Below are 143,051 nucleotides of genomic sequence, written 5' to 3'. Positions count from 1 at the left end.
TAAGGTGGCCGGCAAGGGACCAGGGTCAGCTCTCTGTTAGTCACTCCACAATTGCTGTGGTGTTTACAGACCAGCCATAAGCTCTGCAATGCAGGGAGAACCCCTGACCTCTAGGAGCAGAGAAACTAGTATTACCAGCTTAAGGTGGCACAAAAAATCCAAGGGGCAGATTCTTTTGATGTTTTGTCTCTGTCCTTGGGAGTTAAGAGAAGAGGAATTAGATTGGGGTGGAGAAGCCTCACTGTGCCCAAACAGGTCTTCTAGGCTGTCGAGAGGGCAAGACAGGGCATCCCTGCCAATGGGGAGAACTCTGACCAGGGCCTTAGAGGTGGAGATGAAGGGGGAGGAGGAGTCCTGCTGGACTGGGCCTGAGATTTGGGTATAGGTCAGGTCAGATGGTGGAGGATAAGAATGACAGAGGTAGGGAGCAGGCTAAGAGAATTGGTATGGTCACCATGTGCAAGATGGGTGGGCACTGGAGGCTGTCAGGCCTTGTGCTGCCCAGGCCAACCTGAGCTGAGCAGCCACACCCACCCTGTGCCACTCACCTCTTATGGTTCCTGGCCTGGACGTCAGCAGCCCCAGGGCTGTGCTGTGGAGCCATTTCCCAGTTTGCAAGGGAACTGCGGGGCTCTGAAATTGGAAGTCGTCCCATGCCACACTGTATTTTTTCTTACCACACTATTTATTCATTCAATGTCTATTGACCACACATTATGTGTCAGCCTCTAGGCAAGGCCCTGGGGATACAGAGAAGGAAACCACATTCCCTGGCCCAGCACTTTCGCTTGTGTGATGTGGAAAGGCATATATCCACCTAGAGCTGGAAGGCCAGGCTAGCGGGGGTGGTGTGCTAGATTAGCAGGCACTCTGGGTCTGACAGTTATCATCAGTTTGTGGCTTATTGGCTTTCCTGCCCCTCTCCATGTCCCAAGAGCCTGGGAGAAAAGGGTCAGAGGCCATGTCGTGCTTTGCCCGTGATGACCTTAAGCTGTCGTTTAGCCTCAGCTAGAACTGTAATTCTCTAGATTCCATTGTTTCTGTATAGAATTGTGACATTTCAGTTTCCCTTTCTTCATTTAAAAAACACCTTTTTTTGTTTGTTTGTTTTTTTTTTTGAGACAAGGTCTTGCTCTGTCGGCCAGGCTGGAGTACAGTGGCCTGATCATAGCTCACTATAACCTCGAACTTCTGGCTCAAGCAGTTCGCCCGCCTCAGCCTCCAGAGTAGCTGGGACTATAGACATGTGCCACCACACCCAGACTTTTATATTTATTTTATAAAAATAAAAAAAATATTTTTTATTTTGTAGAGACAGGGTCTTTATTGCCCAGGCTGGCCTCAAACTCCTGGCATCAAGCGATCCTCCCACCTGGGCCTCCCAAAGTGTTGAGATTACAGCATGAGCCACCACACCCAGACTAAAAGGCAGTTTGATTTTACAAATCAAAATAGCAGTAATCTATGGCGATTTACTTGTGAGATTGGTAGGAAACATCTTAAATGTAATCAAACAATAAATTACATCTTGATGAATTCATGTGTAGGTTTCTCTTCCTCAGAAGAAATCAGATGCTGTTCAGAGCACCAAGGCTAGAATTTTACCCTGGTTCTCATGCTACCCTGCACCCAGGTTGGATCCTGAGTACAGTTTTTGGCAGGTGGGCCTGCAGATAAGTTAGCAATGGGGGATACCCAGCCGCCTCTCTTCATACAGCTGAGGTTTTGGGGAGTCATTCTTATAGCCCCTGGGTTGGGCCTAGTCCTGCAAATGAATTCACCAGCCCTAAAGCCCAAATTGCAGCCTCTGTCATTCTCTCTTGCCGCCTCTGTCATTCTCTCTTGCCTTCCAGGAGTGGGAAGGGCAATAAGTTTCATCTTATTATTATTGCTATTTTGGTGGTTTTGTTGAGGTTGGTGTGTGTATGTTAGTAAGATAAAGCTCTCAGAAATTACGTAGCATTTGTCAAGGATATAAGAGGGACTGTACCACTTCTGGCTGTATAAAAGGTGGTTCCATATCTTTAAATAGAGCCCCAGGTCCTTAGCCACCAGAAAGGTCTTCACGGGAAGTGTGCACCCTCAGCAGCTGCTGCTGGTGGGCAGGATGGGCACACATGGAACAGGCTTTCCTCTGTGGACAGGTGAGAAGCAGGTGGTGAGACACAGAGCAGTGCTGGGCTCTGCTTCTGAAGCCTCCAACCTTTCCTTCCCTAGGAAGCCCCAGAGAGATTGGTAAGGGTGATTTCCCAGGAAGACACAGTGTGCTCTGACTTCTGTGACAGTGAGCAACAAGACCAACGGATGTCCAGATGCTGGCAATGAGTAGGCCTTCCCTACGCTGGGTGGTGTCCACACCCTCTGGCTTCCATTGCCTGGGTCTCCTGGAGGTGGTTTGCTGGATGAATACCGCATGCACAGAGGCTGGCCTTGGGTTTGAATATGGTGGCCAGTGGACAGCATGTGCTTCAGTTATGAGGCTGTCCAGGAGATGCTTCTTCCAAGGCAGAGCACATGCAGAGTCCAGTGCTGGAGAGGCTGGGTGCGCAGTTGACCCATTTTCAGTTCTGTTTTCCCTCTCATGTTCCTCTGTCCCCATCTAGGACATGCTCTGGAGTCAGAAGACAGTGAAAAGAGAAGCAGAAGCCTCGGTGGCAAGAGTTTGAAGGTGGGTCCCTTCCTGACATAGGCATTGGGCTGCTCATGTGTGTTCGCAGTTCTTTCCAGCTGCTGTTCTGACCTCTTTGTGCAATATATTTATGTGGCTGTAGATGGATGGTCCAAGGTAGATTTAGGTTTTGGAATACTGTTTTTTTTTTTCTACTTCAGGGAGAAAATAACCCAGTTTAGGAAGGACATTTAAAAAGGGAAAATATTAGGTATGATGGCACACCTGCAGTCCCAGCTATTCGGGAGGCTGAGGCTGGAGGATCACGAGCTCAGCAGTTCCAGGCTGCAGTGAGCTATGATCATGCCACTGCACTCCAGCCTGGGTGACAGAATGAGACCCGTCTCTTAAAAAAATGTAATTTAATTTAAAACGGGAAAATATCCTTGGTGGTTCTTGGAACCAGCACCTACTAGGTTGACCCATATGAAATTTCTTTCTTGTTGATGAAAAATAGTCAAATATTGGCAATTTCTTACGGTGCAACCTATTATAGTTCCATTCCTCTGGGATGGTAGAGGGATCCCCAGAAACACTTTTTAAGAGCTTCTGATACTTTAACCATTTGTGTTCCTCTTCATCCTATGATATCCTTCACAGAATTTTTTTTTTTTTAACAGCAGGAAGGAATCACTGTAACCTGTGGATTGTACTGCAGTAGGAAACTATCCTAGCAAGGCTCCACTTTGCCCCAGCTTCAAGGTATATCATCTCAAAATGCAGGATACGTCAGATGAATTTTGAGCACCCTTTATTATAAAAGAAATTCCAGACAGTTCAGCCAGTACTGACTAAGGGCTGAGACCAGTTCCATGCTTTTCTGTCTCCGGAGGAATTTGCTTACATCTGGATGCCTGAAACAGTATTTTACTTCACCTCCTGTGTCACCGGCGGCAGTCCTGGGAGCCTTGGGGAAGAGGTTTTTGGGAGAGCCAGCTCACAGCCTCTCCATAACCTTTTAGCCACCCCAGTGCTGGGCAGCCAGGGTGTGGGCTTTTGACTGAATGCACTCACCCTCCTGCATTCATTACACCATTGTCAGTGTGTGTGTCTGGGGCTGCCTCTGGGTGTGTGTGTTTTTTTTTGTGTCTGCGTGTCAGTGTCGGGCTATGTGTGTCTGTTTCTGTCGGCCTGTCTAGGCGCGCTCAGTGCAACAAGGAACTGGGGGAGGTGGCAGTAAAGAGGGAGGGCATTTCAAAGCCCAGCTGTCCTCCTCAGGGACCTCAGGAGATGCGTGTGTGTGTGTGTGTGTGTGTGTGTGTATTTTTTTCCGTGCTGCTCATTGTGTGGGGCTGCATGCGAGTGTCTGACCAGGTGTGGTGTGAGCAGCCGCTGGGCTGGGTGAGCCCCATCTGCTATGAGCTCCCAGACTTGCCTTCTAGCCCTCTGCCGCCATCCATGGGGAGCCTCTCCCTTCGCAGCTCACTGTCTCCTCTCTAATTTATTAGCTGGAAAGGAGGAGAACGTGAAACGTTGCTTGAAGACAATGGCCGAGACAGCAGGTCCCACCCTGCACAGCCACCAGCATCTCTCCCCTCAGCCCTGTCTCCTCTTTTGCAGTTGGGATCTGCACATTTAAGCCCGAAGTAAGAATAAAACAAACCCCCAAACCACCCTATTAAAAAATGTGCCTGGCCTTGGACATGCAGAGGTAGCTATAAACTGTTGAAGGTGGGAGAGGTCAACAAAATGAAGGTTTGAGCCTTCTTCTACTCTGGGGCCCCCCACCTCTGAGTCCCAGCACTTCCCCCAGCTCCAAGCCAGGTTGAGGAGGGGCAAGGGGGCCCAAGGCAGCTGCAGGGGCTGTGTTAGTAAACACTTTCCTGGGTTCCCATTTTCTTTACACCCCCCACCCTTCTCTACTCCCTGATGCCCCGTTATACACTCCCACCCCCTAGCATCCCCTTTTCTGTGGCCTGCACAATGAGCTCATTGTCCCGGGTGTGATTTGAATAAGGGATCGGTGGGCCTGTTCCCAGCATTGTCCAAGGGGCTGGGAAAAACCCCAGCACAGGCAGGAGGACCAGACCAGACAGAGACAGATGCCTAAATTAGCAACAAAGCTTTGTGCACGTCCCCTGGACAAGGGCTCGCCTTGTTTGCGTGGACTCGAGGGTGTGGAGCTGGCCGGCTGCTCTCGCATGTCTCCCCATGTTAATTAGTTTTGCATGCATGTCTGAGAAGGTGCCAGGGGAGATGTGTTTGCCTTTCCCGGGGAGGGGGCCCTGTTTGTGGCTGGCCAGTAGGCTGGGGTCTTGGAGCTGAGAGGGGCTGGGCCTACCTGGGGAGCCAGACTCTGAGCCTGGCTGGGGAATCACGGCTTTCCCATCCTGTAGTTCTATCTCTCTGCCCTCTGGGAGGCCTGGCTTTGCTCCTTGTGCCTTCTCCCTGCCACCCCTCCATGTCTGAAAGTTGGTCAGCTCTGACTACTGGGACTCACTGGCTTCCTCCCAGACCCAGGCCAGTGCCTGTCCATCTGGCAGTCTGTCTCTTGCGACACAGGGCCCCTCGGGACCGGGCAGCAGAAACAGCCAGTCTGCACTCTTCTCCGTCCCCAAGCCAGATGGCCAGTCTGCTGATCGCATTACGGCCTCCCCTGTCCCCAGACCCGTGCCGCCTGTGGTTGGACCAGGATCTTGTGTGGGATATGATGGAGAAGCTCCCTTTTAGGACCTCGTAGAGGCCTGGCCCTGAAAGGAAAGGGGTCTGGTAGACAGGGCGTAAGGCATGTCCTTGCTACTGGCTTCTATGTGACCTCAGGCAGGCCAAGTGACCCCGACTCCTGAATCTTAGTTTTCTTGTTGGCAAGAGGAGTGAGTTGAGCTTCAGGAATCTCTTGGCTCTCTTCTAGCTCAGAAAGCCTCTGATGGTGGTAACAGTGGTGATCATTTCAAAACTGTGTTGATTTAGCATTTGCTGATTTAGCACAATGACAGGAATGGGACTAATGAATTCTGGCTGGGGTGGAGGGGAGTGTTGTAGGAAGGATTTCATCCCTGTTGATATTCAGTGTGGGCTCCTGTTTTCAGAGTGTGGGGAGGACCAGGAGCAGGCAGAGCCTGTTTTCCCAGGTCTTCACAGAGGAGCCCTTCCCCATCCCTACCCTGCAGTGGTGAGAAGCAGGCCCTGGCCCAGCAGAAGGGAGCTTGGCAGTGGCAAAGGAGAAGCTGGGGGGAGAGCAGCTGCTGGCCAGGGCCCTGGGTGTGTCCTGGTTGCCCCTTGCAGGTCCTGGGACGGGGTTGGTGGGGGTGGGCAGGGGACAGGGCTGAGAAGGGTCAGGGTTCATCTGGGAATTTCAGAGTTCCCACCTCTCCACAGCCCTTCAGAATAACCCCAGGTGGTGGGTGGGGAGTGAGATGAAGCATCACCCTGCTGTTCAGTGCAGGGGTCTCAGGTTCAGTGGCCAGGGTGTCTGGCTCCTTCTTTGCCAGCCTCCCCATCTCTGGCACCCTCCCACTCTCTCATCCGGTGTTGTGGGATGTATCTTGCACTGGGGCCAGGCAGCTGACCAGAGCCATCCACAAGGAGCCTCTGGAATTAACCTCAGGTAGCCACTTAGGCCAGGCAGGGGAGAGACCCTGGGCCTCCTTTCCAGCAGGGACCTTCCTTCCCATGCTGCTGTGCCAGCCAGTTCCCACACGCAGTGCACTTGTTCCTTCCATTTGGGCTGCCTTTCCCCTCTCTGCCTCTCTCTCTCTCTTTCTATTTCTGTTTCTGGGGGGCCTCTTTTTCTACCCCTTTCCCTGTCTCCCTGAGCTGCTCCTCACTCAAGCTGGATAACTGGTGGTGTGAAGTCCAAAGCTCGATGAAGAAAAGAGGATAGAAGTTAGCGCTTCATGGCAAGGATAGAGTGAGAGAGTTGCCTATAGTATGGGTTGGGAGAAGAGGCAGGGCAGCAGGGCCTTGGGAGAGCTGCCCACCGCCCTCCCTGCCCCTCCCCATTCCTACCTCCCAGGGTTTAGCCGCCTCAGCTGTAGCTCTGAGCTCCTTAATCTGGTGATCCTTGTGGTGCTGGGGGGCGGGCCGGCAGAGGCTTTAGGAGGTGACAGGGGATCTTGGGAGTCGCACTCTGCTAACAGAGTGTCATGCAAAGCTGGAGAATCACATTCCGAGCGCAGCTCCTCCTTCTAAGGCAGTGGCCCGACAGGGCTGGACCCAGCACGGGCGGTGCCCAGTGGAGGGCTGAGGCACAGGCCCTACACGCAGTCGGGCGTCACCTCCTCTTTGTCCCTCAGGAGGAAAGTTCCCAAGATCAGGGCTTTCTGGCCCTTTCTGCATGGCCAAGGTCTTATTGTTTGGTAGCTGCCCCCACCCTTACCCCAGCTCCCAAATCCTCTGGCTGCCAATCCCAGTTAGAAGAAGTTTCTGTAAGTCACAGGTATCGTCCCCCTGGTCAGCCAGGAATATGCTGTTGGGCTAGTCGGGGGTGGGGATTTGTCTAGAACTAAGCAAGTATGCTGGGTGGAATGGCTCCCCTGCCTAGATGACAAGAGGAGAGAACCCCTGAGATGAACCCCTGATTCTTTCAGCGATGGGCCCTGAGAGAAGCCAGGAGAGACAGGAAATTGAGGTGGGGGTGCGAATGCAAGCCCAAGGGGTTCTGAGGCATCCAGCTCAGCAGAACTGGGGCAGCCCAGGCCTTGGACCTTGGCTGGAGGGTAGGGACAGAGGAGAAATGCTGTGGGCTGAGGCCCAGGGCTCTGCTTCTGCCATGACTCTGCAGCAGACCCTGGATGTCTCAGAGCCTCCAAACCCTCATTTGTAAAATGAGCATCATAATCCCTACCTCCATTGGAGCTGCTATGAAGACTCTTGGGCACATGGGAAACACTCAGTGGGGTAAATTTTTCTTCTCCTTTTCCCTTAGATATGGGGCAGAGATGAAGGAGTTAAGCTTCTCCAGGTCATTTAAAATAGCTGAGATTTGGGGAATGGGGACAGTGGTGATATTCAGAATATTTAACCACCGGTACAGGTTGGGCACCAACCAGTCAGAATGACACCTGGCCCAATCCATCACCCAGGGAGGAGGGCACAGCTGAGCAGAACTTGTCCCTGTATCTTTCTGCCCCATCATGAGTCCATTTATCAGCAAGCATACAGACATCCCTTGAGGGCAGCTCCTGAGGAGGTTGCAGGATGCGGGATCCTGAGATCTTTGCATTCAAGCAAGTCAAGGCTGCCTAGCATGGGGCACCCTGCCTGACCTGGAAGAGGACCGGAAGCAGAGGGCAGTGAGCTGAGGGCCTTCCCAGCTCCTGCCCCAAGCTGGCAGCAGACCTGCCACCAGGCACTGGGGAAGAGCTGCTTCTGTGGGCTTTCACCGTCCTCACGTCCCCTAGAGTTGCCCCTCCTTCCTGTCCCTTCTTCTCAAGAGCACCGTGGGTCAGGATTAGAGGGTCTGTTTGTTCTCCAATCTAACTGCTCATGCCTGTTTCTTCATCAGCCAGGGGAAGTTCATGGTTTCTGTTATCTGACCGTGGAGTATGGGAGTGTGGTGTTGGGGTAGTGTGGAGCCATATTCTATCATCCTGGAAAGATTCTGGCCTCAAGGCAGGCAGCGTCTTCCCGCAGCTCCAGGCTTTCTGAGGCCACACCTGGACACATGGTGCACTTAGCCAACACTGACTTCTTTTACCTGGCCTATCTCTTTGCCTTGTTGGGTGAAATTAATGCCTTTGAGGGCCTAAAGTGGTCTGGTTAAGTGACAAGGGCATAGGAAGACACAACCTTACCTAGCTGGAAGTCAGAGATTTGGACTCTAGCCCACTTTCCCACTGAGTGGTCTTGGGCAAGCCACCTCCTTGCCCAAGAAAAGTAGCATTGAGCCAGGTGTAGTGGCTCACACCTGTAATCCCAGTAACTGGGGAGGCTGAAGTAGGAGGCTCTCTTGAGGCCAAGAGTTTGAGAACAGCCTGAGTTTGAGAACAGTGAGACCCTATTCTTAAAAAATGAAAAAATTAGCCGAGTATGGTGGCGTGCACCCATAGTTCTGGCTACCTGGGAAGCTGAGGCAGGAGGATCACTTGAGCCCAGTAGTTCCAAGGCTGCAGTTATCATACCACTGCATTCTAGCCTGGATGACAGAGCAAGATCCTATTTCTTAAAAAAGAAAGAGAAATAAAAAAGAAAAGGAACACTGAATAAGATGGTATCTGAGGTCCCTTTTAGCCCCTGCATTTTTTCATCTGGAAGTTCTTCCTGCCTTTTCTACTCTTCTTACCTGCCAGTAACCCCTGCTCCCAGCCCCCTGGCTCACAGGAAACATAGTTAGCTTTGTCCCGTTCAAGCTGGCCTGGGATGCAAGGAGGCACCGTTACCTAGAGGCTACAAAAATGAAAACCCAGCTCACTGCTGGCAAGGGGCTTGGGGCTGGGCAGTGACCTGTCCTGGAGCAAGACTTGGGCAGAGAGCATGAGTCTCACCTAGGTGCGCTCCCAGCCTCTAATTTGGATGCCTTTTTCCTTTGTTCTACTTCTGTTTGCTCTGAATGGCGTTTGCCTTGGTGGCTGTGTTTGCTCAGGTGGCCCTCAAGGTGGGTTTGCAGTGCTCTCCTTGGGACTTGCCCCATTCTACTTCCTTAGGCCAGAACCTTTAGACTCAAAAGCTCCAATCCCTGAGAAGCAACCATAGGGGAAACACTACTTTTTGGTGCTGACCCCTCTCCACAGCACCCCAGCTAGGCGGCTCTTCCACTGGTACAGCTGATACATGGATGTGGGCTCAGCATGTTATATGACTGGCATGACCTTGGGCCAGCTCCTTAGCTTCTCTGATCCTCTATTTCCTTATTTCTAACATGAAGATAACCACACCTTTCTCATAAAGTTGCAGTGAGGCATAGAAATAACACAGATAAAGTACCTTGAAATGATGTTCTCTCTAACCTTCTAGTGCCAGCTGTACCCAGAGGCTTCAAAGGCCACAGACATAAACCCTTAACTTTCCTGACCTCTTGCCTTTGAGTTTCAGGACTGCCCTGCTAGGGAAGTGCTGAGACAACCTTGGAGGAACTCCTCCCCCCAGCCCACCGCCCCTCCTTCCCCAGGGGGCAGAAATACCTAGTTTCAGCCCTAATAATACCTGAATGAGATTTATAGGACACCTTCCTCCCCAGAGTGCAAAGCTTCTCACATATTATTTCTCTTATCTTTAGATTGTCCTGTGAAGTGAAGTATGATCGGACAGCCTCTTTTCAGCTTTTATGAAAATGGAGACAGGAATTGTGACTCTTACAAAGGTCACAGGATTGGAATACAGAGCCAAGCCACCCCAGGACATGCAAGAGCCTCAGAAGGGAAAAAGCCCAGCAGGAAGGGAGAACAAGTAGCCTCTGTCCTGAGGTTGTAACAGCCAGGGACCAGGATGGAGGAGGAGGACCCCGTAATCTGCCCATCTGGGACTTGGCAGGGGACCTGGGAAAATGTACCCCAACCCATCCCTCAAGGGCCTTTGCCTTTGGCCCATTGGCCTAGCATCTCCTTCTTCACCATGTCTGTTCTTGTCACACCTAGTCAGGTCTGTTTGGGTCTGAGGTGCATGGAACATTCTGGGTAGGCCTCCAGCAAACGGAAGCTCTTCACCGTGTTTCCAGTCTAGGACCAAGGGCAGCACACTGGCAAAGTTGCTGAAGCAAGGGACTCCAGCCTTTTAGGAGTTAATGACTCCCTCTCCCCAGCTGTCCTCTCCTTGGTGCTCCTCTTCCTCCCTCCTCCTGCTCACAGCAGGCAGCGCCTAGACCCGGGAGCCATGCTGCTGTGCTGTTGCCAGGGGAGCACGGAGGCAGATCTGAGCTATGCAGGGAAAAGGCCCGGCCTGTCAAAGTGTCTGAGATGAACCGCCGCCGTCCCTGTGCAGCTGGGCTCAGACGTGTCTCAGCTCTTGTTCTGTGCCTGAGAATGGCGAAACCCAGTGAGGTTCAAGGGCAAACTCGCTATTCATTAGTCAGGGGTTCTTGACGTCCCGTCTCTCCCAGGGATGAGTTCCCCCCCTTCCTCTTTCTCCCCCTCCTATGACACATTCCTGGGTGCCTTTGGTGAGGACTGCACACCCTCCTCCTGCCTAGTCCCCTCTCCAAAGGCCCCTGAATAAACTTCCCCCAAGGAGACCAGGCAGGGCAGAGACAATGGCTGCAGGAAATCATTCAGGCAGGACATGCTGGCTTGCCCTTCACCCAGTCCCCCTGTGGGCCCCACTGTCTTCTGATTCAGGGCACCCTTGGGCCCCCAGCCTATACAGGCCCGGACAGGAGGAAACCACTGGGAACCACCCTAAGGACAACATGCTAGTCCAGTGCCGTTCTTCGCTGGCTCTGTGGGTGCCTTTGTGGCCTGTATCAACTGGCTGGCAAATTTTGTGGTTTCTGTACCATCACATGCCTATTTTAAGACACTTTCAAGCACTGTCAGGGAGTGTAAATTGTACAATATTTTCTGAAATGTGGCAATATCAAAATGTAAAAGGCACATATACTTGGTCACAAACAAATGGCACTATTTACTCTGTGGGCATATTTGTAAAAGTTCCCAAAGAATTATATACAAGGATGTTCATCAGAGCATTTCTTTTGAAGAGTGTAAAGAAATGGACATGAACCCATGGTCTGTTCATACTGTGGAATACCTATGCAGCTGTAAAAATCAGTGTGGTAGATCTCCGTATATGAGTTGATGTGGAAGGTTGGCCAGTTCACATGATAAGGTGAATAGAATAAGTTACAGAACAGGCTGTGGAGTATGATCTTATTTGTAGATGTTTAAAAGTGAGTCATAAGTATGCTTATATACGGATTGTTTCTGGAAGTATGTACTGGAAGGCTACCTCTGGGGAGTGGTGATGGGGGAATGCATTCTTCTATACTGTTATGTTTTCTTTTTGTGCTCCTAAGATACTTTTACTGAAAGATATAAAGGGGTTCAATGTAATAGGCTTAACTTCTATCAACTAAGTTGGCATGGGTGCTTTAAGAGGGTGGTAGTGATGTTGCTGGAGAAAGTATCCCACAATCACTGGTGGCTTCAGCCATGGGCCATTTTGGGGCCTAATAATCACATACATCATGGTTGCTAGTGTTAATCGAAAACCTACTAAGTGCCAGGCTTACTGTCTCTGGTTCTTGCTTACGTGAGTGTCATTATTCCAGTTTCACCAAATCGAAAGAGGTTAATTGGTTTGTTGGAGCTCCTCTGCAGGTGAGGGGCAGAGCCAGGAGCTTGGCTAGGAACAGGGGAGGTGGGTGGAGAATGGTGGATAGGTCTTGGCGCCCAGTTTCCTTCTGGGCAGACATTGCCCCTCTGCCCTGAGGACCTGCTTGTTTGGGGGAGGAGGTCTTTAGAGGCACCGGGGTCATGCCGGGTGTTGGACATGGTGAACTGGGAAGTGCCCCCATCTGGCCAAGCCCAGAAGTATCACCGTGCTGGGGGGTGGGGAACAGGGCTGTGAATGGGCCTATTTGCATAAGCAGCATGTGTCTGGAAAGAAAGACATCACAGAGCAGAACAGGTGCAGGTGCCCAGGAGTGCAATTGCCATCCCTGCTTCATCCCTGAAAGAGTAAATGGCCTGGAAAGTGTCTCTGAGAGGTAATGCTGCACACCACCCTCCCTGGGGGCACTGGGTCAGGCTACACCTGCCTTAGGTTGGGGGCTGCAGCAGCCTGCAGAGCTCTCAGTAGGGCCTCAGTAGCCTGGGAGGGAGCAGGGGCAGGGGGCAGGGAAAGAGGCCTGATGGGGCTGTCTAGAGGGGCCTGGGAAACCTGGTCCCTGAGGCCTGGGCACAGCTACAATCACTTCAGATTGGCTGTGGGGCCAGTGGACTGGGAAGAAAAAAAGCAGTAAGAGTGACCAAGTGTAGAAGGCTGTCAGGTCCCAGGTCACATGCCTTAGTGCAGTGACTCCTCATCATTTTATGGGGTGTGGGTGTCATTGGTACACCCATTTTACAGATGAGGACACTGAGGCCCAGAAAAGTTACATGTCCTAAGTCACACAGCTTGTAAGTGCCAGAACTGAGATCAAAACCAAGTCTCTTTGACTTTAAAGTCTATACTCTGACCCCAAAGAGATCCTGTTTGGTTTGGCCACTTATAGGAGGTCCCTAAAGCTGCAGACTCCCCTTGCCAGCGCCCACATGTAGAGACATTAACCCTTCCCCTGCAGGGTCACCTCAAATAGTCTTTTAGCTGGGCTTCTCCCGCAGTTCCACCTAATGCCATCCCCTGGGTTTTGCCCAAACCTGAACTGGGCAGTGGGGTGAGAGGAGGGGTTTACAGGGTTATAGAGCCTCATACAGATGGGAGCCCATGGCTGCTGGTCATCTGCATTCCTGCAGGATTGGCTGTTCCTTGGGGTCCTTGGCAGGAAAATGAGGATTGCTCCCGAGGCCTGCTCCAGTGCTTCCCAGAGGCTGGCCTGGTGTGGGGCTCTGGGAAGGCTGAGGCTGGAGAAGCAGAAGTAGGAGAGCAGAGATGGCACTCAGGTAGCTTGAATCACCAGGACCCTTCCAAGCCCCACAGGTTCTCCTGAGGGAGTACTAGGGCAAGCTCTGGTAGAGGTCTCTTCCTATGCTGTGAACCCCCTGCCTTTCTTGCAGCCTACAACGAATAAATTTTCTTTGCAAAGGCTTCCATGTCTCTGGTCAGTTTTTCTAGGAGGACATGAGTGAGGAAAGTAGCACTCTACCACCAGCAAAAACAACTGCTTGTGTCTTGAGGTGTGGTGGGGACACTGGTATGGGTGCAAAGGATGGAGAAAGAAGTCTTACAAGGCTTGGAAAGTCTGTCTTCTTGACCTGAGCTAGGGTCATTTGGGCAAGAAGTGAAGGTCATGGCCAGTGCAAGGCCTACCTTGCCTTGAGGGTGCCCTGCCCTCAGGAGAGGGGTCCTGGAGGTTCTGGATTGGGAGCTAGCCCCCACGCTCCTCCTCAACCTCCATCAGTGTCTTCTCATGTAATTCTCTCAATGACCCCATAAGACTGAATTCTATCTTATAGACTAGGAAACAGAGGCCCAGAGAGACTAAGAAATAGGCAAAGCCACACAGCTGGGAAGCAGTGGAGTCGGCCTCCAGATCTCATCTCTGTGACCAGAATGGGATGCAGGGGGTGGTGAGTCTCTTGAAAGCCACTGATAAGTTTTTTTCATGTATGAGCAAATTCACAACCCTGCTTTCATCACAGCATTCATTCTCACAAGGCCTTTGGACTGCAGAGAATAATCAAGACTTACTGTGCCAGGCACTATTCTAAGTGCTAGTTTGTGTATTAAATCGTGGCTTAATCCTCACATCTGTGTGCATAACTGGGCACTATCCTTATTCATATTTAACCAAGAACGAGAGTGAGGCCAAGTTAGCCATCCAAAGTGGCCAGTGTGGCTCCATGTGTGTGGTTGGGGAGGGGGGATTGCAGCCAGGATGCCAGCACAGTCACATTTGTCTGTCCAGATGCTAGGCACTTAACTGCACACACTGCCTCCCCAAAGGCCTCCCTAAAAGCCCTAAAGCCCGGGCCCACGACCCCAAATGAAACATCTTTCACCCTCCCCCCAGCAGCCCGGGCGGCGTTTGACCACTAGTAGGGCAGAACCACTGACCAGCAGGCGGCGCTCCCCGGGGCTCCCAGCTCGAGCCCCAGGGCACCGGGGGGAGCAAGGACCACGAGCGGGAGGGAGACGACTGGGGGGCGCGCGGCACAAAGAGCTTTTTATTCAAATTTGTTTAGAGTTTCGCGAATTTGCATGAAAAATGTGTGAGAAAAGCCAGCTCCGGTGACCTCATCCGCACCTGCCATTAACGTTCAATTAGCGGCTGAATAGCGGCCGCCGACGCGACGTGCAGAGAATCCGGCCTGCCCCGCGCAGCGAGGGCGGCGGGCCAGGCCCGGGATAGGGTGGGACCAAGGGAGGGGGACGCGGCGTAGGGCCCTGGCCTACTCCTCTGGCCCGGAGACCCAGGACCTCGTCCGCACTCCAACTCTCCGAGGGAACGCGGGGATCTCAGGACTCTCGAGCCTAAGATTGTTTGGAGCGCGCCGGGACCCTTAGGATGCCCGGCTCCCTCTGGGCGCAGAAAAGGGCGGGCTTGCCTCCTCCCCAGGACGGAAGGTGGCCGGACGAGCCCCGTCCCAGCTCAGATGGGTTTCCCCGCCATCTTCCGGACAAAGTGTCAAGTACAAGTTCAAGTTCAGGGCCAGGCCCGGGGGGGCGCTGAGCCTTACCCGGCCGCCTTTGTTCTCTGGCATAATCGCTCCCACGTCCCCTCCCGGGCGGGGCCCAGCAGAGACCCCCGCCCCGCCCCGCCCCGCCGCGCCCAGCAGGAGCCTCCTCCTCCCGCCGGCGCGGCGCCTGTCCCCTGGTCCCGGCGTCCCCGCTCGGTGCCACCGAAGGATCTAGGGGCTCGGGCCGGGGAGGGGGCGGAGGTGGGAGTGGAGGCGCGATACGAGCCCGTGGGAGCCTTCCCAACCCTGCAGTCCCAGCGGCAAACTGTACTTGGTCGGACGGATGCCCGCGCGGAGGTAAGAGCCCTTTGCGAGGTTCGCCCGTATCCCTGTGCCCCGCCCCCCGCCTGGGACTATCCGGGCCCCAAGGAGCGGGGCGGAGGATGGTGTGCTGAAAACCGGCTGGGCAGCCCCGCTGGGCCTCCGGTGGGGTGGGGGGTGCACTGTCGCTCCAGGGCTTTGGGGAGTACAAGGCCTGGGCGGTGGGTATGGAGGGCAAGTGCGCCCAGCCGAGGCCCAGTAAGATCGCCGGCCTTTCCCAAAGGCGTTTGGCTCACCCATCTCTCCTCGGCTAGCCTCTTGGTCTCCCCTTCTGTGTTTCTGGCTCTGGCTCTTCCTTGGCTCCTCTCAGATTTTGGCTGGAGGGGATCCTAGTTAGAATCTAGCTCAGCCAGGTCCTGAGGCCCCTCCTGAAGAGCCGGAGATGTGTGTGTGGCTCAGCTGTTAGGAGAATCAGCTGTGCCCACTCACTCCCCCATCCCATTCCCAGAGCCTAAAATAAAGTCCTGGGCCAAATGGTGGTTGCTGGGGTGGGATGGTTGCTGGGGTGGGGTGGAGTGCGGTGGGGTGGGCTGGGCTGGGCTGGGCAGTGACTTAGTGGCAGTGCAGGGCCGTATGAGTTCTTTTGCGTGTGGGGGGGACCTCTTGCTGTCCCTGCATGCCTAGTTCCTGGATTCCGTGCGGTGACAGGTGTTAGCTTGTACCTAGCTTATACCTCACCCAGTGCACTGCCAAGCTGAAAGGGCACAGGGGGCTTCTGAGTGGCCCAAATCTTGTCCCCATACCTGCCTTTCACTCTCAGGTGCTTGCTTTGAGGTCATTTATGTACCCATGCTTTACATACAGTTCTAACATCCACAATATTTGGCTTCTAAATTCACAGCAAGTTAGAAGTAATAAATTAGAAGGGGGAAGAAGGCCTTTTCCCTGCAGCTGTACTGCTCCCATTGTGGGTTCCTTCCCCTCTTCTCTGTGTTGTCCTGGGATTTCTCACTTCTGGGATTTTACTCATGCTGAAGTGCCAGCCTGCTCGAGTACATTCCTTCCCAACTCCAATTGGCCAAACTTTGTCCAGTGCCTCCTCCTCCAGGAGGCCTACCAAGATTTTCTCCACATCTCTCCCTCTCTTGACACCTTCATCTGAGGGTCAGCTGCACATCTGAGTACTTAGTAAATACTCAATAAATGAAGTCATTTCTGGATGAATGAATATAAAATCATACATACACATAAATCTAACAAGCATTGAGATGGTCGAATTTTTGTTTTTAATATTGATTTAAATATAACAGCTCCCAGGGGCTCCTCTCCTCTGTTCCATCACATATGAAGTCTCTCACTTGCAAGCAAGAACCAGCCTGAAAACGTTGGTTTTGTGTGCTCTGTTAAAAAAAGAAAGAAAAATTCTATGCAGATTGCTTTAAAATTTAAAAAAGAAGAAGAAATGCCAGAAGGGATCCCCTCAGCCTCTGTGCAGCTCTGCTCTTCATTTGACGGGGCCCCCAGAGGACTTAGAGGAGCTGAGGTTTCATGAACTGCACATGACTTGGGACCCCTTTGCAAGGTCTCAGTGGAGCCACCAGAAACTTGACTAAAAATGGAGACTGACCTACCTAGTGCGTGCGTTTAGATTCCCGATGATTCATCACTGACACGCTGATGTCAGAGGAGCCTGGGAAGATGTTTACATCTTTTTTAAAAAGGGAAAGCGAAACGTTTTTCTGCAAAAACCATCTGTAAAACCATCTGTAAAGGCTGCTCTAGACTCTTCCTCTTCCTCCTGGGCACTTCTGGCCTGAGCTCTCGGACAAACCACTATTTTTCTCCTGTAGGTTCCCTAATTTGGATGGGTAAAATGAGGACATTTAAGGCAGCCACAGTTGGCAAGCGGTGGTATAAATACTACTCTGCAGTAGACTGAGAGAACAATAATTTATTTATATATTAACTCATTTAGTCCTCCCAACTAAAGGAGATGGCTCCCTTTTATAGAAGAGGAAACTGAGGTACGAAGAGGTTAAGTAACTTGCCTTCAGTCTCACATCCAGAAGAAGGTCCAGTAGGCTTTATACTTGGCAGGAAGGGTTAGACTCACTGTGCTTTACTATACTACTGACTTTGTAGCTTTGCTCCTAAGGTAGTGGCTAAATGCCTCCTCTCCCAAGTCACGTTTCACGTGAATTTCCTTCCTTCCCTTATTACCCAGAGACAGAAAGGAGTCAGGGGCTGGGGGGCAGTGAACAGCCTCCTTTGGAGTCTTTTGTTCAAATTCTGGCTCTCTCCCTTACATATCGTGTGACTTGTGTCAAATCTCCATATCCTCATCTGTAAAATGGATTTGCAAATTGATCTCATCTCATGGACTTGTGAGGATGAAAGAAGATGCTAGGTTTGGCCCAGGGCCTGAGTCATAAATGTATCCTTGAATGACAGCCATTATTATTACCAGCAATCACCTCCAATGACAATGTTACTGTCACTATGCATTTTCAGAAAACAGGGCCCCTCCCCACTCAGAAAAGAAAAAACAACACCAATACATCTCCACGTGCTTTAACCAAGCAGCCGAGGGGTGCCAGGACTGTGGAATGACAGCAGCTTCATTCTGTATGCAGATAATTCAAACTCCCAGTAGGTCTTGTGGACCCTCAATGTCTTAAATACAGACCCTTGAAACCTTGTCTCTCCTGGGCTGTCAGCACTTAGGAAGGTGTGAGTGTGTGGGTGGGGGGAGGGTTGAAAGGCCCTGTGGATAATTGAGAGAATTAGAGGCCAAGATGACTCTTAAGGAGAGAAATCTGAAGCATGTTCTTTTTTACTTTCTTAGCCATAAACTCTAACTATTACCTATTGATGAGGAAAATAAATTAAGACTAGACCCTGCTATGGAAGTATAATAGATCTAGTCAGTGGAATGCTTCTGTCTCCTTTCATGTGATTTATATTTATTTATTTATTCAGTGCTTATTCTGTGCCAGACATTGTTTTAGGCACTGGGGATACAGCAGAGAACAAAACAGAAAAGCCCCTGCCCTCAGGGAGCTGACGTGTGCGTGCATGTGTGTGTGTGTGTGTGCGCGTGCGTGTGTGTGTGTGTGTAAAGAGAACAAAAACATCAGAAATTCTGTGCTGTACCTGCCTCTGACAGGATCCCTCATGAGTGGGACTGGTCAGCTTGGTCTCCCTCACTTTCTCACCCCTTAAAGCCAAGGACACATGTTTTCACACAGCTGTCTCCACTTGGGGGTATTATTAAGGAGAGAGACAGAGACAGGCTCAATTTCTCTCTATATCCAAAAATAAGTAACAGGCTGAGGTAAAAAGTTTACTTAGGCAAGGTACCCATCAAGCAGGTGGTGCCTGCCTTCTTCATCCCATTCCTGACCAGATGCTGGATCCAGGGAAGGCTGAAATCCTGGCAGTGGAACAGGGGCAGAAATGGTGACAGTCCATGGCAGAAACCAAGAGGACTGGAAAGGGACAAGGCTGTATCCAGGGGTGTGGGCAAATCATATTAATAGCTAGCCTGTGCCAGTTAATCCTCACCAGGACCTCTGATTTAGAGATGAGGAAATTGAGGCACAGAGAGAGTGAGTAAAGTGACCCAAGGCCACATAGCTATTCACTGGCAGATCGGGGGCAGATTTGAACCCAGGGAGCTGGCTCCAGGGTCTATGTGCCTTATCCCACTATCAAACTATTTATTTAGGGACCAAATTTCAGAAAGAAATGTGCACTTCTCTTGGGTAAAACTCATTCTCCAAGTGTCCTTAGAAGTCAGCAGGGGGTTCTTTGTAGCCACCCTCCCTCACACTTCTTAGAGGCCCAGGTTAGAGATGTTAGGAACCTTCTTTTACAAGCCCCCTCGCTTGGCAGATGAGGAAACAAGCAGATGGAGAAGGACTTGCTGGAGGCCATTATCAAAGTGGACACTAGAATCGTGATCTCTTAGCGGAGCTCACACTGGGGCTGCATGTCAAGGTCTTGGGGAGAAGAGCTGCTTACCTTACTGGAGCCTCTTCAAGGGCCTAGCCACTTCTACTACCAGCAGAGTAAAACACTTGCCTACTCTGTAAAGAAGTCCCAGATAGTTTTTAAAGGCCTTAGTGAACTCGAGGTACCATGATGTCCAGTTAGCCAATGGGCCTTATATCTGGTCCTTGGAGAACTGTCCTTGTCCTTCTGGAGCACTGCCCATGCTCTGGGCATGTCCTTGGTAGGATATGGTTTCCTGCCAATTTAGGGAGCTTTTCTCCATCCCAGAGCCAGGGGCCATGGAAGCCACATTTGTTGCCCTCCCCACTCTTGGTATGTACCTTGCCCAGAAGTGGGGACTCAATGACAGTGGCATTCAATTGAATGTCTTCACTTCTTGGTGCCAAGTCAGGTCCCCATACTATCCCACAAGGCTGCCTGAAAGATGCCTCGGTCCCCCTTGAAATTGTGGGGAGAGGGTCAAGGACCACCACCCTGGACTTGGAATCAGAATGCCAGGAGGAATCCTGGCTCTACCTCTCCTTGCTAGATCTCCAGGTAACCCAGATCCATTCTTTGAGCTTCTATTTCCTGAAGGAAGCTGACAGTGCCTCCTTGGGAGGTCTGGCAAGTAGGGGATTATAGGAGATGCTGTGTGTGAAGGTGCTTTGCAAAGGGTGAGATGGGTGGGAGATCCTGATTACCCAATCACATGCTTACCTAATCCCTGCCTTGTTTGGTCCTGGGTCAGAGGAGCCTTAGTCCTTTCATCACAAACCAAGAGAGAGGATGGAGGATTAGGGGAAAGGGGGCAGGGGTGGGCTTCCTCTGAGTTTCCCCACAGAGGCTCCATCTTGAAGGTTACCACTGTCCTATCCCATGGAGGGGGTTGCTGCAGTGAGGAGGGAGCTGGGGTGGGAAGTGAGCCTCAGGAAAAGCCAGCTTACACCACACCCTGTGAGTCTAGGAGTCTATCTTCTAGCTTGGTGGTTTCGGGTTAGAATTTGACATTAGTAGCACCAGCTTTACATCAGTCACTGGACTGGCAACGAAGAGGATGCCAGGTTAATGAAATGTTCCTGACTTTCCTGGGTGGACATAGAGGTTCTATCACCAAACAGAAAGATAAGGCATTTGTGATATAATAGCTGGAGTAACCAAAACTCTTTGGAGATTCCTGTTCGAACACCCCAAAACCACATAAAATTTTTCACAGGTGAAAGGGTTCTGCCCTTGGTGGTTCTGGAGTCAGATTTGGGTGCGTTTGGTCTGATTTACCCAGCCGTGCCGGCCCAGGGCTCCTGCTTACCAGGTCTCATGGCCTAACTCACTAGACTGCCTGAGGGGGACCCGAGGTCAGTGGGCTTTAGCCAGAGTGAAATACACAAATCAGAAGGCGGGAGGTGCCCGCGCGGGCCCAGAATGTATGTACTCAAATGCCTCTGTAGGATATGGTTTCCTGCCAGTTTGGGGAGCCTTTTCTCCATTTGAGAAAAAACAAACTTACAGCGAGGGGTGAGGGGTTAGGGTTTGGGATTGGGGGAAAAGGTGGGTAGGGAGCCCACCGAAGGAGGTGAGGAGGGGGCTGTAAAGATTACACCTGGGCATATGTTTCCCTAGAAATCACATTCATTGTATTTTTATAATTTATTCTAACTCTTTCATGCGAAGAAAATCAATAGTGGGTGTTAGTACTGGTGGCCCTCCTGATCACACCTGCATCTCCTGAGTGTGCCTTAAAGGTCTTGGGAATGGAAAATATAAAAACTGCTTCGTGATGCGTCATCTTTATCCCCCACTCCCCCACCCATTCCAATATACTTTCTACTTCTAGCCTAAATGTGGGGCCCCCTACCGGGGCCGGCCATGATCTTGAGGCCGGCATAGGGGAGGCTGCTCTCTGTCCACCCCAGCCTGTTGATGCCATTCGCTTCTTGTGCCTGGTATTGTGAGCTACACGTCTTTCCGGCGTACGTAGCTGAGCGTCCAGGCCAACGCTCCTCAACCTCTCCGTAATGTTTACCCGAGGCCGTCGTGCAATGAGACTATTCGCATGGCATTGTCAACGTGGCGGCGCGCGCGTCTTGGCCCTCCGCGGCTTGCCAGACTGTCCTGCAAACCACCTCACCCGTCTCTTTGGCGCGGGAGACTCAGGCACTAACCGGAGAAAACACTTCACCCTGGAACCCTAACTCAGGTCCTGGCAAAAGATGCGAGAGGAAGGCTTGCTCTCTTAATAAATCTCGGCCGCCCGCACATCTGGCTCCTGGTCCTGCTCGGTAGAGGACTGGCTGGTGGATGCACGGTCCAGGCCGTGGGCACTCGACCCATCTCTGTTTTCCTTCCCGAGGCGCCCCTGGATTACCACTTTCGGTTTGCCCTTACATCCGGGATGTGGAATTTCCCAGGGAATCATAATTATTTTACCTATAATTTATTCTAACCCCAAGGTTCCAAGAAAATCTGTAATGAACGTTAATATCCACAGCTTCCTGGTCAATCTGCATCGGGCCAGAGAGCCGTCGGTTCTTCGCAGTGGGTGACTTCAGGTCCCTGTGCCTTGTTTCCTATCACTCTGAAAGAATTTTCTCCCCAAAGGGAATCCAGCTTGTTTGAAACAGGTTTCTCCTCTCTGATTTTCTGCACTGGAGAAAAATCTCGATCTGCTTGTCGAAAATATATATATATATATTTTAAGAGGCATCCAGGCAGGCCCGAGCAGTCGGGCTGAAGGTGGGCCAGCCATTATTGCCTCAGACCTCCGGACGTTACGTACCCCAAGCACCTGAGCTACTAAGGGTATATCAGACAAGATTTCCGGGAGCAGCCTCAGTAGTCCCTTCGCCCACTCCCAGGCCGCAAGCGCAGAGGATCCTGCGCTCTGTCCCCCAAGGTCTTGACGTTTGCTGAGCTCTCTCCGCGCGCGTCGAGGAGAGGCCGCCTCTCGTGAGCAAAAGCTGGGAGTTGTTAGGGATTCCGCAGCCGCTCTGAGGGCGAGATCGGGTTTGTCCCACGACCTCGGCGCCAGGAAGCTGTAGAAAGAGACAGACCCCAATTTTCTCCCCTTGGAGTTGAAACAAAACCTGAAAGCCCGAGGTTGCACGCACCGCCAGAGGTGGCGCCTAGGCGGCGGGGGCGACCAGAGCCGCGTGCCCGCGCGGTTCCCAGGCCTGGGTTCTGTTTCTTCCTATTTTAGTTAGTTACTTAGCTGGTTAGCTAATGGACAGCTCACAGGCAGCTTTTATGCAAACGCCAAGCCTGGACCCACGCTGAGTCTCCGCGGCCGCCAGACCTGTAGTTGCCCGGCTGGGCTCCCAGAGGAGTGACGAAGGGAAATTCCTAGTAATTAAAGGGGAGGATTTCCCGGGGCGCCCCTTGGTGAAGTGGCCTTGGCTTCGAGTGAGGAACAAAGGACTAAGGTGCCTGCGCGCAGCGCGCCCTCGGGGCCCGGCGCGACCCGCTTTCACGCCCCTCCCCACTCCACGGCGGCCGCGGGCTTTGTGCGCTGGGGCCGCGCGCCGTGCTGCACCTGCCCGGCTTTAAGTACCTTGGCGAGGCAGCGCGGGCGGCTGTTCTAATCGCCGTCTCCAAGTACCTGCTCATGAATAAACACCAACCCCATTTATCAGGTACTTAGCGCTCATTGTGAAGGGGAAATTGGCCCTTTTCTGGAAGTGTCTATCCACAATCCATCTGCGCAGTTCTGGTTGCAGAATTCCCCTCACCCTTGAGACACACACACACACTCGCAACACGAGGCTCCTCCAAGCTAAGATAAACTCGCTTTTCTTCCGGTAAGTGCGTGATTGAGCCGCGACAATAGGCGGCGAGGAGGAGGCCGCTGGGTCAATAGCCTGCGTCTCTCCCATTGATAGGAAAAGTCAGTGCGCGGAATGCAGGGCCTTAGGAAAGCCCTGTCCGGCGTTCCAGCCACAGGGGTCACACTTGCATCAACATGCAGGCACTCTGCCCCTTGGGTCCCCCAAACATTGAACAAAATATTGGAAAGGTGGCCTAAGGTGTCTGTGGTGCCTGCCAGCATTGGTCGGGCGGGCCCCGGCTGCACCCTGGGTTCCCCTACTTTCCCCCGGTTGGGCCCCACATCTGGGTCTGGCTCTTAAGTCTTGGGCGTATGGGATAGAGAATTTAAGGATCCAGATACGTTGCAATCCCCGGGCTAGTAGGAGGAAAAGTGGCTCCTCTGGGAACCCGGATGGGCCGAACAGCAGCTTCCGGCAGAGGCCCTCAGGTTTCAGAGTTCTCCAAGTGGGGAGAAGGGCGGCCTGCTCAGCCCGCGCACCCGTGGCAGCACCATGGAGGGAATAAAAGCAGGATGAACAATTTGAAGATCCCCACAAGGCAAGACGGTAAATTTACAAACGCGTTTGCGTCCTGAATGCTCGCTTCTTTTTCACTCAAACGTTCCTTCTAAAATATGGGCTTTCTGGGTACATGGGCGCGCATTCCCAGGACTCGGTTCCCTGGGTGGAATTCACCCAGGAATACAATCGATTTTCAGAACCTGAGTACGGCCACAGGCAGCTCTGAAAATGAAAGCGTTTGCTAAGTGGGGGAGATCTCACCAATCGAACTTTAAAAAATGGCTTTGTCTTCATTCAGCTCTCCTGATTTATTTTGTGTTTTACAAATAGAAGCTCAGAGCTTCTGTCGCCCAGTCCTTGCATGACTCATGGCGGTGGCCACACGGGGTTCAGGGATACGAGATGTTTAGAAAATCGCTGCATAGCGGAGTTTCCTAGCACGTTCCATTTATACTGAACTCAGGCGACCGCTGAAAATCCAGCCTCGACTCTTGCTAACGACTGGGTAGGACCCTCGGGGTCCTGTGACCGTGCTGGAGGGTGTTCCCGGATCCGGTCTGGGTAGGCCTGCACGGGGACTAGGTTCTCGAGAGGCGAGCGGGCGCGCCGGAGAACCCGAGACTGCTGCGGGGCCGGATGCGGGATCCCTGGGCTGCGGTTCTACGCAGAAACGCCAATGGCAATGCCTCTCCAGCTCCTTCCAGCCCCAGTCACTAGGCCGGCGGCTGGCCCGGAGATCCTCCCAGAGCCCTGGCAGTGCCATCATGCCGGAGAAAACAAGCTCGGCCCCGCCGGAATTCGTTCCAAACACAGACGCTCATTTTTGGAATATTCTAGAAAAATAACAAGATCTTGTCTTTATGATTCACGGGGGGTAACTGATGGGTGGACCATTTACATGAGGGCAGACACTGTGGGGCGAAGGTGACTTCTGGACATAGGCTTTAAAGTAGGAACGGCTCCAAATTCCCAATATCTCCGGCCTTTCCGGTTACAAATCGGACCCCCGCGGCTGCTGTGGCAGGAAAACCAGACATTTCTGTTTTGTGGTTTTCGGGCTGCCTCCAGCCCACGCAGGCTCGTTTAGTCCCCGCAGAGTCAGCCCCGAGCCTTCCTAGTCCTGGAACAAGGGCTCCAGGTCGCGGCCGCGGGAAGCCGCCGAGAGGGCGGGGAGTAGGGATTCCCTCCAGCTCCGCAGGGCATCTCACAAGCGCCTTCTTCTGCGCTATCTCCCCACCTCCAGGTGCAGGGGATGAGCTTCCCCAAGCGAAGCTTAGTTTTATTTGGTGAAAATTCTGGAATTCGAATTCGTTGCTCTTGTGTGTTTGTGTTAAATGCCTTGATGGCATAGGTGTGTGCGCACCCTCACAAATTTATGGAATTTATGGGCGGTGAGCGCGGCCGGGAAAGGTTTGGGGGACAAGTAAGAGAGGGCGCCTGCACGCTCTCTCCAGGCCCGGGACTGGCCCCCAAGGCACGGCTGGAGCAGAGCCTGGTGGAAGTGGTAAATGCTTCAGCTCGACCCCCTCTCTCTTAGGAGCCCTCATTTCACCCTTCTCAGCCACGCTCTTCGTTCACATTCTTGCATCCCTTGGCGTCCCAAGCCGATCCCCCACACAAGACCAAGGAGAAGTGGAATTGAATCAGGGCAGAGCAGGGCTTTCCCAGGGCCGGTTCCGGACCGGCATGTTTCAGCCAGGCCCAAGGCCTGGGACAGCCGTTTCGGAAACCCTGGGGTCGAAGCCCTCCAGACTGGACTCAGGCCGCAGGAAAGAGCATAAGCCCAGCCCTGTCACATAGTGTGGCTTGTCCTCAAACCTCCCACCTCCCCAAATCTCCCCACGACAGCCCACCCTCACTAATCACCCCCCTTTATCTTGGTTCTTTTGAAGGGGTGGCCACGGGAGTGCCTCCGCCCATGACAGCAGTGTGCAGGAAGCTGACCTGGAGCTGGGAAGCCGGGAGAAGGCACGTCGGGTTCCACCTAGATAAACCCCAAAAAGACAGCTCCAGTGAGGGCCCAGCAAACCTGAGACCAGGTAGGGAGCAGCGTGTCCCCAGGGGCAAGGATGGAGCACCAAGTGCCAGAGCCTGAGATTTGGGCTCTCACATCCCTCCCTCCTTGGGAGTACTTGTGGCCCCTGGATAGTCATCTTGTGCAAGCCTCAGACCCCTTGGAGGGGTTAGGGAGGGATCTGTGGTCCCCCTCTCATGTTGGCTACTGAAACCCCTGGGTTCCTGGAAACAATCTAGCCTACACCAGGAGAGTCCATCTTAAAGCTGGTGGCTTTTGGTTCCCCAGGACCCTGCTCAACTCCCATGACGTTAATTCACCACTTAGAGCGTCTTGATGCCCAGGCTAGAAGGACTTCGGTTGCACCAGCTTTCCCCACTGCAGTTCTAGGTTTTGTCCCGACCGACTTTCAGCAAGCGGCTTAGCTCAGCCTTGGCTCTGCCTTCCAGGAAAGAGGGACAGCAGCAGCAGCCTCGGCTGACCTGGGTGCCCTTGTGGGCTATCTAGTGGGGGCTCGCGGGTCCTTGCCTTCTCTGCCTGAGGTGGGTTGGGGGTAGGTTCCTGAACTTCCCGGGGCTTCTCCCTGGCACACTTTGGCTGCCACATCACGGATGGAAACGCTGAGGCCAATGGGCTCAGGTTCGCTAGCAGCAGGCAGCCGGCCCTGGTGTGCCCGCTCTAGCCTGGGTGCCCTCCATACCCTCGCGCGCGCTTGGTCTCTGTGGGGCGCTGGCAGGTAGGGGTGTTCTTAGGGGCCACGAGGGGAAGGGGGTGGCGGGGCCGGTCTTGCGCTTCCCACGCTCCCTCTGTTCAGTTCACTCTGGTGGTCTGTGTTCCAGTCTGGCCTGCAGATCCCTGGCTCCCCACGGCCAAGCCGAGAACTAGCAGGTTTCATTGTGCAGACTCCCGGGGTCAGGTCGCAGGGTCACGTGCACGCGTCGGGCCTCCTCCGGGCGCGCCTGTTCCGGATCTGCCGACAGAGGGCGCCGGGGGCCCGAGAGGGGCGCGTTCGGGTGCCTCTCCTGGGTCCCTGGTGCCACGCTGTGGGGCTTGGTGATTCAGAGCCACACCTGACACCCTCACGTCCCAAACCGGGATAGTTGCACCGACAAAGTCACAGGAAGGAGCGCGCAGGTGACGGTGGGCGGGCGGGACGGCGGAGTCACTTACAGCGGGACCTGAGAGGATGTGGGTACGGGACTTCCTGACGGACCCTCTAGTTTGTAACCGTGTGAACATCGGAAGGATTCACTGTGTGCACCGTGGAGGCGTGGACATCCACCTGAGTGTGCAGAGGCAGGGGAGGGACACGAGAGATAGTCCCTGAGACTGGCTCCAACCAATTTCTGAGCTGGAAGAGTTTTCTAGAATGTTAGTCCAAACACCCTCTTTAATAGCAGGAAACTGAGGCCCTGAGAGGGCAACGACTTATCCAAGGTCCTGCAGCACTTAGAAACAGGGCTGACTCAACTAGCGCTGGGGAAGGGCGGCCCCTCCGCTGCCCTCTGAGCCTCAGTTTCATCCGTTGTGAAACATTGCAGTTGTACTAGGTCGTGGTTCTGGAGGTATGCCTGAAGGGGTGTGCAGGGGTCTGCATGGTATGCACATATGTGTTGGTGCATGTGTGTGTTGGAGGCAGCCTATGGCCATCTGAGAAGGGCTATGTCTCCATGCGTGGGTGCCTGTAAAGAGCTCCGTGGGTGCCTGTGTGTATTTGTGTGTATTTGCCCCTGAAGGAGTAGATGCATATTTGCCCTTGAAGGAGCAAATTGTGTACAGATGTATTTGTGCCTAAGTGTTTGTTTGTGAAGGGATGTGTTGTGAGGAGGGGTGTGTAGAAGCGTAAAGGGATATTTGTGTCTGTGAATTGTGTACATGTGCTTAAAGGGGTAATTGTGGATTGTAAATAATTGTATGCTGGAAAAGGGCCTGGCACTCCCCATCCACTGGAACCCCACCACCTGCCTTTACTGCTCCTTCACGTGTGCCCTGGAGCCCATTCTCATTCTGGGCCCCACAGAAAGGGGTAAGGGGATGAGAGGGCTGAGGGACACAGGCTCTGGGGTGTGGCTCTGCCCCAATGCCCAGCAGGCTCTAACGGGCTGTGATTAGGCAAAGCTTCTCCTGGGCTGCAGAGGGAGAGAGAGAGAGAGAGAGAGAGAGAGAACGAGAATGAGGGAGGAAGGAGGATTACGGCAAATTCATTTCTATTTTCCAGCCTACTAAGCCTGCAGTGTGTCCCTGGTGTTAGCATGAGAATGGGCCAGGGCTCTGTGAACACCCCCCACCCCCGACCTACTGACCCCTCTTCCCCCCTGACGTGAATAGCGGGACTCACAGCCTCCCCAGCCTCTCCAACTAGTGCCTGCAAAGCCACGGCTCCTAATCAGGGTAATTTAATATATTTTAAGCCCCTGGCGGCTTTATTTTCCCTCCTTTTCGAGTTTGTTTTAGGCATTCACAGCTCTCACCCCGTCATTAGACGGCCTTATTTGACGGATGGAAGGAGCTGCTATGAGACCACAGCCCTTTGTGTCCCCCACATAAGCTGGGCTTCCCCGTAATTAGAATGGTATTCCCAGCCATTGAGGCTTTTCATGAGGCAGAACAAAAACTCCCCGAGATGAATATCCCCCAACTCCCAGCCCCCTGGCCAGGAAAGGGGCTGTGAGTTAAAGGGACTCCTTGGGGAAGGCAGTCCAGAGCAAGGACAGCCAGGGTCCTACCAGGGTGAGGAATTTAGGGGCCATGGGAAGTGGGCACCAGACAAAGGCTGGTGGCTGGTCCAGGTTGCTGGTAAACACCAGTCACCTATACATACGCCACCCAGCACTCAGCCAGCCTCAGGATGTGCTGGGCTCATCAGAGGACCTTCGTATTCTATGGGGTCTTGGGGTATGGAACCAGGCTGGAATGTGCATGTAAAACACAAACACACATAGTCACACTAGTCACTCACATGCAGGCTTGGGATTACATTGTAAACACACATATATACACATACACGTACACATGCATGCTCAGCCACAAGATTACAACGTCACTAAACTAGGTTAGGAAATACTTATAAATATACACACATCACACACATGTTACCCAGACAGAACAAGACTGCAGTTTCTCTTTATATCTGTGCGCGTGCACACACACACACACACACAGACAGCCAGCCACTCAGATTGCTTGTGAACACACACACACTCCTGTGTACTCATATACATGCATATACCCTTAGGGTCATCCAGACCCCAGTTTTTCTGGGGGCATTCACCAGCCTGTGCACACTGTGGCGCACCACCCCTCCTCCCCAGGATATAGACTTGCTTCTGGCCACATTCCTAGGTCCATGCTCAGCCTATGTGCAAGTAGTTTGACATGCACACACATGCATGGATGCATGCCCATCCTCTGGCTCACGCTGACATGTGAAAACTCAGGAAAATACTATAGAACCAACATGACATTATAGTGTTTCCATATTTTCTGGCCAGCCTCTCCCAGACACTTATTACCAGACATGCAGGGGAGTTTTGAGGATAAGCCCCCACTCAGCTACACACTGTGCTGTGAACTCAGCCCCCAGGTGGGCTGGGTTCTCTGGGACTCAGGTGGGTCTCCTATGCCCTTTGGGGAGAGGGGATCTCCCTTTTCTAGATTGGACCATGCTCCAAGGACAGAAGGCAGGTGTCTGGATGTCTGGTACAATCAGTAGCTTTTTTCAGGATTCAGGAAAGGCTCAGAGGGTGATAACTAGGTCTGGGAGTCTGCAGATGGGAGAACTCACCTGCTAACTGATGCACAGGGATGCAGTCCCGTGGAGAAATAGTGAGTGCCTCATCTTTAGGAGGATTCCAATAGGGGCAGCATGATAACCAGGCAGAGATGTTGTGGGATAATTCATTTATTTAGTTCAGCTCCTACTCTCTGCCAGACCCTGTGCCCAGTGCTTGGAATACAGTGGTGAGTAACACACAAGCCTGTCTTCAAAGGATCTTAGAGTCTTAAATGGGAAAGCTAGACACACACAGTTAATAGATAGGCCTGGGCCAGGGGACAGGGATAAGGCTGGGGCAGAGAGGAAAGTGATGTAATGGGTGTCTAGTTTCCACAATGGAATATTGGTATCAGGGACTGAAGTGGATTGTTTAACATCCTGTGCCTAAGGCACAGTTGTGGCACCTTGGAAGTTTTTTTTTTCTTTTTTTTTTTTTGTGAGAGAGTCTCGCTCTATCACCCAGGATGGAGCGCAGTGGCATGATCTCGGCTCACTGCAACCTCTGCTTCCCAGGTTCAAACAATTCTTGTGCCTCAGCCTCCCAAGTACCTGGGATTACAGGTGTGTGCCACCACACCTGGCTAATTTTTGTATTTTTTAGTAGAGATGGGGTTTTGCCATGTTGGCCAGGCTGGTCTTGAACTCCTGGCCTCAAGTGATCTGCCTGCCTCAGCATCTCAAACTGCTGGGATTATAGGCGTGAGCCACCGCATCTGGCCCTGCACCTTGCAAGTCTTTGAGCTGGATAAGTGATGCATTAGCTGGTCTCCAAGGGCTCTCTCCATTCTAAAATTCTTGTACTCCTGGTCTAGGTCCATAGCTTTCTCACTGTGGCCCCCTTCCCAAGGTGGGTGGTCTCACCCTAACTCACTCTGTACAGTGAACCTTTACCATGACACTTATCACCTCCACCAAAGCTGTGCCCAGGCTCTTAGTGAGGGGAGTGGCTGGACCCATTCAAGGTCTCCAGGAAAAGTGGAGAGGCTCATAAAGAATGTGATGAATTCAGTTTGCTGGGGCGGGGTGGGAGGAGTGTCCAAAAGAGGTAGGTTAGGCTCCTTCATGCTCCTGACTTCTTAGGAGTGAAGAACAGTCCACTGAGTCTTATGGAGCCTCATTCTCTTCTATTCTGGAAGGAAGTACAGCTTTGAAGTGATGGGGTGGGGACCTCAGACTGGTAGTGGTTTGCATACTTATTTTTTTTAACCTTACATCTTGTTCAATATGTGGGGCAACCATCTTACTCTTATATCTGCTGGTGGCCCAAGCAAATGCATACCCAGAAAATGACCAGAAAACCTCAACATCTCTCTCTAGGTAAAACGTGTGTCTGTTTCTCTTCGTAGGAAAAATTTCACAGGGTGAATTAGAGAACAAGGGATGCTTTGAAGCCACTTCTGATGTCTCATATATATATATATATATATTTTTTTAATTTTACCATAGCGTTCCATGGTGTAATGTAATGGTTAGGAGCCAGGGATCCGGAGACATCCCGGTTCAAAGCCTGTTCCCGCTTTGAGAGAGCTTGGCCATGTCTTTTAGGGCCTGGGTGTCTTCGACTGCAAAGTGGGAATAATAATAATACCACCCTGCTAGGGTTGTTGTGAGGGTTAAATGAGCTGATACCTGTAAAAGAGCCCAACAATGCCTTCCATGCAGTAAGTACTCAGTGTTCGCTGTGGTGATTAATATTAGAGTGAGTGCTCAGTGAATATTTGTTGGGTAAATGTGTGCATTTTTCATTTTGTTTGCAATCAGGATAAAGTTGTGCGAAAATAAGATCTTCCTGGTAGCCTCTGCCCGGTAACTGGCAGGAGGCGGAGATGGGGTGGGGGTGGGCTGAGAGTCTCCAGTAGTTAAAAAAAAATAAGTGTTCGGAGAGGATGGGGCCTCGGGTCGTTACTGCGGTCTCCAGCAGGGGGAGCCCAGGTAGTCATCACTTGCCGGCTCCGGACCGCAAGGAGGGAGGGAATTACCCTTGACCGAGCACCTACTGTGTGCAGTGCCCCCGCCAGGCGCTGGGGGGCGCCGTGAAGTCAGGATGACTGGGAAGTGGGGGGTTGCAGAGGGCGCAGTGAGGTGCTTTTGAACCAGCGCAGACCTGCAGGGCCGACTTCCTGAGGGCGAATGTTGCTTTGCTGCAGTGGGGCACGGGTTTGGTTCCTGGCGGGGCCTGGCCTGGGAAGTGCGGGGCTGAGGGCGGTGCCCGGCCCCCATCCCGAGTCGGTGCATGCCTATGCTGCAGGAGGGCCACCGGGAGCTCTGCTTCTCCGCTGCACCCGGCTCGGAGCAAACACTCAGTACAACTCACTTAGTGAAGTAAAGCTGCCTGGCGGGGACACTCTGGGCTGCGGGCGTGGGCACAAGGGGCCTCCTCATGGCAGTTTTGGGGTGAAAACAGTACCTTCCCCCCGCACCCCACCCTTTCCCCTATCCCTGCAGCTAGACCGGGAAGAGGTAAAGCCCAAAGACTCCACCTTGGCATGAGGCAGGGGTGCCACGTGGGATCTGGCCTTGAACGGGACATTCCTCATTCTGCTTCCGGCGGCGCCAGGTTTTCTCGTCCACTACTCTGCGGTGGCGGGTTGCAGCTGGAGGGACAGCTAATTTGGGGGCTCTGGAATGTGTTTATGTATATATGCACGCAGCTATTTATGTATGGAGTAGTTTTCAGAGATATTTTCAAATATCAGAGCTCCCGACGGTTCATCATTGCAGCTAATTAGAAAAAGGAGTTGCACCTCGGCTCAAAAGATGCCAGAATCAGAAAGATATTGAGGAGCAAATGATCGGAGACGGTTTTCCCTTTGCCCCAGAGCAGGCGGGTTTGGCCCTGTAGGTGAAAGCGAGATCTGAAGAGGGTGGGGCTGGGGGCGCATGCACTCGGTTCCCTGCTGGCCCAAGTGGTCACGGAACAGTGGCTGAACAAGCGGATCTAGTGAGGGAGCTGGCGGTCCCGCCGGCCTGCCCACTCCTGGCCCGCGGCGTTTGGCCCGGCAGGCTCAGGAGCTTGGCTTCTGCCCTCCCAGACGCTCTGCTCCTAGAGAAGTTGGGTTGGAGTCGTCGAGCTCTACATTTCCAGCTGTGTGGAACTCGGCCAGATCTTTTAACCTCTTGAACCCTTGGGAGCCAAAATACCAGCCCCTCAGTGGAGTGCGAGCAAGCGTCTTCAGGGAGACTGTATACCTCTGTGGACGCCTGTCAAGACAGAGTGTTGAATGCCTTGCTGGATTTTTGTGTCGTTTAATCCTCATCTGAGGAGTCTTTGTCCCAGTTTTACGGATGGGGTAGTGGAAGTCTTGATGAAAGGCAGTGGATGCCCTTGTTCCTGGGGCAGCCAGCTGGAAGCCTCCTGTTGTTTCTCAGGCCCCTTTTAAAGTTCCTAAAATGGAGTGCTGGGACCCCAGGAGGGAGGAGAGGCACACAGGATAATTCTGGCTGAGGGCAGAGGTCTCCTTCACCTGGGGTCTTGGTCTGAGGAACTGAAGTGGGAACCTGGTCAGGACAGGTCACCTTCAGGCCCTCACTTTTTAGGTGGCAGTATGTTTGCCCAGTCCCCGTTGGAGGTTGCAGGGGTCTAGAAAGATACAGGATATGGGCTGGTTGGGAGAGGGGGATGTCTCCCTTAATTTTATGAAGTCTCCTCAGGTATCCCTTTTCCAGGAAGGCATTCATATTTTATCAACAGAGGACCAATTATGGGGCGTTGACCAGAGGTTTACTTTTGTTTCAGTGACTCCTGACAGCAGCTCCTTGGGAGGAGCTACTTCCCCCCATTTCACGGGGGCAGAATCTAAGGCCAGGAGCAGTGAAGTGAAAAGTGACTTACCCCAGGTCACATAATGAGGGAGCAAAAAGAGAAGGGGATGGGATTTGATTCTAGGTCTGGTCTGGTCTTGCCTTCACACCAGAAACCTAGTCCTGGCATCCCCCCCCCCACTTCTGTATCTGCCTTATGATATCCCTTAGAGCGGGGTGGTTCTGAAGTTGGAGCCTGGCCCCTTTAAGGGACATTTCCAGGACAAAGCTTGCCTAAGGATCAAGCCCCCACCTAGTGCAGGGAGGCTAGGTGGGCACAGGGTGCCCATGTGGACCTGGGCAATGGCAGAAACGGTGGGTTTAGCACTGTGGAGCAGATGGCCATGACAGGGTGAGCTCCCACTGTGGTCTGGGGTATCTGTAAGGTCAAGGTCAGAGTCTTTGCTGCTCCCTTTCCCCTCTCATAGGGAAACTGAGAGAAAGCTCCTCTTTGGGGTTCTGAAACCCAAATGTCATTTCTCAGCGAGAAAGCTGAGACCCTTCCCATCTTCCCTGACCCTCCTGACAGCACCTTTAGGAGCCAGAATTGGCACAGCGAGGCTTCCCCAGGTGCAGACGCCAAGTGGCATCCCCCAACTCCTGGAAGAGGAATCCTGATGAGCTCCAGATTAAAAAATCAATCCAGTTCAAAAGTGATCAGGGGAAACTAGATTCAGTTAGAGAGGACAGAGCTAGGAGGGCCAGGAGTAGAGGGCGGGCCTCTCAGTACCACATCCTAGAGAAACTCTGCCATTCGAGGGAGAAAATCTGCACTGGGTCTGGAATGATTAAACTGTCTAGCTCTCAGAGAAGCAACTTAGTTCTTCGGAGCTTTGTTAGCAGAGACACAACAGAGCAGTGCAGGCTACCAGGAGCTGCGCAGAAACGCCCCTTCCCCCAACCTACTGCACATCTGGCATCTTTTAAAATTTTCCAAAGTCGGGGAAATAAACTCCGGTGTCTGTGACAGACTCTATTTTCAGAGGGTTTGCTTTGGGTCTCCCCTTCCACTGGTGACCCCTAAAATCCATAAGGGTCTGGTTTGACGGTGTGGCGACATCGTTATCTCCATTATGAAGGGTAGCAAACACAAGTTTTCAGAGAAAACCCATTTGCCTTTTTCTTCTAGCCACCAGCCTCTGAGAGGGCGCTGGACCCCAAGACTCTGCAGGACTCGCCTCAGTGCAGAGGCTCTGGATTCTCCGGCTCTGAGGCGAGATGGGAGCTGTCCTCCCAGTGGTGCTGAAACTCGGGCTGCCTCTGTTGGGGTCACCGACAGAGGCTCACTTGTTCAGGCACATCCTGGGTCAGCCTTTCCACCTCTGAGACGGGCTCCTCCCTTCTCAGATGAGAGATTCTGCCTGGAAGGGAAGTAGTCCACGCCATCATCATTCCCCAAAACCTTAATAGCCACCTAACTGGATTCACCACTTCTCATCTTGCCTCCTCAATTCATTCTCCACTCAGTACCCAGAGTGGACTTTTCAAGAGGCAAATCTGATCCTATGTAAAGTACTCATATGGTTTTCCATATCATTCAGAATGAAACTTAAACGTTCTTGCTAGAGCTAAGAGACACTTCCACCTCAATGATCTAGCCCCTGTCTGCTTCTTCCACATTAATCACCTATCAAGAGGGTGGTGATGGGTTGGAACTGGCTTAATTCTGATATATTCTGAAGACAGAACTGCTTACATTTGCTGAGACATTAGAGGGATGTGTAGGAGAGAAATAGTGGAGTCAAGGGTGACCCTGGGGGTTTGAGGTTGAGTGCCTGGAAGGATGGAGTTTCTGTTTCCTGAACTGGGAAAGGCTGAAGGAGGAGCAGAGTTTTGGGGATGGGGATCTGAGGCTGTTTCTGGACATGTTAAGTTTGAGAGATCTACTAGATAGCCAAGGGGGATAGTCTAGTAGGCAACTGGACGTATAAACTTGGCATTCAGAGGAGAGGTCCTGGCTGGAGATATTAACCAGGGAGAGGTCAGCTTATGGGTCTTATCTAAAACCATGCAGATGAGATCACTAGAGAGTAAAAGTACAAAGAAGAAAAGTGTTCCAGGGGCTGAACACTGGAGTACTTTGATTTTAGAGGAAGAAGTTGAAGACAATCAGTAGAGGAAACTGGGGGGGAGGGTCTTTGAAGAAGACAACAAGAAAAGTGATGTCCTTGAGGCTGGGGATCGGGGGCAGTGGAGTTGTCTTAAGAACAAAGGAGAGATCAAAAGTATCCAATATGCTGACAGACCGAGAAAGATGAGGACTGACAATTGACCTTTCGATATGGCCTCACAGAGGTCCTTTGTGAGAAGTGTAAGTAGGGAGGGAATACTAGAGGGAGGACCAAGAGAGAGTAGGAGGAAATGGTACCCAGGCAGGCTGAGGAAGAGAAAAATTATCTGGGAGCTAGTGGGGAGGCCACAGGGAAAGAACCCCAAGAGGTGGTGAAGCACTAAACAGTTTCAGCCAGGTGAGTGACTTGTTGACAGACCAGGTCCTCATTCTTCCACATGCTTCAAAAGTTCAGTTTAGAACTGATCTGGGCCGTAGTAAAACACTCAGGGTACACATGTTTAGCAGAGTTTTTCTTTTCTACTTCATTTCAGCTCAAAATCCCTCCTGGTGAAATGGCTTAACATTTACCCTTCTGGGATCAGAACTTCATAGCCCCTTGTCTTGACCAAGACGACACGTGACCTGCACGGGGAGCACCAGGGCACATGAGCTAGTTCAGTGAAGGGGTCCCGTCAGAGCAGGCTTGGGCTGCATATGTGCAGGCCACATGCCCAGACATGAGGCCCTCCAGGGCCTCCTCCCTTGCCTGGCCTGGCCTCGGGAGCACCTAGAAACCTCTTCTCACCTTATTTTTCAAGTTAAGAAAGATAATACCCCCAAACTCAGTCTGGCTCTGCTTGACTGGTCGGTTATGCAGATGGTAGCCCACTTTCCTCTCAGAAACCCTGGCTCAGTGAGAGTGCCATGCTCCCCAACAGCCAGTGAGGACCTCTGTGGTCCTCACACCACCCTGAGAGGCAGAGACAGCCCTTCTCGCTTTGTGCCCACCTTTGGAGCAATGGTCACCAGTTTGCCATCTAGTGGTGGAGCACAATGCCCCCAATCTCATGCACCAAGGGCAGAGACAAGGATGAATCTTGCACTCTCAGGAGTCCTGGGGCCGCAGAAGGGAAGCAGGTCAAGCACAGGAGATGGATTATCATGGGTTCCTTCTTTGTCTTGGTGGCCCCTCAGAGGCTGCACCGCACCCACTCCCGATGTCATGGGGGACCTGCAGGGCCGGGCCAGGTGCAACTCCCAAGCCCAGTGGCCTTGTGGGGAGTGGGCTGAGGGGGTTGGGAGAGTTGTTGGGGAGGTTGGGGTGTCCTGGGACTGCCAAGGGAGCTGCTGAAAGAGTGAGGCCTTTGAGCGGCCCCTGCTGATCCATCCCCTGCACAAGCCACACCTCTCTGTGCAATACACTTAGGACTGCCCACGGTCCCATAAAATATTTATACGTGGGCTACAGCCTAGCAACAAAAGTGTGATGTGAGCACTGATGGGGAACTCTGCTGCAGTGTGCCTTGGGCAAGTTACTGCCTGTGTCTGGGTCCCAGTTTCCTCATTTGTCAAATGGAGGTACAAGAACAAATTGGAATCCAAGATCCTTTCCTGTCTCAAAAGCCCTGATTAGCCCCAGTTTGCCTCCTCTGGTACAAGTAAGTCTGGCACATCCACCGCTCAGGTATTTCTTTAGCTCTGAACAGAAGAATATCTCCTCCTTCCCCAGCCCTGGTCTGAATGCTCACCCTTTTCTGTCCATCCTGGCCACCTCTTTCTCCCTGTCCCTGGAAAGGCTCTACTGAGGAAGTGGTGTTCTGACTAAATGGAGAAGAGATAAAATGGCATTCCCAGCATAGGCAAGGGTATATAGTCATGGAAGCCTGTCTGATTCAAAACATGGCCAGTGGCTTGGTATGGCTGGAATGAAGGGTGAGTGGGAAAGGAGTGGGGGCTCAATCCTGCAGAGCCTTATAATTCATGCTCATAAACTTGGAGCTCATGCTGAAAGTGATGGGGGAGCCATGAAACAGTTCAATGTGGTCAGAAGTTGCGATTTAGACATATCACTCTGGGATTGTATAGAGAAGGACCTGAAGGTTTGTGGCAAAGCCTGAAGATCATCTCCCTTTCCCATGGCTGCCCAAGATGAGGACTGCATTTCCAAACTCTCTTGGATCTGGGTGTGGACATGTGACTAAGTCCTGGTCAACTGAATATAAGCAGAAATATCTTGTGTACCTTCCAGGGGGTGTTTCTGGAGGGAGGGGAAGCTGCCATTATCTTTCTTCTTTCTGGATGGAATGTGACTCAGTGGTGAGCACCTGGTCCTCCTGATCTAGCCTGATTAGGTTGATGTAGGTGTGTTCAGTGGGCAAGGCCAGCACAAGTGCCTACCGTGTTTGGTCCACAGCTGTAACATGCTACCCAGTGTATTCTCCCACAGGTGCACAAGCCTATTGCCTGTGTATTCTAAAACTGGCAGCAATTGGGCCAGCTGTACTACTTTCTTTTCCTCGTATTCCTGTTAGCTGTCTTCTGGAGGAGTTCTTTCTGGGGGTCATCTCCACATTTGGAGAACAGGGATTGTTTATACCCACTTAGTAAAAATAATAGCAGCTAATATTCACTAAACATTACTGTGGGCAGATACTATGCCCAGAACTTCACATGGATGATGACATTTATTATCTCTCTATCTTTTTTTGAGACAGGGTCCTTGCTCTGTCACCCACGCTGGACTATAATGATGTGGTCACGGTTCATTGCAGGCTCAGGTGATTCTCCCACCTCAGCTTCCCGAGTAGCTGAGACTACAAGCACGCACCACCATGCCCAGCTAATATATATATATATATATATATATATATATATATATATATAAAATATATATTACACATATAAAATATATAATGTATATTACACATATAAAATATATAATATATATTACATATATTACACACACACACACACACACATATATATATAGTAGAGATGGGATCTTACCATGTTGCCCAGGCTGGTCTGGAGCCCCTGGGCTCAAGCAATCCACCTGCCTTGGCTTCCCAAAGTACTGGGATTACAGGCATGAGCCACCACATTTGGCCTCATTTACTATCTCTTAACTGCCATGCCATCTTGCTTCTAAAGCCACAGCAGGGTGAATACAACAGGAAGGTTCTGGTGGAGATGGGGGGTCATTATTGAACAGAACCGATGAGGTTGTTCATGCCCCCGACCCACCCTCAGCTCACTTTAATGACCCTCCCTGTTACAGATGAGGAACCGGGCTCACACTTGTGAAGTAAGTAGTCCAAGGTCATACAGCTGGAAAGTAGTAGGTATGGAAGCAATTCCAGGTCTTTATTATGCCGCAGAAGAAGCAGGAGACCCTGTGAGCTTCATCTCCAGCAGAGGGACTACCATAGTGACTCTGGAGCCAAGCGCTCTGGGTTTAAATCCCAGCTCTGCCACTGACTGACTGAGTCTCTCTGTGCCTCAGTTTTCTCATCAGAAAACAAAAAAAAAGGATAATCATAGTGCATCCCTCCTAGGATTACTGTGATGATTAAATGAGATGATACAGAAAAAGTACTTAGCCTAACACTAGTATTGTTATTACTTTATTATTATTACCAGCGTCTGAGTCCCTCCCTGGCCATGCCAGGGAGAACAAGCAGGTAGAGAGGAAAACCAGAGCTGAGAATTTTCTGTCCCATCACCCGTGCCAGAAGAGAGAGGACAGAGGACAGAGGAGGGGCCGTGTGACTGTCTGGACTAGCGAGCAATTTGCTGGAGGAGCTCATTTGGTGACTCTGACTGAGTTAATTAAAGATGGCCACCAGGGGTCATTGCCATGGTGACAATTAGGCTGGGAAGGAGCCTCATTAAGGTGCAGTTTTAACAAGGCCAGTCGTTTTTAACCTGACATCCACGTGAAAGAGGGATTTTTCAAGTTGCTTCCCTTTCTTCCTTTGCTGTATTTCAGTTCCATTTCTAGAGACTTCCTGTTGAAGAACAGGACAGAGGAGAATTCCTGGGTTGAGTCCCTCTGAAAAATCAACAGGGCAACAGGTTTCTTCTCTGTGGTACTACTCTGGCATCTGAAAGGAGGCCTGGTTGGCAGAGGCTTGGAGAGGGAGGTGAGGGTTGAGGTGATGAGGTCAAAAGAGGAGGTGAGGAAGGGACTCATGTTGAATTTTATTCAACATGGAACTGGAGGCCTTTTCTGGAATTAGAAAGGTTGCTTCTGCCACCCAGTCACTTCCCAAGTGAGGTGGCAGGGACAGTGTGGATGGCAGTGGGGTTGGGGGTAGTGTCAGGCCTGTTTCTCCCAAGTTGAAGGGAGGAGGAAGACAGGAGGCTCAAGCCCTGTCTTAATTCAGAGCACTTTGAAAAGTATGTATTTTTTTTCTTATTTCCATAACAATACACTTATTGAGAAAAATTAAAAATTTCACAAAAGCATAAAAAGAAAATATCCCCTGCAGTGCACCCCTAAGATGGAATGACTTTACACATTTCCTGTGTGACAAGAAGCTGAGCACGGGCAACCACGAGCTGGGTTTGGGGCGGGGGAAGGGGGTAGGGGATGGGACACATGTACTTTTTCATTTATATCCTTGTCTTCTGTTTGAATCTTTATCAAGAGAGTGTAAAATAAAACCAAGTTAAAATAGCATATACTACAACATTTTTCTCTTTTTTTTCTTTTCTTTTTTTTTTTTTTGAGACAGAGTCTCGCTCTGTTGGCCAGACTGGAGTGCAGTGGTGTGATCTTGGCTCACTGCAACCTCTGCCTCCCAGGTTCAAGTGATCCTCCTATCTCAGCCTCCCAAGTAGCTGGGACTACAGGCACACACCATCACGCTCAGGTAATTTTTGTATTTTTAGCGGAGATGGGGTTTTGCTGTGTTGTCCAGGCTTGTCTCCAACTCCTGGCCTCAAGCAATCCACCTGCTTTGGCCTCCTAAAGTGCTGGCATTACAGGTGTGAGCCACTGCACCAGGCCCTGACTTTTTTTTTTAAAGCACATTGTAAAATATTCAAACTAAACAAAGGGTAGACAAGAAAGGTAAGTTTCTTAGGTGGGTCCCCCAGTCCCTTGGGGTGAGTTCCCCACCTCAGATGCAGTCATTAATATCAGTTTATTTTGTATCTGTCCAGAGATATTCCACATGTGTCCAAGCACACTGTGCAACAAAGTTAGCACAGTATTCACCCTGTTGTGCATCTTGTCCCCGGCTTTTGTTTTTAAGTTGGTCTCAAACTCCTGGGCTCAAGGGATCTTTTTGCCTCAGCCTCCTGAGTAGCTGGGACTATGGGTGCATGCCACTACATCTGGCTAATTAAAAAAAAAAATCTTTTAAGGAGGTAGTGGGGTGAGGTCTTGCTATGTTGCCCACGCTTGTCTTGAACTCCTGGCCTCAAGCAATCCTCCTACCTCAGCCTCCAGAGTAGCTGGGATTACAGATGCAAGCCACTGTGGCTGGCTTGCATCTTGCTTTTTTAAACTTCACATTCTATTTTAGGGTGGGTCCCATATCAGGATGTACAGAGCTGTCTCATTCTTTTTTAACACATGGCAGGCTACTGCCACTGGGAGTCTTTGGATATGAATAAGAGGTGGTCTGGGCTTTTAAGGGGCTCACAGGGATGTACATCCTTTCATGCTCAGCATTTGGCACAGTGGTCAGTACACAGAAGCACTTGGTAAATGTTTATGGCTGAATGAGTAAGTAGCAAATAAAGAGGGAGGAGTTGGAGAAGTAAATAGAGGCTAGACCGTGGTTGTTGTTTGTTTGTTTGTTTATTTGTTTGTTTTTTGAGACAGAGTCTTGCTCTATCTCCCAGGCTGGAGTGTAGTGGGACAATCTTGGCTCACTGCAACCTCTGCCTCCCGGGTTCAAGCAATTCTCTTGCCTCAGGCTCCCAAGTAGCTGGGATTACAGGCATGCACCACCATGCCTGGCTAATTTTTTGTGTTTTTAGTAGAGTTGGGGTTTTACCATGTTGGCCAGGCTGGTATCGAACCCGTGACCTCAAGTGATTTGGCTGCCTTGGCCTCCCAAAATGTTAGGATTGCAGGCGTGAGCCACCGCGCCTGGCCTCATGACTGGTTTTGATGGCCATGCTGAAGGTTCGCATTTCCTCTGGTCAGGGATGAGGTCCCCTGAAGGCCCTCACATGGGGGCCAGCACAGTCAGACCTGCTGTCATGGAAGGGTCCTCTGGGAGCTCAGGTAGAATCAGGGTGACTACATAGATGACAACAAATCAGGTGTAGGAGGCTGTACACTGTCCTCATATGCAGTGTCTTCCCCTTTACTGGCCCTCCTGGCAGGAGGAGTATGCACCCTATCTCTGGTGAAGGCAGGTATGGCCGTGTGACTTGTTTTGGCCAATGAAACGTGGGGAAGAGATATGTGACATTTTTCAGCAGAAGCCTTAAGGGACAGTAAGTTTGGGATTTGCTATGCTCTCCTTCTGCTTCCAGGAATGGTGAGAGTATGGGTCAATATGGAACTCCCTGCAGCCTGCGTCCCGGAGTAACTTGGATGAGCAGAGGCTTCTTGCCCATCTTTTTTTTTTTTTTTTTTTTTTTTTTTTTTGAGATGGAGTCTCGCTCTGTCGCCCAGGCTGGAGTGCAGTGGCGCAATCTCGGCTCACTGCAAGCTCCGCCTCCCGGGTCCACGCCATTCTCCTGCCTCAGCCTCTCCGAGTAGCTGGGACTACAGGCGCCCGCCACCACGCCCGGCTAATTTTTTTGTATTTTTAGTAGAGACAGGGTTTCACCATGGTCTCGATCTGTCGACCTTGTGATCCGCCCGCCTCGGCCTCCCAAAGTGCTGGGATTACAAGCCTGAGCCACCGCGCCCGGCCCTTGCCCATCTTTAATGGGCATGTAAATAGGAGTGGGAATGAAACATAGTTGCTTTAAGTCATTGAGATTTGGGGGGTTGCTGTCACCATAACATAGTTTACCCTGACTGATACACAGGGAGCTGGACTGGGTAGTTCCCGCATTCTTCCAGATGTGCACAACAGGCCGGGATTCTGCCAGGCTGGCTTTTCTGTGGCTTGGGTCCACTCCTGGTTTACACAGTGGATACTCAGCCTGAAGCTCTTATGGAGACCTAGATTCATAGCCTTTCTGCCCCACCCACTTTGAGCCCTATGAACATTTCTCAGAGGTGGAGAGAAGCCTATAGCAGGAAGAAGACTGCAGCTGCTACTGTCTCCTCTGAGGTCTGGCCTTTAAAGGTGGCCTTTAAAGGGTCAGAAACATGAATGGCCATGTTGGCATCACTGTAAGAGGAAGCTGTATCCATGCTCACCAAGATCCCTTTTTCTGAAAGGGAAACCGAGGTAGTAGTGCCATTTATCCCAAACCATTCATGCCATTGTACCTAACAGTTGGTTGCCACTGTTTTCCTTGTAAGAACATTTACCTCACAGGGCTGGAGATGCAGAGGCAGGGTATCCTCGGATGCAGTAGCATCAGGGCTCGGTGACATCACCAAAGATCCAGGTCCCCCACCTCTGTTCTCCACATCAGCTTTATTCTCAGGAACATTTCCCTCATGAACACAAGATGGCTGCCAATAGCCATCAGGCCCATGTGGTCGCCTCCTTGTTCATGCCAAAGAGTGAAGATGCCAAAACTTGCTCCACCCAATCCATGAACCCATAGTCATCCCCAGGGGATTTCCATCTGCCGTCTAGCTCAGACCAGCCATTCTCGATCTCATTAGGCTCAGGGTTCCCTTCTCATAACAAATATTACTATCCTGATGAAATCTTTAGAAGTTGGACCTACTTACACATGTAAAATTGCAAAAATAGCAATGCAATGCCCTAACTCTGAAAGAAAAACAAAAGGAAATGTATAATTAATAAAATATATTTCAAGATACATGCTCAGGCAAAAGTATTCTAGAAAACATAATGAAACAATCAGATGCTTTCACCTGCGCCTAAAAGCTCCATGAATGCGGTAGTAACAGATACAGGCAAATATAGGTGGGTTGTTTTGGTGACCAAAGCGCCACTGGTAACATTGCTACCAGTGACATGATTGTGTTGAGGTGGTAACTCTTGGGAAGATACCAATGAAACAAAGCATCGGCCTCCTCAGTGTGCACAGTGGCGGTTTGCTGCAGTATGTTTTCAATATATATGAAAGTCTTGCAAAAAAACCTTTCTGTTAATATGTCACGTGAGATTAGATTCTAGGCTCAGATTTTTCACCTACATTTCTGTCCAGTGGAACATTTGAAAGTCATATGGGGCTCAGGCCAAAGTTTTGCTATGTGCAACTGTCAGGAATTCTAACCTTGATCCCTGCTCACCAAATGTCCACAGTACTCCCATCATTACCAATTATGTTCCACAAAAATTTAAACACCCCGTGGGATGCAGCTGCTCCTCTCGAAAACCTGTGGTCTGGTCCAATCATGAATCCTTTGCTGGGCCTGCGATACGGTGGCTGCCTGGGATTCTATTAGGAAGGAGAAAGAGGGAGTGGAGGTAGGGAGGTTGCCAAGTGTCCACGCCAGGCCTCAAGCTCACCTGTTACTCATAGGATTCATGGTTCACTCCTAGAGTCCCTCTGTGGGACTGAAACATCTTAGAAGACTCACAGAGGGGCTCTCAGGAGGATGTTTGCTTAGGGGTGTATGTGCGTGTGTATGTGTGTGTGTTTTCCATCGAGCTGACTGGCATAGGGAATATTCAGAAAGAAAGAATAGACAGAGGTGGTTCAGTTCTGGTTCTATGCCTACCAGGAGAGAATAAGCTTCCTCCTCTCAACTTTTCCCAGGACACTCACCCTCAAACATATCCAGCTCTTCCTGCAAAGCTCCTTTCCTGCTATTACCTCATTGGACCCTTGCCTCCTGTTGGGTTACTTGTATTTTTTTTATTATTAACTTAGAAGAACTCTTTACATATTATAGATATCATTCCTCTTTTACTTATGTTGTAGACATCTTCTTCCATTGGTCACTTTTCATTTACCTTCATATGAGGTATTTTTTGCTTCATGTAAGTTTTAAATTTTTATATAATCAAGCCTGGGAATCCAGATGCCTTTGCATGCACCAGGATTGTGGGGCAGGGTGAGTTGGTGATGGAGGCCTGCTTTGGTGAGGGAATTATGACACAGGAAGGCCAGCTCACAGACTTGTGCCTTGAGACTTGGCAAATGTCCAGCAGCCTGGACAAGCCCTCCCCTCCACTCCTCTCCCCAGGAGGCACAGCCATTTGCAAGGCCTGGGATGTGGACTTTCTCCTAAATCCCACCAAATAACCCTCTGGAGTCATGAATAGCTGGCAGTGCTGTCCGAGGAAGGCCAAGAGGTCCCTGAAGTTCCTCTCTTGGCTTCAGGAGTGGGGTGTGCAGGGCATCGATGTGATCCAGTGGAGGCCACCAAGATCTGGAAGCCAGAGTTGGCAGGATAAGTCTCAGTGCACCAACTAACTGGCTGTGTGGCCTTGGGGCAGTCCCTGCCCTGCTCTGGGCTCAGCTTCCTTTTCTGTCCAGGGAGTGGGCTTGACCATTGTGGTGTAGTTTCCATTCACTGATACTATCCCACCGCTGTAGCTCCACACACACACACTTGAAAGAGCCCTGCTGCTGGGGGCTGCCCTCAACCTGGCCTGCTCAGACTCCTCACTTAGGGCAGGAGGGGGCTTTGGCGTGAGGATATCTAGTAGTATCCAAGCCTCAGAAACTTGCTCCTGGTATGGGATGTGACTTCTGAGCCTCCCTGGTGCCTGGCTTCAGCCCTGGAAGTATAGAATGGAGGCAGGTCCTGGGGATCCCCCACTGGGCTTCCCTATCTGCAACATGTCAAATCTATCAAAATGCACTCACATTCTGCTCTGTGAATTATGTGACAATTGGCTGGTTGGCATGAGTTCCATTCTGTAGACATCTAATTAAACATTTGTTCATTTGGATTTTGTAGTTTCCTTTTAAAAATCTGGAAGCAATACTTCTGTTTTTCATACCCTTATATTTTTGTTGCCCCAGAAAAATCCACAAGCCAAGCCCTGTGCCTGTCATCACTGCTGGAGAACCCAGCGCTGTGCTCACACCCCACCTCCCCACCAGGTCAGGTCTCCTCCAACTCCTCCCCAGGACCAATGCCCAGTTCTGAAGGTCTCCCTGCCTCCACTTCTGTCTCTCCAGCTCATCTTACACAACACAGTTGAAATGATCTTAACTGACTTGTTTTTATTATAAAGACTTTACAAATTTTAATTTAATAGTTTTTGTTTCGTGTATTTTTCAGAAAGGTGATACATTCCCATGGCTCAAAATGAACAAAATACACGGAGTGAAAGTTTCCCCATCCCTGTGCCCAGCCACAAATCTCATTTTCTGAGGACACAAATGTCCCCCATTTTAAAATATCTTCCAGATATATCCTATGAACACTCACAATGCATAGTCTTTATTTTGCACCCTTCCTTCGTTTTTTAAACACAAATATTAGCACACAGAGCGCCTTTCTGAGCACACGTCCGCTCAGACCTTTGCTCGCCTCCTGGGAAAGCCTGAGCTTTTCCGGCTGGGACTAAAGGCCCTCCGTGACCCAGCCGCTTCTGAGCGCCCTTCCACGTCCTCGCTCACCGCCAGGCTGTGCACACCTAGATCTCCTTGTGAGCCCCGCGCCAGGCTGTGCGGTGCTCAGGGACAGAGGCTCTACCTCATTTGTCTGGACTCCCCAGGGCCAGTCACGGTGCCTGGCACCGAGGGCGCTCAGCAAACGTCGCCAGGGTTCGGAAGCGTCCGGAGGCGGGGATCGCTTTGCCACAGCGACACCTCGTGGTAGATTTCGGAAGTGCAGTAGAGACGGGTTAAGGGGCAGGAGTAAGCGTCAGAGGCGGTCTTTGTGGCTCAGGACCTTCACTGGGGCCTGAATCCTCTTCTATTCCTTCCTGCCGTCCATTCCCGACCCCACCTTGTCCGCCGGCGCCCAATCTGGGACCCACCCTCCCACCACCGGGACTGCTATTGGCTGGAGAGACCCACCCACTCGTGATCAGCGGACTTGGGCACTTAGCAGAGGGTGCACGTGTGCATGTGTGTGTGTGTGTGCACGCACACCTGTCTCAGGGGGTACCTAGCATATACCCCGAGCAGATTTTTAACGCCACCCCTCTTCTATAAGACAAAATTATTGGCAGTAGTAATCATGAAATGAATAACAATAAATGGCAGGCAGCCAAAATTTTATTTTATTGAATTTCCTATATAAACTCATGCCATTTCAAAAATAAATAAAATAAGAAATAGTCATTATAGTTTAAAAAGGGAAAAAATGGGCAAATACTTTTAAATTACATTATTTAAACAAAGGGGGGAAATATACTTACATATTGATTTGTCCCAGTAATGAATAACATTACATTAGAATTAAATAAGACTAAAATGCTAACAATCTGCAAAGAAGAGACTTCAATTTTAAACATATTGTTCAAATTCAATAAAATATTCCCTATATAATGTAAAATTTGCATTTTCCAAACAAAAACTATTGCAGCTTCACAGCTTGCTCTCTGATTCACAGTTTTAAATTTTAGTCACAAATAAAATTAAGCAATTCAAATTCTGTTCTACAACTTCACTATCACTGAGCTAGGGCCTGGAGACACAGCCTGCACCTGAAGTGACTTGGTAGATTCCAACCATCGAAACCTGTCTAGGGGCCAACTGCGGAGCCAGGAGTTCTTGGAATTAACTTCCATGTAGAACACAAGGTTAACTAAAGGATAAGTGAGATAAATGTGCGTATTTGAAGCCTACATATGTAATCTTAGCTATTCGGGAGGCTGAGGCAGGAGAATTGCTTGAACTTGGGAGGCAGAAGTTGCAGTGAGCCGAGATCACTGCACTCCAGCCTGGGCGACAAGAGCAAAATTCCATCTCAAAAATAAATAAATAAATAATAAAAATAAAATAAACAGTTTAAGACATAAAAAGACAAATGTGTGATTCTACTCATGTGAGGTACCTAGAAAAGGCAAATTCACAGAAACAGAAAGTAGAATAGAGGTTACCAGCAACTGGGAGATGGGGGATGGGGAGTTATTGTTTAATAGGTACAGAGTTTCTGTTTAGGATGATGAAGAAGTCCTGGATCGTGGTGATGGTCACACAACATCGTGAATGTACTTAATGCCAACGAATTACACACTTAAAAATCATTAAAACATCACAATGAAAAAGCAGTTAAATGGTAAATTTTGTGTTATACATACTTTACCCCAATAAAAAAATTGGAATAAAACAGGTTAGAATTAACAGAATAATTTGGGGAGGGGAATGGAGCATTGTTTTACGGACATGGTTAAGGAATTGCAGTGAAAGTTGATAATCAAAAGCATGATGACTTTTAAATTCTCTACAGACAAAGCACCTGCCTGCTCCTGGCTGGCTCTGTCCTACCTCCTGGCCCTTGGGACACCACTGGTGTGTTTATCTTTGTGGGTCCATGGTTTGGTTGTCCTTTTTGTGTGTCTGAGTCTGTGAGGTATTTGTCTTTGGGTTTCCAATATGCGTGTCTTGGTCTGTCTGCTCAGGTCCCATTTTGTATATATTTGTGTGTTGTGTGAGGAGTAAACGAGATGATCAGGGCCAGGCACGTCACAGTGCCCATGATAAAGATCCAACAGCCATTGTCTGCTGTGTGCTTGTGTGTGTGTGTTCATCTTTGTGTCTCCCTGCACCTATTGGTGAGGGGGTCTAGTGTCTCTGTGCATATGTTTCTGTACGTGTCAGCGGTGTGTGTGACAGGCACAAGATCCACCCCTGCTCCCTCTCTCTGGCCTAGGGGTGAGTGGATGGGGCTGTCAGGGAGGGGTGTTGGGGTGTTGCTGCCCTCAGTTCTCAGGCTTAGGGATCTCCCAGAGCTGGCCTGATGGAAGAAGGTGCCCCACAGCCTGGCTTTCTGGACAGCCACACTAAAATGTCTCCGAGGCTGTCTTTTGGGTGAGTCCCAGGCCTTCCAGAAATCCCAGCTGGCCCTGCACTTGCTCGTCCACGGGCCCCAAATGGAACTGTCAGGATTGGATAGCAAACAACCCCAGCAGTATCCAAGGCCCCTTGAGGGTACCTTGATCCACGTCCTTACACAGAACTAGTGGTGTGAGTCATTAGAGCAAATGGCCTGGAAGCCACATGCAACTCAAATCCTGAACTGGTGTCTGGAGACACAATCCATGTTCCTCCCCTAGCTGGGGAGCCTGGACTCATCATCAGGCACCTCTGTGGGTCTCAATTCTGCAACCTTCCAAGTGGGCACAGTCACTCCAGTTGGAATCCATTCCTCCCTCCCTCCAAACACACCCTGCAGCAGTCTTTAATGTGAGTCCCTTTCAAGGCCAAAAGGATGAGCCTTGTGAAGGTCTTTAGCGTTCAGAGCCCTTGATGAATAGGTGGGGTGGGGTGGGGTGGGGGCAGGGAGGGGGCCTGCCAAGGCCGGCTGGCAGTCCTGCAGCTTCAGGGTCTGGAGGGAGCAGGGCAGACTCACAGAGGGGAACGGAGGCTCTTACACACACGTCCCTTTCCATCTCCGAGGTTCCCAAGTGGAGATGGGGTGCGGGTGGCCAGGAAACTCCAGTTTCCTGAACAAAGGTCAGCCTCTCTTGCCGCTGATGCTCTTTTGGGAGCCTTGGCCTTGGCCGGCAGGAAAGAAAGGCTCCTTCTCTCTGGGTGGGGGCAGGTGCTGGCATGGGGCTGCCTGGGAAACAGAGTCCAGTGTCTGGCTCCAATGGGCATTCAGACACCCAGGGCCTGGCAGGCTCTGCCAGCTGCCTGAAAAAGTGGGCATTGTCCTATCTTCACCCATGCCAAGGGGGCCTTCCCTCCACTGCTCCTGGGAGCCTGGCTGACTCTTGCTGCCAGGGCGGGCTGGGACCCAGAAGTGCCCATATCTAGGCACCACAACCAGCTCTGTGGGAGGAGTGGCAGGTGTGGGCTTGGGGGATGGGCTGGGACTCATTCTCATTCTCATTCAAGTGCTTGGAGTTGGGGAAAAGAGTTCTGGATTCTGAACCACTCTCTGAGCTACAAGAAGGTCTGATTTGGGGCTCTGTGTGTGTGTGTGTGTGTGTGTGTGTGTGTGTGTGTGTACCAAGCAGCAGGAACACAGGCCTCTCAGATGCTTTGGGTGTCCCAGTTCCCATCTGTGTCGTCTGCTTCTGCTCTGACATTCTTCTCTCAGCTTTCCGTGCTAGGAAGAAGCCACAGAACTCCTTCATTAGTCTAGAGCTCTGGGAAGGGAGCTCCTAAATGCACTGATGGGCCTAAGGAACATAACTACTATTTAGAGACCAGATCGTCATGAATGTCAGGGGCTTGATCCCAGGCATCTCGTTTAATGCACTCCCCATCCTACAAGCAGTAGCTCTAACTTGCATGAGAGATGGAGAAACCTTGGATCAGTGGGGTTGTGAAGCTTGCTGATGTCACACAGCCAGAACTGCAAAGCCCAGTCTTGTTGAATTCCGAGTTGGGGTGCTTTGGGGGTGCTTGCTGGGTGCCTATAGGGTGAGATTCGTATCTGACAAACCAGCTGGCTAAGGAAATGGGTCCTGTGATGTGAGGATAGTTCAGAAGAGGAGCTGTTTCAAAGCCTGCAGGAGCTGCATTCTGTCCACAAACCAGTGGCTCCTCATGGGGGAAGACTTAAAAGTAGCCCCATGGTTCATCAGAGGCCTGAAGGCCATTCTTAAGCCCACCCTCCTCCATCGCCCGTTCTTGCTGCTGTCCTGGGAAGTAAGAAAGCAGCATTCCCCCACCCCCCAACTCAACCCTCCCTGGGGCTCTTCTGGTCCTTTCCAGGCCCCTTGGGCAAAGGAACTTTCCTTCACTCCCAATGCAGCTGCCCAGGCTGTGGGTGGCTGGGGCCCAGCTGGCCCCCCTGGTGGGTGGTGGGGGGTGTGGGGAGGATGCCTGGGTGGGCGGCCAGTGAGAGCCAGCTTCCTGGGGCCTCCCCGGGGCTGAGCAGCGTGGCCACTTCCGAAGGCCCCTTTGTCCGTCCCTTTATCCAGAAGAGCGGCTGCAATTGTGCAGGGCACAAAGCCCCCTTCGGGCCCTGACTTCCCACCCCTGCCTGTGGCCTGCCTGGGAGAGGGTTTCCCAGGCTCCTCAAGAAGGCAGCCTCCTGCCCCCTCCTAGGCAGCCAGGGACCCAGACCTTCTACTTCCGGGCCCGAGATCTATTCATCTAGCCTATCCCAGCTCCCCCGTCCCCCAGGGGGCCCAGCCATTCACAGAGGCCAAGGACTTACTGTTCCTCCATTGCTCATCCTGGACACACATGGGCAAACTGTTCCCAGGCTTGCCACTGGGGTGGCGAGGGAGAACGCAGGAAGATGCTGTGTGCTCCATTCACCTGCTGCAAAGTATTTTTGGAGGATTTGCTGACATGCAGGCAGCCTGGGGTGGTGGATTGAGTGTGGGCCACCCCAAGAGGCAGCTGGAAAATGGGGTACGGCCTGGGAATGGACCAGAAGGCATGCCTGCAGGGTCCTCGTGCCTGCTGTGAGCACACAGCACCTGCGCCAGAGGAGGGACAGAGTGAAGGAGGGAAGAGGGAGAAGGAAAGGCATCTTGACCTCCTCCTCCCCTCTCCTTATGCCTTTAAGCATTGGCATGCTAAGCCCTGGGCCACCATCACTGCACTTAGTCCTTCTAGTACTAGTACTACCCCTTCTTATAGACAACCAAGGCTGAAAGGAGTCAAGTGACTTTCTCGAGGTCTCACAGTGGAATTCAAGGTACTGGATCTTTGACACTGAAGTCTGTGCTTCCCCTTCAGGAAAGGGGGCAGGGAATGCCAGAGGGATGAACTACATGGCCAAGGCTGCAGAGGCTGCTCCAGGGCTGGCTGCCTTGCCTGGCCTGCCCAGGTACCGGGGCTCTCTGGGAACCCAGTCTCAGCTGATCCCCTCGGGGTGGCCCCCTCTGCTCGTTCTAAAGGCTCTGGCCTGTCTAGGAAAGGGCCAGAAAAGCCCTTCACCCTGGTTTCATCCCTTACCTCTCTGCCCACCTCTCACCCCCAAAGAGGGACTGAGGATGGCGCTCCTGGGCTTATCCATATGCCCCAGGAGCACTTCTGGAGGAAATCCTGGCCCACCTAGTGGCTGATGGCATTCACCCAACCTGTTTTCTTCTGGGTTTGACGAGGCAGGGACTCAAGGTCCAGAGGTCCTTTCCTGGAATCCAGAAGGGCATTCCTAGCCCCAGGGACCAGGCTCAGGACATCAGCCCTCCAGAGAGAGCCAGCCCTGCTCTAGCCTCCAACAAGCCCGGGTCCTTCTGGTGTCCTCGGGAGCAAGCTCATTTCTGGACTTCTCTGCAGTGACCGAACCAGCCCTGCTGACTTCCTTCTCATGCCTCTTCCTTGCGTCTCTCTTCTTCTCCTTCCCTTCCAACCCCTTCTCCTGTACTTCCTCCTTTTCTCTTTCCTATTTTCCTTCCTCTCCCTTCCTCTCTCTTCCTCCTCCCCTTTCTTCTCTTCCTCCTTACCCCTTTTTCCTCTCCCTTTCCTCTGCTTTCCCCTCCAGTCCTCCTCCCCTTCTTTCTTGCTTTCTTCCTGCTTCACATGCTCTTCTTCCTCAGGCCCTCTGTCTCCTCCTTCTTCCCTCCCTCTTCCTCCTTCTTCTACCTCCAGTCCTCTCCAAGGGCCCAGGACTTGAAGCTCATATAAACAATATAGTGAGCAGTCTCCACTTATCAACCCAGAGTGCCCACAAATCACAAAGCTTACAGCAAAGGGAGGTCTTGGGCTTCCTCTACTGAAGTCCCTCATTTTACAAATGGGCGCAGAGAGGGTATGCAACTTGCCCAAGGTCACATAGCTCAGAGCACTGAAGTACCATGTAGCCACTTGTCCATGGGAATACAAATAATCATAGTTACCATTAATTGAGTAACTACTCAGTGTTAGGTCCTGTGCCAGGTACTTTATATCTATTCCATGATATCAACCCTTTAGAATAGGTGTTACTGTTGCCTTTTACTTTGCACAGGGAACTGAAACACAGAGAAATTCAATGACTTGTCCAAGGTCACACGGCTAGAAGGCAGAAGAGCAAGGATTCAGCCTGGGTCAGCTCAACTCTGACCTGCTTTTTTTTTTTGTTTATTTGTTTATTTGTTTGTTTTGAGACACAGTCACATAGTCTCACTCACCTCCTCCTCTCCTCTCCTTGAGCCTTTAAGCATTGGCATGCTAAGTCATATGACATCTAGTCTCATTCTGTCATCCAGGTTGGAGTGCAGTGGCACAATCTTGGCTCACTGCAACCTCTGCCTCCCAGGTTCAAGCCATTCTCCTGCCTCAGCCTTCCAAGTAGCTGGGAGTACAGACGCACGCCACCACGCCTGGCTAATTTTTTGTATTTTTGTATTTTTTGCTATGTATTTTGCTATGAACTTCTCACCATGTTGGTCAGGCTGGTCTTGAACTCCTGACCTCAAGTGATCTGCCTGCCTCGGCTTCCCAAAATGCTGCGATTACAGGCATGAGCCACTGTGCCAGGCCCAACTCTGAGCATTCATGAGATCTGCTAGGGTCACTAGCTCTAGCTCCCTCCTGCTCAGGACTCATTGGTCACTGACTTCCCCAGAGCCTGCTTGAGGTCCCACAGGGGCCTCTGTGTTATACCAGACTGTCCTCTGTCAGCCCAGACCTGAGGCCGCATCATACACCTAGATCCTGCCTGATATGAGACCATCAGTTCAATCAGGGAGCCTGTCCTGCTTGCTCAGGCCCCGCACATGAGGGCAGAGGAGAATCTTGGGAGAGCAGGGTCAGGGAGGAAGGCCTTGGAGCATCTCCTCTTCCCATCTGTCTGCCCACCCAGGAGCCCTCCCTCTGAGATGTCATATGAATTCAGCATCCACAAAAGCTCAGGGTAGCGGTGAGAGTGCAGCCACAGCTGTGGGGATGAAGCCAGGAAGGAAGCAGCAAGAGACACTCCAACCCCTCGCTGCCCCTTGGAGCAGAAGGAGACCTGTCAGATGTGGGAGGGCAATGGGCTACCCGCTCTAGAAGAGGCGCTAAGCTTGGGCCTCTTGCCAGCTCTAAAGAGGGCCTGACCCCGGCTGAGCCAGGTCGGTGTAGACCAGAATGTCTGCAGGAGGCTGCTCGGTCCAGCAACTAGGTGCTTGCCCTTCACATGGCTTCCCCGCACTCGTAGGTCACAGGCCTTCTTGGTGTGGGAGCAGTAAGGGATCCAGGTGGCAGGGAGTCCCTGGTGCTGGCCAGCTGAGCACCCCAGACTAAATGTGTGCCAACACCAAGACCTGAGGGGAGAAAAGAAATGGGTCCACTTGATAGATGAGGAAACAGACCCAGACTGGGGAAGAGAGTTTTGTGAGTTCACACAGTAGATGACAGACAGTCCTGGCTGTTGGAGGAGAGGATTCTGAGAGGACTACCAGGGGATCCCCTCCTCATCCCATACTGGCTCACCAGTCCAAGAGTGCTCAGAGCTTGGAGGACTGCTATGGGGAAGCCGGGCAACTCCTTCCCAGAACAGGGCTTGGGTCCAGAGGGAGTGCTCACGGGGGTCCTGCCTGCAGCACCAGAGCTAGCCCATATGGCATCTCCATTAGAATTGGAAAAGAGGAACCCCTCTCGCTATCACTTTACCTCCCTTTGCTGGATCGTAAACACACCCAGACTTTCTTTTTTCTTTTTCTTTTTGAAAGAGTCTCCCTCTGTCACCCAGGCTGGAGTGCAGTGGTGCGATCTCGGCTCACTGAAACCTCTACCTCTCGGGTTCAAGCGATTCTCTTCCTCAGCCTCCCAAGTAGCTGGGATTACAGGCGCCCACCACCAAGCCCGGCTAATTTTTTTTGTATTTTTAGTGGAGACGGGGTTTCACCATGTTGGTCAGGCTGGTCTTGAACTCCTGACCTCAAGCAATCCACCCACCTCGGCCTCACAAAGTGCTGGGATTATAGGTGTGAGCCACCGCGCCCAGCCCACACCCAGACTTTCTGATCCAGTGCCTGAGGGCACCCCACTCACCTGGCCCCTCTCCATGCCCCTCTCTTCCCTCTGCCATCACCTCTCTCTACAGCCCCTCTTCCTTCTCTATCTACCCTCTTATTCTCTGAGCTCAGCTGTGCCATGTCCCCAGTGCCCCCAGAAGTCCCAGTTTTCCAGAGGGGCTTGCACAGGCCTCTTGAAGCTGGCCCCCGTCTGCCTCTGCTTGCCCCAGCAGACCCACGTTAGCACGTGCCGTGCCTTTGGGCCGGACACCATCCCTCCTTCCTTGCCTGGACTGCTCCTGAGCATGCATCCGGTCTTAGTGGTCCCTTCTTTTAGGAGGCCTTTGCGCCTTTGTGGCCCCATTGGCTAACTTAGCTGCCCCTCTGCTAGGCTTCTCCTTGGGTGGGCCTGCATGCTGCACGCTGACACTCTGGTTGTGGCTTCCCCAGGGGACACAAGGCTTCCAGAGCAAGGGAGTCTGTCTGTCTCTCACCCAGCTGCATCTCTATGCCTAGACCCAGAATAAAAATTGCTACTATTTAATGCATATAATGAATGTTTCCTGTGTACCAGACACTGTGCAGAACATGTTATATACCACACCTCAGTGACTCTTCACAATGACCTCTTATATTCTATTACTAATAATAAGTACTAACAATAATATATGCTATCATTAAGCCCCTTCTACAGGTAAAGAAACTGAGTCCCAGAAAAGTTTCCTGTTCAGGAGTATGTTTGAATCTTCTGTGACATGTACTGTCTCTGGGAAAATGAGAATTGAATGAACTGGTGAATAAACCGCAGGGATCTTCAGAGATGGGCAGGGAGAAACTGGGCTGTTTCTCTCACCAGAGGGTGGCATCGGGTCCCTGATCCCAGCAGGGACTGTGTCCCAGCCCAAGGGGCTCCAGAACCTTCTGAGACTAGCTCTGGGTCCAGGCCTCAGGTATGAGATGTATGAGCCTCATTCTGTGAGTTCTGGGCCCACCTCTGTAAAATGGGCATTGCAATCCTGCCCCGGCTGCCTGCATGCTGGTTTCAGGGGCTCAGGCCCAATCCTGAATGTCAACATGCTTGAAAATGGTAAGCCGGGTGCAGTGACTCAATCCTGTAATCTCAGCACTTTGGGAGGCTGAAGTGGAAGGATCCCTTGTGCCTGGGAGTTTGAGACCTGCCTGGGCAACATAGCGAGACTCCGTCTCTAAAATAATTTTTTACACCACTTTGGGAGGCTGAGGCAGGCAGATCACTTGAGGTCAGGAGTTTGAGACTAGCCTGACCAATGTGGTAAAACCCTGTCTCTACTGAAAATACAAAAATTAGCAGGTGTGGCGGCAGGTGCCTGTAATCTCAGCTACTCGGGAGGTTGAGGCAGGATAATCACTTGAACCCAGGAGGCAGAAGTTGCAGTGAGCTGAGATCGCACCATTGCACTCCAGCCTGGGCAACAAGAGCAAAACTCTGTCTCAAAAAAATAAATAATGAATAAATAAATTTTAAATATTAGCCAGGTGTGGTGGTGCACACCTATAGCCCCAACTACCTGGGAAGCTGAGGCAGGGGGAATCACTTGAGCCCAGGAGCTGGAGGTTGCTGTGAGCCAGGCTGGTAGTTGTCCACTGTGCCATGAGCTCAGAGGGGAGTGAGATGGTGGCAGGTCACCAGAAGCTGGAAAGCTGCCCCCTGAGGCAATGCAGCTAGAGCTGCACAGGCTCTGTCCCCTTGCTGTGTAAGGGAGGAGGGAGGGGAGGAAGAGGGAGGGCACTGCTGGGGCAGTGGGCACAAAGCCGGCACCAGATCAGGCAGACCCAGTGGGCAGACCAGGGTCAGTGGCCTGGGTGAGGTCTAGGGCACCCAGACGCCCATCCTCTTCCCAAGGCCACTGTGGCTTCCCACTAATCCTGGGCATAGGGAGGGGTGGAGCCAGGAGGGCGCAGCAAACCTCACAGCCTGAGGGGAGCACCTGTGGGCAAGGCCTGGGAGAGGAACTGAGAGAGGAGCTGAGGCCGCACAGGAAGGAGCCGGCCAGTGAAGCAAGGCTGAGTGTTGTTCGCTTATTCAACAACCTTTATTGAGCCCCTTTATTGAGCATGATGATCCAGGCAGCATGATATACAGCTCTGAACAAAACACATGACCATCCCTGCCTCACAGAGGCATTCTGGTGGAGGAGATGGGCAATAAACAAGATAAATAAGTACATTATAGAGATGAGCTGAAGGTGAGGAATAAAGCAGGAAGATGAACACAGTGTGCTGGGGCCGCCATTGCAAATAGGGAGTCCAGGGAAGGCCTCATTAAGAGGGTGACATTTGAGCAAAGGCATGAAGCTAACCATGATGCCGACCCACCTATTCATGCTTTTGAGTCAAGTTCAGATGTCAGCTCCAGGACTGCAGGGATATTGGTTTTTTTCACTAGTGGATCCCAAGCACTCGGGTAGGGCCTGGTGCCTGGTTCAATAAATATTTGTGGATATGATAGAAATGAAAAAAGGAGTCAAACATTTGGCATCCAGTCATTGCCTGGGCTGGTGCTGGGGTTCTTCTGGTGACGATTCCAGCCCCCACCCTCCTGGGACAATGCCTGAAAGCCACTGACCCTACTGGAAAAGCAGAAAGGGGCGGGGGGCAGTAGGCCAGCTCCAGGGCGAGGAAGTTTGCTGTGTACAGGCAAGACGATGTCATCTTGCTTAGGTTCCTGGGTCTCTCAGGGTCTGTGGTACTGTGGTGCGTGCGGTCAGAGACCGTGGTGGTGGCTGGGACCCTCTAATGTGCTTCTGGAGCCAGGCTGCAGTGGCTTACACGGGGCAGCTGAGAGTGTTCTATGTCAGTGGGGGTAGTGGCAGGGGCTCTAGGTTCTGGTTGCCACCTGCCGCCCCCTGGGAAGGTAGTAGGTGGTGGCTGGGTTGCCCGGGAGTCACCTGCCTGCCTTCATGACTGGGTCCTGATGCCATCCTAAGTCTCTGTGGGGTGGGGGTGCTGTGGCAGCTTGCTGGGGCGTCTACCTGGGAGATATGAGACTCTAGGTCCTAGGCCCCATGAGGCCCTTTGCAGGGGAGCACCCTAGAACAGGGAGCGTCAGTTTCTGCACGTGTAAGATACCAACCTGCCTGCTTTAGGGGCTGTTGTGAAGACTGAAGGGAAGGAAGGACCTGGCAGCACCTTTAACAGGCCCCTGAGGGGCTGTGCTGGGTTAAAATCCTGCCTTCCCCCAATTCCTAAGCTCTGTGCCCTGCGAGGGCTGAATCTGCCCCAAGGGGGCGCCCTTTCCTAATTTTCACAAAAGATTTGCAGGGGCCAGCAGCCGAGATGGGGCACAGGCCCTATCAGGAGAGAGGATGGCCTGCCACCCAGAAGCCCTTGGGGACTCCCTGGGGTTAAAGCACCTTCCCTGGTGCTGATGTTTGTCCGCTCTCGGAGGCAGGCGGAGCCGGGATCCCATCCCCAGTGGCAGATGAGAGGCCTGGATGACCTGCACAAGAGATCCTTTCATGGAGGTGCAGCCAGCAAGTCCCGGGCTATGCTTCACAGTCGCCCCGGGGTCTGCACATCACCTGCCCAGGTGGCAACCCGTTGAAGGCTTCCAAATGTCCGACACCCCTCTCAATCCTCCAATCCCAGCTCCCCACCTGCCCATCACCCCATCACTAGGAAAGGAGGAAACAGTTAATAATGTCCTTATTTCTATCACGTTTGCCATTTCCTGATCTAAGTAGAGTGTCAAGAGAGTGACAAGCTAAAATTGCTGATTACCCTGGCTTCAAGGCAGTGACCAGTGAAATGCACTGGTCACTGCCTGTTTTGGGTGCCTAACCCTGTAATTAATCAGCATTGGTGGGGGTGATAGGGGGACCAGAAGAAGCTAGGGGTAGGTTTGTGCAGCTCACACCCCAGGAGGTGGGAATAGGGCAATTAAAGGGACAGACACTCTCCTCCCCTCAGCAGCATGGTAGGTGGGTCTGAGGATGGAGGAGGCAGGGACAAAGGTACAGTCACCAAGAAATCAGTTGGGTTATTTTGATTTCCAACCCAGGTTGTCAGTCTGTGCTTAGGGTCTTCTCTTCCCTCACTCCCCCAAATCCCTAGGGTTATCATTCAATCCAATTTAGCAGCCTGCCCTCTGGGGACCTAAATGTTAGAACAGATGAGGCTGATGGAGACTCACACACACAGAGCCATTTAATCCGTCTGGCAGGAGGGACTGTTTATAGAAGAGATTTCATTTATTTTACTCCCAATATTGAGTAGGCTTGGCGGGGAATAAACCCTTCCTCTAGGTAGGCTGGTAAACTTTGCAACTTGCTTGCAAGCGTGTTTTGAACATATGGTATCATAGGAATAAGGATAGCCCAAAGCCTGGTTCCAGCTCACACTTTTCATTTTTTCACTCATCCAAGTTATTGATTTTGTCGGCACTTGTAGCATCAGGCACACTGCAATCTGGATTGGGGTTTCTGGCATTCCTCGCAGGATGAGCCCCGGGAATGGTCTCTGACCGCACGGCACCAGCCTGCCACTGGTGGGGCCCCCTTTGTCGTTGGGGCTGTTTTCTAGGATCCAGCATGCTGCCAGCCAGGGCTCAGGAGGAGGCTTGGAGCTCAGATCTGGATCTCCTGGGCAGGCAGCAGTGCCCTCCTCTGAGGCAGAAGTGTGCCCTGACCTCTAGGTGGCCAGGGTAGGGAAGCTAGGCCTTGATCTTCTGACCTGTTAGCCCCCTGAGGATCAGTCAATTAATCCACTAAAGCTTGGTTGTTTTTATTTGACTCCTAACACTGTTGCCCCACCAGTCCCCTTTGTATACCCTAGGGCCTGAGAGACCAGACAAGACTAAAATCCACAGAGAGGTCAGAGGGGAGGGCCTGGCAATTAACCCTGCATCCTGAGCAGGTTGGAGTCAGGGGTCAGTGGGGGTGGGGAGGGGCTGACCACCAGCTGCCACGCCCAGGAGGAGGCCTCCCAGGACACCCACAGGTGGGATTCCAGGCAGGCCCAGGCTGGGGAGAGACAGGGGCCTCTGAACAGCTTTTTCCCTTCCCCACACACCAAGGCAGGGCCCATCCTGCTCCTGCCCAGGCCTCTTCCTGGGGTAGGACCCCTGCCCCCAACCCCATCTGAAGCAGCAGCTGATTCCCTCCCCTGCTGTCCCTCCCCCCTCCACTCTACTTTCTGAGGAGAATAACCTGTGATAATTTTTTCTTCTTCTTTCTGGCAACTAATGGACTCCTTAAATAGCAAAAATTGCGGCCTGTAATTAAGATCTTGCTTTTTAAATGATTAATCATTGTAACCCCTTTGAGCAGCATCCCACTTCCCACTCTTCTCACATTGAAATGCAGATCGTTGGCAAGGGAGGGAGGTGCTCCCAAGCCACTGAGGAGCAATTAAACCTTCCCAGCTGTCACTCGCCTGCCTCGTCTGCCTCCCCGGCCTGTCCAGACGCCTAGGAGGGAGAGCGCAGGGCCCCTGCTCCACGGTGGCGCCAGACTCACCAGCGGCCTGGCTGGGGGGCACGGGGCTGGTCCGCCTCCAAGCCTGACCCTGGCTTGCCCTTGCGTGGCAGCCCAGAAGCTGGCTTTCGGACACTCCCAGGAAATCAGATCATGTTTGCTGAGCACTTGCTAGGTGCCCACACTTTAAAAGATCTCATTCAATTTTCACAATAGCCACCTGAGAGAAATGTGAAGACGCCCATTTCTATAAAGGGTCAAGTAGAGGCACAATTTCGCACAATTTGGAAGTGGTCATACCAGGATTTCCAACAAGGACTGGCTGATCCAAAACCTAGCCTTCATGTAGTTGGCGGGAGGTCACGGGAGACCTCACTGAACACGCATACACACACCACACACGCATGCACACACCACACACGCATGCACACACCACACACGCATGCACACACCACACACGCATGCACATGCAAAACTCTTCACCAGCTTGCAAAGGGCTCTCCGGGTTGATCTCTTTGAAGCCATTCTTGCAAACAAGTGCCATGATTTGTCAGCCTGTGGAAGTGTTTCCAAGCCTTCTTCCATTGATATATACATGCAATGACAGCACGATTTGGGGGTGGTTGGTCATTGGAGCTAGAAGGAAACTTGGAATCCTCAGAGTCCACACCCCTTTTTACTCAAGAGGACACTGGGGCCTGAATATCAACAGACTTGGCCAACATCAAAGGTCACATTTGCGCACTTAGCAGGTGCCAGCTTCATGGTAGGTGCTCACGGATCTGTTGAATAGTAAACATGGAAAGATGTACTTCTTCCTTTAGGACTCTACTGTTAGTTTTTTCAGAAGGGATTTTTGTGTATTTGTGTGGTGGTGGCAGGGGTTTGGGGGCAAAGGAGCTCCATCCTTATTGACTGTTTCAGAGAAGGGGCAGGAGAGAAAGGGAGACAGTCACAAGCATGAACAGGGCTTCTGTGTGTGGTTGTGCAGACCCCTGCACAGATGTGCTCGGCTAGGAAAGTTGGAAAGGACTTTTTGCTGCTGGCTGAGCCAAGATGTGTGCATGGCTTAGTGTACGCCTGGACCAGGGATGGAGGAAGGGGGAAGGCCAGCATGCTGCCTCTCTGACAGAGAGCTGATTCCAAAAGAAACCCAGACCTAAATAGTCAGTGACCCACCCTGGTTAAGATCCTAACGATAGGCTGTGTGTTGGGGGCGGCACCTGCTGCCTGTAGGGCAATTTGGCAAGATTGGCACCATTACGAATGCATATAAGCTTTGGCCCAGCAAGCCCCGTTTTGGGGCTTTATCCTACAGGTACACTCATACTGTGAGAGCTCACTTATGTGCGAGACTATTCGTTGCAGCATCATTTGTGAAAAAGGTTGGAAACCACCCAGATGAGCCTCAAGAGAGGATGGGTTCGGGTGAAACCATGTAGCTGAGTAAGAGAATGAGAATGATCTCCTTGCTCTGATAGAGAAAGGTTGCAAAGATCCCCATGACACTCTACCATAAAGAAAAACAGCATGACATAGTGCACTATGCCACCTTTTGTGTGAAAATAAGAGTCACGTTTGCATTGTCATGCATTCTTCTTTGTACATGTTTATGTACAAAGAAGCCCTGGAAGGACACATAAGAAACTAATAACAGTGATTATCTTTTAGGGAGTGGTGAGAACTGAGCAGATGGGTGACAAGCCATGAAGGAGACTTCTCACCGCAAAACTTTTTTTGTGCTAGATGAAAGTATTAGCTGTTCAAGGCCGGGGGCAGTGTCTCATGCCTATAATCCCAGCACTTTGGGAGACTGAGGTGGTTGGATTACCTGAGGTCAGGGGTTCAAGAGCAGCTGGCCAACGTGGTGAAGCCTGTGTCTACTAAAATACAAAAAATTAGCCGAGCGTGGTGGTGGCTGCCTGTAATTCCAGCTACTCGGGAGGCTGAGGCAGGAATCACTTGAACCTGGGAGGTGGAGGTTGTAGTGAGCCGAGATTGTGCCATTGCACTCTAGCCTGGGTGACAAGACTGAAACTCCGTCTCAAAAAAAAAAGAAAATATTAGTTATTCAAAAAGATTAATATTAATGATCTTATATGTCCTCATTGATCTGGTATAGGCTTACTTACAAGCTCCTAGAAATGTCACCCACCCCCAGCAGATGGTTCCCATTCTCTTAGGTGTACATGCCCACCCCAGTGGGTACACACTGTCATAGGAGGTGCATGCCCTGAGACAATACCGCTTGTGGCCTGGCTGCGTGAGTGTCCAGGGCTGAAGGCAATGCTAAGCCTGCTCTTCACTTTCCTTCCTAAGGGGCATCCATCCCAGTTTCCTTGGCCTTACTTAGCTGGCATCACATCAGGACTTACCGAATTATCCAGACATGGCTGTGGCCCCTCTTTGTCTTGCACCTCCGGAGAGTCAGGCAGGTTCGTGGTCTCTGCCTCAACCATATGTATCTGTGACACATACACACGTACAATCACATGCACGCAGGCTCGTACACAACATGCACTTGTAAGCACACAGGCACACCCAGGCACACGCAGACCTGGGCCCTTCCTCACATTACAGATGCCTCAGCCACAGGCAGGAACAGGGGACTGATGGGTGTGAGTGACACCCAGGAGAGGAGGAGCTGGAGGAAAGGAGGAAGCTCCCCCTCCCTCTGGGCCATTGCCTAACACAGTCCTTGTCCAAAGTGGGCACCGAGACTCCACATTCCCCAGGACTTTGGGGAGTGGGGCGCACATGAGCTCAGGAGGCAGGCCACCCTGGGTTGGAACCCCAGCCCTGCTGCCTGCTCCCGGTGTGCCAGGGCCTGCATCCTTACATTGGCAAGTCTAGAAACCGAGGCACGGGGAAGTCAACTGACTTGCTGAAGTCCCCCAGCCGGTGAGCAGTGGAGCCAGGATTATATTTATGAAGGCTGGCTCGGAGGCTGTGATCCTCTTCACATCACTGGCTGCCTCTAAGTGCTGTGGATCATGGGGCTTCCTTTCAGCTTTCTGGGGCCTTCTAAACACACCTCATCCAAGATAGGGTGAGAAATGGGTGCTTAGGAAGCAAGAGGGTTGTTATTAGGGTGATTTCTCCTCCACACCCCCATAAGAGGCGGCTCACTGGCTTTTGTTCAGGGTCTGACACATGGTGGCCAAAGGGTCATTGGCCTGGTCCTGCTGGGCACGTTTCAGGACAAGTGCCCCTGGGTGCACGGGGTCCTCGGGAAATGCCTTTGCTGCCCAAGACTGCCCAGGGATGAGGTCTCCTGGGGCAAGGGCATCCCAGAGACCACCACCATTTAGAAAGGGGCAGCCCAGTTCGCCATGCCCAGAACCAGTGCCCTGTCCTGGGTCCTCATGCCCATCATGGCCCTGTCACCTCCTCCCAAGGTGGCTCTAAATGGCACAAGTCCTTCTGTCACTCTGAAAGTGCAAAACCAGGAGTATGGTCAGGTAGAATTGTTTCCGGCTGCAAGTAATTGATGGACAGGGACTTAATGCAAATGCAGCCTTATTCATCTCACACAGCAAGAGGGTGGTGGGCCAGGGTTGGCCCTGTGACTCAGTGATATCAAGGAATGGGCTCAGCTTTTCTAGTAGCCATGGGACTTGAGTCTGAGGCTTTCCTTTTGCCTGTCCCCTGACAACACATCACACCAGCCCATCAGGGAAAAGGACCAGTGAACCCTAATTCGTTACAGCCAGGAGCTGTCGGAGCAAGGAGCGACTTCAGCATGGATGAAAGCCTGGGTAGGGAGCCTGGTTAATACAGGGGATTCATGTGGCTCCGAGCTTGCACCCTCCCCACCATCCTGGCCTGGAGGAGAGGGGAAGGGAGGTCAGTGGCTTCTTTCTCTCCCCACCCCCACCCGCATTCCAGGACACCTCCTGGAGCTGTACTGCGCACTGGGCCAGCCCAGCCTAGACTGTTCCCATCCTCCCTGGGTGTGATGAATGCCAGGGCTGCTTACAGAGTCACAAATTAGGTTGCCAAAGGCATCCCCGGCCTGGCCTGGAAACACCTCCCAGCTGAAAGGAGGCACGTCTGGGCTGAGCAGACGTCTTTATTCAGCTGTAATTGATGTTTCACAGACGTCTGTAACTCCGTCTGGAGGGACACAAAGCGCCCCCATGCTTGGCCCGGGCAGCCTCTTTATGTCGCCCCTTTTCATCTGGCAGTCAAAAGTGTAGGAGCCGCCTGGGCTCTCCTGCTTGGTCCCTGGGCCAGGACAAAGGCGGGAGCTGCACAGAGAGGCCACCCGGTGGGCTTTTACCTCCTGGAGTGCTCTATGCTAATCTAGCGCCAGCCCAGACCCCTCCTGCATATCGATGGGCGGCAGGGACCGCGGCTGAAACGGGCAGAGCCCTGGCTCACCAGGGAAGGGGTGGCTCCCAGCAGTCAGACCTCAGTTGGTGGGTCCACCTGAACCCAGACTCCGTTGGCTGAGATGGTGGGTGAAGGGACGTTGTAGCAGAGCAGGGGTTCTTAGCCCGGGACCCAGCGCCCCCAGGGGAGGGACAGGTGAACCGCCGAAATCACAGGCACATCTATGCACAGGTCTTTTTCTCTAGGAGGAAGCTCCGTATCTTTCATCAGGTGCTCAAAAAGATAAGTCCTACCAGGCACAGTGGCTCACACCTGTAACCCTGGGGCTTTGGGAGGCTGAGGTGGGAGGATCGCTTGAGCCCAGGAGTTCAAGATTAGTCTGGGCAACATAGTGAGACCTCATCTCTTAAAAAATTTAAAAAAATTAATCAGGTGTATAGGTGCACATCTGTAGTCCCAGCTACTGAGGCTGAGGTGTGACGATCCCTTGAGCCCATGAGTTTGAGATTACAGTGAGCTGTGATCACGCCACTGCCGCTGCACTCCAGCCTTGGCGACAGAGTGAGACCCTGTCTCAAAAAAAAAAAAAAAAAAAAAGGTAAGTCCTACTGCTGGGCTCACCCAAACTCCCATTTTACAGATTAGAAAGCGGAGGCCCAGAGAGCAGGGGTGTCTTGCCCAGTGTCACACGATAAGTTGGTGGTAGCACTTGGGTCTTTACTTCTGCTCAAAGACTCTCTCTGCTCTGCCAGACACCACACAGTTGGGAGCTCACAGAGGACAGGCAGGTTACCATAGGGGGTCATCCAGGTTCTCCGAGGAGGGGCCAGGGAGACAGGGGAATGTGCAATGATCTGCCAGGGTAAGCCCAGTGGTGCCAGACCCTCAGGGGAAAACTTCGACTTTTAAAAAATGGGAAATTTTCCAATTAGAAAACACTGATTCATAGCTTGCAGAGAGTAGAGTTTGAGACTTTTGTCTTTTGCCTCACTGAGTTCCTTCTCCACTCTTCTGCAGGCAAGGGAAGCTCCAATGTGGCCACACAAATCCAGATTCTCCTCTGTCCCCCTTGCCCTGAAGCCAGAAGAGGGCTGCAGTGCAGAGCTGGTGCCCAGAAACTCATGCCAGTTGTCCGTGGTGCCCGGGAGCGGGCTTGCAGCCTCTGACTGTGTGGCTTCTGCTTTCGGTTGTCAGTCCCGATTGAGATGCCCCATCTCCAGCGACTGCAATTCCTCACCTTTCCTGAGCCCTGCTATTTCTCAGGCTGGAGGCAGAAGTGACATGTTGGTGGCAGGGTGTGCTGGTCTCTGCAGGGTGCCCTGACCTTCCCTCTGGGCTTGGCATGATCCTGCAGCATCCTCCAGAGAGGGCGAGAGGGAGCGAGAGGAGACCAGACTGGGAGAGACAGAAAAAGACAGATAGAGACAGCCACAGAGAGAGAGAGAGAGAACAAGAGAGAGATAAGGAGGCAGACGTAGAGGGAGAGAAGGGAAGGGAGGCAAGGGAGTAGAGAGGAAGAGAGAGAGGAGGAGAGAAAGAGGGAGGATCAGATCCATATAGAGAAAGAGAGGGAGGATCAGAGAGAGAGAGAGACAGGAAATGGGGCTGCCTGGAGAGATAAAGAGAGACACAGAAAGACAGAGAACAAGACTGACAGGCAGAGAGAGCCAGAGACAGAGTGACAGAGAGAAGGAAAGAGACCAAGAGGAGAGAAGGTGAGAGGTCAAGGGAGGAGAGAAGGCAGGGAGCACACAGCTCCAGGTGTGGGTGGTACCCTTGAGGGGTGGGATGCGGGAGGGGGTGGGGGGGTGTCTCTGTGGTTCTCAGGCTTGAGGGGTGAGAATCAGCGCCCTCTCAGACGATTCGATCTTTGCTGTGATGCCCGGGCCACGCCCACCTGCATCTGAAGCCCAGGTGAAGCCAGAGCAACCCATGTGCTGGGTCCACGATGCTGACTTCCAGGACTCACCTATTCTAGACCATGCTTTGAAAGGCAGAAGCGGGGCTTATGCTGGCATCCAGGGAGGCGCTGCAGATGGGAGACCCCACCTGCCCATTAAAGGAGTTTACATTTATTTGGGAACAGATGAGACACAATTTTTCAAATTCTTGAAATTAAAAAAAAATGTTATTGGTTTTTAGGGTAACAGCACAGGAGGAGATAAGAGAAAAATAAAATTCTCCCCCTGTGACAATACCCTCAAGTACAGTCTAGGGGATGGGATTTAAAATACTGGGGGTTCCCCTATCCTTCCCTTCCCTTGGTGGGATGAGATTGGGGCTATTAGTTGGCATCACGCCATGCCAGGTCCTTAATGACACAGCTTTTCACAAGTACCCATGTGTGTAAGTACACACACACACACACACAATTTATGCTTCAGGTGCAGCCCCTGGTGTATGTGTGCTGCTCGTAACTATGGCCTTTGGGACACTTCACTGTCTTGTTCTCAGTGACTCAGGTGGGAGCATTTCAGGCACAAGAGAAAGATAAACAAAACTTGGCCAATAGGGGAGATGTCTGAGGGGAGAGATGAGCAGATAGGCCAGGCTCATTCCTTTGTTTATTCAACGATTGAGTCCTTCTAGCATTTACAGTGGTGTTTATCTTGTATGCATTTAATTGACAGGCATGTAATGATTCACGCTCAAGATGTTTTTAATAAAAAATACTGCACAAGTACAGTTGAATATGCACTCTTTCTTGCATACTACACATTATATATCCGTGATACATTTATACGTGCATATTACTGTAAAGAGTTGTATATACAATACTATGATACTATGTATACTGACTTGCTGAGCAACTTAAAGGCCCAAGGATAATTTTTTTTTTTTTTTTTTTTTTTTTTTTTTTTTTTTTTTTTTGGGGAGATGGAGTCTCACTCTGTCGCCTGGGCTGGAGTGCAGCGGCACAATCTCAGCTCACTGCAACCTCCACCTCCCGAGTTCCAGCGATTCTCCTGCCTCAGCCTCTCGAGTAGCTAGGACTACAGGCATGTGCCATATCACCCGGCTAATTTTTGTATTTTTAGTAGAGATGGGGTTTCGTCATGTTGGCCAGGCTGGTCTTGAACTCCTGGCTTCAAGTGATCTGCCAGCCTCGGCCTCCCAAAGTGCTGAGATTACTGGTGTGAGCCACTGTGCCCAGCCACGGGGTAACCCAGTTCTATTAATAGCACTAGCCCCATCCTCTGGGGGAGGGTTCTGGGTGGTTTAAGTCATTCACAGAGGACCCAGTCCTCACACCAGTGAGTGGTTTAGGCCTCGAAGTGTGCTGTGCCATTGGCATAGTCATCTACTGCAGCCTAACAAACTACTTCAAAACTTAAAATAACAGCATTTATTTTGCTCAACACATCTGTAATTGGGGCAGGAATCAGTGAGGACAACTTGTCTCTGCCATGTGGTGTCAGTTGGGCCAAGTTGACTGGGACTAAAGGGCCCATTTCCAAGAGGGCTCACTCACATGGCTAGCAAGTTGTGCCAGCTGTAGACTGGTCACCCAGCCTAGGCTGGGGGCCAGGGGACTCCTGCTTGGCCGGGTTCCAAGAGCGAGTGTCCCAAGAGACAAGAAGTAGAAGCTGATGGTTTTTTATGGTCTGAGCCCTAAGAAACTGGCAGTGTAACTTTTGTCCTAGTCTATTGGTCAAGCAGGAGCTTGACCCACTAGCTCAGATTCAAGGGAGAGTATAGACCTCACCTCTCAAAGGGAGGGGTATAATTTAATGGTGACGTTGTTAAAACTGTCATAGCCGAGAGAACATGGGAAGTCTATTAGAGGGATTTCTGGGAAAGGTTTCTTTGCTCTCAAAAAGAGACATAAGCATAACTGAATAACAGTTGAGAGTCCAACATAAGAAAAGAGACAATCTCAAGAAAAACAAGATCATACACTTGACCCTTCATGATTATGTTCTTAATTTCATAAAATTCAGTGAAAGGAGAAGACCATTATAGTATCTTCTACAATTGTTACATTTGGGATAATAATAAAGCATACCTAAATTACATATAATTGTGTGACTTATACTTTAAAAATCCTGTAGGATTTCAATATTTGATGGGAAAACTCAATATTGTCAAGATGTCAATCCTTCCCAAATTAAAGCATATATTCAGTGTAATCCCACTGAGATTGGAATTTGCAAGCAGGCTCACTCATCTGGAAGAGTTCATCTGGAGGAGTCAATGTGAAAAATTAACCAAGAAAAATTTGAGAGAAATGTTCTTACAGGATGCAAAAGCACATAAAAAGGGTTGTATGGTAGCACAGGTAACAAGAAATTGGAAACAACTTGAATGTCAACAGGGAAATAGATAAATAAATTAAGAGTGGGGGCCGGCGTGGTAGTGCACACCTGTAATCCCAACACTTTGGGAGGCTGAGGCAGGAGGATCTCTTGAGGCCAGGAGTTTGAGACCAGCCTGGGCGGTATAGTGAGACCCTGTCTCTATTTAAAAAAAAATTAGCTGAGTGTGGTGGTGTGCACCTGTAGTCCAGCTACTTGGGCTGAGGTGGGAGTCTTGCTCTGTTGCCCAGGCTGGAGTGCAGTGGCACGATCTTGGCTCACTGCAACCTTCGCCTCCTGGGTTCAGGCGATTCTCCTGCCTCAGCCTCCCAAGTAGCTGGGATTACAGGCAGGCGCCACCACGCCCGGCTAATTTTTGTATTTTTAGTAGAGACGGGGTTTCACCATGCTGGCCAGGCTGGTCTCAAACTCCTGACCTCAGGTGATCTGCCTGCCTTGGCCTCCCAACTTGCTGGGATTACAGGCATGAGCCACCGCGCCTGGCTGGTGGGAGGATCTTTTGTGCCCAGGCATTTGAGGTTGTACTGAGCTATGATCACACCACTGCACTCCAGCCTAGGCAACAGAGCTCTCGCTCTGTCTCAAAAAATATAAATAAATAAGTTAATTAGAGCAGTAGATCTCAAACTTGAGCATATATCAGGATCACCCAGAGGCCCGCTAAAACACAGATGGTCAGGCCCATTCTCAGTGCTTCTGAGTCAACAGGTTGGGAGGCATTCATTCAAGTGTTTGTAGCAAGTAAGTTCCCAGATGATGGTGATGCTGATGGTCCAGACCACACCTGAGAGCCACTGAATTAGAGAATGTTCTAAAACTGATAGAAACACAAGGAGGGTAAGCTGTAAAATTAACAACATTTTTCAAAAAACAAAAAAAAGACTCTAGAACTAAAATGAAGTCAACATATATATATATTTATAGATATAAAATATATATATAGATATATAAATATATATATTTAAATATATAAATAAATATATTAATTTATAATATAATATTATTTAATATATAATATACATATTATAATATAATATATTTAATATATAATATAATATATTATATATTAAATAAATATATATATTTATATAATATATGTATTTAAATATATAAAAAATATAAATATCTATAAATATATATAATATATATTTTATATAAATATATAAATATATATAAATATATATTATATATTATATATATAATATATAAAATATATAAATATATATAATTATAATATATATAATATATAATATATAAAATATATAAATATATATTATATATAATATATAAAATATATAAATATATATTATATATAATATATATAATATATAATATATAAAATATATAAATATATATTATATATTATATATAATATATAATATATAAATATATATTTATATAATATATATAATATATAAATATATATTATATATAATATATATAATATATAAATATATATTATATATAATATATAATATATAAATATATATTATATATAATATATATAATATATAAATATATAAATATATATTATATATAAATATATATAATATATAAATATATATTATATATAAATATATATAATATATAAATATATATTATATATAAATATATATAATATATAAATATATATAATATATAAATATATATTATATATAATATATAATATATAAATATATATAAATATATAAATATATAAATATATATTATATAAATATATATAAATATATAAATATATATTATATATAAATATATATAATATATATAAATATATAAATATATAAATATATAAATATATATAAATATATATTTATATATATTTATATATTTATATATATAAATATTTACATATTTTATATAAATTTATATATAATATATATTTATATAAATATATTTTATATAAATATATATAATATATTATATATAATATATAATATATATTTATATATTATATATATTTATATATAATATATTAATATATATTTATATAATATATATTAATATATTATATATATTTATATATAATATATATAATATATATTTATATAATATATAATATATTTATATATTATATATATTATATATAATATATAATATATAATATATAAATATATATTATATATAAATATATATTATATATATTTATATATTATATATTATATGATATATATTTATATATTATATATTATATATTATATATTATATATATTTATATATAATATATATTTATATATTATATATTATATATTATATATAATCTATATTATATATTATATACATTTATATATAATCTATATTATATATTATATTTATATATAATATATAATATATATTATATATATTTATATTATATATTATATTTATATATAATATATAATATATATTATATATATTTATATATAACATATATTATATATATTTATATATAACATATATTTACATATAATATATATTTATATATTATATATATTTACATATTATATATATTTATATATTATATATATTTACATATTATATATATTTATATATTATATATATTTACATATTATATATTTATATATAAATATATTTACATATTATATATATTTATATATAATATATATTTACATATTATATATTTATAATATATATTTATATATTATATAAAAATATATATAAATATATATTATTTATATATTTATATATAATATACATAAATTTATATATAAGATATATAAATTCTGCATCAGAATATATATATTTTATATATAAATATATATATAAATTCTGCATCAGAATATATATATTTATATATAAATATATGTAAATATATAAAATTATATATTATATATAAATATATAAAATTCTATATTATATATAAATATATAGTATATAAAATTATATATTATATATAAAAATATATATTTATGAGGCCGGGCGCGGTGGCTCACGCCTGTAATCCCAGCACTTTGGGAGGCCGAGGTGGGCGGATCGCGAGGTCAGGAGATCGAGACCATCCTGGCTAACACGGTGAAACCCCGTCTCTACTAAAAATACAAAAAATTAGCCGGGCGAGGTGGCAGGCGCCTGTAGTCCCAGCTACGCGGGAGGCTGAGGCAGGAGAATGGCGTGAACCCCAGGGGGCGGAGCCTGCAGTGAGCCGAGATCACGCCACTGCACTCCAGCCTGGGTGAAAGAGCGAGACTCCGTCTCAAAAAAAAAAAAAAAAAAAATATATATATATATATATATATATTTATATATAAATATATATATTTATATATAAATAAATATTTATATATAAATATATATATTTATATATAAATATATATTTATATATAAATATATATATTTATATATAAATATATATATTTATATTTATATATAATATACATAAATTTATATATAAGATATATATAAAAATATATATATTTATATATAATATAAATATATATTATATATAAATATAAATATATATCTATATAAATATAAATATATATATTTATATATTTATGCGTATAAATATATAAATATATATATATTTATATATTTATGCGTATAAATATATAAATATAAATATATATATTTATATATTTATACGTATAAATATATAAATATATATACGTATAAATATATATATATATTTATTTATATAAAATATGTAATTTCACTTAAAAACATGTCCGAAAAGAAGAAAGTACACAAAAGGAAGAGATGGTTATTCCTCGTCCCCTGAGCATTGCTAGGTCTGCATGTGATGCCCAGAGCTGCTCACCACCTTTATATTGACCTCAGGTTGAAGCCAATGGCAAGAGGTGTGGAGCCGTAAGACTCACAGGAAAGCAAAACTGTATGGACTCATGAGGCTGGAATGTCCCTGGGGAGATTCTTATATGAATTCATAAATCCTTTTATGATGTAAGCCATTTTATTGGGGTTTCCCAATAATAATAGTCAAAACTGTCTAACTCATGCAATAATGATTATGCAGGATTGTTTGTAAAGATCAAATAAGGTCATATAAGTGAATGCTCTTTGGGGACCTTTACACATAGTAAGGCTCTCACATCCAGTCACCATTTACTATACTTATTCTGGAAACACCTTCTGAGCTGGGCCATATAGGGACATTATGTGGAAGTTGGCAGATGCTCTGACCTCCAGGAGCTCAGGGAACACAAGGGGAGCCAGGACAAGCAAACAGAGGAATTTAATGGCTCATGCACCTGGGATATCTAGGGCTGGGCTGGTCTCAGGTGTGGCAGTCCCTGCTACTCACATTATGGCAACCAGCCTTTTTCAATGTGTCTCAGGGCTCCTCTTTGTGAGCCAGTTTTATTCTTTCCTGCTGTATAGAGTTTCCTCCACGCAGTAGGAGAAGAACATGAATTTCACAACCATAAACTTACTTCATACCATCTGAGCAAGCCGAGAGGAAAGACAAGGCTCCTTTTTCTCTGCCTTTGTTTACAAAATCCCAGGGAAGAAGGCTGATGGGCCTAGCTTTGTCAAATGCCCTTATCTGTGCCAATCACTGTGGTCAGAGGGATGGGATACCATGCTTGGCCAAACAAATGTGTGATACGTGGTTGTTTACATACATCATTTATGATAGCTAGATATAGATATCTGCAGAACAATATTATCACAAATTCAGAGGCAGGCGATGCACATATGTATTATCTCAGCTTCTGTGGGTCAAGAATCTTGGAATGGCTGAGCTGGGCCCTCTGCAAGCCGGCAATCAAGGTGTGGGTCAGGACTGGGTCCTCATCTGGAAGCTTGACTGAGGAAGGATCTACTTCCAAGCTCATGTAGCTGTTGGCAGAATTCAGTTCCTTGCATTTACAGGACTGAAGGCTCATTTTCTTGCTGGCTGTCAGCTGCCCTCAGTTTTATAGGCCACTCTCAGTTGGGCCTCAAATGGCCACCTGCTTCATCAAAGCCAGCAAGAGTGTGAAACACTCCAGCAAGACAGGTGCTACAATCTTATCTGACTATTTAATTACGTAACCATGTACACAGAATCACCTCCATCCCATACCTTTGCTGTATTCTGTTGATTAGGAGCAAGTTCCAGGTCCTGCCAAACAAAAAGGAGAAAAGGTTACACAAGGGCAAGAATACCAGAAGGTGGGGGTCATCTATTTTTTTATACCTACATATTCATAATTAGCATTTGTTGCCCATCTGCTATGTGCTATTTATCCCCTTTAATGCTCACAACTCACTCTGAGATAGATGTTATTTTCCACATTTTACAGGTAAGGAAACCGAGGCTCAAAGAAGTGAGGTGATCTGCCAAAGATCACACATGTAATTATTGGCAAAGATGGATTTCAATCTATCTAACTGCAACACATCGCCTCTTTTCCTTATATCAAGATGCTAATGAGGCCAGGTGCAGTGGCTCATGCCTGTAATCCCAGCACTTTGGGAGGCCAAGGCGGGTGGATCATTTGAGGCCAGGAGTTTGAGACCAGCCTGGCCAACACAGTGAACCCTGTCTCTACTAAAGATACAAAAATTAGCTGGGTGTGGTGGTACCTGTAGTCCCAGCTACTTGGGAGGCTGAGGCAGGAGAATCGCTTGAACCCAGGAGGTGGAGGTTGCAGTGAGCCTAGATTATGCCACTGCACTCCAGCCTGGATGACAGAGTGAGGCTCCATCTCAAAAAAAAAAAAAAAAATTGCTAATGAATAAACCCTCTTGGATGTTGTTTTGTTTAGTGAAGCCAGCTATCTCTGGGCTTGGACACGACTGCATGTCTTTCTTCACTTTGGTGTCCCTGTAGCTGAGACTCTGGGCCCTTCCCTAGTCACACATGTGCCATTGAGCCCAAGTAAATAGCTATCAGTTATGTCCTTCCCCTAAGCCTGTATTTTTCTTTCTTTTGCTGCCATTTGGGTAGTCTGCTCTGTACTCACTGCCATCCTGTTGGGATGGGGCTGTCCAGGAAACACAGGTATATTACCACCTTCCTGGCTTCTGCTTCTCAATGCTCAAGCCCCTAGAAAAATTCAGATTTGTGAGCAAAGACACAGTATCTTGGAGCAGCATAGGAAGGCGGGGATTCTCGTTTCTCCAACACCCTTGGAATAGAGAAAAATTCTCCCAGGCTGGGGAGGGAAGAAAGGGGTGATAGAATGATTGGGTGTTATTACCTTAATTTACAGACTGAGATTCACAAATCCTCACAACTTTAAGGTGTGTTTCCAACCCACATCCCCTTCTCTGAGCCTTTCCTATCCTTCCTACAATGGGTTGTATATCTGTCAGGATATCAGTCTGGTTGCTGCATGAAAAGACCCAAAAGAATAGGGCTTAAACACAAGTTTACTTTTCTTACATAAAAATCTGGGTGGATGGCCTAGTGCTGGAATGGTGGCCCCATAATTATCAGGGACCCAGACTCTTTCTGTCTTGTTGCTCTGCCTTTGTTAACATGCAACTTCAATTTCATTTGCATGTCAGGGGGCAGGAAGAGAAAAGGGCTTCCGTCCTAGAGCCTGATTTAGGAAGTTGTGTACTCCACTTCCGCTCATTGGCCACAATTTGGTCATGTGACCACATGCTAGCTGCAAAGGAGTTTGGGAAATGTAGTTTTATATTGAGAGGTGACATGCCCCTTTATTCTACAAATAGTTATGAAGGGTAGAATACAGAGAGTGGGACAATTAGCAGTCTCTACCAGTGGTCCTATGTGGTCCAGCCCTGTGGCCTTAGCTCTGTTTCCTTGTTGAGGAGAGTTTCAGGCATAAAAGCTTTTAATATGGTGGCTTTGCATCTGTTGGTGCCTTCAGGAAACAAGAAAAGAGTGGACAGGGGCCAAAAGCCATGTCCAAGTGTATCAGCAAGCAAAGAAAGGAGGGTCAGCATGGGGGTCCTGCTAGGTGTTCTGCACCCAAAGCAAGTTCTAAGGGTGACAGCCTTGTCCACTCTTACTGGCTGCCATCCTGATTGGCTGTACTGTGCCCAGACCCCTCACTCTGGTTATCCCCTTCCCCAACTCGAAGAACAACTTTCCAACTTTTTTGGTGTGTAAGATGGCAGTCTAGGCTGAGGAAAAAATTCTCTAGGTACTATCTGGGTCCTCTGCTCTTATAGTCCATGTTCAAATGAGGGAAGAATGCAGCAGGTGGTAGGTTTAGGTCCTGTAAGTCCTGCATCAGAATTAATTCCTAAGCCCCTCAGTATATCCATTGTCTTAATTCACATGCCTGCCACCCACATTCACAGCCTGCATGTCGCTGACCTGGGTCAGTCCTAGAAAAGCCTCATAAGTGTTCATAGATGGTATCTCTGCTTGCTAACCTCTACCTCATTATCCCAGTGTAGCCAAAGTGAATGCATGCATTCATTCTTTCACTCATTCATTCAACAAGCAATGTTCAATCCTGCAATGTGCCCAGCTCATCCCTTGGCAGATGGGGTCTCTGCCCTTGTGGAACTGGGGAGACTGGCCATTAGCTAACGGCACAAAGAAGTACACCATCACAGGTGCCTGTAATCCCAGCTACTCGGGAGGCTGAGGCAAGGAGAACCTCTTGAATCCAAGAGGCAGAGGTTGCAGCGAGCTGAGATCACGCCACTGCACTCCAGCCTGGGCGGCAGAGTGAGACTTTGTCTCAAAAAACAAACGAACACAAACAAAAAAGAGAAGTATAGCAACATAAACTTGATTACTGCTACGGAGAAAAAGTACAGGGTACAAAAAAGGCATATGTAGCAATGGAAAAAAAATGGAATGGGATAGGGTATGTAAAACATTCTAGGCATCAAGCACAGCCTATGCAAAGGCCTTGAGGCGAAACCGAGTGTGACTAATTCCTAGGATTAAATGAAGCCTTGAGGTTGGTATCCCCAACAGCAAGGGAGGAGTGGAGAATGCTGTTCCCAATCCTGTCACCCTTACTTCTTAAACCTCTTCAATGACTCATTCCCATTAGCTTTAGTATACGATCCACATTTGCCCTTGGTTAGGTCCCTGCCTTCCCCTCTGGCCTCATACCTCTCCACTCCTGACCTGGATATTCTGTTGCCTCCCAGGCACCGGTCCCTCCATCCCCAATCCTTTGCCTGAGTAACTCCTACCGGTCCTTCAGGACTCAGCTTAGACATCATAGTCTCTAGAAAGCTGGACTGGTTATTCTCCTGTTTGCCCCTTCAAATCTAGGTGCTCTCTGTAGGTTTTGCCAGGAGGCAGGGAAGTGAGGTCAGGGGCCTGCTCTGCAGTTAGCTGTGTGGCTGTGGGTAAGTTACTCAACTTCTCTGTGCTTCAGTTTCTTCATGAGGTAAAATGGAGATAATAACTGCACTGACCTCATAGGATTATTGTGAAGATTAAATGAATTAATAATATATGTAAAGTGCCTAGAGCTGTGCCTGGCACATGGAAGTGCCTTGTGTTTGCTGTTATTGGTCTTTAGTCTTCTCCTGTCCTGGACTGGGTACTATGTCATTGGTTTCAGTCTTGCCTCTCCTCACAGGGCTGGGGAACTTTAGGGTCAGAGTGCCTGGGCCTCCCTGCACTCCTGCCTCCTAGTACTTTGCCCAGTGGAAGTCATATGGTAACTGCCTAACCAGTTGGATTTGCTCTAAGAAGAATGAATTTCTGGCCATCATCCCATATGGAAGTAAACATGAACTCTGGCCTTTTCTCCCAGTTGGGGGATAAAGGGTTCTGATCTCTGAGATCTCTCTCCACACCCTGACTCCCAATAACACCCTGCACTCCAGCCTCCTGCCAGCTGGCAGCAGGGCAGATCCCAATGGCCCTGGAATGGAACAGTGAGGGGCACTGGTGGTGAGGGTAGGGTGGGTGGTGAGGACAGTGGCCTTGTGAACACCTGTGGACAGGGGGCTCTTCACATTCACAGGGAAACTGATAACCCAGGTGGGTCCAGAGGGAAGTGGCCAGGGTGGACAAGGCCTTCAAATCTGAGAAACAGAGCTGTTGGGGGTGCCACACCCAGGGAAGAGAGGAGGAGTCTTTACATGCTGAAGGGGGACCTGGGGAGGAGAGAAGACCCTTTCTGAGTAGCCCAGGAGGCAGGGAAATGCATGCACTGCAGGTTCTGTGTCTGGACTGATAATAACCATTGTTCCTAATGACCTTTGTTTCTGAGCAATGTGTCTAAGGCTTGACACTGCTGTGTGCCACAGCCCCGTGCTGACAGTGACCAAGCACACACCACAGTGTGCTAGTGCTAGCTGTCCCCTGACAGTGCCCTCCCATGGTCATCTTAGTCTTCTGCATCCTTAATGCATCATACAGAATTGGGGTGCGGGGACAGCCAGTTCCTGTTTGCTGGTTGAAGGAAGGAATAAACCCATATGGTGGGGGCAGGGCAGAAGAGACAGAGGGATCAGATAGAGCTGGGTTCAAAGCTCTGCTCCTCATCTCCTAGCTCTGTGGCATTGGGTAAGTCACTCAGCTTCTCTGAGCCTCAGTCTTGTCTGTGAAATGGGATACCCAGTACCTACTTCTCTGAGTTGCTGAGGTTCAGTGATCTACTGTGTAAACAAAGGGGGGCACAGGGATTGGTGCCTCTGCCTAAGGGCTCAGGAAACAAAGCCAGAACTTTTTTCCAAGTCTCTGCTTGTCCCTGAATCTGTGTGTAGTGAGACTCACCCTTTCAGGACCCCGTCTTTCTGGCAACTTTGAGTCCTCTGCTGCTCCCAAACTTCCAGCCTCAGCCTGTCCCACAAGGGAACAGACACAGGGGACAGAGAGCTGCCCACCTTCACCTTGAGGGAGCCTGGAGGTCACCTCTTTTGTCCAGCACTCCCTCTGGGGGTCCTTGCCTCCTACCCCATCCTTCATCTCAGCCAGCCCAAAGGGACGTCCCAGAGAACAACACAAGCTGGACGGTGCTGGAATTGGTGGGAAAAAAGCCCCATGCTGGTGAGGAATGAGCTCCTGAGGCCTGGGCGCCCCACACCCCCCGGGCTCGCCTGCTCCCTGCAGAAGGGTCTCTGGTACCTTCTATTTTCCCAGCCAGGAGGCCGGCCAGTTCCCACATTACCACATGAATGGGGCACAAGCCCCCCTGTCCACTCGAGCAAACAATTTGGCTAGCAAATTGACATAATTACAAGAGACAGCGAGGCAAGAAAAACGCCCCCACCCCCTTGGCCCCCCAGTGGGCGACTCCCGCCGAGTTCCTCAGGGCTTTGTGGGCCGGGCGGGCGCTCAGGGCTGATTAGAAACCTTGTGGCCTTTTCAAGAGCCCTAAGTGATTGGTCCCTTAATCTGATTACAATTTACAGAGCCCCTCCAACCACCTCTGAAGGGCTGTTCTCAAGCGCCCTGCTAGACGATGTGCGCGTACACACACACACACACACACACACACTTAGCACCCACTTGGGCCTGCTGGGCGGGGGCTCTGCCACGTTCATTCTGCCTCACTCCCTCAGTCAGGCACCTCAGGCTTCATTCCCTGTGCCCCAAACCTCAGACACACAAAGGGCCTGACACTGCCCCTAATACATGGGGTTGCCCATCTTTAGCGGGTCCCACACAGATACAATACCTAGGCCAGGGGCATATGTGCACACACACCCCTGTGAGTGCACCTTCTTCTCATCTCCCATCCCTTCTCAGGGCGGCCACCCCGAGCATCCAGGGTGAGGCTGCCTGACCCCATCAAGGGCAGCCTCTCTCCCCAGCTGCGGTATTTCTGGGGCTCCTTGGGCCGCAGCTCCCACGGGATTAGACCCAGCAGGCTGCCTGGACACTGTTCAGGCACAGGCTGCCCAGGGACAGGACTTGGGCTGCTCCCCCCTTGGGAACTCAGCTCACAGGGACTTCAGTCAATGGCCTCAGCCCTCCACATCCAATTTGTATCTCTTAATCCTTGGAGCTGAGCCACAATGGCTCCTTTTCCTGTACTTGCTGGGGCTCTCATAGGCCCCAGCCTGGCCTCCCACCCCAAACAGAGCTCCCACTGGGCAGCAGCTCAGGATAGGAGTGGGGTAGGGGACAAAGCAGGGGCCAAGGCAGGAGGGGACAGAAGTGGGGGCTCTGCCCTTGTTAACTGTTCCACCCTAGAAGATGCAAGTTGGGCGTGTGTATGAGGATAGGGAACATGTGTAGGGCCTTCCAGAGTAACCCCCCAGCCTGCTGTAACCCCATCTTTTGTGCACCCCAGGCTGGAGGCCCTGGGAAGGGTATTGTCTACTTAGGAACACTGTCCTTTTGTCAGGCCATCCTAAATGCCTGGAGCCTGGAGCCAGAGAGCAGGGAACATGGAATCCAGGTTCAGACACTGGAATCAGAAGGATCTGTGACCTTGACTGAGTGACTTATCAGATCTGGGCCTCAGTTTTCCCACGTGTAAGATAAGAATGCTGCAGCCTCTCTCTCTCTCAGGGTTGCTGGGAGGCTAAATGGGCTGAGGCACATAAGACCCTCAGCATGGTGCCCAGCGCAATCAGTGCTCCATGCCAGGCTGTGTCAATGTTCACAAGTCAAGAACAAAGAGGGGACTTGAAGTACAACCATCAAACACACCGATGGTGCAGTCTCTGTGTGCACCCCCTGTATCCCTGTGGAGAGAAACTCAGGCTCTGCAGGGCTCTCTAAGGACCTTCATTTTACAGGTAGGTTTTCCAGGAGGAGCTTCTCAGTTGCCCACGTTTGTCAGATCTACCTGATCATGTGACCCAGTGCTGGTTTTGGAAAGAGGAGCCTCAACCCAGATCTCTCCCAGGGAGGTGAGGCAGGAGAATAGGGTCTGAAAGCAGGGAACCTAAGGCCCACGCATGCTGACTGGCTATCAGAGGCTACTGACTTCTCAACCCCTCCTTTGTGTGGCAGTTGAAAAATGAAAGTACCTTTGATTGGTCCCCTCCCACAACCAATCAGACTGGTCGTGGGCCTACTCTTCCCCTCCAGCAACCAATCAGACTGGTCTCAGGCCACTACATTTGCATAGAGTGAAACAATGGGAAACCTCTAGAGGGTATTTAAGCCCCAGAAAATTCTGTAACCCATGCTCTTGAACCACTTGCTCCAGGCTGCTCCCACCCTGTGGAGTGTACTTTTGTTTAAGTTAAATCTGCTTTTGCTGCCTTGTTTTGTGTGTTTTGTCTAATTCTTTGTTCAAAACGCCAAGAACCTGGGCAACTACCCTTAACTGGTAACATATGTTGAGGAACCAGCCAGGAGGTAAGCCCAAAGTTTAGGATTTATTTTTCTCTTTTTCCTCTTTCTCTCTCTTTTCCTTTCCAACCCAGGACCCTCAGTGGATAGTGCCTATGCACAGAGGCAACTGCAGGTTTGTGGCCAGGGCTACTCTCTGGTGAAAACAAAAGGTTTCTATGTGGAAGCGCCTACCCCCAACTGCCCGGCTTGGGTGAGGGACCAAGTCCTTTTCTTTTTCAGTCTTTCAGCGGCTGTTTCCTAGCAGCTCCTTAGTAATTGAGGGCAACTGGCCAGGATCACTCTCTGGTGTTACCTGAAGGCCAAGGAGTGAACAGGGATAGCTGCCTGCCTGGAAGGGGGAAGGGCTCTTTTCTGTCTTGTCCAGTTATCATCCCTGAACCCTCCATGTGATGCAGTTGGCAGTGGCAGCCCATCTAGGGTGAACTCACGTCTCAGGCGACTTAAACCTTGTTTCCTTATGCAAAATTCTTCCCTTCCCCTACTCCACTGGCTAAGGACAAGTCAGAGGGTTTGGGCAGATGGTTTGTGTGTGTCATGTGTCATGCGGGGGGATTCATAAAAGGGAATTTATATACAATTTAGTCTTGCCTAAATTTAGAAGGTTAAATAATTGTTTTAAGTGGGATAGGAAAAAATCCAAAGGTTTGACTGAAAATTAATTTCTAGATATCGAGGCCTTCATCCAGGGACAAGAGGGAAAGTTCATAGTGGGCCATCAGTGGTGGAGGAAACTATTCCATAGTGGTGTCGGATCTAAGGTCAGAGACGTCCGACAGACTAAGATGGGGCCCTAAAGAGGGATGCCCCCCATGACCCCAGTCAGGGCCCAGAATTTTTCCAGGGGGATGACCCATGTAAAATTTGGGTCACCTAATGAGCCCTCCACTTTTCAAAGTCCTCTTTTCCAGACCACTATGGGCAACTCTCCGTCGATTCCACCTGATTCCTCTATGGGCAACTCTCCATCTATTTCACCTGGTACCCTGCTTGGCTACATCCTCCACCATTGAAATCAACTTGACCCTGACAATCTAAAGAGAAAATGTATGATGCTTTTTTTCTGCAATACTGTTTTGCCTCATTATGAGCTGCTCAGCCAGGAACAGCAGGTGGTCAATGGTAGCCTTAATTATGACACCATCCTGCAATTAGACCTATTTTGTAAAAGGCAGGGCACATGGTCAGAAATCCCATATGTACAGGCCTTCATGGCACTATACCAAAACCCAGTAATCCCCTCAAAGGAAAGTCCAAAGGCAGAACTAGATATGGACAACCCCTTTTTACAAGGGCCACCTATCTTTCAGGGTGACAGAAACCACCCCCATATAGCCCCTTGTCAAGTGCTCCTGAGGCTAAAACCGAAACACCGGGGACCCTACTAAGTCCCCCTCACACTTGGAGGAGAACACCATATTCAACTCTCCCGCCAGCCCTGCTACCCCTTAGGGAAGTAGCAGGAGCTGAGGGGCCAGTCCTAGTGCAGGCCCCCTTCTCTGTAACTGATATACAACAATGTAAGGAAAAGCAAGGAAGCTATTCTGAGAATCCCGGGAAATTCGCAGATGGGTTCCAAACTTTGACCTTAGCCTTTGATCTCTCATGGAGAGATGTTCAATTCATTCCAGTAACTTGTTGCACCCCTTTTGAAAAGGAATGAATCTTTGAGGCTGCCCACCAGGAAGCAGACAACTTATTTGCCCAAAACCCGCAGGGCAATCACCTGGGCCCAGACACAGTCCCCACTACTGACCCTAATTGGGACTATAACACACCTGTGGGAATGAACAACTGGGCTAAATTTCTTGAGGCTCTCCTTGGAGGAATGAAAAAGGGAATAACTAAGGCAGTAAATTATGATAAAGTAAGTGAGGTTACACAGGGCAAGGAGGAAAATCCAGCCATGTTTTATGGCAGACTGAAGGAAGCCTTTAAAAAATATACTAATCTGGACCCTTCCTCTCCCGAAAGCAAAATATTAATGGCACATTTCATTCACCGATCCGCCCCAAACATTAGACATAAGCTCCAAAAGCTACAGATGGGGCCACAAACTAATCATAATCAGCTTCTTGATACCACCTTTATGGTGTATAACAATGGTGATCTGGTGGAAGGAGAAAGGGAACAGAGTAAAGAAAAATAGCAAGCCAAAATTATGGCAGCCATCACTGGCAATGCCCTGAATGCCCAAGAAGCGTCCAGGGGAAACCCAAAGGCCGTAAGGATGATGCCAGAAAGGGCTCTTGCTTCAAGTGCAAGAAAACTGGGAAATGGGCAAAGGACTGTACTAATCCCCCTCCAGGCCCCTGTTGAAAATGCGAGGGCACCAATTATGACCCCGGCACTGGAGGATTGATTACCTTTGCTCCCACCGAGGAGCTTCATCAGGCAAAACTCTAGCTGTGCACAAGGAGAAATAAGATGAAGACTGAAGGGACCCTGGGTCTCCCTCACTGCCCCTGTCCAGGAATATCATAATTACTATTGAGAAGCCCCCGGTAACTCTGTATGTCATGGGTGCCCAAATTCAGTTTCTTTTTGATACAGGGGAAAATTATTCTGTTCTTACTGCTTATACAGGAAAATTTTCTTCCCGGTCCACGAGTGTTATGGGAATGGAAAGAAAGCCACAAACAAGATTCTTTACACCTCCTTTGACTTGTCAATTTGAGAAATAAATCTTCCAACAGGAATTTCTAGTAGTACCAAGATGCCCAGTCCCCCTGTTGGGAAGAGATACTATGGTTAAAATAGGGGCACTACTACAATTTAAGCATCACCTGGTGAAATTGCTAATAGTAAAAAATATGGACAATGTCCCAGACCACGTTAATAAACAGGTTAACTCACTAGCATGGTATACTGGGAAACCAGGGAAGGCCAAAACAGCAGTGCCAGTCAAAATATGGCTTGAAGACCCCAGCTATTTTTCCAGTTGAAAACAATACCCAATTAAGCTGCAAGCAAGAAAAGGCCTAGCACCCATAGTTGAGGTATTACTTTCTCATGGGCTCTTAAAACCTTGCAATTCTCCCTGCAACACCCCCATTTTACCCGTTCTAAAGCTTTTGGGGGAATACTGGCTAGTATAGGTTCTCAGAATAATTAATGAGGCTGTTACCCGTCTCCACCCATTGATGGTGGATCTATATACCCTACTGGCTCGGGTGCCAGGGGATGCAAAATGGTTCTCAGTCCTACACCTAGAAGATGCTTTCTTCTTCATTCCTCTGGTCCCAGAGTCCCAATACCCTTTTGCCTTTGAATGGGAAAATCCTAATACCAGAGAAAAACAACAATACACTTGGACAGTGCTCCTCCAAGGCTTTTGGGATAGCCCCCACTTCTTTGCCCGACCCTTAGAGAGGGATCTGAGGGGTCTGCAATTGGAGGACGGGAGTATACTCCAGTTTGTGGATCACCTTCTTTTGTGTAGCCCAACCCAAGAGGCTTCTGACCAAAATACTATAAAAACCTTACATTTCCTGGCTGACAGGTGATACAAAGTGTCCAAAAAGAAGGCTCAGATTACTGTCCAACAGGTCCACTATTTAGGGTATGTCTTAACACCTGGAACCTGGCAAGTATCCCCAGAACGAGTGCAAGCCATATGTGGTTTGGGCCACTTCACCCCAAGCAGCAGCTTCATTCTTTTTGGGGAATGGCCGGGTTTTGTGGAATATGAGTACCAAATTTAGGGCTCATAGCAAAGCCCCTGTATGAAGCAGCAAGGAGGCCTGAAAATGAGCTAATGGAATGCACCCTGGAAATGAGAGAAGCCTTTGCCAAGCTAAAATAGGCCCTTACCCAGGCTCCAGCTCTTGGGATCCCAGACCTAACTAAGCCCTTCCCTTGTATGTAGCAGAGACGAATGGCATAGCTGTGGGAGTGCTAGTCCAGAAATTAGGATCAGAACCCAGACCAAACACCTACTTTTCAAAGAAGTTGGAGAGAGTGGCCTTGGGATGGCCAAGTTGCCTGTGGGTAACAGCCGCCATTGCTATGTTAGTGGAGGAAGCCACTAAAATCACCCTGAGCCAATCATTGGAAGTTCTAATCCCCCATCAGGTAAAGTCAGTCTTAGAGATAAAGGGACACATCTGGGTGATGGGGGAAAGGTTAACCAAATACCAGGCCATGCTCCTAGACAATCCAGATGTAACCCTTAAAACCTGTAACACTTTGAATCCAGCTTCATTGATACCCATAGGCCCAATAACGGATCATTCCTGCGAGCTAGTCATTGCACACGCATATGTTAGCTGGCCTAATTTAAAAGATCAGCCTCTCCCAGATTCTGAGGACTTGTTCACAGATGGCAGTTCTGTGTCAAATAGGGAACACTGAGCTGTGTATGCAGTAGTCAATCACAACACCATTATCAAAGCCCAGCCACTGCCCCTTGGCACATAAGCACAAAAGGCTGAAATCATTGCTCTTACCCGAGCATTAATGTTGGGACAAAAGAGAAAGCTTAACATCTATACAGATTCTAAATATGGCATTCCTTGTGATTCATGCTCATGCTACAATCTAGAAAGAAAGGGAACTACTAGCTAGCAAACACTCCCCCATAAAGCATGGGCCTGAAATTCTTCAGCTATTGGAAGCAATACACCTGCCACAGGTCATAGCTATAATCCACTGTAGGGGGCGTCAAAGGGACTTAACCCCTATAGCACAAGGGAACAGAAAGGCTGATAGAGAAGCCAAACCCACATCCCTCAGGGTGCAATCCCAACAGATCCTAGCACTGATTCCTTTCTATGATTCCCAATGGATCCTGAATACACACTACAGGAAGAATAGCTAATAAAGGAGCAAGGAGGGCAAAAAAAAAAAAGGATCCTGGTGGTATATGGGATCAAAAATACATCTCCCTCAAACAGCCCAGTGGAGAATTATAAAAACCCTGGATGATTCCTTCCATATGGGGAGAGATGCCACCCTGGCCATGGTTAACAGGCTCTTTATTGGGCCTAACTTAGCTTCAGTGGTTAAGCAGGTCTGTCAAGCCTGCTCACTGTGTGCACTTAACCCAGGAAACAAAATGCCTCCTCTAATAGAACCAGACCAGAGGAGAGGAACTTACCCAGGGGAAGACTGGTAATTAGACTTCACCCATATGCCAACTTGCAGAGGATACAAGTTTTTGTTAGTGCTAATAGATATCTTTACTGGTTGGGTCAAAGGTTACCCTACCAGAACAGAGAAGGCTAATGAGGCTATAAAGTTTCTCTTAAAAGAAATAATCCCCCAGTTTGGGTTACCTCAGAGCCTCCAAAGTGATAATGGCACATCTTTTATCTCCCAAATAACTCAAGGGGTTGCTAAGGCTCTTGGAATCAAATACTATTTACATTCAGCATGGAGGCCTCAATCCTCCAGGAAAGTAGAAATGGCTAACCAAACTCTAAAATGAGTGTTAGCTAAACTATGTCAGGAAACATCAGCTTACTGCCTATAGCCCTCTTAAGGATCCGTAATACCCCTAGAGCAAAAATTAATATAACCCCCTACGAAATGTTATATGGAAGGCCATTCTTAACTAGTGATCTAATTACTGATACAGAAACAGCCAGTTTAGTAAAATACCTAGTTAACTTAAGACAGTTTCAGCAGGCTTTACAAAAGTTTGGAAGTCAAAGGCTCCTCATACCGGGAACTAACCAGCAACCCAAAATCAGCCTAAGGGATAAGGTACTTGTTAAAACATGGAAGGAGGGATCACCTGCTCAACAATTGCAACCCCAATGGGAGGGACCGTTTTTAATGGTACTGGCTATGCCTTCTACGGTCAAGGTACTAGGATTAGATAGTTGGATACATCTTTCAAGGATCAAGTCTGTGATACCTGAAGCGTCGGACCAGGAGCCTGAAGTTCCCATCAGACAGTCAAAAGACAAGTAAATGCCTACCAACTTTCCTTGGTGTTTTTTTTTTGCATAGTTACTGTAGGCTGGATAATAGCAGCCATGTTCTCAGATTTTTTGCAGTTTAATTGCTTTCTTTCAAACGATTGGAATCACTTCCTTTGTAGTAACTAAGCAGACTGTTGTAATTCATTCCTATAACAAACATTCCTGACAGCATAGGTATCCACCCCCTGAAGTTCCCATTAAATCTTTTAACCAAATTCATTTCCTCTCACCTAGAGACCATCAAGCTTCAGATGATCCTGTGACAAGGTTTCCAGTCTGTTCCAAATGAAGGCAGCACCCCTGGCCATCAAGAAACTAACCAGGCTCCACTCGATAGATCAGGGTGGGAGTTCACGGATCCGCAATAGGTAGGGACTGTGCCTCAAGTCAGCGTGACACAGTTACAGAAGAAAGACCATCAGTCATTCTGTCTCCCATAAAGATTTCTGGGGATCATGTCTCTCAGGGGGGAAATGAGGCAGGAGAATAGGGTCTGGAGGCAGGGGACCTAAGGCCAATGCATGCTGACTGGATATCAGAGGCTACTCCCTTTCAACCCCTCCTTTTTCTGCATGGCAGTTGCTGCCTGGCAGTTGGAAATGAAAGTACCTCGGGTTGGTTCCCTCACGCAACCAATCAGACTGGTCGTGGGCCACTACTTTATGTGCATAGAGTGAACAGATGGGAAACCCCTGGAGGGTATTTAAACCCCAGAAAATCCTGTAGCCCAGGCTCTTGAGCCTCTTGCTCGAGCCCGCTCCCACCCTGTGGAGTGTACTTTCATTTAAATCTCTGCTTTTGCTGCCTTGCTTTGTGCATTTTGTCTAATTCTTTGTTCAAAATGTCAAGAACTTGGACGACTATCCTCAACTGGTAACAGACGCACTGGGCATAGGCTTTTAGTGCAGCCTGCACATTGCCCAGGAGGGAGTTGAAAGCCAGCGCTGGCCCCCTCCCCTCCCTGTGCAGCCCCCAGGACCCAGGTCATGTGATCAGGAGGAGGAGTGAGCCCCAGAGCCCTGAAAGCCTGGCTCTGGGTTGGGCCCAATACTGTTGGCCTGGCGGTGCCTGGGATTGGGGTGGGAGGGGTGGGAGGTGGGCTTCAGGAACACCCCCAGTAACCCTTCGCACTCCGCCCCCCACGCCCCCCTGCACCCTCTCACGCTGCGGGCCCCTCCCAGGCCCTTCATAGGCGTATGGGGCTGGGCCAGGCAGCTCTGCTGGGGGAGGGATGCTGGGGCTCAGATCAGCTGAAATCAAAGCCACAGCTCCCTCCCCGCCACGCCGCACCCCTGCCGAGCGCCGCGCACCTCCTCCTTTGTCACAATGTTTTTCAATCCGGTGAAGCAAACTGTCCAATTAGAGCCAGGGCCTCCGGCTTCCATCTTTGCCGACGTTTAATTAACATGCTCCTCTTGGCAGCTGCTGACAAGTTCCAGAAACAGGTTGTAAAGGGTTTTTGTCTTTACCCAGCATGGAAAATGAGGGGTGTTACATCGCGGGAACATGAATAGGTTGCATTTCAGATCCCTCCTTCCCCTCCCCCCGCACTGGTAAGAGGCATGCAGCCGTGTGTGTGTGTGTGTGTGTGTGTGTGTGTGTGTGTGTGTGTGTGTGTGTGTGTGTGAATTGCAAGGGGGCGCGGAGGGTGGAGTTGGAGGCTGAGAGCCTCCAACTCTTCCCTCACCCCTTCTTCCCAGGAGCCTTTGCTCCACAAAAGATCCGGATTCCAACTCTTATTCTCCAACTGGCACACTTTCGCCTCACCTCTCTTCTAGCCAGTAGCAGACTTTACCGTGTTAATTCCTACCCATGGGTCTGTGCCCATGCTGTTTCTTTGCCATCCTTCTGGTAAACTCCTATTCAGCCTCCAAAACCCTGCTCAGGTGGTCCTGCTTTGAGAAGCCAACTGGGCACAGACTTCCTGTCCAGCCACACCTGTCAGAGTTCAGCATGGATTCTGAGGGTCAGGTCTGTCCCCCAGCCAGACTGTGAGCCCCTGAGGGCAGGAAGGTGTATTACTCTGCCCAGGGTGGTGGTGAGCCTGGGAGATCTACCCTCCTGAAACCCTCCCCCACTGTCCAGGGAGAAGGCTGGCTTGGCAGAGAGAAAGAAGGAAAGGGATGGGGAGGAGGAGATGGGCCCAAAGGAGCCCTCCCTCCCTTCTCCCAGCCCTGCTGGAGTGCCCAGAGCAGGACCACATGGAGGGCACAACAGAGATGCCAGCTTTCTCAAGGGCCGAGTTTCTGGAGTAGCCGATGGAGGGGCCTTGAAGCAAGCCCCCAGCCCAGAGCTGAGCCCTGCTGGGTGCCCCAGGCTGAAGGCAGGCTCCAGCACCCAAGTTCTGCCTCTTCAGCCTGGGATGGCTTTCCTTGCAGTGTGGGTGGTACCCTTGGATGAAGGTAAGGGCTGGGGCAGAAGCATGTCTCTTGGGTCCTTTTCTCTCTCAAACTGGCCCCATTGGAGCATTCACACCCATTTTACAAAGGACAACAAGAATGTTTATTCCTGGAGGCTGCCACCTACACAACACAGAGAGGTCTAGGGGACCCAGGGAGCATAGGAGATGCTGGCCGAGGTGCAGGCACGGGGTAGAAGAGCCTCATAGGTGGTGACTGGCAGCTAAGTTGTCTCCTGGGAGAGCTCAGGTTCACCCACCAGGCCCCAGCCCCAATTTGCGCCTGTTTTTCTCCAATGTGGCCAAGACCCCAAGCAGAGGCAGAACTTCTGCAGCCAGAACCTGGCTTGGATGCCCACTTTGTAGCTTCTCCTTCTCCATTCTCAGGCAGACCCCCTGGGATGAAGGGGAGGGCAGGCGTGGAGGCACCTTGAGGCCAAGCCAGCAGGTGGGGGTGCTGCTTCCTCGCTTTTGTGTCCCTAGCTAGGTCAGCACCAGCTCCTCTGGAGCCCCAGGACAGTCTGCGGAGCCTGCAGGGAGACAGCCAAGAGCAGCGGGTCACTGCCAGGTCCTGCCGTAGCCTCTCAGGCACCATTTTCTTTTCTGGATGGGGTGGACATTAAAGGCAATTGGGCATAGCCTCACCTTTCTCTTTCCTGGCACCCTAACATCCTCTTTCGCCACATCCCTCAGGCCCCAGACCCAGCTATTGCCAAGCTCTGGCCTCCAAGGAAGTTAAATAACAATAATAAGAACAGTAACAATGACCAGCAAGGACCCCAGTTTCTCCACTTGCTAGTTGTGTGATCTTGAAGAACCTGAACTTCTCTGAGCCTTAGTTTGCTCATCTATTAAAATGAGGGCAGTAATTCTGCTTGCCTTGTAGAGATCTTAGGAAGGTTAGATGTGAAAGCCATGAGCAAGGGCTTGGTGCTTTCCACAGAGGAGGCAAAGTGTTAGTTGACGGAAAGAAAGAGGGGAGGGTGGGTCTCATCTGAGCTGAGCAACTGAATACAGCCAGACCTGTCAGCTTCACTTTTATAGGTGAGGAAATCGAGGCCCAGTCTCTGGGGTGAAGAGATTCTCAAAGTCACACACCAGCAGGCACAGTCACAAAGCCAAGTGTGCCCCCAGATCTCCTTCCATATTCCTTCCAGGCCCTTGTGCCTTCACATGTTCCTGTGTCTGTCCTGGATGCACATTGTCAGACTCTAAGAAGCTCCCCTGCCAACCCCGTGTGCCCGCTGCACCTCAGGCAGGGGGAGGTGGAAGCCCTCATTTCTTGACGTTTGCTTTTTGCCTCTTTGCTGGTAGCATCTGATTCTGAGAGCTGGGCCCCCACTGCAATTTACCTCCCTGTCATCCCCACAAACCAAGCCAAGCCCATGCTCACCTGCTCCTCACCTGCCCTGGGAGCCTAGGGTACCAAGGGTACCGAGGAAGCCATGGGTAGTGGGGACACCATGGGTACTGAGGGTACTGAGGCTCCTGAGGACTTGAAGTTGGGGTCCTCAGGGATGTAGACAGTGCTGTTCCCTTCAGGCATCTGCAGAGAGAGGATGCAACTCCGAGGGCCCTGTCCCAGGCCAGGCAAGGGTGTCCCTGGTGACTAGAACCTCCTGGAGCTGCAAATGGTGTGTGGCGAGCGCCACCTTGTGATCGCCGTGCGGATCACATGCCACGGAGAGCAGGGTGGTCCTTCAACACAGGTGTCCTGCCCCTACCCTATATTAGGCACTGTCCTGGGTGCTGGGGCATGGCAAGGATGAGACAGTGTCCTTGCCCCATGAGAGCGATGGTGAGGCATTCCAGTGAAATGCCCAGTGACAGTAAGAGTTGTAAATGCACATGAGAGGCTTATAACCCAGCCTGGGGGATGCTGAGAAGTTGTGCTGAACCCACTTTTAAAAGATGAGTAAGAGTAAGGGGCAGAGGCGGTAAAAGGCAGTATGGCAAGTTCTGCAAACTGCAGACAGGTCCAAAAGTGGGGTGGGGAAGGTGCAGGGAAGGCCAGAAGTGGGTAGAGAGGTGGAGGGCAGGGAGGGCAGGTCAGCCCTGCCCTTGCCCCATCTGTGGTCCTGGGGAACACTGGTCCAATCCCCATCCTCTGAGAAGCCACCTCACTCCCAAGGTAAACTACTCAGGGCCTCAGGGGCTGCCTGATAGTGTTCCTTCCAATGGCACAGAATTTCATTATTCCCAACCAGGTACAGCCAGCCCTCCATACCCATGGGTTTTGTATCAGCAGGTTACACCTATCACAGGTTAAAAATATTCAGAAAAAGCAACAACAAAAAATGACAATACAACAACAAAAATAATACAAATAAAGAAATACAGCATTTACATTGTGTTAGGTATTATAAGTAATCTGGAGATTACTTAAAATATATGGGAGGATATATGTAGGCTTATATGCAAATACTATGCCATTTTATTTCAGGGACTTGAGCATCCCAGCAAGGGATCCTGTAACCAATCCCCTGAGGTTACTGGGGGACATCTGTACTGCTCAAGGTATATAGAGCTGAGAGGTGTGAACTTGGAATAAATTATAAAGATCAAAACAGAACCAAGAGGGAACTTCTACATGGGGGAACTGATAACATTTTTGATTTATTTCATTAGCATAAAATCTGTTGGTTTCTAATTGTGGTGTCTAAAATAGTTTAAGTTCTGACTTTATTAAATATAGAATAGAAATAATTATCCTGTGAGAAAAGAAAGTTTATTAGGAATGTAATAACACAGAACAATTCTTATGATAGAGTGGTAGGGAGAAAGAGACGGATACTAAATTGGGTGAATAATACACTTTCAACTGTGTAAGAAAAATCTATGCAGAGAAAAAAAGATAGAGAGGAAATATACTAGAAAATATTAATATTGCTTGACATAGGGTGATGGGATTTCTATTTTTCTCTATTTCCAGATTTTCTTTAATGAGCACCTAGTCATTTTTAATTAAAAACATTTTTAAAGAGTTAATTTAAGAGACATTCGTTATGTGCATGAAGTTACCTTATAGTAGATATTAGTTAAAATTACCCTTAAAACTTCTGGTATGGTTTTAAAAATACAGAGCTAAGCGAAAGGCATTATGGGTAGCCCCTTGTCCCAGGAGCCACAGACACAGGCCAGTCCTCACCCTTGTCATGAGGGGACAGTGCAGGAGGCATGAGGGGAGTCCTGCCATCCTGCATCATCCAATGGCAGGTGGACACCTCCAATCATGATTCATGGGGAGAGGCCTTCCTGAAGTCACAGAAAGCCCAGATTGTGGCATGTTTTTAAGGAAACTGAGTTCTGTGACATTCTACCACTTTCATATCTAGAACAATGTTCCTCAAGCTGCTGAAAGTGGTGGGATGCTGCAGAACTCAGTTGCCTGCATGCTTGCCTGCCTTCTTTCCTTCCTTTTTTCCTTCCTTTCTTTCCTTCCTTTCCTTCCTTTTTTCCTTCCTTTCTTTCCTTCCTTTTTTGTCTCACTTTGTCATCCAGGCTGGAGGGCAGTGGCGCAATCACAGCTCACTGCAACCTCTGCGCCCCGGGTTTCAAGTGATTCTCCTGCCTCAGCCTCCTGAGTAGCTGAGATTATAGGCACGAGACACTGAGCCCGGCTAATTTTTTGTATTTTTAGTAGAGACAGGGTTTTGCCATGTTGGCCAGGCTGGTCTCGAACTCCTGACCTCAGGTGATCTGCCCACCTTGGCCTCCCAAAGTGCTGGGATTATAGGCATGAGCCACTGCGCCCAGTCCAGAACTCAGTTTCTGTATCGGAATCACCTGGGAGCTTGTCAGTTGCAGAGTCCCGGTCCCTACTGAATCAGAACCTCCGGGGTGGTGCCTGGGAAGGTCTCCAGGTGGTTCTTACAGAGACTGAAGCTGAGCACTGCACTGTGATTCCTAACCCAGGCTGGGTGTTAGAATCCCCGAGGAAGCTTTAAAAAAAATTCTAACGTCTAGACCCTACCCCAGAGCAGATAAATCCAAGTCTCTGTGGGCTGGGGCCTGGGCTTTGGAATGCTGTCAAAGCTCCCTAGGTGATTCCAGTGTGCATCTTAGTGCTGAAAACCACTGCTCAAATACAGTGGTGCTTAGACTTGTTTGTCATCAGAATCACCTGGGGGCTTGTTAAACCAGAGTGCTGGGCCTGCCCCCTTGTTTTGGAATCAGGATATCTGAGGAACTTAAGACTTTGCATTTCTCTCCCTCTCTTTCTCTCTCTCTCGTTCTCTTCTCCCTTCCCTCCCCTTCCCTCCACTTCTCTCTCTCTCTCTCTCTCTCTCTCTCTCTCTCTCTCTGTCTCTCTCGGGATCTTGCTCTATTGCCCAGGCTGGAGTGCAGTGGTGCCATCATGGCTCACTTTAGCCTCCACCTCCTGGGCTCAAGCGATCCTCCTGCCTCAGCCTCCAGAGTAGCTGGGACTACAGACACATTCCACCATGTCTGACTAAGTTTTCTATTATTTTTTGTAGAGACGGAGTCTCCCTATGTTGCCCAGGTTAGTCTCAAACCCCCAGCCTCAAGCTGTCCTCCTGCATCAGCCTTCCAGTGTGGGAATTACAGTTGTGAGCTACTGCACCCATGAGAATTTGCATTTCTAACCAGTCTGTAGGTGATGCTGATGGTGCTGGGCACTGTACCATGGGGACCACTGCTCTAGAATAAAGCTGATTGAGTCTTTAGGGACAACAGTAAACTCCAGCTGCAGCCCTGACTATAGGTTGCTTCTGTCACCCCCCCTAGGATGTGCAGAAAGAGAGGTACACATCACCCACTCCAAGCCCTGGGGTCTAGAGGGAAGAGTCTTCAACCTCCATGAGACACAGCCTCCCCCGATGAAGAAGTAGGGTAATGTAGGCTCTGACCCCCACCCCTGGCATCTGGGTCCCCAGGCCCCAGCCCAGCTGATGCAGGTGGAGGCGGGGAGGGAATGCAGCTGCCCTCCTTCAGGGGACCAAGTCCCTAGAACTCACCTCCCAGTAGACCGCATCCTCAAAACAGTTCTCATCTGAAGGTTGTCCCCAGAATGGTAATCTCAAAATGAGCCCTACAGAAAGTTGGAGATTACAGGATGTCAGGAAGTGCCTTCTCTCTGCTCACCCCAGCCGTTTCCCTCAGCTGGGAAAATCCTCCTGGGGCCCTTGGGCTGAGGTCCAAATTGTCCCAGTCCTGTAGCCAGAAGTGCAGAGATCAGGGATTCCTGGGGGGTCCAGGCTGACCTGTGCTGCACGCCCTTTGCTTCCCCACCCAGGGAGCCCCACAGCAGCCCCCCGTTTTCTGGCTCAGCCATTCCTGCTCACCCACAATGATGCCACCCATCAGGGCCATGGCCAGGGTCACCAAGAGACCATAAATCTGGAACTTTCCCTGTGTTCTTGCGGTCCAGTCCCCCTTGGAACCTTGAAAGTCAAAGGAATGGACAAGCCTGGGGTGGAGACAGGGGGCAGGTCAGGGCCCCATGGAGAGGCCAAGTAACTGCTTGCTGCCAACCCAAAAATGTGACCGGGTACCATGGGCCTCAGCCTTCCCACCCACAACATGGGGACACAGGACATATCAGTTGGCCTCTAAAACTCTAAGGGACAGAGTTTGGGGAGAGAGACCCATGAAACAATTGGTCCAGAGTGGGGAAGGAAAGGGAGAAAGATGCAGTCGGGTCCCAGAGGGAATAGCAGGAAGAAGGGATGGGAGAAGGAAGGGGGAAGCTCCATCCCACTGCACCTCCTCTACATTTACCCTTCTTTTCCATAGACTTCAAGGCTGGCGGAGGCTGCTGTCACAGCACCCACGATGCCGCCTATGATGCCAGGAATGCCATGCAGATTGTTAATGCCACATGTGTCCTGGATGTGCAGCCGGGACTCCAGGAATGGCTGGAGAGGGGAGGTGGGTGCTGCTCAGGCCGGGGGCTGCATCAAGGGTGTGGGGAGGCTGGGATTCCAGAGGCCCTCAAATACACAGAGACCCAGGATTCTCTAGCCCTCAGCCCCCTCCCTAGGAACCCTCAGCTCACTGTCAGGAACACAAAGACCTCAGCATTCTCCAGCCCCCAGCCCCTTGCCTGGGGCACTTACGGTCAGGTATACAAAACCCAGGGTGGAGATGATGCCGCAGACGAAGCCGACGATGAGGGCGCCGTAAGGCATGAGCATCATCTCAGCAGCGGTACCCACGGCCACCCCTCCTGCGAGCGTAGCATTCTGGATGTGCACCTGGGCAGGGCAGGCAGAGCAGGCAGGAACTCAGTCCTCTCCCTGGAGCACCGGGCCTGGAGGAGCTCACTCGCTGGCTGTGCAAGGGTGCAGCCTGGGTCCTGGGAGCCAGGGATGGCTGGCAGTTCCCCTCAGCAAGCCAGGAGGGTGCAGAGGACTTCAGCCCCACCCAGGCTTGCTACAGCCTGGGTCTCTCTGCACATGCCACCCATCCCACCTAGCAGGTCTGGGCATTTTCCACGTACTGGTGCACCTGCCGGTGAGCCCTGACAACAAGTACGCAGTTGTTTTATGTGCACCATGTATACCTGTGTGCCCAGACTAGCATGTCTGAATGTTTTTGCCATGGATGCAAGTCCACTTCAAGTGCCTATGGGGTCTAGACATACACACGCACCAGCTGCTGCTGTCTGAATGCTAACCTGTACTGGGTACCATGCTGCTGGCTGTAGGGGTTAGCGCTTTCCATCTCTACAACAAGTCTGCAAGGTGAGGACAGTTATCTTGCAACATTTGCAGATGAGGAAACTGAGGTGAGGGGGGTTAAATGACTTGTCCAAGACCACAGAGCTAGCAAGAGGCAGAAAGGTGTCTTGATCCAGGTTGTGTGGCCCCAGAGTCCCTGTCTTTGACCCTATTCCGTGTCCCTCCCTGCAGGTGGGTGTAGATACACACAGGTGTGCCAGTCTGTTTGTCTGATTCTCTTCCCCAGGTGCCTGAATCCCCACCTCTCTGCATGGTGATAGTGTCCCCAGATAATGGATACTCCAGACAGTGTCTCAGCACACATATGCCCATGTCAAGATGCTTGTGTCAGATTATAAGATAGGCTGGGCACAGTGGCTTACACCTGTAATCCCAGCACTTTGGGAGGCTGAGGTGGGTGGATCACCTGAGGTCAGGAATTTGAGACCAGCCTGACAAATATGGTGAAACCCCATCTCTACTAAAAATACAAAAATTAGCTAACTTAGCTGGGCGTGGTGGCCTGCACTTGTAGTCCCAGCTAGTCGGGAAGCTAAGACAAGAGAATTGCTTAAACCTGGGAGGCAGAGGTTGCAGTGAGCCGAGATAACGCCACTGTACTGCAGCCTGGGTGACAGAGTGAGACTCCATCTCAAAAAACAACAACAACAAAAAAAAAAACAAGATAAAGAATATCCTTGCTCTGGGTGCTGCTGAAGACTGGCCATGTGCTCAAAACAAATCATTTCTCCCCCAGCCTCATCTGCAAGATGGGTGTGGTGATCCCCTTAGAGCTGTTGGCAGGGCATGGTGATCAGCACCCTCCAGGCCCAGGCAGTCAGAGCCACACCCCCAATGCCCTCATGCTCACCATGTCCAGCTTGCCCTTCTTGTGCAGGGCACTGGATATTGCCACAGAGGTAAGCACGCAGGCTGCCAAGGAGCAGTAGGTGTTGATGGCGGCTCGGTGCTGGCTGTCCCCATGATAGGATATGGCTGAATTGAAGCTGGGCCAGTACATCCACAGGAAGAGGGTGCCTGGTCAGACCAGACAGGCCCAATGGGCCCGGAAGGAGAGGCATTAGATACAGCCCCACAGCTCAGGCAGGCATCCTGTCCTTTAGCTCTAGAGATGACCCCACACCCAGCTCTTTCCACCTCTGCAGCTTTAGTCATGCAGAGGCTCTTCCTGGAAGGCCCTCCCTGCCTTCCTTACCCCCCACTTAGCCTTCCACACCACTCCAGGAAGTCTACCCTGACCCCCATTTCTGGGCTAAATGCCCCCACCCTGTTCCCACAGCGCCAGGAGGGAGAATCTTTTCCCTACTGTAGGGAGATCCTCCAGGTGGCACTGCTCTCTCTTCCACTACACTGTGAGGAGCTCCTGGAGGGCAGGGCTGGGTTTTGAGAGACCAGAATGGGTGTGGTCAGTGTCTTCTCTGGAATGAATGGACACAGGAAGTGGAAATGCACATCTTGCCCTAGCCCAGGGGATGGAGTGAGCAGCTCCTGGTTACCACTGTGTCTGCCTTGGGGCATTCTAGGGGAAATACAGGATTAGTGACCAACTTCTTTCAGCTTCATGGGGAAGAGGGATTCTAGAAGTATCTACAGGCAAACTCTGTCTGCCCTTCCCCCAAAGAGAACTGGCAGCCACCCACCATACCATGTGGGGATCAGGTCTGATCATGGTGGCCTTCACCCATCATGGCCACCTTCACCCATCATGGCTGCCTTCGCCCATCATGGCCACCTTCACCCATCATGGCTGCCTTCGCCCATCATGGCCGCCTTCACCCATCATGGCCACATTCACCCATCATGGTGGCCCTCAGTCATCATGGCAGTTCTCACCAATCATGGCAAAGAGGTCTGACTGGTACACAGAACTCTGTCTCTCTTTGCTCTGCTCTAGGTTGCGTCGGTAGAGGATCCGGGTCACCGTGAGCCCAAAGTAGGCGCCAAATGTGTGGATGGTCATGGAGCCCCCTGCATCCTTCACCTGGGGTGCAAGGGGCCTGTCAGACTCTGGCACCTTCTCTCCCTCCCTCCTCATAGCCATCCCTGTCTTGCCACACACACACACGCCCAGAGCTCCAGCCTTCTCGGACTCTTCAGGGTGCAGGATGGAGCCCGGGGCCTTCACAGACCAATCAACTGGTAATGGGGAGAAGGCAGGGATTCCCATCAGCAAAATGCCAGGGTGTCCCCACCCAGCAGATTTGGTTGTTCCCAGATGGGGAAACCCAGGCCTGGCGAGGGACTTGCTCATACCGTCGGAGGAGGTAAGGCAGAGGCAGAACTGAGGGAAACGACCTACCTGCTTTGTCACCCACTGGTTTCCACCTCCGTGCCTCTCATTTGACAAGCTCTGCATTTACACCACCTGCTAGTGCTGTAGCAGGGCTGTTGTCAGGATTCATGCAGGCGACTTGCCCCTGGCGAGGGCCTGGCACTTAACAGGTGCCCGATTGATGTTGGTCCCCCTCACACTCACCTCCCCTTCTCTTTAACCTCCTCCTTCCTCCCCACCCAGAACCAATCTCAGATGAATAGAATCACAGACTCACTCCTTCACTTTAGATGGGGGAAACCCAGCCAGAGAGGTAAGTGTGTCATCCAAGGTCATAGAGCTGGTTGTTAACAGGGCTGGGATTCTCGACTCCCAGCCTAGTGGATGCCTCTACTAGTTGTGTGACCTTAGGTGAGCCCCTTAATCTCTCTGAGCCTCAGCTTTCTCATCTATAAAATAGGGGTAAGCCAGACGCAGTGGTGGCTCATGCCTGTAATACCAGCACTTTGGGAGGCCAAGGCAGGCGGATCACCTGAGGTCAGGAGTTCAAGACCAGCCTGGCCAACATGGCAAAACCCCATCTCTATTTAAAATACAAAAATTAGCTGAGCATGGTGGTGTGCACCTGTAATTCCAGGTACTCAGGAGGCCGAGGCATGAGAATTGCTTGAACCTGGGAGGCAGAGGTTGCAGTGAGCTGAGATCATGCTACTGCACTCCAGCCTGGGCAACAGAGTGAGACTCCGTCTCAGGAAAAAAAAAAAAAAAGAGAGGATATGCATACTGAGATTCAGTAATGCAAAGGACTGAGAGATGACCCTTGGAGGCAAAGGGAACAGCAATTGCAAAGGCCTTGAGGTGGGACCAAGTTTTGTGCCTGAAGAGCAGACAGCACACTATGACAAAGCACAGGAAGATGGGGAGAGAGTAGACAATACATGGAGAGAAAAGTTGGTGCCAGAACAGGAAAGGCCTTATGACAAGTTTGGATTGTCTCCTGAATGAAGTGTTAAAACTGCTGCTGATAGATTTTCAGTGGGTGAATCGTCTTCTATGCATTATTTATTTATTTGTTTATTTTTTTTGAGACGGAGTTTTGCTCTTGTTGCCCAGGCTGGAGTGCAATGGCATGATCTAGGCTCACCACAACCTCTGCCTCCGGGGTTCAAGCGATTCTCCTGCCTCAGCCTCCCAAATAGCTGAGAGTACAGGCACGCGCCACCATGCCCGGCTAATTTTTGTATTTTAAGTAGAGACAGGGTTTCGCCATGTTGGCCAGGCTGGTCTCGAACTCCTGACCTCAGGTGATCTGCCCGCCTCGGCCTTCCAAAGTGCTGGGATTACAGGCGTGAGCCACCACGCTTGGCCTAATTTTGTATTTTTAGTAGAGATGGGGTTTCTCCATGTTGGTCAGGCTGGTCTTGAACCCCTGACCTCAGGTGATCCGCCTGTCTCGGCCTCTCAAAGTGCTGGGATTACAGGCATGGGCCACAGTTCCTGGCCTCTTCTCTATGTATTATTTATAGGCCACTCTGGCTGCTGGAGATGACTTTCCTTAGGGGTAAGGAAGGCAAGAATGCAGCCAGGGAGATGAGTCAGGAGGAAGAGATATGGTAGCTTGGACTAATCTGGTAGCTAAAAAAAGTTACAAAATGAATGACTGAATTTGGGGTGACCTAAATCACTCCCTGCCAAGGAGGGGGAGTTCCAGACAGAGTCCAAATGTAGAAGAGGAGGGTGCTAAGAAAGGGGTGCAGTTTCTACGTGAGATCCCCTACTGTCCAAAGGCACCAAGGAGGCTCCTGAGATACAGTCAAAGGTCTAAGGTGCCTCTTATCTGAGCCACTGAATTGACCTCCCCCAGGGAGCAGCACTCCTGTCATGGTCCACAGAATGGTGCTGTGTCGTACACACCATGGCCACCTTGGCCATTCACCTGGGATCCTGCCCTACAGATTTGCCCCCTCAATACACTGGATTTCTTTTCTTGGCAGAGCAATCTGGAAATGTGGTATGTGTGCAAGAGTGTGTGCAGGGATCTCCTATTCATTCCATCTGATGTGTGGGAAAGAAAGGAGGGGGAAGAACAACATTGAAGGAAGCCCTGCTCTGCCCGGGTGCTGGACTGATCTGCTAGGTGGACTATGGTACCTGCCTGGTGGATATTATTACTCCCACTTTAGAGATGAGAAAACTGAGTGATGTTCAGGAGGTTGAGTGACTCACCAGGCTGGCATGTCTCCCCACCTCTCTATTTCTCCATACCCTGCTGTCCCCCAAAGCATCCCCCCCACCTCATCCTTCTGAGCCCTGCTCACCTTTAGCAGGTTAAGGAGAATGAACTCGTTCACAGCGAAGAGGGTCACTTGGAAGAAAGTCATGATGAGCAGCTGAATGGGGCTGACTTTACCCAGAACTGCCCCAAAGGCCACGCAGACAGAGGCCACGCAGAAGTCAGCGTTGATGAGGCTGTGGGAAGACAGGCCAGTGGTGAAGCTGGGCAACAGCAAAAAGTGGCACTGGAAGCCCTGGACTTTGGTCATATATGGATTTGGGCTTGTGGCTTAACCTTTCTGAGACTCAGTTTCATCACCTACACTAATGGGCACCTAACATTTAGAGCTACTCCAGGAATGCAAAGAAACCACACATGAGCGAGGACCAGTACAGCAGCACACACTAGATGCCCGCCTCCCATGCAGCCCATCTCAGGCCCCCACTGCTTGCAGACAGCTTGGGCTCAGGGTACCACGTGGTCTGGTTGCTATTGTTGAACATGCCCCATATTTGGGGTCCTGCCCTGCCCTGTAGCTTCTACCTGCTTTTCCAGAACCTCCTTTTACTGCCTCCTCTTTCAGGAAGTTTTCCTGTTTCCTCCAACCAGATGCAGTTTTTGCCTCCAGATCCTTATCTCTCACTCTGCACACACCTCTTCTGCTGGTGACCAGGGCCTTGCTATTGGGATCTTTCCTTTACCTTACCCATGAGAGAGGATCTATGTCCAGGGAAGAGACAGGGGGGCCTTCCTGCAGGAAGGAGGGAGCTGGGGTGGTACTGGATGGAAGGAGGGAGCAGGAAGGCCAGCAGGGAGGATGGAGGCAAAGGGGCAGGTACATAGGTCCTGCTCAAGCCTGGACCCTGAACACCCTGCCAGCCCAGCAGAGGGCTGATGAAGAGGCAGACAGCTGGGTGGACACTGTGTAGACCCTGGTTCCATCCATGTGCCCACTTTGCCCAAGCCTGGCCTCCTTGTACCCTGCCAGCAGCAAAGCTGTCCTCTGGATTCCAAGGCAAGACCCTCAGTGTGGCTCTTAGGCTGGGAGAGTTGTTGATGGGGTGTGTAGGGATAAAAGGGGCTACTTCCTCAAGGCTGTCACATCTAGAGGGGACTCCCTTCCCCTTCCATGCGCAGGGCTGTGTGTGTGTGAGAGAGAATGGGGTGAGGAGTGAGAATGAACTAACTGTAGGGCCAGTTCACTGGACTGTCCACTCCACTGCTGCCTCATTCACTGCTGTGTCCGCAGGGCCTAGTGCAGGGCCTGGCTAAATAAGCAATAGCAGTTCCTAAGTGCTAGGCTCTGGGGTACCTACTAAGTACTGTATATGCCCTCCTGTGCCATCCCTGAGCCATACAAGACAGGCACTGTCATTAGCCACATCATTTAGATGAGACATGGAGAATTAGAGAGGCTAAGTTATTTGCCCAAGATCCCATAACCGCAGCTGGAAGATTCATCTTGATAGAAGTGACCATTAGAAAGGAGAGAGAGAGAGGCTGGCCATGATGGCTCACGCCTGTAATCCCAGCACTTTGGGAGGCCAAGGCAGGTGGATCACGGGGTCAGGAGTTCAAGACCATCCTGGCCAACATGGTGAAACCCCATCTCTACTAAAAATACAAAAATTAGCTGGGCTTGGTGGCAGGTGCCTGTAATCCTAGCTACTCAGGAGGCTGAGGCATGAGAATTGCTTGAACTCGGGAAGTGGAGGTTGCAGTGAGCCAAGATCGCACCACTGCATTCCAGCCTTGGTGATAGAGCAAAACTCAGTCTCAAAAAAAAAAAAAAGGGAGAGAGAGAACAGGAGAACAGAAAGGCCCATCCCTTGGGCTATGAGCATTTGGAAGATGGAGATCCAGATGCCACATCTCAGGAGAGCCGAGGAGGCTTGGGCAGGGCCTGAAGAGGGGCACTTTCTACAGTGACAGGTGGGACTTGGAGGACTCTTCATCAGAGACAGGCCAGAAGCCAGGGGGAGGGTCCGCATCTCTGGATCCACAAGGTCAGGTCTGGGGACAACATGCTCATCCCAGCCCTGGGCACCAGAAATCAGCTCCAAGTCAGGTGCTGAAAAATCAATCTCCTGGGAGCCAGTTTGTCCAAACTCAGTTTTTCAAGTGACCAACTTGCTGAACAACTGCTTCACCAAAAACCTGTTAACTCACGGCTTGTAATAATTCCCTTTGAATTTTTTTGAAATTAAAAAAATTCATTTAGCCATAGCTATTTTGCTGTGGTGGCCAATGATATATATTACAGGTGTTTTTATACTTTGGATCTATGGCTTTGGGAATGATAATTTCTTGTGCATTTTGAACTTCAGGGTGATATGCGTGTCAAGGATCTTATACACAAAAAGACTCATTTATTGGTTCCAACACATATCCAGTCAACTATCTTTCCTGTTTCTCTTAATTCATGTATTAATTATCTGGCTTGGATGAAGTAATTTTTTGCAAATATTTGACACGAGTCCTAGATTTCAGACACCTGGCTATCATACCTGGTTGGTATCCTAAAAGTAACAGCAGGGATTTGCCCTTTAAAGGTGGTTTATACCAGTTTGCCTCTAAGCCCTTTCTGTGGACAGTTTATGAGTGAGCTAATGAATGTTCATTTTCACATACCAGTGATTACTTTTCTCAAATTAATTTTTTTTTTCTTGAAGGATGGGAGAATGGGGGAAAACATTTTTTTTCTTTAGCCAACTTTGTCATATGTCTACAGAAATAAAAGTCTGTCTAAACTGGACTTAAAGAAGAACCTCCAATAAACTAAAACTTGGCTAAAGCGGGAAAAATTTCCCAAAGGCTCTTGATTAGGACCTGAGCAACACAAATTGCTATAGGTTTCATAAGTTGCCATGGGATAGAGAGTTTGATAAATGAGTCATTCAGTGAGCTGACCACTTTGTCCATTTATTTTTTTTGGCAAGTTGGCTTTGGGTGAATTTATTTTATAACTTGGTGGTGGTGTTGTGGGTTGGGGAGGTGTGTTGAGGCTTGAAGGAGGTCACCGCAGAACAGAGGGAGGGGCTGAGTCACCTGACAAGATGGGGTGGTGCTCATCAGGCCAAGTCATCATAGAGAAGTCATGAGAAGGACGGAGCTGAGAAGTGACAGTAGGGTGCTCCACCCTTGGAGGCTGAGGCAAGGGGTGGGGGGGCTTCAGCCCTAATACTCCACACCCACACCTGTCTCACAGCTGTTTCTGGCACCTGTTCCCTGGGGTGGGTGGGGGCGGTGAGGCAAGGCCGGGAGAGAGGTACCTCCATTTGGCTGGACTCCCCATTTGGTGTTTCCTTCACAAGGAGCCTCTGAGGCTGGCGCAGACATCCCAGCTCTCCCACCAGAGTCCCGTGGGCTGCGGTCTCTCAGGACACAGGGCTGGGCGATTTTGATGTGCCCGGCCCAGCCGGACCCTGCCCCCAGAGGAAAGTCTAGCCTCAAGTCCCTGCAGCGTTTGTCGTAGGGGAAGGGAGACTCTCCTATGTATGACCCCTGGACGACGCCCACCCTGGAGAATCGCTGATCAGGAAGCCAAGTGTGTGTGGTGTGTGTGTGTGTGTGTGTGTGTGTGTGTGTGTGTGTGTGTCTCTCTCGCAAGCCCAGTGTGGCTCGAAGGAGGAGTTACCCTCCAGCCCCAAGCCCCGGCCCCGCCAATGGGCACGCCCTCCTCCCGCAGGCTCACCTGCCCAGCCCCACCCCGCCCAGTCCGTCCCGCCCCCGGGGCCCGCCCCGCACTCACTTCTCCACGCCCACGACGATGTAGCGGTCTTCTAAGAAGTGGAACCAGCCCTGCATGAGCAGCGCCCACTGGATGCCGAAAGCCGCCAACAGGAAGTTGAAGCCGACGGCGCTGAAGCCGTAGCGCTGCAGGAAAGTCATGAGGAAGCCGAAGCCCACGAAGAGCATCACGTGCACGTCCTGGAAGCCTGCGGGGACAGTGCAGCCCGGGACTCGGTGGTCTAGCAAAGGTTCATCCCAGCTCTGGGTCTGAGCCAGGAAAGCCGGGGCAGCGCCTCAGTCTTCACTGCCACTGACCCGTCTCCCTGCTCCACCATCCCAACCCGGTTCCCCCACCCCCACTTCTGAACCCTGGGGCTGGGCGCGATAACGCTGCGGGCAGAGCCTCCAGTCCCTTCTTAAGGGCCTCTCTAGAAACGGAGGCGCTGGGGGAGGGACCCGAGGTGAGTCCCCACCTTAGCCTATTTAAACCACTGGGCAGTAATGCCAAGAGATTCCCAAGCACCCTCCTTGAGAGATGGCAGCTCCTTGGTTCTACCCTCCTCCCTGAGTGGCTCTGCTGGCCCAGGCTGGAGGTGGCAGCTGGGCATCGGAATTTGGGGCCAGGTGTGGGTTACATGCAGGGTCTAAGGTCTATAGCCCAGACCATCTGAGGCTATGATGCCCTGCCCTCTCCACCACAATCCTGTTCCTTTGCTATGGAGAATCAATGCTCATCTGGCCAAGGAGTAGCCTGGACAGGCCAAGCACATCAGTCATAGCTGATCACATCCCCATATCCCACCACTGACTCCAGCAGATACACATCCCCGCATCACTGAGACTTGAATATGGACCCCGGTTACTCCATCTCCTGGGTGGATGACTCTGGGAAAGTTAAGTATTTTAACTCAGGGCTTGGCACCTGCTTCTGCAATGCTTACACCACAGATGTTGTCGGGATTAAACGCGGATGTGTATGTAAAGAAGCATCTAGCGCAGTGTCTACCCCCCAGTAGGTGATCTAAATGGGCAGATGTCATCGTTTATTTTCACTCAGGCATGGCCTAATTCTGAGTTCTGACCCAAGTCTTCTCCAACTCACAATGTGGCCTTGGCAAGCCACTTCCCTTCTCAGAGCCTCAGTCTTCTCAACGACCAAACTAAAGGGATGTATTAGGATGATCTTAACTGCCCTCTCAGCGCTTATGTTGCATGGTTCTCAACTCCAAGAAAATAACAGAAGACAAAGAGCTTTGAGAGGCAAAGAGAACTGCAGAAGCATAACACACTAATAGGAACCGCAGATGTCACAGGACACAGGGGCCAGATGGAAGGACTCCCACTGGCCAAATCTGGGACAATTTGAGCACCAAAGTAATTATGTGTTATAATGAATTAACACCATTAAAAAAGGAACTCATGAGATCATACTGATAATAAGTTGGTAAATAAATGAGGTAGCAGACAGGGCTCTTGCCTACAGTAGAATGCTGAGGCTACACTGTTAAATATGGAAAAAGTGCTAAAGTTGGAAAATCATCATTTTCATGGTAAAGATTCAATCAGTGGATGCTAAATGCAGGGGGAAATTTTGAGTATGCACAGGACATTTGCATTGTCTTAAAGGGTTTCCTTATAGACTGCTTATTAGTTGCAGGGGAAGAAAATAACAGTAATTATACTGGGCAACATATTGAGTGGGTGATCAAAATTAATATCACTCATGCCTCCACATGTGATACCCTGAAAAGGACCTATCCCCTAGGTGGGATTCTAGCTGAGACTGCAGAACCCAATCTAATCATGAGAAAACATCAGACAAACACAAAATGAGGAACACGCTATTAAAAAGGGGAAAGGCTGTGTTCTTGAAAAGTATCAGTCATAAAAGACCTTTGAAATGTTCCAGATTAAAAGACATGACAAAAGGTATTAAAGTCAATACCTTACTCTAGACTGGATTCTGTATTTGGTGGGGCTGGGAGAATAGGGGGGAGTGCTATAAAGGTCATTATTGGGTCCATTGAGAAAATCAGATATAAACAGATTAAGATATTATATTAATAAGATACAAACAGGTGAAGATAATGCATTAATGGAAATTTACGAAGCTGATTACTATGGTTATGGAAGAGAATATCCCTATTCTTAGGAAATATACTGGAATAGTTAAGGGTAGAGGGCCATGACATATGTGACTGACTCTCAAATGGTTCAGAAAAACAAAGCACACATGTGTATGTGTGCATGTGTGTATGTGCATGTGCATTTGTGTAGAGAAAGAGTGAGCATATAGCTGAGTCTGAGTTAGAGTATACGGTGTTCTTTTATTGTTGTTGTTGTTGTTGAGACATAATCTCACTTAGTCACCCTGGCTGGAGTGCAGTGGCGCAATCTCAGCTCACCGAAACCTCTGCCTCCTGGGGTTCGAGCGATCCTCTCACCTCAGCCTCTGCAGCAGCTGGGATTACAGGCATGTGCCACCACACCCAGCTATTTTTTTTTTTTTTTTAATTTTTAGTAGAGACAGGGTTTTGCTATGTGGGCCAGGATGGTCTCAAACTCCAGGCCTCAAATGATCTGCCCATCTTGGGCTCCCAGAGTGCTGGGATTACAGATGTGAACCACTGCACCCGGCCAGAGTGTAGCACTCTTTGTGCTATTTCTGTTTGAGCAACTTTTTATAAATTTGGAATTATTTCCAAGTAAAAAGTCAAAAGGAAAAGAGACTTCAGGGCCCTGACAGACCTGTCCCAGCCCCGCCCACCTGTCTCCTGGGGGATTCCTACTCCCTCACCCACCTGCCTCCCAAGGGATCTCTGTCTCCCCACATCTCCACCTCCCCCGGTGCTCCAGCTGCTCTGGCCTCCCTTCTGCTTCTCAGTCCCACACTCTAGGGTCTTTGCCTATGGTGTTCCCGCCACTTGGGATGCTGTTCCTACAGAATGGCCAGCAGATCTCAGCAAATTGTCACCTCATTAAAGAGGCCTTCCTGACCACCCATTTAAGATAGGTTCTCTCCCTATGGCACCCTGTTTTCTTTCCTAGGTTCTCTCCCTTAAGGCATCCTTTTTTCTTTCACGGTTCTTGTTATAATTTGAAGTTACACATTTGTTTGTCTATCCCACTCCGCTATAAAACTCCAAGAAGGCAGAGCCATGCCTGTTTTTTTCACCGTGGTATTCCCAGCACCTAGGAGAGTGCCAAGGTCGACTCTCAGTTAATAGCTGTGGATGAATGAATGATTGTTATTGTCTCAGAAGCACCCAGGTGTGCCAGCTGAGCAGTGGTCCAGGAGCTCAGGTGGGATTTCACAGGAAGGGCTGCAGCCCCCCTCCAGTCCAACACCTCCCACCAGGAGGGCTGACAGGTTCTGGTGCCCGCTGCAGCCTGGCCAAGGTTGTAGGAGCAATGCTCATGGCACAGCTGCCTGGACCTTGCCTGCCCTCATCTGTTTCCCCTCCAGGCTTCCCTGAGGCCCAGGCCAGGGCCACAGACCCCTCAGTTAGCAGCTACCTGGAGGAGGCTTAGGGGGCTTGGGACGCTGAAGGGCAGGGGTACAAGCCAGTGTGAGAGAGCTGTGGGTCCTGCCCCAGGGTGGTGTTCTGAACTTCCCTCTGAATTTAGCGTTGGTGCTGAATTTACATGAACAAACACACCTCGGCTTAGGTTTCTCAATGTGTACAGCTGATTTCATGTATGATCGTGTTGCAGGGTTTATCACATTTCTAACTGTTGTGGAAGAAATTGAGCTGATGTATGTGAAGCACCACAAATGGTATTATGGTTATTCTGGGAAGAACTGATGGGTGACAGACTGGAAGAGAGGTGTGAAAGAGAGGGAGGTGACAAATTCAGATGACAATTCCAGAAGCGGGGAGGGGAATTGGCAGGATGACAGGATGGCAGTGCTGTTGACAAACACAAGGCAGTGGGAAGAGGTTGCTGCGTGGGAGGGAGGTGCTGGGTCTGGCCTGGCTGTGGTGAATTTCAGATGACCAGGGGGTTGAGGGCTGGGCTGGTGGGCGGGGGGTAGGGAGAGAAATGGAGCCTGGCTGTGGGGGCTTGGAGCTGAGGTCTGAGATTGGGCAGGCCTGCAAATAGAGCTGTGAGTTGCAATGTGGGAATGAAGGGAGAGAGAGACACAAGCTGAGAACTGGCTGTGCCTTGAAGCTAGCAGAGAAGACGAAGGACGAGCTGGCAGGGAGGTGGGAGGAGCCCCTGGGGAAAGACAGCATCACCGCAAGTGGGGTCCTTTCGATGAGAAGGGTGTTAGTGGCCTCGTGGTATAGAGGGGCCATGCTGGCAGGGGCGAAGCTGAAGAGGACCAAGGGAGCGGCTGCTGCAGGGGAAGGTGTGTGTGGTTTCAGGGCTGCCTTGGCCTCTGTGTGGCCTGAGGGCAGGAGCAGGGAGCCCTCACTTTCCTGGTCCATCCTCCCTGCCTGTCCCCTCTCACCCTGCTCTTCTCCCTGCTCTGGTGGGTACCCTGTCTCTCCTTTTCACCCTGTCTGGGGGTGTCTCTTTTTTTCTCTTCCCTCAGTCAGGAACACAGACACCCACTTCCTTCTCCTTGGGCACCTCCCCAATTTGTCCTCTTGCTTCCCATCTTTTATCTGTCAAACTGGTCTGAATTCAGCATCAAAATATATCCATTTATTAATTTCTGTTTCATAAAGTTTGATGCTACCTAAAATTATTTTTAGGCTGGGCGCAGTGGCTCATGACTGTAATCCCAGCACTTTGGGAGGCCGAGGTGGGTGGATCACTTGAGGTCAGGAGTTCAAGACCAGCCTGGCCAACATGGGGAAACCCCATCTCTGCTAAAAATACAAAAATTAGCTGGGCATGGTAGTGCACGCCTGTAATCCCAGCTACTCGAGAGGCAGAGGCAGGAGAATCACTTGAACCCGGGAGGCAGAGGTTACAGTGAGCTGAGATTGCGCCATTGCACTCAGCCTGGGCAACAGAGTGAGACTTCGTCTCAAAAAAATAAAAATAAAGATTTTTAATAGTGACTATTTGAGGGTCCAAACTGTATGGACCCTCAGCAAAGGACAGAACCTCTCAGATCTATCTACAGGTTCTTTGTCAGTCAAATGAGAGATAGTAACAGCCCCTGGACAGTGCTCACTGCAGAGCTTTGTAGCACACATGTAATGGGATAAAACAATCAAAGCCCTGTGCGAAGGCAGCTGGCTCTTTAGCAATTGCCCCATCATATAAGTTATTATTTCTCTTTTTCTCTTTCAAGACTGACAAGGTTGAATTGGGTTGGCAACTTGCTGAGGGTCAAGAGAAGCTGACCCTCAGTCTCCCTCCCCAGCTTTGGTGACTCCAGCTGTCCTGCCCAGAACTGGCTTCCTCAACCTGGAGGTCCCTGATGGGGCGGGGCTGGCACTCTGGCCTCCAGGGGGCACCAGTACCCAGCTGTTCTGCCTCTCCCCTTACTCCCAGCCCCCAGCCCCATTCTAGCTCCTGTGCTTCCCTCTGTAGATGAGTCCCCCACCAAGCTGGCTGAGTCTAGGGGAACAAAGTGTCCCACACTAATGGGCCTCTGCAGCCCTCCCCTCTGCTGCATCAGCACAGGAAGGATGGTGCCCTCCAGGGGCTGGGTGCCGCCCCCCTCCCCCTCCCATTTGCAGCCCAGCCTGTTTTCTTTGAGACCTACTGTCCAGTTCCCCAATTCCCCCAAGACTCCATGCCCACCTCTTCCACATCAACACTGCAAAATCTCCTGGGGAGATGGTGAGGGGCAGCAATGCCACAGAAGACCCTGGAAAGCAGGTAGGCCCTGGGGCAGGGGGGCTTGGCTCTGACCCTGCCTGTGCCACTGGCTGGCTGAGAGTGTCCAGCTCCTCTCGAACCTCCATTACCTCCATCATAAAATGGAAATTATAAATGCCCCACCTGACAGGGCAGGCATAAAGCATTTTGTGATTGGGAAGTGCACAAAAGAATTTAAATGCTGTAATAGTTCCAACTAATATTCAGGGAGACGTGTCTCCACCATGTTTCTAACCAGGTGCTGATACTTACACACCTTCATGGAAGGAGCACTTACTCCCTTCTGGGGAAGCCCAGTGGCAGCATTTACTGTCCTCTCCCTTTATGCCAGGAGATGAGTGCCCTACCAGTCCCCTGTCATCTTGAATCTTCTTAGAGATCCTGTACTTTATAACATTTCTACCTTAAGATGGGCTCGCTGAGGCTCACTGGGGCGAGGTGGTTGGCTCCTCCATGCAGTGATGCACCCAAATGGGATCTGTTTAATTCTAAAGTTCCACTGCCTTCTGCCTGTGGGTAAGCTCGTCCTTTATCAAACGGAGCCTGCTTCGGCCTCATGACACAGTCCTTCCGGTGTTTGAAACCAGAGCTTCCTCTGCCCTGGGTTATCTCCCAAAATGTGTCCCACTCCTCCCTTGGTCTTCCAGGGAGCTTCTGGAGTCCAGGCCCTGGTGGCTCCTCCTTGGGCCAGCCTCCCTGAAGCCACTGCCCTCAGCGGTTCACCCAGACCCTGGAGCACCAGCCCATAGGGAGCTGCGTGTTCAGCAGCCACAGCCACTGCCTGCATCACGGGCCTCCAGGGGCACTGCCAGATGAGTCCCCAGCTGGCTCCATGCCTGCTGCCTGCTGCAGGGCCCATGCCTGGGGAGCCATCCCCAGGCCAAGCCAACTGGAGCTGGACTCCTCTGGAAACTGGAGATGCCCAGCAGGCTTCATTAATCCCCAGTAGAAACGAGGCTAGCACAGCTGCTGATGGCCTGGATCCAGGAACAGGGAAGGCACCTCAGGGCCTGCCCTCACCCCAATCCCCTAGGAATCACCTCGCTGCCCAGGAACCCAGGCTTGGGGACTCACATGGGCCAGGAAGCCTTGTGCCCTCTAACTCCTAACCACAGCCACCGTGAGTGGAGCGGGGGAAAGGGGGAGGGTTGAGACTAGGGAGGAGAGTGGGCCAGGAGTGTGGGCTCAGACCCCAGGGCTGCTCCTCTCGCTCCCTGGTTTCTCAGCTGAGTGACCTTTGCAAGACACTTCTCTCTGGCCTTAGTTTCCTCATCTGTAGAATGGGGGTCGTCACAGCACCTCCCTCACAGGTGGTGGTGATGATTAAAGGAGAGAATGCATGCGCGGTTGGAGGGGTGGCCACTACTTCTTGCCAAGATTCTTTCCCTATACCCCTCTCCTCTGTTGCTTCCTGCTCCAGTGGCCAAGAGCTCCCCAGGAGAACTAGCAGGGGAAACTCAAGGCCCTCCTTGATGCTGGGGCTCTCCCCCTGTTAGCATCCTTACCCCATCCCTTTCACAAACCCTACTCTCGGGCCACACAGAACCACTCACCCTCCTTGCAACACTACCCCCTTTTAGCGGCCCCCTTGGCTGCTCGGCTTCTCCCCTCCTCACCATCCACCATTTGCCAGGAAGCCATCACTGATCCCTTCTGCTCAGAGCACTTGGTCCCACTGAGGCTCTGGGTGCCATGGTGCCCCTCTCTGCTTCCAAAAAGTCTGGGGACAGAGACCCAGGATATTCAACTTATTTATCCAGAGTGACCATAGCCCTGCTTTGCCGGGACAGTCATGGCTTATCCCTGGGTCCCAGCAAATTACTACCAGCACCACCTTCACTCTCAGAGATGTCCTCTGATGATGATAAATTATATGATCACACTACAGATAAGCGCTTGTTGCATGAACACATGAATGGTGGGGTGTGAAAGGTGGGTGGGTGAGTGTGGTGGGAGGAGGATAAGAGCTGGGGAGTTGTAAGGACTGTACCTCCCCACTGGTGAGGTTCTGCAGCTCCTATTACAGGGTCTCTCTCTCTCTCTCTCTCTTTTTTTGAAAGGGAGAGAGATAGAGATTCACTCTGTCACCTAGGCTGGAGTGCAGTGGTGCTGTCATAGCTCACTGTAGCTTCAAACTCCCAAGCTCAAACGATCCTCCCACCTCGGCCTCCCAAAGTGTGCTGGGATTACAGGTGTGAGCCATCGCACCCAGCCTATTTGAGGTCTTGAGGTCCTCCACTCCCCAGACACACTGAGGACCTGTGAATGCCGGTGGGAGGCTTTGCCCCTTACGCTCTGGGGTCAAGTAAGAAGCAAGAGCGGGAGGGAGGGAGAAGAACAGGCAAAGGAGGGTCTCAAGCTTGCCTGCCTCACTGTTTGCTGGAAAGTCCCCCCTCTGAGGAGAGGAAAGGTGGACAATGTGAACAGTGGATTTGGAGCCTGAATCCCAAGGCTGCATGCAACTGTCTAAGATATCTTTTAAAAAACAGCCCTAAATGGAGCCCAGGAGAAACTGTGGTCTCCCCAGCAGGGGGCGCACCCCTTGTCTGTTACTTCCCTTCTAGGCACCATATAACTATTAATGCAGCCCATGATAGCCCTAACTTTTTGGCAGCCACTTAATATGGCTGGTTCCCACCAAGCCTGCAGCCCCCCAGACTCAGTCTTTTTTCATGCAGGCTGCCATTCTGAAAGTGTGCAGTTGTTTTCTCGGAGATAGAGAATCCCCTGTTGCCGAGAATGTCTAAGGTGTGGAGGGAACACCAGCTGATACAGGCGGCTGCTAGAGAGGGGCTTTAGGGTTCCTTTCGAAGCTAACAGTCAATGACTACATGAACACCACCGGCTAGAATAATTGTCATTGGCTGATGGCAGATGCAGTGGGAAATCAGAAAGAACAAGGGCATTCTGATTTTGGGAAGAGCCCCGGGCTGGGAGTCCAGAGGTCGGTCAGCTCAGAGTGACCTTGGGTTAGCTCTCCCTGCCCCTGAGTCCTAGGGCACCTGTGTTTGGTGCTCTTGTAGCAATTGCTCCATTATAAAGAGAGGATCCCACCCCAACTCTGTGGCAGAACTTTACATGCACCGCCCCACGTGGCCGCCCCGCCCCCCTGCCCGGGTCTCAAAAGCCCCGCCGGCCTCCGAGCGTCCGAACCGCCCGCTGCCCGCCCGGCCAGGCACCCCTGCAGCATGACCTGGAACACCAACCTCCGCTGGCGGCGGAGCCTCACCCCAACCCCTGTGAGGGAGGTCCTACCATTATCTTCATTCTGTAGATAAGGAAATTGAGGTTTAGGAAGGTTGGCATTTGCCTGAGGCCACCCACCTGGTTTATGGCAAGAGCCACGAGAGCACGAGAGAAAGGGAGGTATGTGATTGTAGGGTCATGCTCTTAACCACAGCACCGCTGACATCAGAAAATTCAGGGGCGCTTGTTTTCCCTCTCCAAGCTAAAAGGGGGTGGGTGTCCTGGCCTCCTGGCCCACCAGTGGTCCCACAACCCCTCTGCCCGCAGCAGGGCTGGCGCTTATTTGGAGTAGGCGTTCCTCTGGACAAGGGAGCCAGGTCATCCACTGGTTGGTAATGGAGCGAGAGGACTCGGGTCTTTTTAGGATACCAAGCAGGGCTCTCTGACAGGGATGTTGGGGGCCTCTGACGGCTGGGAGGGCGGTCAAATAAAAACCTCATCCCGGTGTTTTCCCTACTAGTTTGTCACGGGGAAAAGGAGTTTGTGCACATCTGACAATTTCCCACGCATGCCCTGCAGAGGCCGGCGAGATGGGGAGTCCGCGGCTGCAGGGCAGACCCCCTCCTCTGCCCCGCTCTGGGCCGAGCCCTTGGCCAGGTGGGGACCGGCGCGGATATGCCTCGGCAGGGCCTGCAGGCGGCGGGACTTACTTGGGTAGCGATAGTAGAATTCGTTCTCCACGTCGCTCAAGTTCTTGTGCTTCCTGTCTGTCCACCAGTGGGCGTCGGCGTCGAAGTCGTAGCGCACGAACACCCCGAAGAGAATCACCATAGCCACCTGCAGGAGCAGGCAAGTGAGCGGCAGCCGCCAGCGGAGGTTGGTGTTCCAGGTCATGCTGCAGGGGTGCCTGGCCGGGCGGGCAGCGGGCGGTTCGGACGCTCGGAGGCCGGCGGGGCTTTTGAGACCCGGGCAGGGGGGCGGGGCGGCCACGTGGGGCGCGGAGCAGCTGACTCGGGCACCGCCCGCGCGCTCGCCCAACTGGCGGGGGCCCAGCCCGAGCCGAGGGCCCCAAAGATTCCCCGCGTTGGGCTGGGGAACAGTGGCAGGAGCAGAGGCTGATAAGGCACTGGGCAGGAGGATCAGGGTGCCCCAACTTCTGTGTGTCCCGTTGATACTGGGGCCTTTCTCCTTTTGTTCTGCTGAATAGAGAAACAGGGGGATCACTGGCCTCCCAACGAGATCAGAAGGAATTCCCAGACCTAAGTCGTCGTCATCATCATCATCTGTCCTTTCTTTTTCTGATTATGAAATTCACCCAGGGCACATGAAAAACAAGGAATGTTTGGGACACTGTCACACAACAGAGCGGCCTGGGGAGACATCTGTGATGTGCTACCCCAGACTTAACCCTGGAACAGAAAAAGGATGTTAATGGGAAAACTGGTAAAATCCAAATAAAGCCTGAAAATTAGTTAATAGTGACGTTCCCATGTTGTTTTCTTAGTTGGGACAAATGTCATGGTTATGTAAAATGTTAACAGTTGGGTAAACTGAGTAAGGGCTATATGGGGACTGTCTTTGCCACTTTTCTGTAAATCTAAAATTATTCTAAAATACAAGGGTTTTAAGAAAAAAAAACACGTATAAAGGATAGTAAGAACAATTTAAGAGTTTTTCACAAGTTCATTGATCTATAATCAGAAACTGTCTTTTGGTTAAGATCTGTGATCTTGACATGAGTTAACCATAATATTTAGGTAAAATCTATGCTTAGTCTGTGTATTGTCTAAACAAATTTGATTTTCTTATTCTTCTTTAAAAATACAGAGATAATTGTAGAGATTTGGAAAATACAGAAAAACACAACGAAGAAAGTAAAAATCACTCCTAATCCGACCACCCAGAGGCAATACTAATATTTTGGTGTATGTACTCTAGTCTTTTTCTAGCTCATTGAAGAGGGGCTGGAGGGGAGCAGGGGGAGTGTTTCAAACGACTATACTAATTTATAGCCTTTTTAACTCCTTTCATATTTTGTAAACACCTTCCTATATTATACTTTTACAACTTTTTTTCTTTTTCTTTTGAGATGGGGTCTTGCTCTGATGCCCAGGCTGGAGGGGAGTGGCTTGATCATGGTTCACTGCAGCCTTGACCTCCTGGGCTCAAGTGATCCTCCCACTTCAGCCTCGAAAGTAGCTGAAACCACAGGCGTGTGCCACCAGGCCCAACTAATTTTTTTTTTTTTTTTTTTTTTTTTTTTTGAGACAGTCTCGCTCTGTCACCCAGGCTGGAGTGCAGTGGCGTGATCTCGGCTCACTGCAAGCTCTGCCTCCCGGGTTCACGCCATTCTCTGGCCTCAGCCTCCTGAGTAGCTGGGACTACAGGCGCCTGCCACCATGCCCGGCTAATTTTTTTTTTTTTTTGTAGAGATGGGGTCTCCCTATGTTGCCCAGGGTCATCTTGAACTTCTGGGCTCAAGCGATCCTCCCACCTCAGCCTCTCAAAATGCTGGGATTACAGGCATGAGCCACCACACCCAGCCTGCCACAACATCACTTTTATAGCAGGATATACTGTGCCTTATCTGGACAATCCCTAGTGTTAGGTGACGAGCAATGAGGTCATTTTTTATTTGTTTAGTGTTACAAATCATGCTGTCATGAACATCCAGATATGTAAGTCTTTGCACAACTTTCTGTGAACTCCTGGAGGCAGAGTTGTTTTAATACATATCTCTAGATGTTCCCCTAGAAAGATTTACCAAAGCGTGCACTCTGTGAGCCAGGGGTCAGTGACTTTTCCCATGCACTCTTGCCAATGCTGGCTTTAAAAAATCTTGCCAGTTGAAACCCCAGATTTGTAAAAGCTAAGCACCTAATCAGGGAGCTTGGAACTTGAGTGTGGCCATACCGTGCCAGCATGGGGCCATACCGTGCCAGCATGGGGTACCAGGTTATCCCCACTCCCTTGGCAAAGAAGCAGCCAGACACTGCATGAGCAATACCAGCAATAGGGACCATTTATTAAGTGCCTGCAGTTGCCAGATCCTTTAGATATATATTTAAATTCTCAACTAAACACTTGCGAAGTGGACATCGTAGGTACATCCTACAGTTGAAAAACCTGAGTTCTCAGATTGGCTAAGGAACTTGCTGGAGATTCAAACCCCGGGCTGTCTGATTTCAAAGGCTGTAGTCTTTCTACTGCACCATTCTGCTTGTCCCCTCTGGAAGGAGCTAGAAGGAGGGTTTGACTTCAGGCATGTGCATTCACTGCTGGGGAGAAAAACATCTAAATACACGGCAATGGGAGTAAGCGGAGGGAGGGAGACAAGGGCTGGGATGGGGGAGGCTGCTGCAAGTAGATTCATGAGCGTCTAGGTTCCACACAGGAGCGGTGGCATTATGGGATAGAGGGCAGTGGGTGGCGTGGTCCCTGAAGCCTGGGCCAGGAGGGGGTAGGTGGAAGACCTGCTCGCCAGACTGGCCTGCTTTAAGGATAGGGAAGCCGGGGTGTCTTGCTCATTGTAAGAACTGCCCTCCCATCCAGACCTCCTCCAGAGTCCCCTAGCACACCTGTGGTGCTGGAACCAGGGCTCCCCTTGGGGGACTCCTTACTGGGGCAGGGTACATGGTCCAGGAGAGAGAAGCTGACTCACGAGCCCTGCAGAGGCTCAGTGGGACAGACCTGGAGCCACAGCCAAGCACAGTCACTAGCCACAGCCAGCACAAGAAGGCTGTTTGCCCTTGAATTTCATATTTGGTAGACTAAAGGTACAAATGATGGGCTTCAGACTACCAAGGGGATACAAGGTTGAAGGGAGACACTGTTATCAGATGGTTTTTTTCTTGGGTTACATTTCTGGGCCACTCAACTAATATAGGTCATCATGAATTAACATTCAAAAACAAATCCTGGCCGGGCACAGTGGCTCATGCCTGTAATCCCAGCACTTTGGGAGACTGAGGCGGGTGGATCATTTGAGGCCAAGAGTTTGAGACCAGCCTGGCCAACATGGTGAAACCCTGTCTCTACTAAAAATACAAAAATTAGCTGGGTGTGGTGGTGGGCACCTGTAATCCAGCTACTCGGGAGGCTGAGGCAGAAGAATCTCTTGAACCTGGGAGGTGGAGGTTGCAGTGAACTCCAGCCTGGGCGACAGAGCAAGACTCTGTCTCGAAAAAAAAAATTATTTGTTTATAGTATATCAACATACCATAGTATTTAACCCTTTATGGTATTTCTCCCTTTGTTTTATTCCAGGGAGCTGCTAGGTCTCTCTTGACCTCAGTGAGCCCCAGCAATCAGCAACCAAGGAAGGGGCCCAGGGAGCCTCTTCCAGTCCAGAACTCTTCTCTTCATCCCTTTCTCTGTGGTAAGACCAACTGTCAGAGCCTCCACAGCCTGAGGGCCTGGGTGGTGTGACCCCTGCAGAACAGGGAGAGCAGAGGGAAAGCTAGGCATTGACGTCCCTGCTTTCACTTCTGCTTCTTGAGTAGTTGTGTGAACCTGGGCAAATTGTTAACCTCTCTGAGTCTCTACTCTCTCATCTGTAAAATCGAGACAGTTATGTCCCCCTGGGTCTTGGTGAGACTTATTCTGAGTAGCTGGGACTACAGGTCTGTGCCACCACACCCATCTAATTTTTTTTTGTATTTTTTTGTAGGGGTGGAGTTTTGCTATATTGCCCAGGCTGGTCTTGAACTTCTGGCCTTAAGTCTTCCTCCCACTTCGGCCTCCCCAAGTGTTGGGATTACAGGTATGAGCCACTGCACCCAGCTGGTGAGACTTATTCTGAGATACAGCATGGTGAAGAGCCCAGCACAGTGCCTGGCATGTGACATGCCCTCAGTTCCTGTTCGTTTTTTCCCTAGTGCCTGGAACAATTAAAAATTATGTGCCACTTGAGATTGTCCAGAGAAAGATAGGTAATCGAGATTGAAGAATTGAGGCAGGCGCATGTGGGATGGTAGAAGGAGTCCTGGCCTGGTCTGGGTCATTTCTGTCTCCCTCTGCTGGTGATCTCAGGCGAATTCTTAGCCTCTCTGGGCTTGTGTCCTCACCTGTGAAATGAAGAGTGTGAATGGGTCATTTCCAAAGCTGCTTCTAGTTGCAAGGTGCCCCCCAGCCCAGAGGAGCTAGCCCCTCTGTTGCTTTTCCCCACTCACATGCAGCCTTCTCTCTGGTGGGACAAGCAGAGTGCATTGCTTCACAGCCTCTTGCAGCCCTGCCAGGACATAAGTCACCCAGGAAAGGCCTCACCCTTGATCCTGGGGTGACCTCAACGCATTCACTGTGTCTCATCCTGTGTTGGGTTTGCGGGCTGCCCTCTTTGGCTTCCTCCGCCTCTCCTCCCAGCATGCCCTCTTCCTCCTTTCCACATTTTCCTCTCTTTCCCACACCCAGCATCCTCCCAGCCACACCAATCATGGCACCTGTCCCCTGCGTGAGGTCCTACCACCCTGAGACAGTGGGGCCCTCTCCTAGTGCCCCCTGCATAATATTTGAGAAGATGAGACCACAGACAGCAGCAGCAACTGCTAACACCAGCTCTGCAGGCTCTACAGGCCCAGTTACTGGAGGTCCAAGTTGAAAGTTGGGCTAGGACAGAGAGCTTTTGGGATGAGGTGGGCGGGGAGCACACCACCCTCTGAAGTCATTCATTCCTGAGAGGGGCCATGAATTCTGTTAAGACAGGGGTAACGTCTTATTTATAAATATGTCCCCTGTTCACAGTACAGTGTGGGGCACAGAAGAGGCACTTGGGGAGTGTTCTGGAAGGATGGAGGAAGGAATGAATATTCTTTGAATACCTAGTGTGTGCCAGGCACTATTCTAGGTGCTGAGACATGGCAGTGAACAAATGAAGCAACAATCCCAGTCCTGGTGGAGCTGGCATTCTAGGAATGGTGGGGAAGGTTGGCAAACAATCTGGTAGTATGTACCTTACTTATCTACTGTGTTTAACAATAGATAGGTAAAGCAGACAGCATGTGGGAGGGTGATACATGCTGTGTGGAGCAGAGGCGAGGAAAGTGGGAGAGAGGAGGCCAGGAGTACGATGTACACTGAGCGGCCAAGGAAGGCTCCATGGAGGGAGGCAGGGAAAATCAGTTCATCTGCCAGTGCCCCAGTCCCAGCCTGCCGCATTTTGATGTGACTGCCCGTTTTCTTTTTCTTTTCTTTTCTTTTCTCTTCTCTTTTTTTCTTTGCTTTGCTTTGCTTTGCTTTTCTGAGACTGAGTCTCACTCTGTTGCCTAGGCTGGAATGCAATGGCATGATCTTGGCTCACTGCAACCTCCACCTCCCGGGTTCAAGCGATTCTTCCACCTCAGCCTCCCGACTAACTGGGACTACAGGCACCCGCCACCACGCCCAGCTAATTTTTGTATTTGTGTAGAGACAGGGTTTCACCATGTTGGCCAGGCTGGTCTTGAACTCCTGACCTCAGGTGATCCGCCAGCCTTGGCCTCCCAAAGTGCTGGGATTACAGGCGTGAGCCACCACACCCAGCTGTGACTGCCCTTTTCTGAACACCCCAGGCAGCTGTCCCCTTCCTCAACTGCCCTTGGTATTAGTAAGGGCCAAGCTCTCAGTTTCTCCCCTGGGTGGCTGGCAGTTTTATTTCTGGTGCTCCTGGGAGAAAAAATGGCCACTATTCCAGAAGCCTAGGAAAAATATCCCCTCCCAGAACATTCTGTCTCCAGCTCACATAAGGCATGGCCAGCAGCCTGCCCGCCCACCTCAGGCAAGACCCAGGTGCTCTGTGGAGTGTCTGTCCTTGTGGGTAAAGGGGGCTGGGGCTAGAGGGGCTTGATGAGATCGTGGGAGGGTGGAGGTCTGTCTCCCCACTCTCTCCTATCCCAACCTCCACGTCATGCATTCATACACTGTTTCTTCCTAGCGCTTCTCGTATCTGTCTATGGTGTCTTCCTACATTAGAACATCAGCACCCAAGGGCAAGGACACCTAGAAGAGATCCTAGCTTGCGGTTGTTGCCCATTGATTATTTTTCCAATGGAATGAATGGATGAATGGATTCTTTCAATTTATTCAGTTATTTAAAACATGTACAGAGCACCCACTGCACACAGCTCCGTATCAGGCCCAAATAACTGTATAAGCATGCCCCCCAGATTTGCACTATAGAAGAGGCAGGTACAAGTTTGCCCCAGTGGTTAAAGCAGAATGAGCACTTTCCTGTGTACCTGAGGAGAGCTTGATGGGCCCTGGGGTGATCAGGGTGGACTTCATGGAAGAGGTGGACTTTGATCTAGGATTTGCAGGGCAGATAATAGGTAGACCTTCACCCTCTGCCCTTTGGCTTTTCTTGTCTCATGTATGCCCTACCACATGATTCCAGGCTACCTCCCTCTCCCCACCCCAGCTTGGTACTTCAGATGACAACCCAGAGGTGGGATTCTTGCCTTGTCCTCTGAGACGGGGGTAAGAAACCTGCTGCTCAAGTCTATCAGGCCAGGCAGGGGTTTTCCTAAGGAACCAGCCTCTTCCTCCTAAAATGTGTGTGCCTTGACAAGCAGGGATGACTGGCGGCTGGGACACGATGGTTCTTTCCCCAGCCAGGGAGAGGCAGGGTGTGGTAGCCACGTTGGCAGGCAGGGAGATGGATTTCGAGGCAAAGGTGGTTCAGGCTGTCTTTCTTCCAGGTGAGGTGGAGTCTCCCCTGCTCTGGTGTGGCTGTGTTGAGGGCGTGGTGCTGGGACTGTCCCTGCTCTCACCCTTCTCTCTACTCATCCCTCTTGATAGATGACTGTTCGCATCCTTGACATCTCTGGCCTTGGTCCCATACGCAGCCCGGGGCTGTGGCAAGACACTAGGCCAGGACTCAGAAGTTCTTGGGGCTGGTCCCAGTTTCACAAATTTTGTCAGATCACACCCCCTGTCTGGGCCTGATTTCCTTGATTTGCAAATGGGTGCCTCCATGTCTGCGCTGCTCAGCTCTCATTTTGCTGTGATGCTCAAAGACCATGCAGCTTGGTGCTTAACACAGTGACCCAGAGGCTCTAGGAGGCCCGGGCTCCAGTCCCAGCCCTGCCACTTCCTAGCTGAGGGACCTTGGGCAAGCTGCTTAACTTCTCTGGGCCTTGGTTTCCCCGTCCATACAGAGGGTGACAGGAGTCACCTTCTGGGATGACCTTAATGCATAGTGATGCTTTTATCCCCGAGACTGGTAGTATGTACTTGATGAAGTGGCAGCTTTTACTATTTGCCACTAGAAATGAATGGGGGCTGGGCACAATGGCTCAGGCCTGCAATCTCAGCACTGTGGGAGGCTGAGGCAGGAGGACTGCTTGAGCCCAGGAGTTCAAGACCAGCCTAGGCAATATGGTGAAACCTCATCTCAAAAAAAAAAGAAAAAAAGAAAAAGAAAAGAAAAGAAAGCAATAGGAAAGCATTTTGTAAACTGAAAAATGTCACAAATATAATTGGTGCTGCTTCTATGACGGTGGGTAATGGCATTCCCCTCTGGTGCTCTCTGAAAAGTCTGCAAAGGCAGGGCCCAGGAGATGGGGTCCCACGCCCTCCCTGGAGTTGGGAGCGGGGATTAGGGCTGGGGGAAGGGGCTAGGGGCCCCGAGAAGCAGCTCTGGACATGCCTCTATCATCTCTAGTCCCTCAAAGCCACAGACAGGGCTGCCTCCCCATACTCATGGGAGATCTTCAGTGTAGGTGGCTTGCGGAGTGAGGGGAAAGGGTGTAGGTCTCTCTGCAAAACTCTCTTCCATGACAACTTATGGGATCAAAAATAAGAACAGCAATAGTGGGGACCTGGACATCATGTGCTGCTCCCTGATGGGCTGCTCCAAGAAGGACACAATCCCAAATATGCTATTCCTGCCAAAAATGCATACCCTGAATTTAATCATGTAGAAGCAGCAGACAAACTCAAATTGAGGGATATTCTGCAAAACAACTGGTCTGGAGTCTTAAAAAGAAATGTAGGTGTGGTGGATGTCGAAAAACAAACAAACAAACAAAACAAACAAACAAGGAGGGCAAAGATTGTAGGCTAAAGAGACGTGACAAATCCATAAAATGCTTTGATTGATTCTTGATTGGCTCCTGGATCAAAACAAAGTCTTAAAAAAAAAACGCTATAGGAACAACTGAGGAAAATGAACTAAGAATGGTATATTAACTAATGGGATTTATTAATGCAAAGTTTTTTAAGGGTTAGCATTGTATTGTTGTTATATGGGAGGCTGCTCTTGTTCCTAGGAGATGCCTGGTTTCGAGGTAAATTGTCATATGTCTCCAACACACACAAACATATATACTGAGAGAAATGAAACAAAAGCGGTGAATCCAGGTGAAGGGTATATGCATGTTCATTGTGCTATTCTTGCAATTTCTCTGTTGGCTTGATAATATGTAAAACAAAAAGTTGGGAGAAAAGCCACTGTAATGCTATCAACCAGAGTCTCTGATGTCTACTAGAAAATATCTGCCTATCCAAGGCGAGGAGCAGAAGCCAAAGTCAGAGACCCAAGGGGAGTCCCACACACCCTCTACCTGATTACAGTTCAAACCCTGTGGGGCTTTCTGTGTTTTGTACAGCATAGGGTGAGCACATACCAGGCGCTCAGCACCTACCCCATCCCTGGCACTGTAAAGGCACTGAGATATCAAGATGTGACTTCTGTTCTTTCAGTGCACACAGTTCAAGGGAGGGTCTTCACTCACTTCTTCATGCTACTGCAGAGTATGTTGTCCATACAGCAGTCCAAAGACTCACAGATAAACCTCAGGATTCCCAGGGGAAAATGGAGACAGATTAGTAACAGCAGCAGCCTCTATGAACTGGGTGCTCCTAGGAGTCAAACACGAAGCTAAGCCTTGTCTTTGTCTGCCCATTACTATGTGTTCTTTTCATGACAGCTGACCATGCAGGAAGGGATTTTTTGTTTTACAAGGTAGAAACCCTGGCTCAGAGAGGTCAGATCACTTGTCTAGATCACCCAGCTAGAGGGTGGCAGATCTGAAGAAGAAAGTAGCATGATCTCAGCTGTGAGGAGGTTTAACAAGTTGGCTTGGTGGAGAAGGGCATGCCAGGAGCAGCTTGAGGGAAGATGTGGAGGAAAGAAGGTGAGGGCAGGGTTCTTCAACTTCAGCACCAATGACATTTGGGGCCTGATGAATCTCTGCTGTGGGGGCTGTCCTGTGTGTTAGCAGCACCCCTGGCCTCTACCCACTGGATGTGAGTGGTCAGGAGTATGACCACCCCCTCACTGTGACAACAAAAAACGTATTCAGATATTACCAGATGTCTCCTGGCAGATAAAACTGCCCCAGTTGAGAACCACTGGGGTATGGCATCTACACTCTGCCCTAAGCTGAAGGGAATCTCTTGGCACAGCCTTGCTCCTGGCTGGAGGACTGTATCTCTGCCCCTGAGGGTGGGCAGGTGGACAGGGCCTGGTAAGCTCTGCATTATCTCTGTAGTACCTCCCGCAGGGCAGGGCCTCAGGTGCTGGCTGCGGCTCCTCCACCACCACTGTCTCACTTCCATTTCTGCCTTGGCTGCTGTGATGGTTAATTTTACGGGTCAACTTGACTGAGCATGGGGTGCCCAGACATTTGGTCAAACACTATTCTTTCTGAGTGCGTCTATGAGCGTGTTTGTGGATAAGATCATCATTTGAGTAAAGCAGATTGCCCTCAAATGTGGGTGGGCCCCATCTAATCAGTTGAGGGTCTGCATGGAATGAAGAGGTTGACCCTCACTCCGAAGGAGAAGGGAACTCCTTCTGTCAACTGCCTTCCAGCTGTGGTATCAGTGCTTTTCCTGCTTTCAGACTTGAACTAAAACATTGGCTCTTCCTTGGTCTCTAGCCTGCTGACATTCAGACTAGAACTGCACCATCAGCTCTCCTGGGTCTCCAGCTTGCTGACTGCAGATCTCGGGACTTGGCAGCCTCCATAATCACGTGAGCCAATTCCTTATAAGAACTCTCTCTCCTCTCTCTCTCTCTTCACACACACACACACACACACACACACACACAGTTGACCCTTGAACAACATAGGTTTGAGCTGCATGAATCCACTTATACACAAATTTTTCTCAATAAAAAGTGCACTGGCCAGGTGCAGTGGCTCACACCTGTAATCCCAACACTTTGGGAAGCCAAGGCAGGTGGATCACGAGGTCAGGAGATTGAGACCAACCTGGCCAACATGGCGAAACCCTGTCTCTACTAAAAATACAAAAATTATTCGGGTGCAGTGGTGGGCGCCTGTAATCCCAGCTACTCAGGAGGCTGAGGTAGGAGAATTGCTTGAACCCAGGAGGCGGAGGTTGCAGTGAGCCAAGATCATGCCACTGCACTCCCGCCTGGGTAATAGAGCGAGACTCTGTCTCAAAAAACAACAACAACAACAACAACAAAAACGCACTGAGTGTGCCTGCTTTTCTTGCCTCCCCTTCCACCTCCCCCACCTCTTTCTCCTCTGCCATTTCTGAGACAGCAAGACCAACCCCTCCTCTTCCTCCTCCTCCGCCTACTCAACATGAAGATGAGAATGAAGACCTTTATGATGATCCACTTCCATCTAATGAATACTAAATATATTTCCTCTTTCTTATGATTTTCTTAACATTTTCTTTTCTCTTGCTTACTTTATTGTAAGAAAACAATATATCATACATATTACATATGAAATATGTGTTAATTCACTGTTCATGTTATTGAAGGCTTCTGATCTACAGTAGCCTATTAGTAGTTAAGAGTTTGGGGATCAGCCGGGCGCGGTGGCTCACGCTTGTAATCCCAGCACTTTGGGAGGCCGAGGCGGGCGGATCACAAGGTCAGGAGATCGAGACCACGGTGAAACCCCGTCTCTACTAAAAAAATACAAAAAAAAAATTAGCCGGGCGTGGTGGCGGGCGCCTGTAGTCCCAGCTACTCGGAGAGGCTGAGGCAGGAGAATGGCGTGAACCCGGGAGGCGGAGCTTGCAGTGAGCCGAGATTGCGCCACCGCACTCCAGCCTGGGCGACAGAGCGAAACTCCGTCTCAAAAAAAAAAAAAAAAAAAAAGAGTTTGGGGATCAAAAGTTATATGTGAATTTTTGATTGCCTGGGAAGTTGGTGCCCCTAATCCCTGTGTTGTTCAAGGGTCAAATGTTTATGTATATATATAAATGTTATATATATTATATATATAATATGATATATAAATGTTATATATAATATATATGTTATATGTATTATATAAATGATATATATAAATGTTAATCTTTATGGGGACACCCAAAACACAGTGTATATATATATATATATATATTTTTTTTTTTTTAATGCAAAATAAAATCTCACATGTCTAGTTCATGCACCATGGTCAGACTGGGATTGGGTTAAAGGCCTTATTTGGAAAGGTAAATGAGATGGGAAAAGAAAACTGGCTTGAGATTTAACTGCAGAGGCATACTATATATATATAGTATGTTTTGAGTGTCTTCATAAAAACTTATGCTGAAATTTAATTGCCACTGATGGAACTGGGAGGTGGGGCCTTAAAAGGTGATTGGGTCATGAGGGTAGAGCCCTGATGAATGGATTAATGCCATTAACACAGGAGTGAGTTAGTTCTAGGAAGTGCATTAGTTCTCACGAGAGCAGCTCATCATAAAGGTGAGCTCACTTGCCCTTGCGGTCTCTTCTGCGTGTACTTCTTTGCCCTCTCCCCTTCTGCCATGAAAGCCTTCACCAGATGGACAAGCAGATGCTGGTGCTATGCCCTTGAACTTCCCACTGCCATCCCCCACCTAGCCACTATACGGGTTGTTAGATATTTTGACCACCTCCTCTTTGCTCACTCCACTATTCAACTCACTGCATCATCAATGCATTTATTACAAACCTATCATAAGCCAGGTCTTATGCTAGGTGCTCCTCCCAACAGGTTCTTGAGCTGGCAGGGGAGAGAGACATTCAAACACCAAGGATTAATATACCATGACAGGTATAAAGATAGAGGCCTATAAGTGTCCCCTGGCAGTGCCATGGAGGTAGGGCATGGTCGGCTCCACCTGTAGAGGAGTCTAAAGGGAGGCTTGCAAACTGTACTTTGAAGGAAGAGCAGAAAATTGTACATGAGGACAAGTAGGAAGGGAATTCCAGGAGGAGGGATCAGCACGTTCAAAGGCATGGAGGTTGTCCATAGAATGTAGACAGAAAACATTAAAACCCATATTTATACTAATTTTTAGCCTCATACTTTTATATTTTCTGTTTTATAACCATTTAATAATGCACATAACACATTAACATAGTGATTCATATGTATGCTTTTTAAAAATATGCATATTTTGGTGTATACACTCCCCACAGTTTTTACTAATGCATGATCAAAAATGTTGCCAAGGCTGGTTTGGGACATGCTATGTTTGAAAGGCCTGTGGATGTCCACGAGGTTACGTCTAGGCTTGGGGCTAGATATCGGTCTGGGGGTTGGGGAGACAGCCTTGAGTGTTGGGGGTGAGGAAGGGAGAGGGGCTGAGATGGCCATGAGTACAGAGAAACAGGGCAGGGTGGAGGACAGAGCAAGTGGTTTGAGGCCTGGCTGCACTTTGAATCACCTGGGGAGCTTTTAAACTATTCCCTCTCGGCTTTTCTGATTTAATTGGCCTGGGGAGAAGCACAGGCATTATCATCTTTTAAACTTTCTAAGTGATTCCAATTGCAACCAGAGTTGAGAACCACTGCCTTAGACTAGTGGTCTTCAACATTTCCTGTTGTACATCCCCTAAATAAATTTTGGAAAACTGCATACTCTGTTACACAATTTTAAGTTGACATCTAAATTTCATATCATAATTTTAACAGCTGCAAAAAAACATAATTTCCCTCATGTTGTGTATATTTTCTCCAGAACCTCAGAGTTGCATATGTCATTTGTTTAATTTATGGAAAATGTCTGCCATATAAGCTAATTGGCAAAGCCAGAATTCATTGCCAACCCAGTCAGCCCAATTAGACTTACTAACCATCAAAAGAAAATCTGAAGTCATTTTCAAACTCAAATAAATGTGTTAATACACAGCCTCAAGACAAAGCCTGCCCATAACATTTCAATTCTAAATTCTAATTCTAAGCAAAATAGACAGACAACACACAGAGACTTGCCACCTAGAATTTGTCCCTTAAATGGAACAAGGTGCTGTTCCCCTCAATATCTACAGCAGATGCTCTCTGTGCTTTGAAGGGGTCTCTCGCTCAGGGGCGTGCATTCTCCAATCGCTGCTTTGTTTGGGTTCCCAGCGGTTTGCACATGTCTAGTTCAGGCACCATGGTCAGACTGGGATTGGGTTAAAGGCCTTATCTGGAAAGATGAATGAGATGGGAAAAGAAGACTGGCTTGAGGTTTGACTGCAGAGGCAAATAGATCCACATCAGAAAAGAAGACATAGAGAAGTTGAGGATCTGGAAATCTATACCTTTAAAACTGTCTGTGATGGATCCATGCACATATGGTTACTTGATTTACAACAAAGGAGCTGATGCAATTCTATAGAGAGAAGGATGTTCTTTTCTATGCATATTCGTAGGGGAAAAAAGAAACTCTGACCCCTTCCTCACACCATACACATTAATTCAAGATAAATCATAGACTTCAATGTGAAAAGTAAACCAATATAGCTCCTAGAAGTAAACAGAGTATGGTGGGGAGCGGTCTCCATGACCAAGCAAAGATCTTTTAAGCTGGACATAAAAGGCACCTACTATAAATTTTTAAAAATTGTAAGTTGGACTTCATTAAAACAAAACCCTCTTTTAATCAAAAGATTAAGACGAGGACAAGAGATTTTCCCAATGCATATATCTGACAAAGGACTCATATCCTGAATATATAAAGGTTTCCTACAAATCAATAAGAAAAAGGCAACCAAACCAACAAACATTGGGGGCAAAAGACTTGAATAAGCATTTTACAAAAGAGGGTGCCTAAGGGACAATAAACATCTGAAAAGGCACTCAACACCATTAGTTGTCAGGGAAATGCAAAATAAAATCTCAGTGAGATTCTATGATACTCTCATCAGAATGGCTTAAAATGGTAAAGACTGACAATGCCAAGAGTTGCTGAGGAGGTGGAGGAGATAAAGCTCTCATACATTACTGGTGGGAAAATAAAATGGTAAAAGCCAACATACCCCTATCCTAATTCCCTGCAATTCCACTCCCATGCATTTATCCAGGACATGGCAGGTGCTGTAGTTTACCCAGTGTGCGGGACATAAGGAGGGATGTTGTTGCAGAGAATTTAGGACAGTAATAAAAATGGCTAAGTCAGTTTGCTTTTTATTATCTATTAATGCATAACAAATCACTTCAAAATGCAGTGGCTTTAAACAGCAATAATCTTTTTTAAAAAAATCGGTCATAATTTTTGTGGATTTGGAAGTGTCATGGCTGGGCAGCTCTTGTTTGAGATCTCTCATGTAGTTGCAATCATATGTCATCTGAGGGCTTGATTGGGGCTTGGGGTCTACTTCTAGGGTAGGTCACTCACATGGCTGGAAAATGAATGCTAGTATTGTCCAGGGGCTCAGTATCTTTCCCTAGGGTCCTGTTTATGGAGGTGCTTGAGTGTCCTCATGGTCTGGTGGCTGGCTTCCCTGGAACGAGCCATTCAGGAGAGCAAGGTGGAAACTACAATGCCTTCACCTTGGAAGTCATCTGCTGAGACTTCTACTGTAATCCAGTGATCAAGGCCAGCTCTGATTCAACGTGAGCGGGGGCCAAGGAGTGTGTGAATGCCAGAAGCAAGGATCCCAGGGATACATCTTGGAGGCTGGCTACAAAAGATGGTGTCTTATTAAGCCCTGTATCCTTAGCCACTTGCAGAGCCACCATGGGGTGGCTCTGCAGAACTTGCTGGATGAGTACAGAGTAGAAGTATAGGGCTTGTCCACATGGCTCTCTCCTGTGAAGCAGTGCCATGGCAGGGTGTGCTCACAAGGAAGAGAGGACTCACAGGCTACTGCTGGCCACCCTTGCCTGGAGTGTGGTTTGTAGGGGGTGAGGGAGTTGGGGCACAGGCTGCCTTCTACCTCTAAGAACAGAGCAAAGGCCCTGAAAGGGGTCTCTGATTGTCCTGCCTCTGGACCTAACAGCCAGTTAAAGACCAGTGATATGCCCCATGGTGGCTCCCAGTCACCTCCTGTCTGGACTGAATTGATTTCGGCATGAGGGAAGACACCAGAACACGCCCTGGGCACACGCAGGTGAAGCTGCATGCATGGGATGAATCAGAAGTTAAAGGTGCAGGGAGAGGGCAAAAATCACATGGGAGTGCATGTCACAACTTATTTCTCCAACTCCCAACAGGAACTTAAAGTGGGTAGAGCATTGCACCTAGAGAGCACTGAGGATGCACTCAAAGGGCTTTGCCAGTTGAACATAGAGTGGGGTAGGAGGATAGGGCTTGCCCATGTGGCCTCTCCATTGAAGACTACCATCGACGATGACAGAGTACAGGAAGGAGATAAAGGCCTGCGTAGCCATGCTGACCCCAAAGTCCTTCGCGTCCCCCAACCTCAGGGTCCATCTGTCCCTACTGGCTCTGGTGGGAGCTGCCCAGGCAGCAGTTCCGGATTCTGTTCCGTCCTGGCAAGACTCCCACCTCCAACCTTATACCAACTCTTCCAAACCAACTTCCCCAATGGATACTTCCTTCTGACTGTATCCAGCACATCCCTCCAAACCGTCTTTCCCTCTCCTTTGTTGAATAGAATGTATGTTTTTTTGTTTTATTTGTTTTTTGTTTTGTTTTTGTTTTTGTTTTTCTGAGACGGAGTCTCACTCTATCGCCCAGGCTGGAGTGCAGTGGTGCAATCTCGGCTCACTCCAACCTCTGCCTCCCAGGTTCAAGAGATTCTCCTGCCTCATCCTCATGAGTGGCTGGGATTACAGGCATGTGCCACCACACCTGCTAATTTTTGTATTTTTAGTAGAGATGGGGTTTTGCCATGTTGGCCAGGCTGGCCTAGAACTCCTGGCCTCAAGTAATCTGCCCACCTCGGCCTCCCAAAGCGCTGGGATTACAGGCGTGAGCCACCACACCCGGTGAGTAGAGTGTACTAAAACATTTTAAAATTACACAACAATGGATGTTTATTTGTTCTCCTTTCTTTGAATGATCTTAGTGAGCCTCCTCACCCTTGCTGCAATACTCCTATCCTGGTCTCCAGCTCCCATGTCTAACTTCAAGGTTGACTCATCCTGAAACTGACCTCTCCAAGGTCTATCTTCTTAAAGGATACTTTTTAAAACTGTTACTAGTTACGGGATACTTTTTAAAACTGTTACTAGTTACTAGGAGGAAATTGGAGAGGGTAGTGGATTTATCCACAGCAACAATCAATGTTCCATATGAGCTAATAATCTCTGGATTGCTCTTTAATTCAGCTATAGCCCCCAAATGTCAAACGGATCTGAGTGCCCAGGGTGGTCCATTGTCGAAGCGAGAGTAATGAGAAAGATCCCCAAATACATTCTTGCTTAAAGCAGACCTCACATCTTTGCTTAAAGCCCAAGGGCTTAACAATGAAGGAGGGACAGCTTTCTAGATGAACAGCTGTTCTCCTACAGAACAAGGAAACTAGTTTTTCTTCATTTTTTAAAACCTTGGGGATAAAGCAAAAGACACTGGATTGAATGCAGCAGGAAGGATCTGGATTCAAAATAAGGAAGAATTGCCAAGCTGATGGTGAGAACTATAAAACCTGGGCATGACCTGGCAGGAGTAGTTGTGCAAGCCCCTCCAGGAAGTCCTGAGCATGGAAACAGACCCTGACTCAGCTGCATTTATGGGGAGAGCCTCAGCCAAGCCCTGCTGCCATCATAGGGCCAGGTGGGCTGGGCTGCCAGAGAGGCAGTGGTGTGAGATGGCCAGGGAGCTCACCCCAGCCAACGAATGGCTTAAAGCCATTTCCTGGGCAGGATTGGTCCTGTGGAACAGGAGGGCCAGTCAGGAACCTGAAGCAGCAACCAAGTTGCCCATGAGGACTGGGCTCTTGTCCACTGTCTTGCATGACCAACTCCTTCTCATCCTTCAGGATTTAAGGCAGATGTCACTTCCTCCAGGAGGCCTGCCCTCAGGGCACGGGGCACACAGAGGTGGACTCTAGGACTCATCTGCTTCCCTCTCTAGTTGCAGGTCCCTTAAGGGGGACTGTGGGTGATTCATCATTGTGTCCTTTGTGACCTCCAGGTGCTTGGGAGATGTGGAGAAAATGAGGGAAGGGAAGTAGAAGCAAGGGAAGGAAAGTTGAAGCAAAGGAAGGAAAGTTGAAGCAAGGAAAGAAAAGAGAAAGGGAGGAGGAAGAGGGGGAAGACAGAAAGGAAAACTCTTGCGCCCAGAGATTGTACAGATGTCTAAAGAGTCTCATCCCTGCTGGATGGACAGTGGCTTTATCAGCAGCAACACTACCTCAGCCTCCCTGGCAGCTGGGACTCTGGCTGCCTACACATTTTTTGCTCCATGCAGGCCCAGCTCAGGGAGAGGTACTCAGGCCCAGGCTCGTGGTGCTGAGTACCAGGACTTGGAGTTAAGGGGGCCTGCTGTGGGCACAGGTTGACAAGTGAAGACGGACAGCTCTGGGGGCCACAAGAGAGCTGGGCAACAGAAGACTTTATGAAACCTGTATTAGATCTAGTTCTTGTTCATTTCTACTTACTCACATTATAATTCCAGAGCTATGTTCTTAGAGGAAAATGTACTTTCATTGAAATGTTTTTCATAAGATGACGGTAGCATTACTGCCTTTCCTGATTATGAAGAAACCCTGTGGCCGGGCATGGTGGCTCACGCCTGTAATCCCAGCACTTTGGGAGGCTGAGGAGGGCGGATCACCTGAGATCAGGAGTTCAAGACCAACCTGGTCAACATGGTGAGACCTCGTCTCTACTAAGTATACAAAAATTAGCTGGCGTGGTGGCAGGCACCTGTAATCCCAGCTACTCAGGAGGCTGAGGCCAGAGAATCACTTGAACCTGGGAGGCAGAGGTTGCAGTGAGCTGAGACTGCAACACTGCACTCCAGCCTGGGTGACAGAGAGAGACTCCATCTCAAAAAATAAAAAATAAAGAAAGAAACCCTATTATAACAAATACGAAGAATACAAAAATGATTTGAAATCCTAGAGATAACCGTTGTCAACATTTTGTTGTATATTGTTCTAGAATGTTTATATACTTATATTTATGTATTCTTATATTTGCATATTAGTATATTTAAATATATAAAATATTTTTAAAAACAAAAGGTGGAATCACATTATACATAGTGTTTCATGAACTGATTTTTTTTCCCACTCAGTAATGCCTTATGAACTTTTCTTACCAGTAAATAAAATTTCACATCATTATAGTGACTGCAAATATTTTACTTAATGAAGGTAACATAATTTATTTAACCTCTTTGGCCATTTATTATTTCCCCCCAGTTTTTTACTCTTAAAAACTACTTTTGGAAAAAGTTAACCCCGGCAATATCATTAAAAACAAAAACAACTATACCACAAAATCAGGTGAAAAAATCAGATGTGATTTTGAACTGCAGTTTTAAAAATAACTTCCTTGTAAATAATCGACCGTAGTGTTAATTAGGTCAAACATTGTGGGAGAAACACAACGGGGCATATCTGAGACTGAAATAATTGATAGTGAGGTATGGAAAAGGAAAGTTTTCCTTTTGAAAGGAACACAGCTTTCATTGTTTTGCAAAAATATACTTGCCTAAATATAGTTGTTTTGAACAATCTGTTGCCTGTAATCATTACCTCTACCAATCCCCTGTGGTACTGTGTCCTTTCAGGGTACGAGTGTTGGTCTGTCTATAAACACTAGAGATTTCTCCCTCTTCCAGGCACTTTGCTAGCCTCTGAGGATGGAGCAGTGAATAAAACCCACCCACACCTTATCCTTCTGGCAGTTAGCCTTAGTGGAGAGGCACAAGGGCTGCCTGTCTGGTGAATGAGATGATACTGCTAAGCACATTAGGATGCTGGAATCTCCTGCCTCTTCCTGGCAGATAACCTGCCCCTCCCAGAACTTAGAGAATACTAAGTGCACAGGTCATACCTGCCACCAGACCATTCAGGTACACGGTGTTTTCACTACCATTCCTGAGATCAGGCAAGTTTCAGATCTGTTTTCATGAAGCTAGAAGAGGGCTTAAAAGTCACCTTGTCCAGCTGACCTGGCCTGTTGAGGCTTGAATCTCCTCTCTGTAAACCTGAAAGAATTAAAAGGATCAGAATCCAGCTTAAAGTTTATTCAGGTGAAAAGGTGAAAATGATCATCCAGGAGACAAAGACCCCAGAGAAATGGGATCCGTGCTCCAAAGTTAAGAGTTAAGTTCTTGCTTATACAGGTAGAAAACAAAGAAATGTAATGGGATTACAGCATTTTCTATGCAAAAGTGGTATAAGAGTTACAGCAAATTAATTGGTGATAGTCTGTTTTCTTTTCTCTACAGTTTGTTTTCCTTTCTTTACAGCTGATTTTCATTTCCTCACTCAATTTAAAAGAGTGTATTTAACATTCCATCTTAAGATAATGTGATAGCCATAAAGTCTTTATGTGAAAAAGGTAAGAGGGAAGTTAATCTATAATAAAGATTAACAATAAAAGGGAAGGGTCAACATAAAAAAAAAATCAAACAAATTTCTATGTATTAGCAATAAACAATTGGAATTTGAAAAAAAAATTGAAGCATTATTCACAATAGTACCAGAAAACATGAAATACTTAGGTATAAATCTAACAAAATATGTGCAAGGTCTGTCTGCTGAAAACCATAAAACACTAATTAAAAAAAAATCAAAGAGGCCAGGCGCAGTGGCTCACACCTGTAATCCCAGCGATTTGGAAGTCCAAGGAGGGTGGATCACCTGAGGTCAGGAGTTCAAGACCAGCCTGGCCAACATGGTGAAACCCCATCTTTACTAAAAATACAAAAAATTAGCCAAGACCGTGGTGGCTGGTGCCTGCAATACCAGCTACTTGGGAGGCTGAGGCAGGAGAATTGCTTGAACCGGGGCGGCAGAGGTTGCAGTGAACCCAGACTGCGCCACTGCACTCCAGCCTGGGCAACAGGAGCGAAACTCCATCTCAAAACAAAATAAAACAAAATAAAAACAAAACAAAACAAAAAAAACAAAGAAAACCTTAAAAAAAGAAGAAGAGGCATACCATGTTCACGGATTGGAAAATCCAATATTGCTAAGATATAAATTCTTCCCACACTGATTTAGATTCAATGCAATTCTAATAAAAATTCCAGCAGAATTTATTTTTTTTTTTTTGGTAAAAGTAGACAACCTGCCAGGCATGGTGGCTCACACCTGTAATCCCAGTACTTTGGGAGGCCAAGGTGGGCAGATCACAAGGTCAGGAGATTGAGACCATCCTGGCCAACATGGTGAAACCCCATCTCTACTAAAAATGAATACAAAAATTAGCTGGGCATGGTGTTGTGCGCCTGTAATACCAGCTACTTGGGAGGCTGAGGCAGGAGAATCGCTGAACCCGGCAGGCAGAAGATGCAGTGAGCCAAGATCATGCCGTTGCACTCCAGCCTGGGTGACAGAGAGAGCTTCTGTCTCAAAAGCAAACAACAGGGCTGGGCGCGGTGGCTCACGCTTGTAATCCCAGCACTTTGGGAGGCCAAGGCGGGCGGATCACGAGGTCAGGAGATCGAGACCATGGTGAAACCCCGTCTCTACTAAAAACACAAAAAATTAGCCAGGCGTGGTGGTGGGCGCCTGTAGTCCCAGCTACTCGGAGAGGCTGAGGCAGGAGAATGGCGTGAACCCGGGAGGCGGAGCTTGCAGTGAGCCGAGATTGCGCCACTGCACTCCAGCCTGGGCGACAAGAGCGAGACTCCATCTCAAAAAACAAAACAAAACAAAAAAAACAAACAACAACAACAAAAAAAGTGGACAAACTGATTTTAAAGTTTGTATGAAAAGGCAATGGGGCTGGGCACGGTGGCTCACACCTGTAATCCTGGTACTTTGGGAGGCCAAGGTGGGTGGATCACCTGAAGCCAGGAGTTCAAGCCCAGCCTGGCCAACATGGCAAAACCCTGTCTCTACTAAAAATACAAAAATTTAGCCAGGTGTGGTGGCAGGCACCTGTAATCTCAGCTACTCAGGAGGCTGAGGCAAGAGAATTGCTTGAACCCAGGAGATGGAGGCTGCAGTTAGCCAAGATCGCGCCACTGCACTTCAGCCTGGGCAACAAGAGCGAAACTCCATCTCAAAAAAAAAAAAAAAATGAAACTAGAATAGTCAGAATAATTTCAATCAAGAACTACAAAGTTAGAGAATTTATACTAATTTCATGACTCACTCCAAAGCTATAATAATCAAGTTAGTTGGTACTGGTGAGAGGATAGTATGCATCAAGCCTGTCCAACCTGCAGTCCATGAGCCGCATGCAGCCAGGATGGCTTTGAATGTGGCCCAATACAAATTCATAAACTTTCTTAAAACATTATGAGGTTTTTTTTTTTTTTTTGCAATTGTTAAAACTCATCAGCTATCATTAGTGTTAGTGTATTTTATGTGTGGCCCAAGACATCTCTTCTTCTTACCATGTGGCCCAGGGAAGCCAAAAGATTGGACACTCCTGGTATATATAAATAGAATAAAATAGAGTCCAGAAACAGACTCACACATATATGGTCAATTGAATTTTGACAAAGCTACAAAGGCATTTCAATGAGGAAAGAATAAAGTTTTATTTTCATTTTTTTGAGACAGTGTCTCTCTCTCCAATGTCCAGGCTGCAGTGCAGTGGCCTGATCACAGCTCACTGCAGCCTTGACCTCTGGGGCTCAAGTGATCCTCCCACCTCAGCCTTCCAAGTAGCTGGGACTACAGGTGTGCACCACCATGCCCAGCTAAATTTTTTTTGTATTTTTTGTAGAGAAGGGATTTCACCACGTGACTTAGCCTGGTCTCAAACTCCTGGGCTCAAGCAATCTGCCTGCCTCAGCCTCCCAAAGTGCTGGGATTACAGGTATGGGCCACTGCGCCCAGCCAAGAATAAACTTTTCAACAAATGGTGCTAGAACAAATGGACATCTATATGAAAAACAAAACAAAACAAACCTCAATCTATACCTCACATTACTTACAACATTTAACTTAATGTGGATCATAGGCCTAAATGTAAAATCGAAAACAACAGGACTTCTCAAAGAAAAGATTTCTTAGACATGACACCAAAAGCATAATCCATAAATTTTGGGGAATAAATTGTACTTCAACAAAATTAAGAAGTTCTGATTTTTTTAAAGACTCTGCTAAGAGAATTAAAAGATTATAAATAATGGTCTGGAAGAAAATATTTTCAATTTACATATCTGATAAGTGACTTGTATTTAAAATATGAAAGAACTCTCAAAAATCAATAATACAGCTCCTCAAAAAATTAAAAATAGAATTACCATATAACCCAACAATTCTACTTTTGGGTCTATAGCCAAAAGAATGAAAAGAAGGGTCTTGAAGAGATATTTATACATCCATGTTTATAGCAGCGTTATTCACAATAGCCAAAAGGTGGAAGCAACCCAGATGTCCATCTATGAATGAGTGAATACATAAAATGTGGTGTGTGTGGTGGCTCACATCTGTAATTCCAGCACTTTGGGAGGCTGAGGTGGGAGGATTACTTGAGTCCAGGCGTTCAAGACCAGACTGGGCAACATAGCCAGACACTATTCCATAATATATATATATATATATATGTAATAAAAATACAAAAAAACCCACAAAATGTGGTGTCTACATATAATGGAATATTATTCAGTCTTAAAAAGGAAGGGAATTCTGACATATGATACAACATGAATGAATCTTGAAAACATAATACTCAGTGAAATAAGCCAGTCCCAAAAGGGCAATACTGTATGACTCCACTTACATGAGGTATCTAGAGTAATCAAATTCACAGAAAGAAAGTTGAACAGTGGTTGCCAGGGGTGGGGGAAGGGGAGAATGGGAAGTTACTGTTTGATGATACAGTGTGTCAGTTTCACAGGATGAAAAATTTCTGGGCCCAGCGCGGTGGCTCACACCTGTAATCCCAGCACTTTGGGAGGCTGAGGCGGAGGGATCACTTGAGGTCAGAAGTTCGTGACCAGCCTGGCCAACATGGTGAAACCCTGTCTCTATTAAAAATACAAAAAAATTAGCTGGGTGTGATAGTGGGCACCTGTAATCTCAGCTACTCAGGAGGCTGAGGCAGGAGAATCGTTTGAACCTGGGAGATGGAGGTTGCAGTGAGGCAAGATCACACCACTGCACTCCAACCTGGGAGACAGAGCAAGACTCCGTCTCAAAAAAATAAAATAAAATAAAATAAATAAATAAATAAATAAATAAAAGAAAAACGTTCTGGAGCCGGATGGTGGCGATGTTCAGACAACAATGTGAAAGTATTTAATGTCACTAAACCACACACTTAAAAATGGTTAAAGTGGTAGATTTTATGTTACGTAATCTTAACACAATTTTTAAAGTAAATTTTATCTTTCTTTTTTTTTTTTTAAGACGGGGTCTCATTCCGTCTCCCAGGCTGGAGCGCAGTGGTGCGATCACTGCAGCCTACCTCCCGGGCTCAAACAATTCTCCCACCTCTGCCTCCTGAGTAGCTGGGAGTACAGGTGTACACCACCACACCCAGCTTTTTTTTTTTTTTTTTTTTTTGGAGCGATGGGGTCTCTCTTATAGGCGTAAGCCACCACACTCGGCCAAAAGTAAAATTTAAAAACTCAAAAGGAAAAATAATCTATGGGAACATAAACAAGACCCTATTAAGATTAGCATCAGGAGTGAAGGTGGGGAATTAAGTAAGGGGTAAGTGGATAAGGAACAGTAGTGGGAGGGAGACTTTCACAGCATTGCTTTTAATATTTTTTCAGTGACTGTATTACCTACTCAAAACACTAAGCGTATACTTTTGAAAAAATTTAAGTTCTTCCTGGTATTCAGCCAAAAATCTGTCCTACAACTACCTGTGTTGAACAAATCAAATTCCTTCTCAAAGTGCCAGTCCTTTAATATTTTGAGGATATTCTGCTCCCTCTGAGCTTCCTCTTCAGCTCTCCACTCCTTGTAGTAATGGGGGCACTAACTCCAGGAGGTGGGGTGTCTGAGTCTGTGGGTTCTCTGGTGGACATTTGCCGTTTGGGAATATCCAACATCTACCTACCCTTCTGTCACTCAGCCCCTAAAGCATTCTACCTCTCCTTTACAGAATCTCAGACTGAGCACAGTCTCTGCGGGAGGACGTCAGAGCTTCCCACTAGGAAAGCAAGAGGTCCAAATGGCTCCTCCCTCTGTCTATGCTGGTCCAATCAGGAGGCAAGCGTGTGACTCAACCAATCAACTCGCTCTTCCTAAGTGTTGCTCTTCAGAGCTGGGTACGTGGAGGTCATATTTATTCTAGCAGTGGCGGCTCAGGCTATTTGGACTGGACAGCCCTTATGCTTTCTCCTTTGTTGGGGCACCTGCCGCCCGGTCCTCCAGAACTCCTTGGTTCTGACCCATTTTCCAATCTTGTTCTTCCAACCTCCATCAATTCTGTGAGTCCTAAAGGTCTTTAAATAAGTTATCTTCACTTTAACTGGAGCCAGTTTCTGTAGTTTATGAGCAAGAATCCTGACTGCTAAAAAGCTCACATTTACATATGACTTTGGGAGATGTGACAAATTGTATTTCACAGGATGGCCTCCATAATCTTGCACCCACATGCTGGTCAACAATGTAACTTCGCTATTCCTTCCAAGGAGAAGTGAGCTCTGTCCTCTCCTCTTGAATATGGTTTCCACAAATAGGTACGGCAGAAGTGATGGCGACACAGCCAGGTGGGAGGGGCTCCCCGGAAAAAACTCCAACCAGCCTGGGCACTGGGTGGAGCCACAGAAGTTCACGCCCTTTGCAGCAGGGAGGAGTCAGGCTTCTCCTCTTCCTTTGTGGAACCTGGGATTCCAACGGCCGGGGCAGGAAGTGCTCTAACGGAGGGACTCTGGCCTTGCAAGAGTCCCTGTTTCCCCCTTTTTTCCCCTTTTCACCCAATAAAATCCTGCTTTACTCACCCTCCAAACCATCTGTGAACTTAAATTTTCATGGCCATGGGACAGACAAGGACCCCATTTTTAACTGAACTAAGGAAAAGTCCTGCAACAATGGTATGTATGTAACTTTTGAGACTAGGTCATAAAAAGTCATGCAGCTTTTGCTTGGTCTCCGTGAGTTGCTTGCTCCTGGGGAAAGTCAGCCTCCATGTAACAAATCCAACTAGCCAAGACTGTCATGCTGAAGAGGCACATGTAGGTGGTCTGGTTGACAGTCCCAAATGGAGTCCTCTGCCAACAGTCAGCATCGTCTGCCAGTGGTGAGTGAGTCATCTTGGACACCCAGCCCATTTGAGCCTTCAGATGATGACAGCACCATCTAGTATCTGACCATAACTACATGAGAAATCCCCAGCAAGACCTGCCCAGAGGAGCCTCCTAAATTTCTGGCCCACAAAATCATGAGCAAAAAACCTATTGCTTCAAGCAGGTATGTTTAGGGATTATTTGTTATGCAGCAATAGAAACTAGAACATTAAAACTCTTGCTTTCTTATCTTGCCCCACAGGAAAGTATATATTCTCAGCAATCAGGAAGACAACAGGGTAAAATGCAGGGAAAGCTCTAAGTTTATTGAGTCCTACCACAGGACAGATACTTTACAATCCCACCTAGCATAACCCTCATGATTCTGTGAGCTGGGGACAATGTTTCTCTGTCAAAAAGAGAAAGGTAGAGTTCAAAGGGGACAAGGCTGTCAGATTGCAGAGGTGGTGCTCTTTCTGCTGGAGCAAAACGTCCCAAAGTAAGACTGCAGAAGCAAGAGTCAGGCAAGAAAGTTTGATTTCACAACATGGTGTTGCTAGGATAAAGCCCTCAGGAGCTATGTGATCCTTTTAAAGGATAAAGTGTCCATTTTGCTTCCCTCCTTGCTCCCTGCAATTAGTCAAATGGCAGGTGGAGCATGTAGTCTGTGAGGCAGAGCTGAGGAGTGAGAACTTTCAAAGAAACTTCCACTTACAACCAGGTATGGTGACTCATGCCCGTACTCCCAGCACTTTGGGAGGCCAAGGCAGGAAGATCACTTGAAGCCAGGAGTTTGAGATCAGCCTGGGCAATATAGTGAGATTCTGTCTCTACAAAATATTTTTTTTAATTAACTGAGCATGGTGGCACATACCTGTAGTCCTACCTACTTGGGAAGCTGAGGCATGAGGATAGCTTGAGCCTAGGAGTTGGAGGCTGCAATAAGATGTGATCACACCACTGCACTCTGCCCTGGGTGATAGAGAAAGAGCCTGTCTCTAAATAAATAAAGAAGTAAATAATTTTTTTTAAAAAAAGAAATGTTCAGAGTGTTGCAGAGTGTTACAGAGAGGAAACTTTTAGAGCCTTCACACTTGCAAATCACTTCCTTTAGCTCTCAACTCATTGAAGACTTGAACTGAGCCCTCCAGGTGGTCAATTTTAAGACATATGAGGCATAGAAATGCCTTGGTGAGTCCCTGTTATGGGGCAGATGCTATGTACACTATCCATGATCCTGCAAGAATGACATTGCTATCTCCCATGGCAGATGGAGAAACAGTCACAGATGATTAAGTTATTTGTCCCAAATGTCACACAACTGGGAAGTACAGGATAAAGAAGGGTCCCAGTGGAGCAGAGTATGGGGGAGTAAGCAGGCGGACAGGCAGTGCAGCCCCACGGGCACAGAGCCCCGAGGCAGAGCCTCAGAGACACCAGTTCAGGGTTCCTACAAGCTGCGGACCAGGAGAGGAACTAGCAGAATGTGGGGTCCCCAGAAGACATAGAGTCAAAGATGCTAGAGAGGCAACAATATCCTCATCAACATGGAGCTGATGGAGCAGAACCCCAAAGGATAACATTTCACATTCATTTACTCCCCAGCTAGCAGGAATTGTCTGATCCAACCCCTCGATTCTGACATATAAGGCAGCTGAAGGCAGAAGGAAAAAGGGACATGCCTGAGGTCCCCCAGCTTGCCGGAAGCAGGGCAAGACAAGAGTTCCTATTCTTTTTTTTTTTTTTTTTTTGAGACGGAGTCTCGCTCTGTCGCCCAGGCTGGAGTGCAGTGGCGCAATCTCGGCTCACTGCAAGCTCCGCCTCCCGGGTTCACGCCATTCTCCTGCCTCAGCCTCTCCGAGTAGCTGGGACTACAGGCCCCTGCCACTACGCCCGGCTAATTTTTTTGTATTTTTAGTAGAGACGGGGTTTTCACCGTGGTCTCGATCTCCTGACCTCGTGATCCGCCCGCCTCGGCCTCCCAAAGTGCTGGGATTACAAGCGTGAGCCACCGCGCCCAGCCGAGTTCCTATTCTTGATTCAGGGTCCAGTGCTCTTTCAGAGGCACCTTCCTGAATTCTGAGATTAAACTCAGGCTTTAACTAGGGTGACCCTTTCAATTTATGATCCAAACCAGAATGAGAAGGGGCATTATTAATAATTACAACAGGATGTCAGATGTCAACAGGACTGTCCTGTGCAAATGGGACACACAGTCATTCTAGCATGGCATTCTAGAATGCCACTCACTTGCCCACCAGGAAAGCCTCTTCACAGCCTTATGGCTGTGGACCTGACAACTCACTATCATCCTCCATGCCAGGTGAGGGACTGACGGACCAAGCAGCCCTGAGGGTCTGGCTTTCCTAGGGGTCTTTAGGGAGCTCAGAACTGGCTGCTCCAACACTGGCCTCTGTTCCCACCTGGCACTGTGTATGCATAAACAGAGGCCCCATTTGTTCCCACCTATCAGGGGCAAGCTCCCTGCCAAGCCCAGCAGAACTCCAGTTTTAGGTGCTTGCCTCTGGGTGATACCCACTGAACCAAAGCTGTCCTCACTGTAAGACTGTGAATGTGGGGCTCTCCTATGCAGCCCCAGGACAGTGGACGAAGGCCCTGCTGGCTTGGTAGCCAGGTCACGGCAGAAACTATGAGGATGTGAGAAGCACACCAAGTGGCATAAACTAGCTCTGCTGTTTCTTCCCCCTCCTTCACTCCTCGGTCACCCCCAATAGTCACCAGCTGCTGAAACTTTACCTTATACACACATCTCCTGGTGATCTTGTTAAACTGTAAATTCTGATTTAGGAGACCTGCAATGGAGCCTGAGATGCTGGATTTCTCACAAGTCCCAGGTGATGCCAATGCTGCGGGCCCAGGGGCCACTTGAAATAGTAACCCTCTCTCACAGCATCCTGCTTACTCCCTTCAGAGCAGTAATCATAACTTGTCATTGCTTTCTTATGTGGTTGTTACTGATTGCAGCAGATTGTTGCAGTACAGCCCTGATAATCACAGGCTTGAAAAGCACATGTGTATTGGGCTTGTCCTCTTGGAACCCTGCTGCTGAGTGAAGAGCCCACGCTAGCCTGCTGGAGGCCCCTGGCTCAGCCAACAGCCAACATCAACAGCCAGACCTAGGAGTGAGACAATTTAGATCATCCAGCTCCAATTGCAGCCGCATGAATTCGTTCAGAAGAATCACCCAGCTGAGCCCAGCCCAAATTGCTGACCTGTACAATGGTGAGCACATAAAATGGTCATTGTTTAGGTCACTAAGTTTTGGAGTGGTTTGTTACATGGCAATAGATAACTGATACACTGGTTTAATGTCTCTGTTAGGGGTGGGACTAGATATGTTTTGAATTGATGAATAAATGAACTAACCTGGATCTGTCTGATTCTAAAACCCAAGAGTTTCTGCTCCACTGTTTCTGCTCCCTGTTCCCAGACAAGTTGCTCATCCTGGGTCTAGTGAGGTCAAGGTTAGGATATGTAATCTAGCCTAGGTTAATTAGTGCTTTCCAGTCTACAGTGATGGGTTAAGGGATGAGTGTGTGACCTAATCTAATCCAATCAGATTGAAACTCAGGACTTTCACTGAGAACTGTGGGGAAAACACCTTCTCTTCCCCAGTCAATAAAAAGAAGAAATATAGGAATAGTTTCCAAAATCTGACTAATCAGACCTAATCTGACAAGTCACTATAGGAAGGAAGGACTTACACAGGCCCACTGCTATGCTGGGCTTTAACTTTTTAGTTGCATTTTGGGGAGGTCCAGGATACTACCATACTTGGAGGGCAAGAGCATTTAAGCTCTGAGTACAGTCTTGTCTGATGCTAAAACTACCACTGAACTTCTAAATCACATGAGCCCAGAAATATATTTGTTTCAATCAATAGGGCTGGACTTTCTGTTGCTTGCAAATTATCAAGCAACAGAATGCTTCCTAACTGGCCGACCTTCTTTCTTCTGGGA

General features: G+C 49.3%; 1 protein-coding gene and 2 long non-coding RNA genes across 4 annotated transcripts; 1 reads left to right on the top strand and 2 right to left on the bottom strand.

Moving 5' to 3' along the window:
- Positions 1–88,495: 88,495 nt before the first annotated feature.
- RHCG (Rh family C glycoprotein) lies at positions 88,496–113,627 on the bottom strand. 2 transcript variants are annotated; one of them, XM_055277256.2, is made up of 11 exons: positions 113,356–113,627; positions 103,695–103,881; positions 99,987–100,137; positions 97,230–97,377; positions 96,247–96,413; positions 94,773–94,910; positions 94,435–94,571; positions 93,999–94,123; positions 93,672–93,745; positions 90,086–90,238; positions 88,496–89,222 (listed from the first exon to the last, which is right to left on the bottom strand). In XM_055277256.2, exons 1-10 carry the CDS (start codon positions 113,537–113,539, stop codon positions 90,110–90,112), a joined length of 1,440 nt encoding a protein of 479 aa, XP_055133231.2. In that variant the 5' UTR covers positions 113,540–113,627; the 3' UTR covers positions 88,496–89,222; positions 90,086–90,109. The 2 variants fall into 2 exon arrangements, with proteins under 2 accessions (XP_055133231.2, XP_063496190.1); XM_063640120.1 differs by having other exon boundaries at positions 90,097–90,238.
- LOC129482089 (uncharacterized) lies at positions 93,440–96,247 on the top strand. Its single transcript, XR_008657601.1, has 3 exons — positions 93,440–93,546; positions 94,450–94,584; positions 96,133–96,247. It is a non-coding gene; the product is annotated as an uncharacterized lncRNA (long non-coding RNA).
- An 8,174-nt stretch (positions 113,628–121,801) lies between the features above and the next one.
- LOC129482090 (uncharacterized) lies at positions 121,802–142,417 on the bottom strand. Its single transcript, XR_008657602.2, has 3 exons — positions 141,829–142,417; positions 125,530–125,580; positions 121,802–123,639 (listed from the first exon to the last, which is right to left on the bottom strand). It is a non-coding gene; the product is annotated as an uncharacterized lncRNA (long non-coding RNA).
- Positions 142,418–143,051: the final 634 nt, after the last annotated feature.

This window comes from Symphalangus syndactylus, chromosome 5 (assembly GCF_028878055.3).
Source record: "Symphalangus syndactylus isolate Jambi chromosome 5, NHGRI_mSymSyn1-v2.1_pri, whole genome shotgun sequence".
Classification (NCBI taxonomy): Eukaryota; Metazoa; Chordata; class Mammalia; order Primates; family Hylobatidae; genus Symphalangus; species Symphalangus syndactylus.
The sequence above is the reverse complement of the archived record's forward strand: the minus strand, read 5'-3'. Positions and strand labels throughout refer to the sequence as shown.

Excerpts from the sequence above, each read along its gene's own strand:
- RHCG (XM_055277256.2), bottom strand. The coding sequence starts at position 113,539 with ATGACCTGGAACACCAACCTCCGCTGGCGGCTGCCGCTCACTTGCCTG. Across the intron at positions 97,378-99,986 it reads TTCTCCTTAACCTGCTAAAG|GTGAAGGATGCAGGGGGCTC; the intron begins GTGAGCAGGGCT and ends CTTGCACCCCAG. Across the intron at positions 94,572-94,772 it reads TGGGTTTTGTATACCTGACC|CCATTCCTGGAGTCCCGGCT; the intron begins GTAAGTGCCCCA and ends TCCCCTCTCCAG.